General features: G+C 43.4%; 3 protein-coding genes, 1 long non-coding RNA gene and 1 pseudogene across 5 annotated transcripts; 2 read left to right on the top strand and 3 right to left on the bottom strand.

Annotated features, from left to right (window-relative positions):
- Positions 1 to 7,445: 7,445 nt before the first annotated feature.
- Positions 7,446 to 65,753, bottom strand: ZNFX1 (zinc finger NFX1-type containing 1). 2 transcript variants are annotated; one of them, XM_088481891.1, is made up of 15 exons: positions 65,702 to 65,753; positions 33,967 to 34,167; positions 26,200 to 26,281; positions 24,139 to 26,001; positions 23,154 to 23,285; positions 19,855 to 20,003; positions 19,187 to 19,330; positions 17,763 to 17,874; positions 15,816 to 16,066; positions 15,368 to 15,507; positions 14,523 to 14,677; positions 14,288 to 14,433; positions 13,064 to 13,174; positions 12,296 to 12,391; positions 7,446 to 10,731 (listed from the first exon to the last, which is right to left on the bottom strand). In XM_088481891.1, the coding sequence occupies exons 3-15, from the start codon at positions 26,261 to 26,263 to the stop codon at positions 8,284 to 8,286; spliced, it is 5,811 nt and encodes a 1,936-aa protein (XP_088338017.1). In that variant the 5' UTR covers positions 26,264 to 26,281; positions 33,967 to 34,167; positions 65,702 to 65,753; the 3' UTR covers positions 7,446 to 8,283. The 2 variants fall into 2 exon arrangements, with proteins under 2 accessions (XP_088338017.1, XP_088338018.1); XM_088481892.1 differs by lacking the exon at positions 65,702 to 65,753 and having other exon boundaries at positions 15,816 to 16,063; positions 33,967 to 34,270.
- Positions 65,754 to 70,593: 4,840 nt separating this feature from the next.
- LOC148512618 (uncharacterized) lies at positions 70,594 to 77,870 on the bottom strand. The gene is made up of 3 exons (XR_015880180.1): positions 77,695 to 77,870; positions 76,975 to 77,111; positions 70,594 to 73,103 (listed from the first exon to the last, which is right to left on the bottom strand). It is a non-coding gene; the product is annotated as an uncharacterized LOC148512618 (long non-coding RNA).
- Positions 77,871 to 102,715, top strand: DDX27 (DEAD-box helicase 27). Its single transcript, XM_088481893.1, has 21 exons — positions 77,871 to 78,166; positions 82,154 to 82,297; positions 82,419 to 82,478; positions 82,555 to 82,696; positions 82,789 to 82,832; positions 83,293 to 83,376; positions 86,755 to 86,860; positions 87,214 to 87,387; positions 87,561 to 87,711; positions 94,104 to 94,203; positions 94,391 to 94,532; positions 97,560 to 97,713; positions 97,823 to 97,904; positions 98,000 to 98,177; positions 98,267 to 98,373; positions 98,853 to 98,949; positions 99,889 to 99,983; positions 100,065 to 100,182; positions 100,342 to 100,438; positions 101,068 to 101,136; positions 102,515 to 102,715. Exons 1-21 carry the CDS (start codon positions 78,083 to 78,085, stop codon positions 102,528 to 102,530), a joined length of 2,244 nt encoding a protein of 747 aa, XP_088338019.1. The 5' UTR covers positions 77,871 to 78,082; the 3' UTR covers positions 102,531 to 102,715.
- A 1,470-nt stretch (positions 102,716 to 104,185) lies between these two features.
- LOC148512620 (U2 spliceosomal RNA) lies at positions 104,186 to 104,290 on the top strand (annotated as a pseudogene).
- Positions 104,291 to 137,874: 33,584 nt separating this feature from the next.
- SNRPB (small nuclear ribonucleoprotein polypeptides B and B1) lies at positions 137,875 to 143,427 on the bottom strand. The gene is made up of 7 exons (XM_088481894.1): positions 143,304 to 143,427; positions 141,098 to 141,249; positions 140,886 to 140,997; positions 140,659 to 140,811; positions 140,315 to 140,456; positions 140,018 to 140,143; positions 137,875 to 138,049 (listed from the first exon to the last, which is right to left on the bottom strand). Exons 1-7 carry the CDS (start codon positions 143,304 to 143,306, stop codon positions 138,012 to 138,014), a joined length of 726 nt encoding a protein of 241 aa, XP_088338020.1. The 5' UTR covers positions 143,307 to 143,427; the 3' UTR covers positions 137,875 to 138,011.
- Between the last annotated feature and the right edge of the window lie 752 nt (positions 143,428 to 144,179).

Genomic DNA, 144,179 nt, shown 5'->3' on the forward strand with positions numbered 1-144,179 from the left:
GGATGATTTTTCATTTTGAGCCAAATTAGAACAACATATTGTCCACATCGTCTAGTATGTATATGTACGCACTTTTGCCAGCTCCGATGCATCTTTCCTCACATCTTCTCATCTGCTGTACTGCATAGCAGATGAGAAGCTATCTTTAATGATTTTGAGCAAATCGTGAAGTGTGTACATCCAACCAGATTCCCAGATGACATGTTGTTCCTATCTAGTCTCTGAAGATCTCACTTCAGCCACTCCTATAGCCTTAATTTTCTCTTCCTATAGTGAGCTTGTTGCATTCTTTGTATTTAACATTATTTAAATCCGGGATGTGGTGGAGCGCCGATGTTCGGTGAGCAGGCGAGTGTGATCGTGGTCCCCACGGAACATCATGCAGGAGAGAAAGGACTGAATGGTGCTGTAGCAGCCTCTCTCCCTAGCTCAGCACACAGCGCGACAGCAGAGTGTGTGCTGGACTGTGGCGAGAGGCTGCTACAGCACCATTCAGTCCTCTCTCTACCTGCCCGATATATATTGGGAGCGAGGGGTTGTAGGATGCGAGCCCCCACTGGGCCCCTCTAACAGGCCCGGGCCCAGGCAAAGAGTACCCGCTCCCCCCCTCTCTCGGTAACCCTGCCCAAAGTACCAACCTTTCAGCTTTTACCTGTCATTTTTTTAGCACAGCCTGTAAAATGACAGTTAGAAGCTGATTGATTGGTACTAAGGGCATGATTCAGAGACGGACGCTCTGAAAGAGCGCTCGCTTTTTTTTTTTTGTGGCCGCTCGCATAGCTGTGGGGTTTCTAGGTTATTTCTTGGGTACAGAGAGGTAAAGAGGTAAGTAGACTGACTTTGGACAAGTATATTAGGTATTTTATTACAATAAAGAGATCATATCATGTCAATTAGCACTTTTACAATGAAAATTACAGGTTCATTTTCTATTACAATTAACAAGAATAACACAACAAATTATATTTTATTGTTCAGGAACACAGCCTCCTTGCAATCGATAAGGACTCCTCTCCTCCTGCTGATTCCAAAAGATTAATGCATACAATGCAATGTTTTTCCAACAACAGTTTATCCTAAATACTTATAAGCAAACAATAGTGACAATGTATAACAGTCACTATTTAGTCCTTCCATATGCTAAGTTCCTAAGATTTTCTGGCCAGAAAACAAATAGTTCATGAATTAATATAACCCTTAAGTCCTGTTGGTGTACACTGCGTTGCCCGGGTTAGTAGATGCTAGCGCTGACTCTAAACTGTCATTAGTAAAGGCCTCTCCAATTACAATAGCTCAAATTGACTAAGCTGAGCGTGCTCCTGTGACAACAGTCTCTCCTTATTAATCCTAGCCGGTGGAGTGGCTAGTTTGGTTATAATTTACGCAGGGATATGAGCAATCAGCTGCACTTCCAGAAGTTACTAATGTTGCAATTTAACAATTAGTACTTATGTTGCAGGTTGGCACTTGCAGATAGACTTAATTCTTTCTACCTGTCTGCAGTCTCTTTTTATCCTGAATTCCACTGTATTTGTTGGCTTAAGTCGGGAAGACTGTGTGTCACTCTGCCGCTAATCTTTCCTAATGGGACAGGTGCTTAGCCAATGTAAACAGTAGCCTGCAGTAATGCGCTGCGGGTTTTTTCTAGAAGGCTCTTGAGGAGTGGTGATGCCAATGGGGTGGCTTAGTCCAATTGCCTGCCGTTAACTATGGTGGACAACTGGAACGGGGATATGTGCGGTGCAGTCTCTTACCACCCGGCTCTGCGGCTGATCCTCTCCGTCTCCTCTCTACTTCTGCAGAGACAGTTACTGCAACCAGCTGTCCAGGACTAGCCGCACCTCTGCTGCAGCATCAGGCCGCCAGTCTCCGCCCCAGCCGCACCTCCTTTCCCGACTGCCTTCCACTTCCTGCTGACAGGTTCTCTCTGCCTCCACGATGTCTGTGGACCGCAATACCGACTCTCAGCACACCCGGATCGACACTCCTGCCCTCTGGCTCTAACAGGTAAGCCGTGCCTCAGACCTCTCTTCAGCCACCATCCACTCTAGGAACTACTGCCTCTCTCTCAGCGGCACCGCCACCAACATCCCTGAGGTACAGGCCCCTTAGCACAGGAGCTCTGCTCCACTTAACTGCCTCAGGCAACGACTCCAACTGTCAGTCCTACAGTCCCTTATATCTCCTTCCTCCGGGTACCCTGTACGTTCCGGCTTCTCTATATTCCCCAATGTCCAACCGGGGTATCTTTTCCCCTATTTACCATCCTTTGGTAGTGTCCTGCTCTTGTGCCCCTGAGTAACACTGGGTCCCTCTATCCAGACCGTACCATAGTTTCTCCTTTTATTGGGACAGTTTATAGAGCCATTTTATCAGCAAATTACACTTTATAACAACATTTTTCACTAAATAACAGTGCATTTGTCTTCATACATATATAGGGGCACTCCTTACTATTTTTACTGGCACAACTTTATACAGAAATGGGATCCTCTAATTCCGAGGTACCACATGATGGTCGCGATGGTCAAGACCATCGCGACCATCGGGGCTTGCGACGAAACCATTGTGGTAGGGTTTTGTGGCCACAAGTCCCAGAGAGCTTCTGGCTCTAATAGAGCCGAAAGCTCTCCCACTGACATCACTGGTGATGTCAGTGGGGCCGCCCACAAACGGCAGGCGTTCGCATGGGAACGCCTCCGTTTGTGAAGCCACCCCCCCGACCACGCCTACTAAACGGGGCGAGCTGTCGATGAACATAGACAGCTGCCCCTTTTGCAGTGAGCCACGAAGCAAGAGAATTTATCTTTCCCTCCGATTTGATAAATCTCCCCCTCAATATATTAACTGTAATAGAATTTATCTTCGCTACTTCGCTACTGTAGGTCTAGTAGGTGGATTACTTTGATCTTTATATGCTTTTGTTAACATGTATATTACATGGACATTGGGGTTTTGAATAACCACATATTGTTGTTCTTTTTCTGAAATTACTACTTTTCCTTAATATTTTTGAATCAATGAAATAACTTTTTTAGTATTGTTTTTACTTAATTTCAATTAATATGTATTTTCATCATTAACCTGTCTATACACTTACTAGAACAAATCTTAAGGTGCGTATCCACTACGCGACCCAGGGAAGACAGTACGATTACGTCATCGTACCGTCGTTCCCCATCCCCTGCAGTGCCTACACTGAACGATTGGTCGTTCAGTGTAGGCACCCTCCCTCATCCCTGAACATGGTCAATCTGTCGTTATCGGCAGATTGACCGACATGTTCAGCCGATAATTTATGTCGGAAAGGACCAGCGGGAGCTCACATCGCTGGTCGTTTCCTACATTGATGTGCACTATATGTGCATGATTAATGAGCGATTGCACTAATACGATGTCTTAATCGTGCAATTGCTCATTAATATCGCATAGTGGATGAACAGCATTAGTGCTTTTTATGGTACTTAATATTTTTTTTGGTATATTTACTTCTTATCATTTGTTCCGAAAACAGGAATAAAAGTGAAATCAGGGCCTGATTCAGACCCGCTCGCGAGCGCTGAGCGCTCGCAAGCGGGTTGATGGTGCCCTAGTGCGCATGCACACGACGGAGGGAGCTCCGTCGTGCGCATGCACGAGACCCGCATAGCGACGGCCAAGCCGAAACCATTGTGGTAAGGCGGCCAAGCCGTCGCTATGGGTCGCTATGGGTCTCGCACCAAAGGGGGCGTGCTGTCGATGGTGTGTGACAGCACACCCCCTTTGGTGGGCGTGCCGGGGGCGTTGCTGCCCAGACGGAGGCGTTCCCATGGGCTCTCTGATAGAGCCAAAAGCACTCCTGGGCTTGCGGCAGCAGCGAGACCCTACCGCAGAGTCTCGTCGCAAGCTCGATGGTCGCGATGGTCTTGACCATCGCGACCATATTTTTGGCCACTCGCATAAGCTGTGTGTGGTCACCCACAGCTATGTGAGCAGCCAGGAGGCCGCTCCAATTTTAGGTAGGAGGGCCCTGATTCAGAGCGAGCGCTCTTGTCAGAGCGTCTGGCTCTGAATCAGGCCCTCAGTTCAGAAATTAGTAAAACAAGGGGTATACAGTATTTACTAAAGTGCAGGTTTTTAGAGATGGAGATGTTGCCCATAGCAACCAATCAGATTCTAGCTATTATCTTCTATCAGGCGCTACGTAAATGTTAAGTGGAATCTGACTGGTTGCTATGGGCAACACCTTCAAAACCGAAATATAGTAAATACACCCCCAAGTGTCTGAAGACTTGTCTACAGTATGGTAGGTACTATAAATCTTGTATCAACTTACTCGTCTAACTTTAGGTGAAGCACTATACAAACCAATTTCGTTTGGGTATTTTAATTAAAGTTCAGTCACAAAAAAGGCTTTGGGGCTGATTCAGAATTGCATGTCAGTGCAATGCTGAACGCACATTCCCGATTATCGAGAACCTTCGCAGGAGCAGGACCTGTTGTGTGAATGTGCAGAACAGGTTCTGCGTGATCGCATGAAGCCCCTGATTGACAGGCAGCAGCATTTAAGGGGCGGGGGCAGCCGGCATTCCTTGAAATGGGGACACATCAGCCCCATTTTCCGGGAGTGGCAGGGCAAGGGGCTGCGTCCACAGACTCAGTTTCCTGGCCTCGCAAGCCAGCCAACTGGGTAAGCTAAGGCTTCCTCAGCTGGCCTGCGCCGTACACCAGTCGCTATGGTTATCCCAGCCTGTGACCATGGTCACAGTGATGGGACCGCAAAAGCACCTCCTGCTGTATTTACACCTCCTGCTGTATTTACATAATTGCAAGGATGGAATTGCAATTGTTGCAGATATCCTATCATAAGCAGTAAGGAAAGCTTGTTTTAAAAGAGAGGACTTATCCCAGGGCTCTATATGGACTTAGGGCCTGATTCAGACCCACTTGCTAGATGCAGCCGCTCGTTCCCAGCGTATGGAAATTCCGCTAAGTGACGTCAAGGCAGGCGCTCACACGGCAAGGCATAAGCACGCCCACTATGTCTTGGCGAGCATACTTTGTGTTTACAGACGCCCACCAGCCTGTCTTTAGCCGCCCACTAGCGGACGTCATCTCCAGGAAGTATATACAACCATCGGTACATCAGGATCCATCGATCTGACCGCAGCGCTTGCGGTTGACTGTACCCTACCGCAAGCACTGCAAGCACTTCAGTGTGTAATTCAACCAGGTGATGTGTACTATGATGATGCCGGTTAATTATGCATGCCTCTGAAAACGGCGTTGAAACACTCAGGCACGCCTGCGTCTGCAACTCCACTTCCCTGTTACTACTGTCCTGCCCCTGTTACCACCCACAAACAGCCTCTCCTGTCACTCATTCTACTGGGTTGTCTTTGCAGGGCGAGCGAGCGCATACCGATTGCTCGTACTAGTTTGCGCACGAGCACTGCAAAATATATACACATGCTCACATTTGCAAACATCGCCAGCAACGAGCGATCGCTTGCCAGCGAGCAGGTCTGAATCAGGTCATTAATTTCGCCATTTATTTTTTTCTGTATCTGGTAGACTTGTAACATCGGTGACAGGGAAAAAAAATTTTATATGTGCTTTTATATATACTTTTATGTATAAGCACCATGTAAAGTACTCATTTATGCACAGGGGCGTTTCTAGAGAGGAGGGGGCACGTGTGCAGTCTCCAACACGTTCCCCTTCTTCTCTGTCCGGCGGGCGGCAGCGCACTGAGCTGTGCGCAGCCAGCTCCGGAGTTATAGACTCTGGGCACTAGAGTGCGCCCAGAGTCTATAGAGTATGCGCAGGTCACCGGGAAAATGGCCATGGTGGCCATTTTCCCTGTACTGCACATGCGCAAACGACGGGAAAATGCCTGCGGCGGCCATTTTTGAGTCGTCTTTATAGCGCCGGACCCCCATGCCGACGTGGGACTCCTGAGAGGTAAGTAATACTATGGGTGCAGGGTGTACGGTGCGGGGCCCCCCTGGACCCATTATAGATACGCTCCTGTTTATGCAGTTAAGAAAGGTAAAATTACAGCGTTTTCTTCTTCTGCCTCTGAGTGACATAAACAGGAAGGATTGCTTACTAGGAACATATTAAGCAGAATTATCTGCCATATACAAGTTATCTATTGCATCTAAAGAATTATTCCTGTTGAGGAGTTCACATGCGGTTTATCCAAAGTATCCATATGAGTGCTATTGTACACGCGTACACACAGAACTTCACTATTTTTGGTTAGTTGTTTATCTTTGACATATACTGTATTTCTGAAAGGTTTGATTTAATCTAGTAGAGAGTTTCACTTGTCAAGGTATTCTACACTATGAAGATGATTCAGAAATACTCTCAAGACGGGCTTAAATACACATATGTGCAAAGAGAAAAATGCAGATATTTGCCTATATATATTACTGGGTTCATAGATGTCATCATTATTAGCACACACTTGCACCAGACCAGTGGCGTCCCTGCCCGCAATGTCACCTGGGACGGGGAGGGACGCTGTGCATTGCCGAAAAGGGGGCTCAGACAGGGCGTGTGGCCCAACTCCCATGTCTGTTACTTGGGGGGATGCAGGAGGTACCTGTGTGCAGTGCTGGCCGGCTCCCTGAGTGTTAGGAGCCGAGTGCTGCACTTAATGCTACAGTGCAGCACCCGGCTCCTGTCAGTGAGGGGGAGTCTGCACCTTGGACCCTCGCACCCTCATTGTGATGCCACTGCACCAGCCCAGTTCTCGGTGCAAGAGATCCATCTGATTCAAGCAGATGTGTCTATATGCCCAGTAATTCTGTCTATACAGATGTGCCCACATACATTTATCCTCCGTGCGCTACAAGTCATTCCAAACATAACGTGGGAGCTCAGTGTGACTTGGTCGAGCCGAGCGTCTTTTCGTGCGCAAGCACATTAAAATGATATGCAGCGTGCCTATGTTCTGTGAGCAAGTGCCAGTGTATCTGCACGCTAAACACTACGTTACAGTGTTACAGCCGCTGACACTGTAACGTGCATTTCACATGCAGATACACTGGCACTCGCTCACAGAACATAGGCACGCTGCATATCATTTTAATCAGGAGAAGCTGCTAGTGATATCTAGTCACATCGTTGTGCGAATAAGACACATTTGAAGGTAAAAATACGCACTAAAATACACTTGGCGCTACTGAGTCACACCACGGCATGGCGCGACTAGAAGGGCTGTTAACGTGCAAGGAGGCTAGATGTATGAGGACCCATCTGTATGTCATCGGCACGCCCTCCCTAATTTCCAATATGCAAACATCCAGTTATGTGCATTCATCCGCAAGTGGAGATGCGAATGAGTGACGCGTGACTCTGAATCGCCTATAGATACGTGCGCTTGGCTATTTCTTCTACACCTTGATTTTCCGGATGCAAGAAAAACACACAACAAACATTTTAGAGGAATCACAATATATTTTTTTTAAGTAGTTACAATCATTTTTATAAAAAATAATAGTACATGATATATTTAAAAAAAATTACACTTTGGATATTTTCATCAATGCAAGCTGAAGATTTTTCAAGGATTATATCATGTTAGGTTTAAGCAGTCAGCTTTTATAGATGAGACACAAAGATAAAGCCTGGTTTTCAGTGCTATAATGATTTTTCACTGCAACTTTCTTAAAACGTAAAGTGCAATCAAGTATTCCCTTTCCCCACGAAAAGCTACTATTTTACTATTGTGTTGAGTTAGCCCGGTGTTCACATCTGTATGAATGTGACACGATACAGGCCTGCTAAATACCATTCGTGTACTCTGGGCCTAATGGAGAAGCTAGCCACAAGATACATTTCCACAGGAGTTATTGAAATAACGGCTAATCTATTACCATATAATCACTGCAAATACGTAGTATGTTTATTGCATGATTTTTTGTTTATAGACATGAGGCATTATATACTTTGAATTCAAATGTCATATTATTATAACTAATGAGGCATATATTTCTACACATCTATATTTCTTCCAACCAAATTATAGATGCATATTACATTTTCTAAAGTCGAAAATGCCCCAGTTTCACTGACTACTTTCAAAGATACTTTGTGTGACATTTTAATTTGTTATGTTTTGTTAGTGTGGGCAGGGAGCTCACAAGGCCGCATTCCCTATCAAGGTTGTGGTTCTCTCCCCCAATTGCTGCTTGGCAATCAGGACACCTGGGGCTTTCCATTGCTCCCCCACATTCTATGATACAATATATGTGATTAATTTGTTATGTTTTGTTAGCGTGGGCAGGGAGCTCACAAGGCACCGATCCTTAAGTCTTCGAAATCTAGCAAGTTGTTTGCAACATCAGACCAAGCTGCATGTTGTGCTCCGTCCATTTCTGTGGCCAGCCTGTTGGTTCCATCAAGGTTGTGGTTCTCTCCCCCAATTGCTGCTTGGCAATCAGGACACCTGGAGCGTTGCATTGCTCCCCCACATTCTGTGATACAATATATGTGATTGTTGGGACACTTAAACCAGTGACCCTTTTGGAGGCCCATAGCTTGTACAATCATCACTCGTTCGTTCTCTGTTACCCCCAGTGCTGTATGTGGAAGGCTTCTCTCCAACTCTTTTAATTTCCTCTTCACAAATATTTCACTGTCTTCATTGAACTTTTTATTTCCTTCTAAAACATCTCTTATGATCCCTATTTCCCTATGAATCTCAGGAGTAATCCTGCCACTTGCCTCTTTGCATTGTACAAGCAGCTTTTGAAGGTAGGCAAAACGCTGGACTTCACTTTGAAGATCATATAGCTCTTGTTCTGTTAATAATAAACGAGACCTCTCTAACCATTTTTTAATTTCCAACAAGCGATTCTCCAGAGGCATCTTCTCTTTATCATCCACTTTCTTTATGTTGATAAACAGTTTTGCCAACCTTTCATAGAATAACATCATATTTTCTAGGGTACTTAATTTCCTGAGTGAAGCGTCTGGATTCTCCAGGGACTCCAGTAACATCAAATATTCATCAAAAAATGCTCTTTTCATATCAACCATCTGCTCTAGAGTGTTTTTGAGCCGCCTTCTGGTTACAATTCTTTCATCCACTGGACCTAATATCCTTTCCTTTACCTTCTCAATCTCATCCAAAGTTTTGTTGATGGCAGTGCCATATCTCAAGTTTTTCCTTATATAAATCTGGCATTTTGGGCACACTTTGAGTTTGATTGCAGTTTCCTCTTGGGAATCTTTATTTTCCATGTATTTATCCATGCCCACAGTCTCAAAAATGTGTCCACAATCCTCCAACTGCACAAATCGAGCAGATGCGTCCTCTTCAAAACCAAAGAATATTTCAGTGACCTCATCTTTGTTGCACTCAAGGCATTTTTTGGGACAGGGCTCCCCACACAGACCAATGCAAGGGTGACCACATTTCAGTTTCTTTGTACAAGGGACATTGCACGGTGGGCGATCACAGGGCTCAGAGCATAACTTACTGCAGGTGTAGTGCTCACACCTCCAGTCACAGGGCTCAATGCAAGGTACACAGCTCTCTCCACACTGCTTTTTACATTGGCTGTGGACACAGCGGTTCTGGCATTGTCTACTGCATGGTGGACATTCAGTTGTACATGGCTCTTTGCATTTATGTGAACAAACTAAAAGAGATTTACATGGGTGTCTGCAGCTTTCATGGAAACGTCCTTGAAAGCAAGTGTCACAAGTACCAGGGCATGTATGACCACAACTTAATTTAGTACGGCAAGGTACTTTGCACTTTATGGGCATACCCATATCTATGTCGGGTTTCTGCCAACACTTAATATGCTGACTATGTCCACACTTCAGCTCCACTTTTACCTCTTGCTTACAACGTGTTTCGCAGTCCTCTCCACAACTCTTTTTGCATGGGTGACCGCACCGCAAGAGCTTGTCACATGGCATAGAGCAACAGAATGCATCTACAGGGATGCTGCAGGGCACCATCTGTGGGTGGCCACAGTTTGGCATAAGCTTCTCCACTCTCTCCATGCACTGCCCACAGGGCTCAAAACATTTCCGTTTGCACCGGTGGCCATTATCACATAACACTTTCTGGCAGTCCTTATGACAAAGGTATTCTTTGTGCTCTTGATCATATGGATGGCACACACGTGTACACACATGTCCGCAGTTCAGTCTGAAATCACAATTTTGGTCGCAACCCCCTTCTGGGACCTTCTTAAAATCATTAGCTCTGCTTACAAGGGTGCGTTTCTCAGGATGATTCTGACAGCAAAGCATAAGCTGTTTTCCAACTTGTCCCCCCTGTCGTAGAGTACAAAGAATTTGGCTCCAGAGCCGCACACTGCTGAGCATGTCCATGTTGCCAATACAAAACAGACCTTTTTTGGCTCTTGACAATGCCACACAGATTCGATTGGGAATCTTAAGAAAACCAACTTTTCTCTCATTGTTGCTGCGGACCAAGGAGAGAATGATTATGTCATTTTCCTCACCCTGGTACTTGTCCACAACGTGCACCTTTACCCCAGAGAACGTCTTGGCTGGCATGAGCTTGCGGAGACAGAAAAGCTGCCCTGTGTAGGTGGTGAGGATGGTGATCTGAGATGGCTTATACTCTTGATTCAGAAAGTACTTGCAGAGCTCCACTACGAACTCTGCTTCATACATGTTCTGATGACTCTTCCCATCTTGAATCTCTTGCTCTAGGTATTCATGTTCCACAAAGAAGAGGTTTGATGCAACTCCCTGTAGTGAAAGAATTGAAAGCCACCATTATTATAAATCACTACCAATAATAGTCCATGGATTTCACCTTTACATACCCGGTTTAACCTGACCAGTTCTGGCAGCCTTTCCGAATGTGTTAAGTATTTTTGTTTACCTTCACTAAAAAGATCATTTGTGTTTCTTTGTAATTAGAATCTAATGCTGGATACACGCTGGCAGATATATTGGCCGATCAGTTGATTGGCCAATATATCGGGTGCCCGTCTGCCAGTGTGTACCAGCGATATGTCTGTGAACAACGTCGTTCACAGGCATATCGCGTCGGCTCTGCTCCACAGCCGATGGCAGATATATCTGTCCATTGGGCAGTGTGTACTGGCGACCTGCCAGTGTGTATGAACGACCATCATCTGCAGATATATCTGTAGAACACTCGATCAGTTCAGTGTGTACCCAGCTTGAGGGTCTTTCATCTGTGTGTTTACAATCTTTCAGATTTATTGCAAATGATGATATAACATTTGTGAGGTTATCTTATCTTAGTGTTATTTGTAAATCTACTAGTGGAAGCTTTTGTGACATTAGCTACCTTGGTAGAATACAGCTCATTATCACTGAAAAGAATGCACCTTTTGTACACCCAGGGGATACAGAAGCCTTGGTTAAGAACCTCTGCATTAGATCTAGGCCACAGGTTCTCAAACTCGGTCCTCAGGACCCCCAACAGTGCATGTTTTCCAGGTCTCCTCACAGAATCGCAAGTGAAATAATTAGCTCCACCTGTGGATCTTTTAAAATGTGTCAGTGAGTAATGACTACACCTGTGCACCTGCTAGGTGACCTGGAACCTGTGTGGGGTCCTGAGGACCGAGTTTGAGAACCACTGATCTAGGCTATTGTGGTACAGTTTTCTGGAGGAATATAATTAACATTTAAATGTAAAAAAAAAAGGTGGTTCCCAACCTTATTGTGCCACAAATATTAAATAAAGCATATTTTTTGTCACACCAACGTGTCAATGTAAAATCAAAGTGAATAAAGCTCATGCATAGACTCCATTGCATTTCTTAAATATATTTGAAAAACTTTATCTGTCACCTTTAAATCATTGTGGTACATCCAGCCTAGAATTGTAACACACGTCACACGTGTCCTGACACAATAATTGAAATGATAGTTTTGGATAAACAAAGTTTCTTTAAGAATTTCCTGTCATACAAAATATATTTCTCAAAAAGGGGTTTCCTGCACAGGCAGGTCAAGTAGACTATTTTGTGGGGCACTCTTCAATGTAATAGTATACGAAAGTCTTACATAACTTTCATATACTATTACATTGGAGAGTGCCCCACAAAATAGTCTACTTGACCTGCCTGTGCAGGAAACCCCTTTTTGCATTATTGAACCATTTGACTATTGGGAGCACCCACAACATGTCTAATCGAATAGAAAAGTTGTTTCTCTGAGTTACTTCTATGATCGTTGGTCTTTTTACCAATATATTATTACTTCAAATCATACTCTGGTGCAGAATCTCTTTCCCAGTTCCCTTTCTCAATTTTTGACAAAATATATTTCTCACCTTGATTTTCTCATAGTTTAGTACAGATGAGTGATTCTCAAGCTCTTTATAGATGTGAGGAGTCAATAGTCTCGCTATTTCTGGCCGCATGCGATGCTACAAAGCAGAAGATGTCAGTGTTAGAGGATCAATAATAGTACTAACATAACTTCACATACATGGAACATTACAGCCACCCCCAAGCTCACCCACGACTTGTTTTTTAAAACAATGCTGATATATATATATATATCGGAATGGGTATGAAGTCCCGGCAGCTGAATAGTCAGATGCCGGAAGCCTGAAGGGAGTAGATCCCGACAGGGCAGGTAAGTACCCTATCCCTATTCCTCTTCCCCTCTAACCCTAACCCTCCCTTAGTGGTGCCTAATCCTAACCTCCCCCCTACTGCCTAACCCTAACCTCCCCCCGGGGGTGCTTAACCCTAACCAACCCCCCCCCAAAAAAAAAAACCTAATCCCGCTATGCTGCCAGAACCTAACCCTCCCCCCCACGGCTAACTCAGACTTACTTCGTTCGGGCTGGTGTCCTTCGGTGTTCCAGTATCGGGATTAAGATAGGCGTTGGTATTTCGACGCCTATTTTAAGTCCCTTGTCAGGATTCGGATGTCGGTATTGAGACATCCCATATATATCATATAGGCCCCAAACTAATTGATTTCACTGTGAAAATACCAGGACTTTACATTGGATACCTGCTAGTGGCAGAAAACTCTTATCATAGCATCAGCCACAATGTGTGCTTGTCTCTGCTTCCTCTTTTCTCACCTGGTAGTTTAGACGCACATATGGTAGATGTGTAAGGATGAGACGCTCAAACAGTGATACTTCAAGGTTAAAGTTCTTGGCCAAGTCGTATACATTAGCACTAGGCCTCAGCTGGAATAGAATATAAGAATGTCATTGCTTGCCCTAAATAGAGCAGTGTCTTACTGTTCTTGTATCTGATTTTGCTGAATGTGGTGAGAAATACTCATAGGCCGGGATGTACTAAAGGAAAAATGCGGTAAAAACCCTGTTGTCTGTGTTTTTACCGCATTTCCATATGTACTAAGCCCCGGACGCACTTTTATCGGTGCAGAGGGAAACACCAGAAAAACCTGGCATTACCCTATAGAAGCCTATGGGCTTCCTACGGCACCCCGCTCCCGACGCCTCCCCGCCCTGCCGTCGCACAGCGCTGGCCCAGACTCAGTTGCTCTCCATGGTCGCTGGCCCGTGCTCCTCCTGGGTCCTCCGCCTCCTCCTCCTAATCTTCTTCCGGATGCAGGGAGGAGGAGGAGAAGCCCAGGGCTTCCTGCACAGGTGACCAGCAGGAAGCTCCCGGGGCTCGGAGGGGCCGGGGTCCCACGGAGACCCCGTCACTCGGCGTCGGCTGCTTCACAAAGGGCAGCTCTTCATTGCAAGAGCTGTCCTTTGCGATACTAATCGCATATGTTAGTACAACTGCGATTAGTAAGGTTGCGGTGAATGGCGGAATGGTCACCGCAACCTTAGTACATCCCAGCCATAGTCACATAGTCATAGAAACATGGTTGTGAAGGAAAATTACTACAATACTAAATGTTAAAATCTATTTAAACATTTGTCTATTAAGATGTATAGATTGCAGTTTATTGCATGGGCCACAGTGCAATATAACAGGCGGCAACAAGTATTTGTCTGATGCGGCAGTGTGTGCCCACTAAATACTAATCCTATCTGACATAGCAGAATCATTACCAAACATGTTGGGAATTCAGTCAGAAGATGACATTATCCATTTTGGTGTCACCAAAAGGCCCGGTTTCGTCCAATTTAGCCATCCCCTTGTGTGTGGGTTGCAGATTTAAAACTGCACATAAAACTGGCATACATTCAGCTGCACAATGTCTGGTGGTAAGCCAGATGGTTCCTGCCATATACTCATCTATCTTACAAATCAGTAGTCTTTTTACGAACTACAATATATACATATATATATATATATATATAAAATATATATGACATCACCTGCTGATGGTCCCCAATGAGAATAAGGTGCTGGCAAGCCGAACTAAGTGTGGTTATTATATGAGCCTCAAGGACTTCTGCTGCCTCTTCCACTATGACAATACGCGGCGCTACTTCTTGGAGAATACGACGATACTTGGCAGCACCTGGGCAGAGAGTGATCATAGCAGTATGTAAGACACCAGAGAAGGAGCATATCAATCATCACACAATCACACAGTTGTTAGTCACTGACCTGTGGTTGTCATGCCTATGACCTGAGCTTGCTGAAGAATATGCAGGTCCTGCCGTTGTCTCAACTCCACTAAGCGATCTGCTAACTCCTGATAAGTTTTCTCATGGGTCAGTATTTTCTGACGAATATCCAGCTGGTAGAGTTGTATCCAATATCTGTAGATTGGTAAAAATACGCATACAATAGATATTACATTTTAGATGTGATTTTTTTTTTTTTTATAGAAAAGTCAATTGAAAGTAAAATTCCACTAACAAAAATGCCGCTTCCCACCAATCAATATAGCCATGAAGGTTAGATATCAGGCATATCCATCACCTGTCAGACGATAGGATGGCATTTTACAGCCCTACTGATATTTGGCAGCTATACCAATGACACAGGAGGTGTTAGAGTGCTGAAATTCAAGTATCCCTGCTTACTGCTACATGAGCACTGGCCATTGATTAGGAGGTTCAGGATCTCATGAATGGAGCGGATCCTAGACCCCAACAAATCTGCAAGCACATAACCATTCCACAATTCTGTAATTAATACTAGTATTTCAGTCTACCTGCATTATTGATATTTAAAATATAATTTTGGTACCTATGACATAAGTTAAAAGAAGGTGTCCATAGCAACTATTCAGATTCTACTTATCATTTATCTAGAATCTTCTAGGACATAATAGAAAGAACCTGATTGGTTGCTATGGGCAACATCTCCACTTCTATAAACCCACACTTTTGTACATATACCCCTTTGTCTTAAACTGCAACCACCAGCGAATCTCTAATTATTATTCTAATACAGTCAATGGCAATAGATGTGCTAAGACTTTCTTTACTAAGTGCCTCTATCACCTGTACAGTTTCCAGCGCATATTTAGGTCCAGCCTCCACAGATCTTTAACTTGATCAACCTCGGCTTCTGACATTGCGTCAACTTTTCTCAGTTCATTCTTAATCCTTTGTTTCCTCTTCTTCTTCTGCTCCCGTGTCATCTAGAAGGAAAAGCTATATGCTTACATTGGGTAAGATCCTGCTATTTCCATTCTTTTCAGAAGTGTCATATACAATAAGGTCCATCTTGTGTAAGATAGGAGTTTTTGTGATGAACTATTTATACCATTCAAGAAAGATTCTTAACTTTTACTTATTTTAACTTTTTTATGCTTTCGGAAACATGAATATGTACCCTAAAAGACTTGCATATATAAGTTACCAATAAAAAAAATTCTGCTTAATATACATTAGAACATATATTGGTTCTAATAGGGATTGCAGTTTTATCTGTTCTTAACATACTCACCTGCCAACCCTCTTCTTCCTCTTCCTGTGCGCCTTGTTGTTCATTGTTTTCTAATGAGAATGCATGCAGAAGCCGTGCGACGTTGTTGGTCTGAGTTTTATAGTTCTTTTTTCTGAGTCTTGCAGCTTCATCTTCATCATCAAGTACACGTTCATCCTGAATGATGTCAGCCTCCTCTTGTATCTCAATCAGTCCGTTATTCTCTGGTTCTTCTTCTTCTTCTTCCACTTCATCAGGCTCAGGCTGTGCTGCTAGAGGACCACACAAGACAAGTGTTACTTTCTACTCACTTTTCAAGGTTGCAGATACAAGCAGTTGCATGACTAAATCATTTACTTTTATTTACCCGATATTCATGTAGATGGAGGCCGTGATGCTTTAAATGAAAACTAATAAATGTCTCTGCACATGTTTGTTTGTAGCAAAAGGGTCTATGTACAGGTATTCTCATGATAAAATAAGGAAATTAAAATACCATAATAGAGGGTTTCACCTTACCAAGACACAGAATAAAAGGTAAGTGGCTGCCATATACCTCCCAAAGAGCATATATTAGGTTTCAGATTATTAAAGCAAGCAATTCCATTAATAAATGAGGTGTTTTTATTAAAATAGATTTCAAATTATGTGGCCCCCTAGTAACTATTGTGTGGTGATCGCCAGACAATATTACCCTGTGCTATGGAAATCATTTTCCATAATTGTTCAGGAGGGCATTACATGCCCAATCACACCTGTAAAGGTAAGGATACCCCATGATGTGGCCCCTTAGCAGTAGAGATGTACGAAGCTCTGGAAAGTGATAAGCTGCCAGCCAATCAGCTCCTAACGGTCATCTTACAGGCTGAAAAATGACAGAAGCTGATTGGTTGGTAGTTTATCACTCTCCAATTTATCACATTCCAGAGCTTAGTACATCTGCCCTAGTCTGGTGATCTCCAAACAAAGGGCCTGAGTCTGAGTCGGACACAGCAGAAATGTCATACACAGTGTAGCAATGTTTTTTGTATGTGGATGCATCTTAGCCGCAGTGCGCATGCGTCCCAATTATGTACTTAGAGACTCAGTACAGATTTGGACGCACACTATCAGAAATGTAAGGGGCATTCCTGGACAGTGACTGGGAGGTAACAAGGGGGTGGCTAAAAAGATGCACGGAGATGCTACGCCTTATGAAACTGGAAGTGATAGCGTACAAGAGCCTCATTTATCAACGAGTTTTATCACTCAAAACGAGTGATAAAACTCGCAGTGTGTGATAATAGTGCACCAGCCAATCAGCTCCCAACTGTCAATTGTTTGAAAAATGAAAGTTGGGAGCTGATTGGCTGGAGCACCATTTATCATACACAGCGAGTTTTATCACTCATTTTGAGTGATAAAACTAATTTATAAATGAGACCCAAAGAATCAGCTGAGATATAATGTGAGCTAAAGGGTGACATATTGTTGCCCAAACCTTGGTAACCTAACATAAACCCAGTGTCACAACTATAATTTTAATTAAAATACTTTAATTACAATCCCCCATAACGATGCAGGTTATATGAAACAAAGTGTATGATGTGGGATGTATAATATAATAAATTGCACATTGCAGGTTTTCATATTTAGATATATTACTTTGATAATTCTGTGTAGTATATGTAGTTTTTTTTATTTCGATATGTTAGTATATTCTCCGGCACTTATTTTTGTGTACTTTGAATTATTTACACTTTATATTTGCTCTAATTTGTGAAAATTGAAAAACCAGAAACAGTAATTTTGTACTTTGTTTATTTCAAGAAACAGAACAGTTTCTTATTCAAGTGTTTTATTATATTCAATTCTTGAATTGTACAAAGTATAATAATTTTTCGCTGTTCAATAAACAGATTTAATCATCCACTAATTTCCCATTACATGCTAGTGTTAATCTAGCTACACATGGTAGCTACATATTACCTGCTCCATTAGGATCTGCTGTCTGCATAAATTGAGAGACACCGAGACCAAGCCATTCAACGATTACTGATGCTTTTCCTCGTCCAGGCATGATAAAGAATGAATCATCATTCTGAATATATATGGAAAATTATTAAGTGTCATGGTATTTCTGCAGGGTTGTAGCATGCTTATAATCAGGGACACATTTGAAAACATAAGACAGCTGCATAGTTGAATGTATACCTGTTGGTGTAACTTGTGTGTCATCACACTGCGATTGCTACCGTTCTGAGTGTGGTCGATACAGAGTCACACAGTGGCGTTTGCAAAGCAGGGGCTGTAGCGCAGTCCAAAACTAAAAGATGGGAGCAGAACAACACAACACCAACCGCAGCCCCAAATGCTAGGCAATATCGCCAGGAGTCAGCAGAAACAACAAGCCCACTGGGAACCAGCCAGGTGCACCACAGCAGCGGCGGAAGAACCTGCCCCCCAGACTCCGGTGTCAACCAGCTTCTATTGGCTAGATGACTTTCTAGATGTCCCCCAGACTCCTGCGTCAGACACAGGGCGTGCAGATAGTCAGCTAGCCAATGGGAGCTAATTGGCACCGGAGTCTGGGGGCCGGCTATTCCGCCACTGCTGTGGTGCAGACAGCTGGTCCCCGGTGGGCTTGCCGTTCCTGCTGACTCCCGGCGATGTTGGGCAGCACTAGGGGGTGCGGTTGGTGGTGTTGTGTTGTCCTGCTCCCCTCTTTTAGTTTTGGATTGTACTGCAGCCTAGGTTGTGCAACCGCCACTGGCCATACACAGTTCAATCTCATCTACACTTATGACTGAAGAAGCGTAACAGGGTTGTAGAGCAGTGTTCCTACATAAACAGAATACAGCCATAATGTTGCCATGAGAATGTCAACATGGTTATAATTTCGATGTTGACCATGCTGACATTCATCGTGTAGACAGTGATGAAATGTCAACATGTTAGAATATCGACATTTTGCCCTGGTGGCCCAGCTGTGACTTACCTTCACCTGGTGGCTCCAGCGGTGTCCTCCGGGTCCTGGTGTTCATATGGCTGTCACTTATTTCTCTGCTATCCTTAACCGTAATCCCTAACCCTCCCTCTATTGCCTAACCCTAACTTTCTTCCCTCCGCAACCCAACCCTAACCTCCGCCCGCAGCATATGCCTAATGTTAACATGCTATCTATGTCGATATTTAATCAGTCGACATTCTGAGAATGTCGACCAGTTGCATGTTGACATTTTAACAATGTAGATATCATACCTGTCCACATTGTGCATGTTGCCCTTTTTCGGTTGTGTGATAGTATGACATATGATACTTCTGCCATTCAATATTCCTGTATCACCTAGACAGCAAAATGATTGCTGACCCTGTCAGAAATGTGTAATCAATAGTACATTGCTTTTTCTTACCATGACTTCATGTAAACCATCCCAGTGCTCATCCTTTATATATCTCTGAAGGAACTTTTCATGAATGACCCCAGAGGTGGAGCACTGCAAAACCTGGGCCCCCTCGTTAAGCTTCTGTTCTGTCCCTTTCATAATATTTATTACCTAATATGAGGCAGAGAGAGATATAGACAGATGAATAAGGGACAAAATAAAACACAAAATGAAGAGATGACATAAAAGGCAATTCATGAAACCTTAATCAGGGTATTTACTAAAATGATCACCTGAGTAAAAAATATTATTCTTCTATAGCATCATATACATTCCCAAACTCTTATGAATGTACAGTGGGGATAGCATTGGTGATCTGTGATTGACATGTCTCTCAGAAATGGAACCGAAGCAACAGGATAAAATCATTTCTTTAATAGCCGCATAATCATGTTACAGTATGTGATTGCTCTGACACATCCCCACTAAATTGTACATCGATGTTCTTTTCATTTTCAACCAAATGTACAAAATTAGAGGCAAGATGAATAAACAATGAAACTAAAAAATGACCCGCAATATATTAAACTTTGAATATCATCACATACTGTAATTAAGCTTTTATTGGAAAAGAAGTTGATGGAGTAGTGGAGGAATGAAAAATGGAAGGTGATGGCTATATGATCACAACTCACATCTGAGCATGCTCTGTGTATGTGGTTGGGAAAAGCCCTGCGGATTTCTGGACGTCCTCTCAGCTCTCTGAGATTAAACTCCTTCAGAACCTCACTGTTGCTGCGCCCCCCGACACGGACAATTCCCTTTCTCAAGAACTGGTGGATTCCTGAAATGGTAGTAGGATAAGAAGAAACACATCAACAGAAGTACAAAATTAGTCATTGGTCCACATCAGAATGCAGCAACAGACTGTCAGTATGCGAAATAATGAGAGTACATCAATGTACCCAATCCAAAATAGACAAAAACAGTGTACTCAGCGCACAATCCCTATAAAAGGAATAAATGAATGTCAGATGTAGTATGGGATCTATAGTGGGTTAGGTTTATTAGCAATGTTGCATACATGGATAAATAAGAAAGATGGTTCTGCTGTTCCTCCCTCTGGGATATATTTGGAGGATATGTGGAGCCTGGTGGGTAAAGGGTTACTTGCTGCCCGATGGGTAAGTGAGGGGTGTGTTGTGGAATCAAGTCTGTCTCTGTAGACAACGTGGCGTCCTGCTGTTGCCTGTGGTAATGGAGTCACTGTATAGCTGGATGTTGTGGTGCCCGGGTGGTCTTCGGATCAGGTAGGAGACCACTGGGGCTGTGGGGCTCGGTGTCTGGACTGAGTAGTCTGGCTGTGCCTGCACACGAGTGTCCTCTAGCGAAAGAGGGAGCTCCGGGGTCCTAGCGTGCAGCCTGACTCTGCTGTGTCTGGGGAGGGGAGAGCCGGTCTGCGACCTCTGTTGGTCTCAACCTGGCTGACCCCTCCACTACAGATGCTTCACCTTGCACACGCCACTCATGCCTTTCTGTATTTCACTACATAAACAAATTGTACAATAATAATAATAATGTCCCTGAAAGAAGTTTTTGAGGGCTATTTAGAAGATATATATGGGGATATAAATGAAACCATTTAAAGAGTGGAAAAATTAACAAGTGGAGAAGTTACCCAATAGCATCCAATAAGCTTCTAGATACCATTTATCAAGTATATTCTATAAAATGATAGGTAGAAGCTAATTGGTTGCAATGGGCAACTTCTACAATATTTATAAGTTTTGATACATTTCCCTCACACAGTAACTACAGTTCTTTACCATAAACATGTTGTTACTTAATGAAGTACACAGTCCAGCTGTAGCATACAACGGAGCTGCTAAGAGGGTAATTTAAAAACTATTCCAAATTAGTGTTTTATTTTCTGAGTCACAGCTTTTTTTTGTTGTGATAATCACAGCGCAGTTCACTCCCTTCAACTCTATGAGGGGAATTCAATATGAAACGTAAACTTCGCTGTCGAAGTTTACGTTTCATATCGGAGCTTTACCTGGGATAAAGTATTGGGCGCGCACCCGCTTATCCCCGTATTCAATATGAAACTAACGAAAATGGGAGCCTGCGAAGTGAGATTTGCGTAAAGTTACAAAATTTTCCTTAAAAAAATTGTAGGACCCCCCTAAAGTTGTAAAAACATGGGGGATCACTATGGGACCCCCCGTTTTAGCCTGCAAATGAAAGTCGGAGATTTAAACAGCTGCGGCAGGTGCTTTTTTCCCGACATTGAAGAAGTGATGCAGAAGAGCACTTAGGTTATTTTTTTCGTTTTTTTATAAGGTGGTCCCATCAAATTTGGGGTACATGAAAATGGGTACTAGCATATTTTGATGTCCCTAAAGTAAGTTTTTAAAAATTCTGCATTTGTGCACCTGCCGCTATAAATCTATTCTAGAAAACATCTGCTGCATACTTGCAGAATAGCCCTGAACCTATTTCCCTAGTTTCAAACATTTTTTTCCCATTTTTTTTTTTTCACCCCAATTTTTAAATAAATTTTTTGGGGTGTCCCTATTTTTTTTTTTACTTTTTTTGACACAGTTATTTTTTAAATGTCATTCCCAGGGGTGCAGGCTATTTTTTTTAAGCCTGCACCCCTAAACCCCAATTCTGCACTTTTTTTCGATACCTATTCAATGGTGAAATGTTATCCCCGTTTTTTATAAAAGACTTTTTGAACCTGCGAAAAGTCTTTGAAATTGAATACAGTGTAAAACTAAAACCTGCGATAATGATGTCATAGGTGCGATATTAACGCAAAAACAGAGTTTTCGCTCCCATATTGAATACCCCTACATAACAGCTAAACTTTTTTAGCATTAATGAAGAGTGAAATCAGACCTGTCATCTACACATTAACATACCTCCCAACATATGGGAGCTGGAAAGAGGGACAGTCCGTGCTCCGAAAGGGGGCATGCCCTTTCCCTAAGGGGTCACACCATGCCCTCGTTTCCATCTTTCTGGGGGAGTGCCCAGTGCTCCTGGGGATGCTGGGATGCCCCCAAGCTCTCCCACATTGTGTAGATGTTGTGCACATGCCCACAGCATCCATTTACCCACTGCTCTACTATGCTGAACAGCAGTGAGAGAGTGCTCCCCCGAACTGTGTCTGAACCACGCAGGAAACTGCGGATCAAGGGTGGTACAGTGGGGACAGCGCCTAAAGAGCACAAATGTCCCGGCCAAAGCGGGATGGTTGGGAGGGGGGGGGGCATGCATTAAACACATAGGATGTGTACAAACAATATGTAAATAGATATGTTTTATTTGTTTTGGCTGTTTTTCTTTTTGCTTTTACACTCACTTTTATCATGGTTGTATAATGTTGTTCATATAATAGGAATGACTGTGTGATCATTTTCAAAGTCTAACAGACACCAAACTATAGGGAGTGTGTACGCTTAGAACCATAATCTCATAAAACTGCCTCTGCCCACATGACAACCCAAACTAAAATCTAAATTGCAATATATCAGAGGTAAAATAGAAGCAATTCTATAGCTAGAGAGGGAGAAGCACAGTATTGCACATTTTTTTCTATAGAATGACAGGCTTATATTGTTATAGCCAGATTTTTAAACAGAATATGGCAGGTACATTAAAATGTCCTGCAGCCAATGGGGGAGCACAGACCACATGGTCAGAAGGTTACAAAATCAGACATTATTCTCGAGCAAAAATAGCAAATAATGGAGTCTAGAGTAACTATTATGGACAAATATTTTGTACCCAACCAAGTATTTTTAAGACTAACAATAGGCAGACAAATATTACTTTTATGTTTTATGCTAGATGTATAATTAGAATCTATACTTTCTCTATATGCTACTGCATATACGTTAATGTAGTTACGTTGTAGTTATGCATTGGGTATTAAGTATACAAAGTACTGCATTATATAACATTTGTTCATAGTAGTAGTACATACCTTCCAGAAACTGATCTAATGCATGGTTGGTGTAGCAGACCACTAGGACTGGATATGATTGCCCATTTAGTTGCCACGCATTAGTATTAGTGAGTAGAGCCTGCGCAATCTTCAGTCCCACATATGTCTTGCCTAACACAGAGGAGGAAACAGAATAGCAGAAATCATCTGACTGTGTCATTAGTCTAGAGACTATTATTTTGTAAATGGATATTCAGTAAAAATATTGTTATTATATGTGCAATAATAATTTATAAACAATTAAATGCATATTTACAAATTTTAAACATGTTATTTATCAATTGGAAACCATTTGAAAAAAGGAGAACTCAGCATATATGACTTTCTGACCTCACTACGGTGTCAAACAGCATGTGCCGCTAGCTTTCCACTATGGTTGTTTCAAACCTCAGTAGCACTAGGTCATGATAAGATGGGTACACACTATACGATGTGTACCTAGACGACTGAATGGCGCAATGAAAATATATATTGTGCTGGCTGTACACACTGCACAATCCGGTGTACGACGACCATGTGATATATCATTCCATGCTGCATGTAGCACCATGGCCTCATTGACCACATTGTCCCATCTGTGCAGCACAGAAGATCAGACGATGTGATGAAGCCTCACGCATGCGCGATTGGGTGTACACATTATACGATCCATGTGATAGATTGTTCCGATATGCGTCAGAACAATATATTGTACAATATATCTTATAGTGTGTACCCAGCTTAACACAGCTCTGACAAGTTCTGTATAACATGTCAACACAAATGGTTTCCAGAGCATTTATACTGTAGCTGTTTTCTAATAGAGTGTATTTACTCAACTACAAGAGCATGGAATATTATTGCTTTAGATTAAATAAGAATTCATACATTATTTACTGATCTTTGATAGAAGCATAAAGATAAAATATTTTTTTATTTATAAATGGCCTAGATTTTCCCATTGCTGCTTAGTTAAGACATTCACCTGTTCCAGGCGGTCCCTGAATGATGGCGAGTTCCCTTGTGAGTGCCAGTTGCACAGCCTCTATTTGAGACTCATCAAAGCCAAGTATCTCTTTGGAAGGCCACTCCCCGTTTTCCAGGATATTGATTTTTTTCTCCACAGTTGGAACAGTCTTGTTTTCCTTGCTTATTAAACAGCTAAGGTCATACTGGACACCTGCATTGAGGTAACGTGGTGCTGCCACATTCTTCTCACATAATACAATATATTTCTGGAAAGGCACATCCTGCTCATTCATCTCCTGCAACCCCTCCAGGACATGCCGATATGCCTCAAAATAGGCAGTGGTCTCTACCATGATGAAGGAATCTGTTGGGCGTGTTCTTGCCAGGAGTTCTCTGCTCTGCTCACTGAATTGTAATTGCAATTCACCGTGCTCCAGCTCTTTCTCATCACGATTAGAAACTGTGGCAAAGAGGAAGGATTCAAAATTATCCTTGGACAGACAGACCAGAGATCCATACAACAGACGCTTGGAGTTCTGCCATCTGATCATCTTTAATGGTTTAATGTCAAACTGCACCTTGTAAATGATGCCTGAATTTGTGCACATTGGAGTCAACACACGTGTGTCAAAGTAAATTCGAATATCATCAAACTTCATTTTGCGAAACCCTCGAATGTCATGTTGCTGCAGGATCTCCTGGATTCCATTTCTTAATGGTCGCACAAAATCTTCCCTCAAGAGTCGGAAGTGAGTGTCCAGGTAGAGGCCTGTACTTTCATACTTGTTCATTAGAGTATTTGGTCTAAGAAATGGATTTTCATTCAGTTGAATTTCATCATAAGTAGGGTACACACTCATGGTTCTGAAGTCATCAGTAGGGACCTCTGGTCCAAGGACCATGTGCGTGTCCACTCGTAGTGTTCCATCTCTCCTCTTATCCTGCAGGTGCTTTATGAAATTTGATAACCTCTCTAGACTCTGCTCTATATGCTCTCCCACATCTACTCCAGATGCACGTAAAGCATTGACAGAGCTAGGAATGAGAGATACCAACAAAGAGGTCTCCTGTAGGCTACTGGCAGGGAACATGCTAATAAGTTCTTGGAGAAGGCAAAGTATGTTAGAAAAATGATCTGGATAACGATATCTCCTCTCAGGCACAGCTTCTGTCATCACTCCAACTATGTAGCGTGGGAGGCATGTGCGGAGGTACACAGATGACTTGACCTGACCAAGAAGATACTGAATACTCTGCCTGTCTAGCTTAGAGGCACAGGCTCTGCAAAGCACTTTGCAAAGCAACTCCACAAACTCTGGCTTCATTTCTGTGGTTGACAGCAATGTGCTGAGACCAGAGTGTGCACCTAGTGTGATAACTACTTCTGACGGATCCTTTTCTAGCAGTCCTTCAAGGGCTTTGTATCCCAAATATCTAACTTGCTGGTCTCTTCCAATCTCTCCATTTTGTCTGCCTCTCTGGTTGTGGTTTCCTCTTCTCCCATTATTAACCGGCTGGACACCAGCTCTTTGTTCATTTTGTGCTCTTGGTCCATGCTCGTGATGTCCACCACCTCGTTGTTCATTTTGTCCACCAGCTCCATGTGCATGTTGTCCACCAGCTTGTTGTTCTTGATATCGTCCAGCTCCATGCTCCTGTCGTCCACCACCTCGCTGTGCATGTTGCCTACCACCTCTCTGCCCACGCCATCCACCAGCTTGTTGGGCAATTCGATTTCCAGCTCTTTGCTCATGCGGTCTTCCCCCTTGATGTTGCATCCAATCTTCGTTCGGTCTTTCTTGCCGCTGATGCTGTATCAGCATTAGCGGCAATGGCGGGCCATTGCTGGGATCTCTTCTTTGTCTTGATCCTGTCCTGTCTGAGAAAAATGACAAAAATCTTAAACTGACAATTTTATTTTTATGTAATTGTGTGATAGATAAAAGTAAAGTAAGGATTTCACCTTTAAATAATGACAGTATAAATTATTTTTCAACTACAATTGATACTGTATGTATTTATTGTATATTTAATAGTTCCTGATAATTGAATTTGCAGATTATAACCTATGTCTTACTTCTTCGATATGGACGATTAGGATTATTTTGTCGGTCATCCGGAGGTCTTCCCTGGCGATCCATGAGTGGTGGTGTGATTCTCTGTAAAATAAAAATACTATAATTCAGTGATGCAAATGCATGCCGATAACAGCATAAGTGCAGAGAAGTAATGTATGGTAAGAAATATCCCACTGGTCAATGACTGCAGTAGCACACCATGACAAGAAGATACTATGAGCAAATGGGTTGTATATAAAGTCAAAAATGGAGCAGATCACGATCGAGGCAGAAATGTGATTTGTTGTCATTTTAAGAGGGTCAGGTGAAAGAGACCAGGACAGAACTGCAGAGTGTGTGATTTGAACCTTGTAAAGTGGAGATACAGTATATAATAGCAATATAAGTAAAATACACTGTGTTGAGTATAATCAGAAATGTGAGTAGTCTGCAGAAAAACAAGGGGCCTGATTTAGAGACGGACGCAATGACGATATTTATGCAGAACGAGCGATTGTTTGCTAATGTGCATGTGTGCTGCACTGCACACGCACAGCAATTGTTTTGCGACTACGTTCGTACAGAGAACCGCTTGCAAAGTGAGTGAGAGGCAGTCAGTGTTTGAGGGTGGTAATGGGGGCGTGGTTAGAAGAACGCAGGCATGTCTGAACGTTTAAACTAGAGATGTGTGGGTTCGGTTTTACTCGGATTTACTCGGTTCTTTTCACCAAAATTATCACAAGTTCAGATTTATTTTATTGGCTATCCACAACACGTGATAGCCGATACCCAATAAAATGCCGTTTTTGAGATCCGAACATATCCGAGTAAATCCAAGTAAAACCGAACCCGCACATCTCTAGTTTAAACTAGGGGTGAGCGGGTTCGGTTTTACTCGGTTTTACTCGGATCTTTTTATTGGCTATCACCGATCATGTGTTTTGGATAGCGAATAAAATCGAGCCGAATTTGCGGTAAAGTGGCGATAAGAACCGAGTAAAACCGAGTAAAACCGAACCCGCTCACCCCTAGTTTAAACACTGTTTCATGTGAGTGCATAAATTAGACATTGTGATCTCCTGTGCAGAACTAGAGCTCTCTGCATGTCAGGAGAGCTGCAGTGTTTGTGGCTGGTCAGACCTACCGCATATGCAGCATGGCTGCCTGATGTGCATCGATGGTACCGATGTTTACGCTGTTGCAGCAGTGGGCGTCCCTATGCTCGGCTATGCTTTGGAAGGCATTTGAATATTTAGCATCTACGATCCGTGAAGAATACAGTTGCGATTGCATTACTGTCAGTCTCTAAATCAGGCCCAAAGTCTTTAGTTTGCAGTTTGGCACAGATCTGACAGATTTAGAGATGGGAGAGGGGGGATGTCCTAGCTCAACACTAATTTGCAGTGTTAAAATAAAGCTGTCAAGTATCTATGTGCTACTGTACATGAAAAAGTAGCTAGTGTGGGTATCCGGTCAGGTAGTCGACATTCAGAAGGTTGATATTCATTGTGTCGACACCAGGATGTCGACAGGGTCTGAAGGTCAACAGTCAGAATGTCCAGGTCGACAACGAATATGTCAACATACTACAAGAGATTGTCAGCATATGTTTTTAGTTGATGTCAACATACTACAAGAGATTGTCAGCATATGTTTTTAGTTGATGTTTAGGCTAAAATAAGCAAAAAAATTATGGTTACACGGCGTCGTGTCATCATAGGTCACACAGATGCACACCGCATCGCAGTACCACCTGCACAGTGCTCTGTTACTCTCTCTGCAGTAACTGAGGCTGCAGCCACTGCTGGTTGCCGGTGCCGTCCACGGCTGAGGGACGGGAGTTCCACTGTCTCCTCTGCTACTAACAGGTGAGGTTAGTCTTCTGTAGGGGGCTGGGGCAATTTTAAATGTGTTTTATTTTTATTTATTTGGAGGCCATTGTGTTTGTTTTTCTTCCTGTGGGGCCAATGTGTTTTATCCATTTCCTATGGGGGCCAATGTATTTTTTTTTTTTACTGTGTGGGCCAATGTGCTCGGGTTTCTTTCTGTGGGGGCCAATTCCTGTTTTTTTTTCTCTGATGGCCAATGTGTTTTATATATTTCCTGTGGGGGCCTATGTGTTTTATATATTTCCTGTGGGGGCCAATGTGTTTTATATATTTCCTGTGGGGGACAATGTGTGTGTTTTATTTTTATTCCCTGTGGGAAACAATGTGTGTGTTTTTTTTCCCATGTTGGACAATGTGTGTGTTTTTTCCTGTGGGGGCCAATTTGTGTGTTTTTTTTCCTGTGGGAGGGGGTGTGAGGGAGTAATGTGTTTTATAATTTTTCTGTATGAGTCAATGTGTTTTATATTTTTCCTGTGGGGACAATGTGTTTTATAATTTTCCTGTGGGGAACAATGTGTGAGATGGGGTTAGCTACCAGGGCCAAGCTCCGGAATGCAATGCATTCCGGAGGTTGGTAAAATAGGCAAAAAAGCAACCCCTTAGAAACCTATGGGTTCTGCTTTTGCGAGCGAAAACAGGGACCCCCTCCCCCAGATGCATGCAGGGATACTGCAAATTTGCAGATATCCCCCAAAGACTTGTTTTCAGGGGATATCTTGCAAATTTGCTATAGTAAATAGGCTCAAAAGAAACCTTCACATATTCTATGTTAGCGTGTTTGCGCAAGTGCGTGTGTTTTTCTTGGGTGCACGCATTCATGCAATATATGTATGTTTCATGAAACAAACAAGCATTCTTAAGGTGCATATCCACTAGGCGATTAAACAGGCCGATTGAACGATAACAACACCGTTATCGTTCAATCGCTTGTTAATCGCCTGCAAATCACGCATTTTAAAATAAAAAACGACCAGCCATGCGCGTGCCCGCTGGTCGATTTTGACATCTTTCATCGCCCCTTACATGCTGGTCAACATGATGATCACGTCAGGTTCAGCCTGTACGGGGATGATGGATGTGCCTACACTGAATGACTAAACGTTCAGTGTAGGCACATCACAGACTGTGAAACGACAGCACGATTACAATGTTGTAATCCTGCTCTCGTTTCTATGTCTATTAGTGAATACGCACTTTCAAACTCGCACCTAATAATATTGTGCCTCATGTGCTATCGCTCGTAGCTGGCCGATATTTGCAATCTGCGCATGTCTATGTATTGCAATGCGCGTGCGCGAACCTCTGCGAAAAATCGGGAAGTGCTCGCTCGCCAAGCATAGACAGCCCAGTTGAATGAGTGACAGGAGAGGCCGTTTGTGGGTGGTAACAAGGGCAGGCCACTAGAAACGGGGGAGTGGAGGTACGAACGCAGGCGTGCCTGAGTGTTTCAAAGGCATGCATAAATAACAGGCAGCATCATAGTACACGTCACCTCGTTGTATTTCACACTGAAGTGATCGCAGTGCTTGCAGCAAGCACTGCGATGTTGCTCAATGTACCTATGTTTTCATGCACTTCCAGGAGATGACGTGCGCAAGTGGGCGTCTTATGAATGGCTAGTGGGCGTCTGCATACACAAAGTGATCGCACGCCAAGACATAGTGGGCGTGCTAATGCCTTTCCGTACGATCGCCTGCCTTGCATATGCTGGGAGTGAGCGGGTCTGAATGAGCTCCTTAGTGCTGATAGCCAGGAATGGCTCTCAGCACCTCCCCTTTAGATTGTAAGCAGTCACAAGCATCTAGTGTCTACATCTTAAAGGTATGTTTTGCCAAAATACCTTTTGCACTCATCTAATGCTGTTCATTTGTACTTGATGATATACAGTCTCCCCCTCCTTCTTGTGTAACCTAACTATAAAATGCACCTGTACCGTATATATAAAAAAAATCTCTACACGCAAGCAAAGCCGGTCATTATACAAACAACAACTGCGAATGAGTCAGGAGTTTGTGTGAAAAGGCTGGTGAGTCTGGAGTCAGCTGATATCTACTACAGAACAGTCAACAGGGAATTTCCAGAGTTTTGTCATTGCTGCATAGCCTGTAGTCATGACAGTGATATATATGAACTATCCTATTCGAACCAGAAGTGCTAGTGAATTGACTCTGTGCAGGTCAGGTATAGCGTGGTAATGGAGTGCCGCTTGCTCGGCGTAGGCTGTGCTTTATATGTGATCAATCTATTAGGATATTATTGCCCTACTAGTTCTTACTATTCCCACTTTTGTGTTTTAAATAAAAAGAATGTCCAGTAGAAAAGGTGCTTTATTACAGAAAGTAATCTTTTTATCAGGGTGTTTAGTTTGTTGTAAGAAAGGAAAGAAAAATAACTGTGTGAAGTGGCATTGTGGTCCTACCTAATGTACTCCTAGGAGGGTGGGTCATGTTAAGGATAGTTTTCTAGTAGAATATGCTAATTATTTAATGTGGGAATGTATATTTTTGAGTGGAAATGGAAGTACTTAGCATTCTTACTAATAACCAGTTGGAAATGTGTTAGCAAATCAAAGTTCACCTTGATTCAGAATGTTGACACATTTGTACTTTGGCCCTGATTCAGAGCCGGACGCTCTGACAGAGCGCTCGCTCTGAATCAGGGCGTCTTTTTTTTTTTTTTATGGAGCAGCCTCCTGGCTGCTCGCATTGCTGTGGGTTGCCACTCACCAAATGGCAACCCACATGTCACTCAACATCAACAGCACGCCCCCTTTGGTCTCACGCATGCGCACGACGGAGCCTCTGGGCCACCATCGACCCGGTTGCGAGCGCTGAGCGCTTGTGACCGGGTCTAAATCAGGCCCACTGTACATACATAAGTCACATATATATTACACACACGAACAGCTAGTGTTTTCAAAACAGAGACACAACTGTATAGTATAATTTATTTTATCCTGTACATCAGATCCTAGTAACAATATATACAGTATTCTTATTGTGTTAAGTGAATATACAAAATTGCATTATAATCCTGTTCAGTAAACATGGCATGAAGGGGATTGTATTTTACCAAGTCTCATCTAGACTGTATGACATTTTATCTGCATTGAGTCTTCTACCCAATAACAAAGTGTCCAAAATTGTATTCAAACGAAGGCATCTTTGAATATACCTCATAATATTTAGACAAACAAAGTGAGACAAAATTAGCCCTGCCCCTTATCCACTTACACCCGCCCTGATCTGAACAGAAATTCCCACTTACAGCAAAACTGCCCCTTTTGAAGTCTGCAAATCTGGACTAGCCCACCACAATTGGGAGGTATATATGCATGAGGTAGGGGTTCCAAAACTCGGTCCTCAAGGCACCCTAACAGTTTAAGTTTTAAGGATATCCATGCTTGCGCATAGATAGTATAATCATACTGACTGATATACTAATTAAATGTGCTTAAGTATGGATATCCTGAAAACCTGAACTGTTAGGATGCCTTGAGGACAGAGGGCCTGATTCAGACCCGGACGCTAAGCCGCAAACGTGCGCTATGGCCGATAATCGCACATTTGCGCATGCGTATGCATCAATATGCGCATGCGCGAGTCACTCACTGCGCTCGAGAATTGTGCGCTCGTAGTACACAGACTGGAAGCTAATTTGAGTGACAGATAGTGCCGTTTGTGGGTGGTAACAGGGGAATGTGCTTGTGAATGGGGGAGTGGATGTGCTAACGCAGGCGTGTCTGGGCGTCTAAATGGCGTTTTAGGGGTGTGCATAATTAGCAAAGAAGCGTCATTGAACATGTCACTTGGTTTTATTTTAGACAGCAGTGATCGCAGTGCTTGCTGTGGGGTAGGGTCTACCTCAAGCGCTGCGTGTAGCTCTGATGGCTCTTGATGTTACCAATTAATCACACACTTCCTGGAGATGACGTGTGCTAAGAAAGAAAGTTGGGCGGCTTTATACTGGCGTGTGTTCGCTCTGCCGTCGCTATCTAAGGCATAGAGGGCGTCCTTCCACCAGACAGTGTGATCGCAGCATTTGCATACCTGGCCCCTTTTGGCTGCGTGAGAGCACAGCTAGGAGTCCGGGTCTGAATGAGCTCCAGAGTTTGGGAACCACTGGCATAAGGTATGGATTGTCTCAGAAGATTAAAGCTACCCCAAGTTTTCTTGTGTGTTGGCACAGCCTGAGTCAAGGGGGACTGCCCTGCTATCTTGACAGAAAGGACTTCTATCCGAATGGCAGGACTATTGGGAGGTTTCAGAAACAGTTAATTACAGCAATATATATTTATATGAGACTCAAAGAGATTGTGTATATGCACTTTGTATGCAGATGTGGACCCCTTGTGGCACCTTTAAATAAAGGATAATACTAATACTGCAGAGTGGGAAGGAGAGTGGTGAGGACCTTTGGTTTTAAATGAGGTACAGCAGGGAGCATTGTAAATATAAATGTATGCAGATGTACGGAAATTAAAATAAAAGCCATATATATCTTGACAAACAGAAACAAGACATTGTAATTTGCATTGGCATTTGATTAATAGAAGCACATAGCGGGGGAGATTTATCAAACCTTGGAGATAAAGTGGAGAGAGATTAAGGACCTCATTCAGAGTCGGTCGAAGCGGCCGCACGGTCGTACGGGAAAAGGGGCAGGATATGCAAATGATTCCCTCGCAAGTTGCGTCCCTAAGTTCGGATCGGTAGCTGGCCGACCAAGGGGAGGAAGCGGTCGGAAGACAAAAAAATACACCCCCTTCTCGTACGCATTGCACGTCATCTCCGGGCATATAAGAATTAATCGAGACCATCGAGAACCATCGGAACTGGCCGTAGAGCTTAAGGTTGACCATACCCTCTCTTAAGCTCTACGATCATGTCAGTGTAAAAACCTCCCATATCACATGTGCCATGACGCTACTTTGTTAATTATGCACTCCCATAAACCGCATGCACTCCCATAAAACGCCGTTCGCATAATTAGGCATGCCTGCGTTCGGATCTCCACTCCCCCGTTTTCAAGCACCTTCTCCTGTTACCACCCACAAACGCCTCATTCTGTCACTCAAACTACCAACCTGGCTGTGTTCAAGGAGAGAAATTTCTGATCATAGCGGCTAGTTTGCGCACGCGCATTGCGAACTTTACGCATGCGCAGTATAGCGAACATCGGTGGCGTACGACCGTGCGGCCGCTTCGACCGACTCTGCATGAGGTCCTAAGTACCAACCAATCCGCTTCTGTTATTTTGTAAGCTGTGCTAGAAAGATGACAGAAGCTGGTTGGTTAGTACTTTATCTCTCTCCAAGATTTGATAGATCTCCCCCGGAATTTTTTTATCACTTAAATATACTCCACCTAGTAACATTCGTCAGTACAGTATATATGTACAAGTTCCCAGATAATGCTATATGTGTTCAGTAGAACAGGAAGCTTTATTTGCAAAGATAAATTTGTGTATGTATGTTACTCGTGTCATTCTCACATAAATGTAATGCACTGATCCTATAAACACCTGTCTAATGTTCTCATGCTCTTTATGATAATGTTACCAGGCTGTAGAGGAATTACAATTCACAATATCTTGAGATATTCTAGTCTGGCTCTAGTTCTCATTTCTCCAGCAATGGCTGCCAGCAAATGTCAGATCTGTTCCATTATTTATTCTCATACGCTCCCTGCCCTGGTCATCTTATTGCTCAGAAATGTGTGACTGAAATACAAGCATATCTTTTATGTAAAATCACCAGTACTGGATTATCTCAGAGTGTCCACTTGTCTGTGTACTATCCAGCTTGCACTTATGTATTAATGCCATGTATTAGTTTTAGTAAATCATATTAAAAATCAGTCTGTATTCATAATATATACATCAACCACGGTCACCTACCACACAGAATCAGCCAGTCAGTTGCCTTCCTTCTCTGTTTCAGTGTACACGCCTTTAGCTGGTTTCTGCTCTCTCTCATCAGTCTGCTCTCTGCAGGAGACTGCAGTTTCTATTCTGTCTTCTGCCTCTATGTATAAATATATATTAGAGCTGTGTACCCTCCCATCCATTACTTTCAGTTTCCATTCTTGCTTCTGGAGTCTAGGAAACGTAATGAAACCAGAGAGGAGGGGGAAAGTTTCTGTGATGAATCATAATTTACATAACAGAAATACATAGAACATAAAAAAGGCCCTGAGGCTGTTGCAGTTGGAGCACTGTAATCTGAAATGAGGGCTGAATATGATGTATTCACTTACAGCCATGGCCAAAAGTTTTGAGAATGACACAAGTATTGGTTTTCACAAAGTTTGCTGCTTAAGTGTTTTAGGGCTCTATTTACTGCAATCCGCATTTGTAATGCAGATTGTAGTGTGATATTACCGACTGAATTCGCATTGCGAATTCAGGCAATATCACAGGGATTTACTACAAATCCCTTGCAGGGACAGAGCTTGTGATAAAGCTCTGTCCCTGCGAATCCCCTCCGGAGCATTATCACGGTATTTTCGCAAAAAAAATACCGTGATTAAGTGCCCGCACATGCGCCGACCGCTGCTGCTACCCCCCCACCGGCGCTAAGCCCCGCCCCCGGCGATCGCAGACCCCCCGCGACCCCCCCTCTCCCTTACTTGCACTTACCTGCATGCTCCAGGCCTCCGGTGATGGTCTCCATTCCTCCGGTCAGGTGATCTCCCATATTGCACTGGGACCCGATCACCTGATGACCGGGCAGCAGGGCACTGTGGGAGACCAGCTGACCGGAGGTGAGTCATCACCGGTTCCTGGAGTCAGGTAAGTAATTTTTTCTTTTACAATTTTTTTTTTTTTTTACAGTGATCAGCTTGCGGTCTGTTTAGACCACACAGCTGATTACTGGGACCGACTCCTGGCTCTGCTCATCCCGTTAGAGCAGGCCAGGAGGCCGGTAACCGGGGGAGACCCTGGATAATGCCACCACCAGGTGGCGTTATTATCACAGGGTTTTCCACGATATTTTTTTCACATTTATTTTTAGTAACTCTGGTCGGATCACATTTCCCATTACAGTTATGGGAAATGCGATCTGCTGTACTAAAAATAAGTGATACTTAGGGGTTGGAGTAGAATTTTACGAATTCTACTCCAATTGCCCTGTAATAACTATAGGTGATACTAAAATAATGTGAAAAGGGTGTGAAAACACCCTTTTTCACTTTATTTTAGTAAAAATAATGTTAATAAATAGAGCCCTTAGACCTTTTTGTCAGATGTTACTATGGTATACTGAAGTAAACAGTGATCGCGGTGAGTGACAAAATATGTGGGTCCCAGGGACCCTCCACTTTATGCTTTAGAGCTCCCCATATGCCTCTCAGACCTCCCCTAACCCCTTATAAATGATGCCACACAGCCATGCCCGGTCTTTACACATTATGCCACACATTAATGCCCTTTACACATTATGCCACACATTAATGCCCTTTACACATTATGCCACACAGCAGTGCCCGGTCTTTACACATTATGCCACACAGCAGTGCCCAGTTTTTAAACATTATGCCGCACAACAATGCCCGGTCTCTGCACATTATGCCATGCAGTAATAGCCCTTACAAATTATGCCACACAGCCATGCCCGGCCTTTACACGTTATGCCGCACATTAATGCCCTTTAGTCCCTCTATGCATTGCCCCCAGTAGTAGTCCCCCTATGCGTTGCCCCCAGTAGTAGTCCTCCTATACATTGCCCACAGTAGTCCCCCCTATGCACTGCCCCCAGTAGTCCCCCTATGCATTGCCCCCGTAGTAATCCCCTCCCCCTATGCATTGCCCCCAGTAGTTTACCCCCTATGCATTGCCCCCAGTATTGGCCCACCTATTTGCCCTTTAGTGACCTGGACCTAATGCCCAGGTCACTCACACCTTCAATTGGGCCTAATGCCCCCTATGTAGCCCGGGCCTTGTGCCCATCTATATACCCACAGGCCTATTGCCTGAATTTATCCCACAGGCTTAGTGCCCGACAACCCTGGTGGTCTAGGGAGGGGTTAAATAACGGTGGCCCAAGGCTGCCTACCCGTACGGTGGAAAAGGCTGCGGGGGGGAGCTTCGTTAGCTCTTTTTCTTTCCACTCTTCGGTTCTGCTTCATTCTTCTTCCGCTGGCCCGCCCTGGCCAGCGGCGCCACCTTTTCCTTTCTTTTTCCTTGATCATCTTCCGGCCTCTTGCGCGGCCACCTGAACTGTTGCCACGTCGCTCTTCTCTTGTCTTCGGGAGGTCTTCACTCCTCCCCTCCACCGCCGGGCTGAACTTTCCCACTCAGCAACGTCTAATTCAAGACGGCGCGAGGGGGCGGGGCTATGATGCAGCAAGCCGCGATTGGCTTGTCGCATCTGCCTCCTATTTGCTGCTGGACCGCAAGCCGTGTTTGGCTCACGGCCAGTGCCAAACAACCACCGCCGCTTCTTGGCTTCCAGGCAGCGAGCTCCGCTTAGCTTGCACCCGGAGCCAAGCTTCTCCAGCTGCCACTTTACCGCCGACACTGGTGGAAGGGACCAGGCGGTCCCTTCACCAGGTACCCGCTGTGGTGGCTTACCCGACGCTGGGAACACACTGTCCCAGCGCCGGGCACGGCAGCTGTGCCGATGCTGGAATCAGACACTTGATCCCAGCACGGCTTTCCACAGCAGCAGCCAATGAGAGTCTATCTGACTGTCATTGGCTGCTATAACAGACAGTGTTGTGTCTTTCTCAGGGGGATGCGCTGTGCTGCAGCCAGCTGTCAGGGATTGGCCACAGCACAGCGCATCCCCGGGGACCCGGCTACTTTATAAAACTGAGTCCCCAGTGCCCAATATAAAATACGCACTATAGCACATATTTGCGAACACTGAGTAAAATTACAAGCATTTCATAAGTGTCAAAGGTTTTTATTGACAATTACATTAAGTTTATGCAGAGTCAATATTTGCAGTGTTGACCCTTCTTTTACAAGACCTCTGCAATTCGCCCTGGCATGCTGTCAATCATCTTCTGGGCCACATACTGACTGATGGCCGCCCATTCTTGCCTAATCAATGCTTGGAGTTTGTCAGATTTTTTGTTTTTCCATCCGCCTCTTGAGGATTGACCACAAATTCTCAATGGGATTAAGGTCTATGGAGTTTCCTGGCCATGGACCCAAAATTTTGATGTTTTGTTCCCCCGAGCCACTTAGTTATCACTTTTGCCTTATGGCAAGGTGCTCCATCATGCTGGAAAAGGCATTGTTCGTCACCAAACTGTTCTTGGATGGTTGGGAGAAGTTGCTCTTAGAGGATGTTTTGGTACCATTCTTTATTCATGGCTAGTCCTTAGGCAAAATTGTGAGTGAGACCACTCCCTTGGCTGAGAAGCAACCCCACACATGAATGGTCTCAGGATGCTTTACTGTTGGCATGACAGGACTGTTGGTATCGCTCACCTTTCCTTCTCCGGACAAGAGTTTTTCCAGATGCCCCAAACAATCTGAAAGGGGATTCATCAGAGAAAATAACTTTACCCCAGTCCTCAACAGTCCAATTCCTGTACCTTTTGCAGAATATCAGTCTGTCCCTGATGTTTTTCCTGGAGAGAAGTGGCTTCTTTCCTGCCCTTCTTGACACCAGGCCATCCTCCAAAAGTCTTTGCCTCACTGTGCGTGAAGATGCACTCACACCTGCCTGCTGCCATTCCTGAGCAAGCTCTGTACTGGTGGTGCCCCGATCCCACAGCTGAATCAACTTTAGGAGACGGTCCTGGCACTTGCTGGACGTTCTTGGGCACCCTGAAGCCTTCTTCACAACTATTGAACCTCCCTCCTTGAAGTTCTTGATGATCCAATAAATGGTTTGAATTTGGTTCAATCTTACTAGCAGCAATATCCTTGTCTGTGAAGCCCTTTTTGTGCAAAGCAATGATGACTGCACATGTTTCCTTGCAGATAACCATTGTTTGTAGGTATGTAGAGACAGAAAAGAAGACTCTGTGTTGGGGGCACTCAATTATTGTATCAGTAGTAAAACTAGTGATACTAAAACTTAACTTTTAATATAATTAAATATAAAATAGTAAATAATCAACAATACATGACATACAACATACAACACAAAAGAATATATAGTGTATTTCGTCCACAATATCACTCAGATAGGTGGAACAAATTGTGCATATAGCACTGATAAATGATGTGAAAATGAGCTAAGCTGAAATAAGCTTAACTGCAGGCGAATAATAATAAGGTATTAGAAGGTCAATCGACTGAATTGTCAAAATTAAGTATGTAACTAGGAAGAGATTTCCTAATGTTACATACAGCCAAACTTTTGCTCACCTAAGTGAGCATAACAAATCACCAAACAATTGTTCACATAGACAGGCATGAGAAGAATCACTGTACCCAAGGTAATGGTGTAAATTACTACATATAATTCTGACACAGGCATCAACAGAAGTTTGTTATATATAATCTGTTGAAAAAAAGATCATGTTATTAAACAGCACCTACGTAATGTTAATAGGCGAAGTCTATGGATCATCGGAAGCATGCAAAATAAACTTTAAAACATGATACTCAAAGTACGTGTCTTATAATCACTGTGTCACCTAAATTGGGAAATAAGTTGCATGCAGTAATTATAAGTTGACGTTTTATACAGAAGTATATGCGCTCCTGAAAGTTGTTCTAAAAAGGGGCCCAGACATTTGTCTCCCCCGTTTCTGCTGTCACTGTGTCATGTAACCAGAGGACACGGGATGAGAGAACGGGGTTTGGCAGCTGGTAGTAAGGAAGCAAAAGGGCACTTCTGCTGTCAGTGTGCACAAATTGTCATTCCCCTGATATCAAAATGACATTGCAGGGTAGGTACAAGAGGCAGACTGATGAGAGAGTGCGGAAGACAATTTCCATATGTATAATGGTCCCTTGATGATCACATATGTTAGAGTAGATTTCCACGAGAAGTCTCAAAATTGGAGGTTCTTTAGCAATACATATGAAAATATCAATACTCCATATTTGAGACTGTAAATTCACAGAGACCAACTGTGTTGGTCAGTAATTAGATTATGCATGTAATTGAACACACACTGAACCTGTTGTTTTATACATTAATGAGTAACAGTACATGATATATCGATATTTATTAATATTGCTGCCCTTCCCCTTTGAAAGTAATGCTTGAAATATTGACATATAAATGCATATATATTAAGGAAAAGAATTCTCCCAAAAGCATAGTAAGCAAAATGGAAGTAAATAAACCTCCTGAGCGGGTGTACAGTATAGAGAAATTAGCTCCCGTATTATGATAAAAAATATAACAGAGCTAGAAAACTAAAATTAGATATCACATAGAAGGAGGAGGAAAAAAGGCAGATTGTATAGTCCTTCTTGTTTGAAGGTTCAAACAGTACCAGTTACATGCAATAACACTGGGGAAGTGAATAAAATATTGCCAGGTAAGAGTGGTTGTTCAGGTAAGTATTTAGGCTGTACTAGCTTACTGTGTATCGTGGGCAATCAGCGGGATAACGCCCGGCCAGTAAAGTCTTTAGGCAGTGGGTGATCTTTTCAAGATCGAGCGGCTGTGACTGCACGCTCCGTACTCACGGTAGTCAGCGGGAAAGTGCCCGGCTGGCCTGATCACTGTGTAGTAGGTGATTTCTTAGGATCAAGCGGCTGTAACTGCGTGTTCCATACTTACGGCAGTCAGCGGGATGGTGCCCGGCCGGTCAGATCTCTGGGGCAATGGGTGATGACGTACGTTTCGCCTTGTAAGTGAGGCTTGTTCACATCAGTGAAGTATGTGAAGGGAGTGGTTCATTATATATCCCCCCGCGTAGAGACTGATTATCTGATTGCTACATTAACTCAAAACTGGTGAAAGAGATTGTTACATCAAGGATAGTGAGATGCTCTGAATGTATATACCTTTTAGTATCTTTTAGGTAGATACATACTAGTAATTTAAGTAAATATTTGAACAGCTATAGGAATAACAAATAGGTTAACATATATGTATATAAGGTAAAGCGGCCTGGTGTCTAATTGGTCGAGGCCAATTGATTGCAGTATGAATGACAACCTGCACATTTATTTAGAGTTGAGTAAAGTATCCAGGAGATGGTAAGTAAGACAGTTAATTCTCCCTATGGTGGATAATGGCATCGGTAGTGCAATGATCTGGTAGACAAAAAATAAGTATAGTATAATCCTAGATTGATGTCTAGTTATATAATAACACTAGGCAGCGGTCAGTGTTAAGCATAATTAGTAGGTAGGATCCTAATATCCAAAATTATACTAGAACATGTCTGTATACATACCATACCTCATTAATCATATATAGTAACTCATACATGTAACCACTTAGTGAATATATATTAAAGGTATCCAGCGTAAGTATTTAAAGTTATCCAGAGCATCCGTATGAGATATTTCAGAGACAAAAGTAATGTGAAGATATAATATTGTAATATTGGAGTACTATAAGTTCTCCTTAAACTTATGGTGAACTAAATAATAATTATGTATGAATAGAGTAAAGGAGTAAGATATAGTTGAAGATTGATATCTGGTGGTAACTGATGAATACTATTAACTAGTCTGAAAATAATAATTATTAAATAGAGGACTCCTGAGTAATAGGTGTCTGTATATCCAACTATGTATATTAAGGCCTCTGAGGATGAAAATCCTTATAGTATATTATTATTATGCATGAAGAAGCTGTTAGGGAAAATATCATAGCAAAATATATTATATAAATGAGAGGTAAAAAGAAGAAAGAGAGAGAGAGGGAGGAAAGAGGAAATATCATTGCATGTGTGTATATACACACATCTATATACACATATCCTCATTCCGCAATGTTGGTATGCATGGTTTTTAGAGGAAAGAACTGAAGCTAATATATTCATTGAGGCCTCCTGGTGTTAGGGTTCCCAAATTGAAAGTCCATTGACTCTCTTTCTTGAGTAATTCTTTAGTGAGGTCACCCCCTCTAATTCCCAATTTTACTTCCTCCAGGCCAAAGGCTTTAAATCCCTTCAAATCTCCCTTATGTTTGTAGTGGAAGTGTCTGGCAACCGATGTTAGTTGCCTCATCTTGATTATATCACAAGCGGCATTTCTCACTGTGCCTAAGTGTTCCAGGATCCTTTCCTTTAGCATCCTGGTAGTCATGCCGACATATCTCATACCACATTGACATGTGAGGCAGTATACAACACCTTTCATTCTGCAGTTTATATAGCTCTTGATTGGAACCAATGCTCCATATCTATTAGCAACCTCCCTCTTTTTAATCATATAGGTACATGCCTTGCATGACCCACAAGGGTAAGAGCCTTGGATAGATAAGGATCTAGGCGGAGCTTGGCGATAGTGGCTCTGAGTAAGATTATCCCTTAAATTGGGGGATCGTCTCCAACTCATAGATACATTTTGGCCTAGAGCAGATGATAAATCTTTGTCCAGGAGTAAGACATGCCAATGTTTTTGAATAATGTTTTTTATGACTTTCCATTCCTGGCAAAAATCTCCCACAAATCTGATGGTTTCCACGGGATTGGTCTCTATAGGTTTGTTCCTCCCAAAGATAAGATCATCTCTGTCAGCAGAGTCGGTAATTTTAAAGGCCTTTTTGATGGATCTGTTGCTATAACCCCTCTCTTTCAATCTGGAGGAGAGGGTTATACTCTGTTGTTTAAAAACTGCATAATCCGAACAATTCCTACGTAGGCGTAGAAATTCGCCTTTGGGAATGTTCTCCACTGTTGGGGGAAAATGTGAGCTAGTCTGGTGGAGTAAACTGTTAGTAGCTGTTTCTTTCCTAAAGAGTTCGGTTTCAATAGTTCCTTTCGAACTCTTGTAAATTTTGAGGTCCAGAAAGGTTATTGTGGTTTGACTGATCTCGTGTGTTAGCCTCAGATTGAAAGTGTTTTGATTTAATGACTGAATGAATTCAAGTAGGAGTTTTTCCTCCCCATCCCATATGACAAAAATATCGTCTATATAGCGATGCCATGCTATAATATGGTTAGTGTAAAAGTCATTGTTTTCACTGAAAACATGTTCCTGCTCCCACCATCCCAAATAGAGGTTGGCATAGGTCGGTGCGCATGCTGCGCCCATTGCAGTGCCTCTAACCTGTAAGAAAAATTTGTCATCAAATGTAAAAAAATTGTAGTGTAGTACAAAATCCAGTAGTTCTAATATAAAGTCTTGAAATTCATTATGATCTTCCATGTTTTGGAAATATCGCCCCGCTCTGATACCTACATCATGATTGATGCTGGTATAGAGGGCCTCCACATCTAGACTCGCTAGAATTTGGCCTTCCTCCAATCTAGTATCATTGAGTTTTTTAAGGATATCTGAAGTATCCTTCATGTAAGAGGGGAGTTGTAGAACAAAATGGCGAAGATGTAAGTCTATAAAGGTGCTGGCTTTTTCAGCTAGGCTGCCTATGCCTGATACTATTGGCCTCCCCGGTGGGGTGAGACTGTTCTTATGTATCTTGGGGAGAAGATAAAAAGTCGCCAGTTTAGGGTGTTCCACATTAAGGTAAGTATGTTCGGATTTGGTAATAGTCCCATTACCAAATGCACGATTTATCATGTTGTAATATATATTTTTGAACGTATCTATGGGGTTCAAGAGTATTCTTTGATAACATTCCTCATCCAGGAGTTGTCGGTATGCTTCTTTTAAGTATTCAGTTTTGGGCCAGATCACTATGTTACCCCCTTTGTCTGAAGGTTTGATTACAACATCGGACCATCCTTTGATGTCGTGGAGGGCTTCCCTCTCTTCCTTATTGAGATTAGATGTTCTACTATGAAGATGTTTATTGTTATATAATTTATCCAGATCTTGTGAAATCAAATTCATAAAGATATTTACCTCTGGACAAATAGTTTCAGAGGGAAAAAAATGGGATTTATTTCTACACTGTGGTCGTTGTCGATGTATGAGTGATGTTGAATCAGATTCTTCTTGTAGACTCTCAAGTGCTAATAGTGCTGATGCTTCCAATTCAGTAAGAGATTCTTGAGTAGTAGCCACTATGTCCTCCTGTTTTTTTGAAAAGAACTTTTTCAACAGTAGTTTTCTGCCAAACAGTTTAAGATCTTTTTCCCATCTAAAGCGATTGAACTTAGATGTGGGTGAGAATGATAAACCCCTACTGAGAACTCTCATTTCCGTGATTGTAAGTATATGTGTTGATAAATTAATAATTTTTAAGTTGTCTATTGTTTCTTGTGTTGATTTTGTGTACTGTATCTGCTGGGCGACAGGTTGTCCCACTTTGATCCTCCTCTTCTTCCTTGACCTCCTGATCTTCCTCTGTTTCCTCTGTATAGCTCCCGATTTCCTCTCGGATTCCCTAAAAAAACAGGTGCTAATGAGTTAGAGGCACTGGAGATCTTAAGTGTGGTGCCTTCGTCACCTGATGATTCAAGTTCTGAGGAGGAATAGTTACTGTTTTGTTCTCTATGGAGATCTCTTCTATTGGATGATCTCCAACGGAAGATATGTCCAGTCGAGAAATCCTTTTTGTCTCTAGAAAATTTGTTCTTTTTCCTCTCTATAATGATTTTCTCATAGTTTTCCAAATCTTTTTTGCTCTGCTCAAAGTTTTTTTGGAAGGTGTTGTCAGTTTCCCATTGTTCGAGCTTCTTACCTAGGGTTTCAATTTCTCTCTCACACTCCTCCAAAATAAGATTATCATGTTTGAGAAGTATGTTAATTAGTTCTTGAGAGCATTTTAGTAGGGTAGATTCCCATTCTTTTTGTAATGTTTCCGAAAAGAGTGGGAATGCAGGGAAGAGATTGGGTCTTAAACCTCTTGGACAGATTTTGTGTTTTTGATAATTTTCCAAGGTGGTCAGGTCCCACCCTACTCTTAATTGTTTCTGGAGTAATGTTTTAAGTTTTTGAAAATCATTATCCCAATTCTTATCAGATTCTTCTGATGTCACTTCATTTGGGAAGATCTCATTGAGATCTCCCAAAAATCTTTTTTTGGTGGAAAGCTCAGTTTTGAGATTAAAGTTACTCATATCTTAAATATTTACACGTGAGGGGTTATGAACCAACGTGATGTATTGTTGTATTATCTACTAACAAGGTGTTCAACTAATTTGATATACTGTTAAACCGTGCTAGGGCTCCTGAGACTGAATTGTATTCAGTAGAAGGACACACATAGAACAAAAAAATATATATTTTTGGAGCCCGCACAGGAAAAAAAAGAAAAAAGGGTAGTATAATAGACCTCCTGGGTGTATACAGACTACACCCGTAGGATGGAGTGGTATATATCTCTATTGGACCAACTTATATAGTATTAATGGTATTCAATGATGAGGAAGATGTGGATTTTTGAGTTGGCGGTGCTCCCCTGAGTCAGAAGGATACAAAGTATGTAGGTATGTAGAGACAGAAAAGAAGACTCTGTGTTGGGGGCACTCAATTATTGTATCAGTAGTAAAACTAGTGATACTAAAACTTAACTTTTAATATAATTAAATATAAATAGTAAATAATCAACAATACATGACATACAACATACAACACAAAAGAATATATAGTGTATTTCGTCCACAATATCACTCAGATAGGTGGAACAAATTGTGCATATAGCACTGATAAATGATGTGAAAATGAGCTAAGCTGAAATAAGCTTAACTGCAGGCGAATAATAATAAGGTATTAGAAGGTCAATCGACTGAATTGTCAAAATTAAGTATGTAACTAGGAAGAGATTTCCTAATGTTACATACAGCCAAACTTTTGCTCACCTAAGTGAGCATAACAAATCACCAAACAATTGTTCACATAGACAGGCATGAGAAGAATCACTGTACCCAAGGTAATGGTGTAAATTACTACATATAATTCTGACACAGGCATCAACAGAAGTTTGTTATATATAATCTGTTGAAAAAAAGGACATGTTATTAAACAGCACCTACGTAATGTTAATAGGCGAAGTCTATGGATCATCGGAAGCATGCAAAATAAACTTTAAAACATGATACTCAAAGTACGTGTCTTATAATCACTGTGTCACCTAAATTGGGAAATAAGTTGCATGCAGTAATTATAAGTTGATGTTTTATACAGAAGTATATGCGCTCCTGAAAGTTGTTCTAAAAAGGGGCCCAGACATTTGTCTCCCCCGTTTCTGCTGTCACTGTGTCATGTAACCAGAGGACACGGGATGAGAGAACGGGGTTTGGCAGCTGGTAGTAAGGAAGCAAAAGGGCACTTCTGCTGTCAGTGTGCACAAATTGTCATTCCCCTGATATCAAAATGACATTGCAGGGTAGGTACAAGAGGCAGACTGATGAGAGAGTGCGGAAGACAATTTCCATATGTATAATGGTCCCTTGATGATCACATATGTTAGAGTAGATTTCCACGAGAAGTCTCAAAATTGGAGGTTCTTTAGCAATACATATGAAAATATCAATACTCCATATTTGAGACTGTAAATTCACAGAGACCAACTGTGTTGGTCAGTAATTAGATTATGCACGTAATTGAACACACACTGAACCTGTTGTTTTATACATTAATGAGTAACAGTACATGATATATCGATATTTATTAATATTGCTGCCCTTCCCCTTTGAAAGTAATGCTTGAAATATTGACATATAAATGCATATATATTAAGGAAAAGAATTCTCCCAAAAGCATAGTAAGCAAAATGGAAGTAAATAAACCTCCTGAGCGGGTGTACAGTATAGAGAAATTAGCTCCCGTATTATGATAAAAAATATAACAGAGCTAGAAAACTAAAATTAGATATCACATAGAAGGAGGAGGAAAAAAGGCAGATTGTATAGTCCTTCTTGTTTGAAGGTTCAAACAGTACCAGTTACATGCAATAACACTGGGGAAGTGAATAAAATATTGCCAGGTAAGAGTGGTTGTTCAGGTAAGTATTTAGGCTGTACTAGCTTACTGTGTATCGTGGGCAATCAGCGGGATAACGCCCGGCCAGTAAAGTCTTTAGGCAGTGGGTGATCTTTTCAAGATCGAGCGGCTGTGACTGCACGCTCCGTACTCACGGTAGTCAGCGGGAAAGTGCCCGGCTGGCCTGATCACTGTGTAGTAGGTGATTTCTTAGGATCGAGCGGCTGTAACTGCGTGTTCCATACTTACGGCAGTCAGCGGGATGGTGCCCGGCCGGTCAGATCTCTGGGGCAATGGGTGATGACGTACGTTTCGCCTTGTAAGTGAGGCTTGTTCACATCAGTGAAGTATGTGAAGGGAGTGGTTCATTATATATCCCCCCGCGTAGAGACTGATTATCTGATTGCTACATTAACTCAAAACTGGTGAAAGAGATTGTTACATCAAGGATAGTGAGATGCTCTGAATGTATATACCTTTTAGTATCTTTTAGGTAGATACATACTAGTAATTTAAGTAAATATTTGAACAGCTATAGGAATAACAAATAGGTTAACATATATGTATATAAGGTAAAGCGGCCTGGTGTCTAATTGGTCGAGGCCAATTGATTGCAGTATGAATGACAACCTGCACATTTATTTAGAGTTGAGTAAAGTATCCAGGAGATGGTAAGTAAGACAGTTAATTCTCCCTATGGTAGATAATGGCATCGGTAGTGCAATGATCTGGTAGACAAAAAATAAGTATAGTATAATCCTAGATTGATGTCTAGTTAGATAATAACACTAGGCAGCGGTCAGTGTTAAGCATAATTAGTAGGTAGGATCCTAATATCCAAAATTATACTATACTCAATCATGATGTAGGTATCAGAGCGGTGCGATATTTCCAAAACATGGAAGATCATAATGAATTTCAAGACTTTATATTAGAACTACTGGATTTTGTACTACACTACAATTTTTTTACATTTGATGACAAATTTTTCTTACAGGTTAGAGGCACTGCAATGGGCGCAGCATGCGCACCGACCTATGCCAACCTCTATTTGGGATGGTGGGAGCAGGAACATGTTTTCAGTGAAAACAATGACTTTTACACTAACCATATTATAGCATGGCATCGCTATATAGACGATATTTTTGTCATATGGGATGGGGAGGAAAAACTCCTACTTGAATTCATTCAGTCATTAAATCAAAACACTTTCAATCTGAGGCTAACACACGAGATCAGTCAAACCACAATAACCTTTCTGGACCTCAAAATTTACAAGAGTTCGAAAGGAACTATTGAAACCGAACTCTTTAGGAAAAAAACAGCTACTAACAGTTTACTCCACCAGACTAGCTCACATTTTCCCCCAACAGTGGAGAACATTCCCAAAGGCGAATTTCTACGCCTATGTAGGAATTGTTCGGATTATGCAGTTTTTAAACAACAGAGTATAACCCTCTCCTCCAGATTGAAAGAGAGGGGTTATAGCAACAGATCCATCAAAAAGGCCTTTAAAATTACCGACTCTGCTGACAGAGATGATCTTATCTTTGGGAGGAACAAACCTATAGAGACCAATCCCGTGGAAACCATCAGATTTGTGGGAGATTTTTGCCAGGAATGGAAAGTCATAAAAAACATTATTCAAAAACATTGGCATGTCTTACTCCTGGACAAAGATTTATCATCTGCTCTAGGCCAAAATGTATCTATGAGTTGGAGACGATCCCCCAATTTAAGGGATAATCTTACTCAGAGCCACTATCGCCAAGCTCCGCCTAGATCCTTATCTATCCAAGGCTCTTACCCTTGTGGGTCATGCAAGGCATGTACCTATATGATTAAAAAGAGGGAGGTTGCTAATAGATATGGAGCATTGGTTCCAATCAAGAGCTATATAAACTGCAGAACGAAAGGTGTTGTATACTGCCTCACATGTCAATGTGGTCTGAGATATGTCGGCATGACTACCAGGATGCTAAAGGAAAGGATCCTGGAACACTTAGGCACAGTGAGAAATGCCGCTTGTGATATAATCAAGATGAGGCAACTAACATCGGTTGCCAGACACTTCCACTACAAACATAAGGGAGATTTGAAGGGATTTAAAGCCTTTGGCCTGGAGGAAGTAAAATTGGGAATTAGAGGGGGTGACCTCACTAAAGAATTACTCAAGAAAGAGAGTCAATGGACTTTCAATTTGGGAACCCTAACACCAGGAGGCCTCAATGAATATATTAGCTTCAGTTCTTTCCTCTAAAAACCATGCATACCAACATTGCGGAATGAGGATATGTGTATATAGATGTGTGTATATACACACATGCAATGATATTTCCTCTTTCCTCCCTCTCTCTCTCTTTCTTCTTTTTACCTCTCATTTATATAATATATTTTGCTATGATATTTTCCCTAACAGCTTCTTCATGCATAATAATAATATACTATAAGGATTTTCATCCTCAGAGGCCTTAATATACATAGTAGGATATACAGACACCTATTACTCAGGAGTCCTCTATTTAATAATTATTATTTTCAGACTAGTTAATAGTATTCATCAGTTACCACCAGATATCAATCTTCAACTATATCTTACTCCTTTACTCTATTCATACATAATTATTATTTAGTTCACCATAAGTTTAAGGAGAACTTATAGTACTCCAATATTACAATATTATATCTTCACATTACTTTTGTCTCTGAAATATCTCATACGGATGCTCTGGATAACTTTAAATACTTATGCTGGATACCTTTAATATATATTCACTAAGTGGTTACATGTATGAGTTACTATATATGATTAATGAGGTATGGTATGTATACAGACATGTTCTAGTATAATTTTGGATATTAGGATCCTACCTACTAATTATGCTTAACACTGACCGCTGCCTAGTGTTATTATCTAACTAGACATCAATCTAGGATTATACTATACTTATTTTTTGTCTACCAGATCATTGCACTACCGATGCCATTATCCACCATAGGGAGAATTAACTGTCTTACTTACCATCTCCTGGATACTTTACTCAACTCTAAATAAATGTGCAGGTTGTCATTCATACTGCAATCAATTGGCCTCGACCAATTAGACACCAGGCCGCTTTACCTTATATACATATATGTTAACCTATTTGTTATTCCTATAGCTGTTCAAATATTTACTTAAATTACTAGTATGTATCTACCTAAAAGATACTAAAAGGTATATACATTCAGAGCATCTCACTATCCTTGATGTAACAATCTCTTTCACCAGTTTTGAGTTAATGTAGCAATCAGATAATCAGTCTCTACGCGGGGGGATATATAATGAACCACTCCCTTCACATACTTCACTGATGTGAACAAGCCTCACTTACAAGGCGAAACGTACGTCATCACCCATTGCCCCAGAGATCTGACCGGCCGGGCACCATCCCGCTGACTGCCGTAAGTATGGAACACGCAGTTACAGCCGCTCGATCCTAAGAAATCACCTACTACACAGTGATCAGGCCAGCCGGGCACTTTCCCGCTGACTACCGTGAGTACGGAGCGTGCAGTCACAGCCGCTCGATCTTGAAAAGATCACCCACTGCCTAAAGACTTTACTGGCCGGGCGTTATCCCGCTGATTGCCCACGATACACAGTAAGCTAGTACAGCCTAAATACTTACCTGAACAACCACTCTTACCTGGCAATATTTTATTCACTTCCCCAGTGTTATTGCATGTAACTGGTACTGTTTGAACCTTCAAACAAGAAGGACTATACAATCTGCCTTTTTTCCTCCTCCTTCTATGTGATATCTAATTTTAGTTTTCTAGCTCTGTTATATTTTTTATCATAATACGGGAGCTAATTTCTCTATACTGTACACCCGCTCAGGAGGTTTATTTACTTCCATTTTGCTTACTATGCTTTTGGGAGAATTATTTTCCTTAATATATATGCATTTATATGTCAATATTTCAAGCATTACTTTCAAAGGGGAAGGGCAGCAATATTAATAAATATCGATATATCATGTACTGTTACTCATTAATGTATAAAACAACAGGTTCAGTGTGTGTTCAATTACATGCATAATCTAATTACTGACCAACACAGTTGGTCTCTGTGAATTTACAGTCTCAAATATGGAGTATTGATATTTTCATATGTATTGCTAAAGAACCTCCAATTTTGAGACTTCTCGTGGAAATCTACTCTAACATATGTGATCATCAAGGGACCATTATACATATGGAAATTGTCTTCCGCACTCTCTCATCAGTCTGCCTCTTGTACCTACCCTGCAATGTCATTTTGATATCAGGGGAATGACAATTTGTGCACACTGACAGCAGAAGTGCCCTTTTGCTTCCTTACTACCAGCTGCCAAACCCCGTTCTCTCATCCCGTGTCCTCTGGTTACATGACACAGTGACAGCAGAAACGGGGGAGACAAATGTCTGGGCCCCTTTTTAGAACAACTTTCAGGAGCGCATATACTTCTGTATAAAACGTCAACTTATAATTACTGCATGCAACTTATTTCCCAATTTAGGTGACACAGTGATTATAAGACACGTACTTTGAGTATCATGTTTTAAAGTTTATTTTGCATGCTTCCGATGATCCATAGACTTTGCCTATTAACATTACGTAGGTGCTGTTTAATAACATGATCTTTTTTTCAACAGATTATATATAACAAACTTCTGTTGATGCCTGTGTCAGAATTATATGTAGTAATTTACACCATTACCTTGGGTACAGTGATTCTTCTCATGCCTGTCTATGTGAACAATTGTTTGGTGATTTGTTATGCTCACTTAGGTGAGCAAAAGTTTGGCTGTATGTAACATTAGGAAATCTCTTCCTAGTTACATACTTAATTTTGACAATTCAGTCGATTGACCTTCTAATACCTTATTATTATTCGCCTGCAGTTAAGCTTATTTCAGCTTAGCTCATTTTCACATCATTTATCAGTGCTATATGCACAATTTGTTCCACCTATCTGAGTGATATTGTGGACGAAATACACTATATATTCTTTTGTGTTGTATGTTGTATGTCATGTATTGTTGATTATTTACTATTTTATATTTAATTATATTAAAAGTTAAGTTTTAGTATCACTAGTTTTACTACTGATACAATAATTGAGTGCCCCCAACACAGAGTCTTCTTTTCTGTCTCTACATACCTACATACTTTGTATCCTTCTGACTCAGGGGAGCACCGCCAACTCAAAAATCCACATCTTCCTCATCATTGAATACCATTAATACTATATAAGTTGGTCCAATAGAGATATATACCACTCCATCCTACGGGTGTAGTCTGTATACACCCAGGAGGTCTATTATACTACCCTTTTTTCTGTTTTTTCCTGTGCGGGCTCCAAAAATATATATTTTTTTGTTCTATAGATAACCATTGTTAACAGAGGAAGAACAATGATTTCAAGCTCCACCCTCCTTTTAAAGCTTCCAGTGTGTTATTCTAACTCAATCAGCATGAAAGAGTGATCTCCAGCCTTGTCCTCGTCAACACTCTCACCTGTGTTAACGAGAGCATCACTGACATGATGTCAGCTGGTCCTTTTGTGGCAGGGCTGAAATGCAGTGGAAATGTTGTTTTTGGGATGAAGTTCATTGTAATGGCAAAGAGGGACTTTGCAATTAATTGCAATTCATCTGATCACTCTTCATGACATTCTGGAATATAAGCAAATTGCCATCATAAAAACTGAAGCAGCAGATTTTGTGAAAACCAATACTTGCGTCATTCTCAAACCATTTGTGTTTTCACTCTTCTGCTGGGAAGATCGTAGTATATTGCCTCTGAGGTCATGAGTTTAATTCCCACAGAGTGAAACAACAGGCACAGCAGAAGTGGTGTGGTACTTTCCATAATCTGGTTCTATAGCAATCACTTTTTTAGTTTATACCCTTAAAGAGATCTGGTTGTTTATTACTTATCCTATGTGTAATTGGTTGTTATTCTGTGCCACAATTATAACCGTGCATAATATTGCTGAGGGATATCACGTCTCACTGTGGCACTTTCTCAGAAAAAGGAAAACATGTTTAATTTATTTATAAGCCAGTGATTAAAGCCACTAGAGCAAGGGTCAGGGAACTTTTTTACCTTTTACCCCAAAATATATTTAGATATGCCGACGTTACCCCCTTGATTTGAAAGGAAGGAAATCCTATATTAGTGCCCCAATATAATGCCCCTGTAGTAGTGCCCCCATAGTTATGCCCCTGTAGCAGTGCCCCCATTGTTATGCCCTCATAGTTATGCCCCCATAGTTATGCCCCTGTAGCAGTGCCCCCATAGTTATGCCCCTGTAGCAGTGCCCCCATAGTTATGCCCCTGTAGCAGTGCCCTCATAGTTATGCCCCTGTAGCAGTGCCCCCATAGTTATGCCCTTATAGCAGTGCCCCCATAGTTATGCCCCTGTAGCAGTGCCCTCATAGTAATGCCCCTGTAGTAGTGCCCTCATAGTTATGCCCCTGTAACAGTGACCTCATAGTTATGCCCCTGTAGCAGTGCCCCCATACTTATGCCCCTGTAGTAGTGCCCTCATAGTTATGCCCCTGTAGCAGTGCCCCCATAGTTATGCCCCTGTAGTAGGGCCCTCATAGTTATGCCCCTGTAGCATTGCCCCCATAGTTATGCCCCTGTAGCAGTGTCCTCATAGTTATGCCTCTGTAGTAGTGCCCTCATAGTTATGCCCCTGTAGTAGTGCCATAGTTATGCCCCTGTAGCAGCGCCCCCATAGTTATGCCCCTGTAGCAGTGCCCCATAGTTATGCCCCCGTAGTAGTGCCCTCATAGTTATGCCCCTGTAGTAGTGCCCCCATAGTTATGCCCCTGTAGTAGTGCCCCCATAGTTATGCCCCTGTAGCAGTGCCCCCATAGTTATGCCCCTGTAGCAGTGCCCCATAGTTATGCCCCTGTAGTAGGGCCCTCATAGTTATGCCCCTGTTGCAGTGCCCCCATAGTTATGCCTCTGTAGCAGTGCCCCTACAGTTATGCCCCTGTAGCAGTGCCCCCATAGTTATACCCCTGTAGCAGTGCCCCCATAGTTATGCCCCTGTAGCAGTGCCCCATAGTTATGCCCCTGTAGCAGTGCCCTCATAGTTATGCCCCTGTAGCAGTGCCCTCATAGTTATGCCCCTGTATCAGAGCCCCCATAGTTATGCCCCTGTATCAGTGCCCCTGAAGCAGTACCCCCATAGTTATGCCCCTGTAGTGCCGCTTGTACAAAAAAATACACTTGCCTTAGTCCCCACTCCTGCATCAGCTGCCGTCCTGTTCGCCCGGCTGCTCCTCGGAACTATGGGAGAGACGTCATGACGTCTCTCCCATAGCGCGCATGGATAGAGCCGGAAGCTGGAGTTCAAAAGAGAACTCCAGCCTCCGGCTAACGCAGCGCTGTGGGCAAGGAGCCGGGCACCCGCTGGTAATAACATCTCAGCGGGCGTCTGGCTTAGAGCCTCCCTGCGGCACCGGGCTGGAGGTCACTGACGCTGGGTGCAGCGGGTGCGCCGCTGCACCTGGCGCCAGTGACCACCATTCCTAGGGATAATGGAGGGACAGCTGGGCATGCAATGATTCATATGCATGCCCGGCTGACCGTCCATTACCCCCAGGAATTTCAGTTTTACCCCAAATGGGGTAATTTACCCCTGTTCCCCAACCACTGCACTAGAGCTATCCTCACCAGGAGCTGCTGAACTGTGCGTCTTCCGGATTCTAACTCTCTGTACACACGGAACAATATAAATGAATGATTTGAAAGATAACGATATCGTTCATATCGTTATCATTCAAATCGTTCCTTTTTTGGCCCCTACCAACCCACCAACGACCAGCAGTAAGAGGTGAGCTGGGCGCAGGGAGGAGGACCCAGACCCAAGGCAGTGCAGGGTTTCTAGGCGCCTTAGGCAAAACTTCACCCTAAAGACCCTGCTGCCCCTCCGTCCCCCAAATACACTCTTCCTAGCTATATAAATTACATAAAACCTTACCCACATGCTGTTGACCAGGTTTTGAGAAAAATATTTGAGTGTGTACTTTGGACAATATTGCCCAACGGAGATTTCCTTGTGCCCTGGTTGGTCAGTCCAACACTGATCAGTTGACTTTGTTTCACTGGCCCTAATTTGAGAGCAGCTACTTAACACTACTTTGCAGAAGGAGACTCAGCAGACAGGGGGGGAGTTACCTGCGAGGGTTTTGCAGTGCCCTCAATTCATAATATGTCACGAAGGGGTGCCCCCGCTTCATAAATATGCCAAGCAGCATTCCCCCCTATTCCTAACATGCCACGCACCAGTGCACCCAATTAATAATGCCACTCAGCAGTGCCCCAATACATAATTTGTAACACATCAGTGCCCTCTATACATGATATGCCACACTACAGTGCCCCAATACCTAATTAAGCCTCACATTACTGCCACCAATACATGATATACCACACATCAGTGTCCCTAATACATAAATATGCTACGCAAGAGTGTCTCCAGTTCATTAATTATACAATTACACATTAATACATGTACTTGTATTTACCTCAGACCAGGTTGACGAAGAGGCAGTCAGAGGCTCTGGATTCAGCAGGATCTCAGCAGGCAGTTTGGCATCCAAGCCCAATTCCTCAGTCAGTACCGAAGGCATAGTGGCACAAACCTCCTCCAATCCAAAAGGGATCTCATCGGGAGCTCAGCATGGCGTTCCGAAAGGAAGCATGCCACATTTTTCCGTCTGCTAAAGTAGCCTAGTGTGATATTGTCTGTAAACCTATTAAATATTGTTGTATAAAACATCCAATGGCGGCAATTCAATTGTTTGTAGCTCCCATCTAAACTACACGGGAACTATTCAATTGTTTTGAGTGACCAGCCCGGTGCTGTTCATGATGTCCGCATTCTCACACGAGAATGCACAATATTAGCCACATTAAGCAGCTTCTCCCATGCTAAGTGCTGGGCACTCTAAACCAGCCTCCAAGCCATACTTAATGCAGATTTCTGCTCGAGGGTGTAAGCAAAAATCTGTGAGAAGTGCAGCCTTGGGGCTGGTCATGCCAAACAATTGTATAGCTTTAGAGGAGAGCTAAACTCCAACAAACAATTGAATCAAGCACAATATGTCCGTTCAACTCCAACCCATTTTACCCCCATCGAAACATTCATCCATCCTGCCAGCACCCATTAACCCATTTCACCTGCATAGTGGGCCTGATTTATCATGGATCACAATTGCAACAGCGTACACAGATTGACCAATGGTGCGTACAGTAATGCACTTGCGTATGCACCGCAGTGCGCATGCACAGGTTAGGATAGCGATCGCACTGCGATCACGCATGCACATTCAAAGCCATTGCAGATTGAGTGACAGGAAGTCAGTGTTTGGGGGTGATGACAAGGGAGTGGTTGGAGAAACACAGGCGTGCCTGTCCTATTGAACACCATTTCCTGGGCGTGCATAAATTAGCCACTGCAATGGCATATGCAGCTTGAGTACTCACTGCGTGCGACGAGAGTTGCAATTTTCTGAGACAGGTCAGACCTGCTGCAAATCTGCGTGAGGGTCCGATGTTACCAATGTATACGCAGGATTGCGAGGTCTTACGGATGTGAGAAAGCAATAGTGGGCATCTCTATGCCGGGTAAACAGTTGCAAACATTAGCATATTTTTGCAGCAGAACTGCGTGCGTAATCGCAGCTGCGATCACCAGGGCTGTAACTAGGGTGATGTGGCTGGTGTCACAGAGTGCACATGCCCTGTGGAACTGGCCGCGATAACGGACACTAGTTTTCTAGCGCCCACTGCATGTATAATAGTAGCGGTGTGCCCGGCTCCTTCTCTGCACTGGTAATAATACACATTTCAGTAGGTGGTCCATCCCCTCCCCCATCTCCTGTAGTCTTCAGGGACTGGGAGAGACGTCTCTCCCATCCATTCCCACAGTGCCCTGCGCCGAGGAGCCATTTCCTCCAGAGACTGTGCCCAGCACCCCCCCCCCTTCTCCCACAGTGACGAACTGTGGAGCCTTGTTATACAGGTAAGTGCTGCATTTAGGAAAGACCCCCAGGGGGAGGGGGGAATTTATACACTGGGGCATAATGTGTAAGTGCGAGGGAATTATTGCTGTGGGTATAAGTACTGTGGGCATAATGTGTAAAGGGCATTACAACTTTGGTCATAATGTGTATGGGGCATTACTTCTTTGTGGTCATAATGTGTAAGGGACACTACTGTGTGGTCATAATGTGTAAGGGGCATTACTATTGTGTGGCATAAGGGGCACTACTGCTGTGTAGCGTAACGTGTATAAGGGACACTACTACGTTGTGTAATGTGAATAAGGGGCACTACTGTGTTTCGTAATGTGAATTGGGGGTATTATAGTGTGGCCACCTTTCCCTACAAGACCACTGTGGCGCACACTATCCCTGTTTAGACTAAGGGCCTCATCCAGACCCACTCGCAAGCGGCTGTCCGCTCGCAAGTGGGTCGATGGTGTGCACTGCGCATGCGCATGACGGAGGGAGCTCCGTCGTGCGCATGCGCCAGACGCGACGAGCGAAGGACTTTCCTTCGCTCGTTGTGTTTGATCAAAGGGGGCGTGCTGTTGATGTTGATTGACAGCACGCCCCCTTTGGTGGGCGTGCCGGAGGCGTGCCTGCCAGACGGAGGCGTTCCCAAGGGAAAGCCTACCGTCAGAAGCCGGCCCCACTGACATCACTAGTGATGTCAGTGGGAGTGATTTTGGCTCTGATAGAGCCAAAATCTCTCCAGGGCTTGTGGTCGAAAACCCCGACCACAGGCTTCTGGTCGCATTGGCGATGGTCGCGATGGTCAAGACCATCGCGACCATCATCCTGCACGCTCGTATGTGCTGTGGGTGGTGACCCACAGCTATACGAGCGTCCAGCAGGACGCTCCATTTTTATGGAGGACGGCCCTCATTCAGAGCGAGCGCTCTGCTCAGAGCGTCCGGCTCTGAATGAGGGCCTAAATGCCTTTTTCTGGCACAGGTACCAAAATGTCTAGTTATGGCTCCGGCTATCGCAATAGCGATCCGTAATGAATCAGGCCCAGTATGCACTAACCTATTTCTGTCCAAGAACCCATTAATCAATCCCCCCACAAGTACCCATTAACCCATCTCTCCCCGATTCATTGTCAATCCACCCTCCCAGCACGATATAGCACATTAATTCATCCTATAAGCTCCCATATATCTCCCCTCATACAGCACCCATTAATACACTCACTAAGCAGGTGGGGCGGAGTTAATAGGTGCTAAGTTAGCACCTATTAACTCCGCCCCACCCACCACTCAATAACCCATTCATTGATCAATTTTCACAGCCCAGTGCCCATTAACACATTCACCCCCGCCCCCCCCGTACACACACATACATACACCAGATGCATATCTCCCTGGGGAAGGTAAAGTAACTATGGGTATGAGAATGTATTTAGTGTACACCACACACATATACATACACGCACGCACACACATTTACATACACACATATACTCTACATACATGCGGAGCTTGTAACTGACAGGCTCAGTAAGACCCAAGTGAAGAAAAGGACTGGAGTAGAGGGAAGAGGTGGCCACCACACTGCCTGCACGATGCACGGCTCTAAAGCCGCATATCCACTAGAGCAGTGATTTTCAACCTTTTTTCAACTCGAGGCACACTACGCAAGATTTTAAAATTGCCAAGGCACACCATCGGGCCTCCACAGGAATAAAACACACTACATTGGCCTCCACAGGAATAAAACACACTACATTGGCCTCCACAGGAATAAAACACACTATATTGGCCTCCACAGGAAAAAAAACGCCCATGCATTGGCCCCAAATAAATAATACACACATACATTGGCCACACAGGAAAAAATATAAACCACATAAAACCATTGGCTGGCCCCCAAAGAAAAAAAACACATTGCTCCCCCCAAAAAACAAATCACACTGGCTACCACGTCCCTCAGCCAAGCTGTTAGCAGTGGCTGGCTGGCCGCAGGCGGCTGGGAGGGAAGGGCTGGCTGGCTGTGGGCTGTTCATAGAGTAGGACTGGCTGGGGTATTGGCCATGAGCGGAAGAGTAGGGCTGGCTAAGTTTCTGTTGGGGTGGGCAGGCAGGCCAGGCAGGCAACGTGGCATGCGTGACCTGTGATGTCTGCCGCTGCTTGGTCCACAATATCGTCCAGTGGATATGTCGTCAACAACCAGCGATGCACGCTTCCGCTGGTCATTGACAACATCTATCATCACTCATACTTGCAGAGCAACCTGATACTTTATAACACTTCACTGTCACTCTTTTTTTCGTGTGATGCCCTGGGGAGGTCTTTGGCTGTGCTGTCTTTTGGGGTGCCCTGTGCCCTAGATGTTACCCCGAGTGCTAGGGACCTGCTCAACGAGGTGACCTGGACGCTGGTGGGCGTGATAGATTATATCAAATCAAATTTATTGTCACATCCACATAAAATGCATCAGTGAAAGTAAAATGCAAGATACTCACAATCAACAATTACAAAACACAATTTAAAATATTTAAATTAACTATAGCAGCAGGAAAAAAAATATTCCGCATCCTACTAATACGACATCTGAAACAACTAAAAAGCTTTCCAGAAGGCAAACGTGAGAACAAAGACTGACAAGGATGGCTATGGTCGGCAACCATCTTTTTTGCTTTAGAAGCACACCTTTTAATATAAATGTCTTCTAGCCTGGGTAAAGACTGACCGATCATTCTTTCAGCTGCCCTAATCACAATGATCTACGTTCCAAACATGTGGAGTTACCATACCAGACAGTGATCGAATAGGTTAAAAGGCTCTCAATTATACCACGGAAGAAATTTACCAGCAACGGCCTAGATAATCCTCCTCCTTTTAATTTCCTTAGGAAATACAGGTGTTGCTGAGCCCTTCCTACCACAGAAGAGACATGTGACGATCACGACAAGTCCTCCGAAAATTTGATACCAAGAAACTTAAAACCACCCACCCTCTCAACTTCAACACCATTCAAAAATAAGGGACGGGGAGCACTTTTCTTTGACCTCCTAAAATCAATCACTACCTCTTTAGTTTTTTTACTGTTTAACAACAACTTATTCTCCTCACGCCATCTAGTAAGTTGATCTACCTCCGCCCTATAACTATCCTCGTCTTCATTAGTAATCAAACCTACAATTGTAGTATCATCAGCGAATTTCACGATAAAATTAGATCCAGAACTGGAAACACAGTCTGAAGTATACAAGAAATAAAGGAAGGGACTAAGAACGCAACCTTGGGGTACTCCTGTGTTCACAACAATTGGAGATGAAAACAGATCCCCCAACCTAACCGACTGCGAACGGTCAGACAGAAAATCCAGCAACCAATTGCAGATAGACGCATCAAAACCGATTGCTAACAATTTTGCAATAAATAAAGATGGTACTACGGTGTTAAAAGCAGAACTGTAGTCTACGAACAACAGTCTAACATATGAATCCCTGTTCTCTAGATTATTATTATTATTATCCTTTATTTATATGGCGCCACAAGTGTTCCGCAGCGCCTTACAAAGTACATCAACAAATAATTTGGCAACTGACTTACAGTAAAAAATAGGACAAGGACATGGATAATATAAATTGATACATAAGTGACCTTAACACCTAGATAAGCAACCAAGTGTTAGGTGCCCTGGTGGGGGGTAAGAAGTAGATGAATGTAAAGTAAGTAGAAGCACAAGAGGGTATAGGCCCTGCTCGTAAGAGCTTACATTCTAAAGGGGAGGGGCAGACAAACAGGTGTGACACAGATGGGGTAAACGGAGGAGGGAGCATGTTGCAGCAAGTTAGGATGGGAGCTGGAAGGCTTTGATGAAGTAGTGGGTCTTGAGAGCCCGTTTGAAGGATTGCAAAGAGGAGGAGAGTCTGATAGGGAGAGGGAGAGAGTTCCAAAGGTCGGGAGCAGCACGGGCAAAATCTTGGAGGCGGGAGTGGGAGGAAGTAATCAGTTGGCATGAGAGGCGGCGTGCATTGGTTGAGCGAAGGGGGCGGCCAGGAGAGTGGAGGGAGATGAGGTCAGAGATGTAAATGGGAGAGGAATGGGTGAGGGCTTTGTAAGCAAGTGTGAGAACCTTGAATTGGGTTCTAAAAGGGAAGGGGAGACAGTGGAGGGCTTGTAGGAGAGGGGAGGCAGATGTAGAGCGTTTGGAGAGGAAGATGAGTCAAGCAGCAGCATTGAGGACAGACTGGAGAAGAGAGAGATGGGAGTTGGGGAGGCCAGATAGGAGAAGGTTACAGTAGTCCAATCTGGATATGACCAGTGAGTGTATGAGGGTTTTGGTGGCATCCTGGGTGAGAAAGGGTCTAATCTTGGAAATATTTTTGAGATGGAAGCGACAGGACTGTGAGAGGCTCTGGATATGTGGTTTGTAGGAGAGGGAGGAGTCCAGGATAACTCCAAGACAGCGCACTTTGTGGCTAGAAGATATAGTTGTGCCATCAATTGTTAAAGAAATAGTGTGAAGTGAGGTTATGTTGGAGGGTGGAAAAATGATCAGCTCAGTCATAGACATATTAAGTTTAAGAAATCGCTGGGACATCTAGGAAGATATAGCAGAGAGACAGTTGGAGATACGAGTGAGGAGAGAGGGGGAGAGGTCAGGGGAGGAAAGGTAGATCTGAGTATCATCAGCATAGAGAGGATAATGGAGGTCAAAAGAGCTGATGAGTTCACCTAGAGAGGACGTATAGAGGGAGAATAGTAGAGGTCCAAGAACGGAACCTTGGGGAACACTTACTGTAAGAGGCTGTGGTGGGGAAGAGGAGTCATGAGAAGATACCGAGAAAGACCGGTCTGAGAGGTATGAAGACAGCCAGGAGAGAGCAGTGTCACGTAAACCAAGGGAGTGAAGGATTTGCAGCAGGAGAGGGTGGTCAACAGTGTCGAAGGCAGCAGAGAGGTCAAGGAGAATAAGCAGGGAGTAATGGCCCTTGGATTTGGCAGCAAGGAGATCATTGCTGACTTTTGTGAGGGCAGTCTCAGTGGAGTGGAGAGAATGGAAGCCAGACTGAAAAGGATCAAGCAGAGAGTGGGAGGAAAGAAAGGTGGTGAGGCATTTGTAAACAACATGCTCATGGAGCTTGGAGGCAAAAGGGAGGAGAGAGATGGGACGGTAGTTGGAGAGAGTGTTGGGATCAAGGGTAGGTTTTTTAAGAATGGGGGAGACTATCGCATGTTTGAATGCAGAAGGGACAGTGCCAGATGAAAGGGAGAGATTGAGGAGATGGGCAAGATGGGAACAGGCACATGGAGAGAGGTAGCGGAGGAGACGTGAAGGGATAGGGTAAACGGCGCAGGTAAAAAGGGAGGAGGACTGCATGAGAGCCATGACTTCCTCTCCAGATACAGGGGAGCAGGCTGTCAGAGTCTGTGAAATAGATGGAGATGGGTGATCAGGGAAAGAAGGAGGTGTAGAGCAGGGGGACTGGTGGGATGTGATGTCCTGACATATGGAATCGATTTTGGATGTAAAGTAGGTAGCAAAGTCAATGGCAGTGAGTGAGGAGGGGAGGCGGGGAGGGGGTGGACAGAGGAGGGAGTTGAAGGTGGTGAAGAGACGCTGGGGATTTGAGGACTGGGAGGAAATGAGGTTCTTGAAATAGGACTGTTTAGATAGGGAAAGGGCAACACTGTAGGATGAGAGCATATTTGAAGTAGGGATGTGCAGGCTCGGTTCTACTCGGTTCCGTTCGGTTCTTTTTACCGGATCTTATTGGGTTTCAGCTGTCACGAGTTTTGGATAGCCAATAAGATTCGGTAAAAAGAACCGAATGGAACCGAGTAGAACCGAGCCTGCACATCCCTAATTTGAAGTGGAGAAAATCTGCCTTAGAGTGTGATTTTCTCCACTGTCGCTCAGCGGTTCTTGAACACTTTTGCAGATATCTGGTGCATTTGGAATGCCAGGGTTGTAGTGTGGATCTGCGAGGGTGAGTAGTGATTGCCGGTGCAACAGAGTCCAGAATAGAAGTAAGGGAGGCATTGTATAGGGAAGCAGCATGTTCAGAGCAGGAGAGAAGAGAGGATAGGGGAGAGAAGCGAGTCAAGCAGGGAAGATAAAGAAACAGCATTGATAGCCTCAATGTTACGCTTAGTGATGGTGGCCTTCAGAGGTAGAGGAGGGGAGGGAGAGAGAGATAGGTTAAAAGAGAGAAGGTGATGATCAGAGAGGGGGAATGGGGAGTTGGAATAATTAGAAATAATACAGCGGTGAGTGAAGACTAAATCAAGTGAGTGCCCACTCACATGTGAGGGTGAGGAGGTCCATTGTGAGAGACCAAATGAAGATGTGAGGGTAAGGAGTTTGAAGGCAGAGGATTCTGTGGGGATATCAATTGAAGTCACCAAGGATAATGGAGGGGAGGTCAGAGGAGAGAAAGTGAGGGAGCCAGGAAGCAAAGTTGTCAAGGAACTTAGAGGGAGGGCCAGGGGGACGGTAAATGACAGCTACTCGCAGGTGTACTGGTTGGAAGAGGCATATAGCATGAACCTCAAATGTAGAGAATGTAAGGGATGGTTCAGAGGGTAGGAGTTGGTAGGAATAACCTGGGGATAGAAGGACCCCCACACCACCACCATGGCGACCCCCAGGGCGAGGTGTGTGAGAGAAGGTGAGGCCCCCAGAAGAGAGAGCTGCAAGGGAAGTGGTGTCAGAGGGTGAAATCCAGGTTTCAGAAATGGCGAGGAGATGCAAGTTTTGGAAATGAAAAGGTCATGGGTGGGAACCAGTTTATTACAGACTGATCTGGTATTCCAGAGGGCACAAGATAGAGGGACAGTGTTTATGGGAGAGATGTGAATGAGATTATCAGGGTTGCTGTGACGAGAAGGTGAGATTAATTTGGGTGATCAAGATGAATGTAGTGGAGAGATTGTGCGGCACCAGTGTTGGGAAGGGGACCTGGAGGTGGTGGGAAGGGAGGGAATTTAATGAGATGTGGGTGGAGGTGGGGTGGCATGGCAGAGAGAGGAGGCTTGGAGGAAGGATTAGCGGTGGGGTAGTAGGACCCAGGTGGGGTAGAAGAGAACAAATGTGGAGTAATGGGAGAGGAGAGGGAGGAAGGCAGACAGAGGAGGGGAGATAAAGGAAGGAGGAGGTGGAGGAGATAAGGGGGAAATTATAAAGGTGGAAGAAGGGGGCAAAGCAGTGGATCAGGTATACACTGAGTGGAGGAGGAATTGGATACAGATAGCAGAGTACATGGCACAGTAGCTTATGAAGAACCATAAGGGCAGCATCTTCAGTAGATCTATTAGATCTGTATGCAAATTGATAATTATCAAAAGCATCTGGGATGCTACCCTTAAGGCGTACCAAAACCAAATGCTCAAAACACTTCATGATTAATGAAGGGCAATAGGGCGAAAATCATTTAAACCAGAAATGGACGTGGATTTAGGAACTGGAATAATAGTGGTGGTCTTAAAACAACCCGGGACAATACCTTGAGCAAGGGACAAATTAAAAATAATCGTGAGAATGCCAGATAATTGATCAGCGCACTCACGCAAAACTTTGCCGGGAATACAATCAGGACCAGCAGCCTTCCTAGAACTGGTTCCCCGCAAGCAAGACCTGACATCGGCCTCTTCCAAGATCCAAGAACCCCCTGGATCCCTTTTTAGTTTTTTAATCGGGATAGCACAGATATTATCTACCATATCAAACCTAGCATAAAACTTATTAAATGCGTCAGCCGAAGAGCCACCCACCTTAGGACCACCTGAATTCAAAGCTTTATAATCGGTTAGGTGTTTAATGCCCTGCCACAGGGACGTAGAATCACCAGATTCACTAAAATGACACTCTATCCTATCAGAGTAGGCCTTTTTAGCCAGTCCAATACCCTTCAAATCAGACTGGGCAGTGGAATATGCTAAACAATCCCCTGATTTAAAGGCGAGATCTCTATCTCGTAACAAGTAACATACATTGCCATTCATCCAAGGTTCAGATACAATAAAATCATAGCAGCTAACTGGTCCACATTTATATCAGAACCCATTCTATCTTCCTCTAAAAACAAATCCCACTCGGTACAATCCAAGCAGCCTTGTAGTTTCAGTAAGGCCCCCTCCGGCCAAACAGTAACATTCTTAATAACCGCACCAGATCGCCTAATCAGAGAAAGATACTTTGGCACTAAAAAAAAGGATACATGATCGGACAGCCCTATATGAGGGCACAAAGAAGTTTTATACGCATTCTTAACATTAGTGTGAATGTGGTCTAATATATTAGAACCACACTTTGGCAGCTCCACATTCTGAATTAATTTTGGAAAAACCACCTTCAAATTAGCCTGATTAAAATCACCGGCAATAATAAAAGCACAATCTGGATATAGAGACAAATGTTTTGAGAAATAATTAACCAAAATATCCAAAGCTAATGAGACATTAGCCTGAGGCGGGATGTATACTACTGCTAACAAGACTACAAAAAATTCCAGGGGGGAAATTAAAAGGACTACATTTAAGTATCATAAACTCTACATCAACTGTACACTGCGACTCAATCATAATAACAATTATGCACTATTTATCATGGACACCACCCCTCTTTTTTCCGGACTCCAAGGTCCTATCCGCCCGGAACAGAGTTCTTTCTGGTAGCTGGAAAGGATAATCCAAATCACTGTCGCTCAGCCAGGACTCAGTCAATATCATTAAGAGACTGATTACAATTCAGTCCAAGTCTAATCTCATCCATTTTATTGTGGAGAGATCTGACATTAGCCAAGAATAAACTAGGGAGAGAGGGATTGAAAGGATGAGACCTAAGTCTCACCTGAATGCCAGCTCTCTTACGCCTCTTACCCCATCTACGTCCAGATGGACAGTATGATGCTGCCGCTCTGAAGAGTAAAAATAAATAAAATCTTCTTCTTTAAAAAAATAAAAATAAAGTTATGGGGCTGCTTATGCAGCCCCACTGCCCACAGTGACCCGACTCGGGCCGGGCACCAACTAAAACTGAGGTGCCTGGGAGCGGGGTATAGAGGAGGATGGACCCAAGTGCATCCTGGGAGCAGCAAAGCTTTAACTGCGTGGTGCCTGTGGATCCAGATCCAGCTATACCCCAAGGTCAACCTTGTGGACCCCTAAGGACCCTGAAGTAGAAAAAGATGATATTATTTCCCAGACTCCTTTACCCACTCCAATCTCTTCCCATGTTATTGACCAAAAGGGACACATTAGAAATTGAAAAATTGATGAGAACATTTATATGGAAGGGGGGTATGGCCAGAATTGGCATGGTGCGACTTCAACAACATAAATCAAATGGGGGTATCAATTTGCCAAACATTACTTTGTATAGCCATGCTGCACATATTCGTTATCTAAGGGATTGGATTCACAACAAAAAACAATACGACACTAGCAGCCTTTCTAGATAAAATTAATATTATATCTTTTATACACCTACACGATGAGGAAATACCGGAATCGATTCAGATTAATCCCCTTCTGATGACTACCAGAAAACTATGGCATATTCTACAGCACAAACATGCATTAAATCCATATTTTTCCTTACACCTTTCATTTATATGCAACCCAAATATCCAAAATGGTGAGGCTGGATATCCCTTTACCTTATGGCACAGAAGTGGAACCACCTCCATCCGACGTTTCACCGATAGCACTTTAAGAAAACCGAAACATGAACACAAATAAGAGATAAATATCCAATGGTCAGTTCATCTCCTCTATCATCCTTTTAAATAAAACACTATATAGCTCAACTCTTCAGAAAATTAGCTCCGAATGATTATATTAATGACTTAGATAATCTACTCAATACGGAAAATCCCCAAAATAAAGCTATATCAAGACACTACTTGTTCCTACATAACTCTCTAGATTATAATACCCAACACACAGGTTTGGCACAATGGAAAGAATACTTTCCGTCCTTACCAATAGAGTACCTATTACATTCATTTGAACAATCGGTCAAGTTAATATCAGCAGCCTCTTACGCAGAACTCTTTCTGAATATATTACACAGGACCTATCTTACCCCTCATTGTAAACATGTAATGGGATTGTTAGAGAATTCCAAGTGTCTCCGTTGCAGAGCACAGGATGCAGAATTGATGCATTGTTTATGGAACTGTCCAATCATACGGGGTTTTTGGGTTATGGTGGGGAACTATGTAAATAAATATTTGGTGAATTGCCTGCCATTAACACCCGAATGGGCAATATTCGGCATTACACCTAAGGAAACCAAAGTACCAAGAGGGGTTAAAAAGCTACTGATTATTATTTCAGCGGTGGCTAAGAAATGTATATTTCAGGTGTGGTTGCAAACTACAGCACCTACATTTATGATGTTTCAAGGAAAGCTTTTCTATATTTTTCGTATGGAATGGCTGTAGGCCATGTTGCAGAAAGAGAGGTTCACTGAACTTTTTTTCTCCACTTGCGAAAGCTACATTGAAACCTTATCCCAACCATTAAAAGAACAATTAGACAAGTGTTTTAGAAACACGTATTTGTTTAAATGATCCTCCAATATTATTTTAAGGTATAAAATTATTTCATTGAGCGTTATGGGGAGAAAAAAAAAAGTGTCAAGAACCCGGGCTTATATTTATATCTATATCCAATACGATTTTGTTAGTATTGTCTATATATTTATTCATGTTTTATTAATTGTATTGCAGTGATGTATTGGCACGTATACTTTCTGATTCATTACTGGATCTGTTTTCAGATGTTGATTTTTCTGTATAAATACCAGAAATATGCCACTGTTTATATTAATATTATTTTGATACTTGTAACATTTGTATTTTTGTATACAATTATTCTGCTTCAATAAAGAAATATTAAAACAAAATGTGCAGACAACTAAAACAACAGCAATAGAAACTCAAAATGCTGTTACCTGGTAAGCCAGAAACAAACTGTCATAATGTTGAACCTGGAGAATATGTTATGATCCGTAATTTCTTACGCTCAGGTTGTTTAACAGACCATTGGGAAGGGCCTTACCAGGTGTTGATGACCAGTACCACATCTCTGAAAGTAGCAGAAAGAGATACTTGGGTCCATTCCACTCACTGCAGAAAAGTCAACCACCCGAGGAAGGTACAAGACGAAGTCGAGACTGACAACGTAGACCTGTCAATCGCGAACCTGTACCGGGAGGACTAGAGACTGCAGCGAGAACACCTGAGCCAGAGACGTGTACAGACTACTATCCCAGCAATGGAGTGGCGATTTGTTTTTCTTTATTGTCCCAGGGTTTTCCTCATTTTTTTTGTTTCAGGACTCCCTATTTCTGTGATGGAGGACAGATGACGGAGAGGGAGGCAGATAGTGATGTCGATAAAGTGAAGTCGGAGGAGGGATCGATAGTACAATCAGGGGAGCATATTGTCAAACTCAGTTCAGGGATTGTGAAGAGATCTGCTAGCTATGGAACTCGGAGGCAGTGTGAGGGGCTATTGTCTGAGGAATATTGTATCTGTGAGTACTGTGGGTCCTTAGTGGACAAGAAATGCATCCAACGATGCCAGTCCAAGAATAATCTGTATTTGGATGGGCATCCTTTAGAGGATTACCATTCCTTAGTGGGTAAGGTCTTAAACCAGACTGAGTGTTGGGTGTGCTCTCACGTGCCTCAGGGACAACATAATGTAGGATTAGTACCATTCCCATTAAATCTTTCTGAGGTCCTTGAATTACAGGGAGGGAGTACATAGACGGAAAGTATAATATATCTAGTTTAAAACTCTGCCAATACTTCATAGATCGATCTTTGTTGTGTCTAAACATCTCACACAGAGAGACTGGAGAATTGGGAAGCAGACTTATTGGATCAGACAATGGCTCACCACACCAGTAGTGACAGGAGACTCTAAAAGTCACCGATAACCAGGGATAGTGATGAACATCAGAGACGAGGACATATGAACAAACCAAGTGTGGTATCTATTGGAAAAGTTCCTATGGGTTATTGTCGAAACATTATTCAGGCTGAAATGTGTCTTGAGCAGATGGAGACAATAGGCATAGGGGGTAATATCATCCAGGATCATAGTGTACCTTATGTCCTCCCAGATAATATGTATTATGTTTGTGGAAGAAAGGCTTATTCCTGGTTATCCCCGAGTTTCAAGGGTTTGTGTTTTATAGGCAAATTGGTCCCAGAGGTGATGACCCTTACACATGACAAAATGATTGGTATCCATAGAACTACATCACCTCCATACATACACACGCAGTATGAACATCGTGACAAAAGAAATATGATCCCTGGTGATGAACATATAGCCACACAGTTAGTTAGTGAAACCACTGGCTTCCAGATTATGGTAGTATATCCAAGACCTGGCTAAATTAATAGACATCACCGAGATGTATAATGATACTTTCAGGTATGCGGGTAAGGAGCTACAGGCTTATAAAAAGGAGTTAGTACCACAGAGACTAGTGTTAAATTATCTCACATCTATTACTGGTGGATATTGTGTGACTTTGGCCACCCAATTTGGTGTCAAGTGTTGCACATACATCACCAATAATAGTGATGACCCCAAAGAGGTGATTGACAGGAGAATGGATGAAATCCTACAACTGAAATGGGAATTTCAGAAGAATCATAATTCTTCACTGTATGATACGAAGGAAGAGGTAGAGAAATGGTTCTCATGGTTGAACCCTGTAAAATGGTGGTCCGGTCTAGGAGAGTGGGTACAGGAAATGATTGCTAGTATAGGTAAGCTCCTTATTCTTATACTTGGTGTCATTTTAATAATTGGTTTGTGTCAGATGTGTTCCTACTGTGTTGAAGTGTGGAAAACGTCCCACCGAGGTAAACATTGATAATGAGACCATAATGGTGGTGAGAAGTACCGGTATCAAGATCAATAAAGAACTGCATTATAATCCTGAAATTGAAAGTACCATCAGGTAATAAAATGTGAATAGGTTTAGTGTTATATATAATTATACGTATTGTAAATGTTACATCAAACATCATAGATAATGTAGTCTCAATTTCCCCAAACTTCCTTTATAGGTTAGATGATACTATCCTCCCTTGTCTAAAAGCATGTGACTGGCTACTGCATGCTGATGCGAATTCAAACACAATTACATGCGAACGCACACACATATATGCACCCACACACACGCACTTATAAAATGGTTCCCACACATTATAGTTAATAACCAGAGTTACTAAAGGTATTGTTAGCTAAAAATTACGATGTAAGATGTATTTAAAAGAGATCTAAGGTTCGGGATACAGTGGACATGTCATGTTTGGTATCATACTAAATCCCTGTTTATTTGTAGACATCCGTTTCTATCGGCAAAGAGATCGCATCATGTGTACGCTAGTTATGGATGATAGGGAGTTATTGATTAGAATGCTATTTTCTGTATGTAGTGTTAGAACTAGTTCTTCGACGGGAAGATACACAATGAAACTGTTGGAGAACTGACCCCTACCTCTGATGACACCGTATGAACTGACCAAAGACCTGTACCATACCAGACTGAATTGAAGCCGGAACCAATGAAAACCTGCTAAACTTGTCTTCTTTGTTATCTATGTAACCTGAACTGTATATATGCCTGAGTTCTGGCTCCAGCATTCAGTCATCTCCTTTGTGTGACCGCAGACTTCAAGACTGAATGACTGTATGCTGGATTCAGGGCGCTTGCGTATGTATTGGCTGTACTTATTGTATATTTTATGCTTTTTACTCTAATAGTTAAACTTCAATCGTTTTTTTTTTTTACATAAAATCACTTTTTGTGCTTTAGAACCACACGATTCGATTGGAAAGCAATTATTTTTCATAGCGACTAGACGGCATTCATATACTTTAAAATAAATCTCAATAGTATGTTGGTAGAGCTACTTTATGACTTCTCAAAAATAGATGGCTATTGGGTATCGCTAATTTCTGTACCAAGGTCTCTCCCATTTTTTAGTAAAGTTTGTCAATGTAGAAAAGCGATTTTTAATCAATAGTGTATATATAGCGGATACTACATGGGTGGGAGAGGTTGAAAATAATACGAATTGCTCAGAGAGCAAAAGACAACAAGTCCCTTAAAAGAGGAGAAGCTGCCCTTGAAGTAAGCTCCGGTCGGATTTACTTAAGTATAGGAACAAAATTTAGTGAGTGTACCTTAGAGAAGTCTCTGGGGAGGAGCACTCCATTTTAAATGCGAGGGATGCCACTTAAAGGCAAAGGCCTGTTGCGTACCAGAAAGAACCAAAGTATTCACAGTAAGATTAATCGATACTGATTTAGAATTGATTTTTAAAAAAAGGAGAGTTCACCAAAAGTTTGAAATTCTTTCACGTTTGGGTGGGAGACCGTAGGGTTTTGACAATTGCTAACAGATAATCAGCGAAGAGGGCTAATTTATATTCAGTATCCCACCGGAGATATTTGGATTTGCCCTTATGGCCCACGCTAGAGCCTCCATGCATAGCACGAACACGGAGACAGCAGGCAACCCTGCCTCATCCCATTAGATATCTGGACCAGATTAGAGAAGACTCCATTTACTTTAATTCTGGCAAAGGACCCTCTGTACAGCCGTAAAAATTCTGTGCAGTGACGGGTTTAAACCCATATATTCTAACAAACCCCACATAAATGCCCAACTAATATGGTCGAAAGCCTTCTCTGCATCAGTTGAGGAGCATCAAAGCCTCTGGCGAATGTGCCGCCAAGTGGATTAAGTTAAGCATTATGGTTGTGTCTCGTGCCTCACGACCCCAAATAAACCCCACTTGATCTGTATGGATATTGAACTTTTTTTTATATTTATTTTCTTAATTAATTTGTTTTCCACGAAGCCAGTTCATATCTGGCCAATAGGAGGACCCCAAACCAGCTGGTAAAGGAAGTTCTCTTACAGCTGCCAGCCATTACCAGCAGGAACATCTCAGCTGCCTGTTGAAGTTTTAGTAATAAATTATGGCAATAGATTTTCTATTGCAAAGATAAACCAAGATAAAATAGCTTTACTATCACCTTTTATGGTTACATAAACCCATTTATTTATGGATTACTTTACTTTGTAATAGTTTATTTTTTAATTCTGTAGTGGGAAGGGAAGCTTTTTAAGTTTGCCTTGATATCCAGTTTGTGTTCAAAAGGTATATTTTGCAAGTATGGATGAGGGTGGAATTGGGGTCCCAAACCAGTATCTTGCCTAAGGCCTTGAGGTCTAAATCTGGCACTGAGAGCTAATCGTACAAAGGTGGTGGTGGTGGTACTCCTCCATCATTGCTTGTACCATCCACTCATCTCTTTGCTGTAGGGCAGCAGTCACAACACCTTGTTGAACAGAGGTTGTGATGGTGGTACTCTTCCTCAAGCATTGCTAGTACTATCCATTCACCTCTTAGCTGTAGTGCAGCAGTAGCAGGAGACTGTAGACCCTGCTGTACTGAGGTGGTGGTACTACTCCTCTATTATTGCTTGTGGAAGCCATTCACCTGGGAAGCAGGAGGGTGTAGACCATGTCATACTGAGGTGATGGTAGTATTCCTCCTCCATCATTGCTGGTAGCAGCCATTCACCTCTTTGCTGTAGCAGGAAAGTGTAGGCCCTGACATACTGAGGTGGTGGTACTACTCCTCTATTATTGCTTGTGGCAGCCATTCACCTCTTTGCTGTAGTGCAGCAGTAGCAGGAGAGTGTAGATCATGTCATACTAAGGTGGTGGTAGCACTCCTCTATCATTGCTGGTAATAGCCATTCACCTCTTTGCTGTAGTGCAGCAGTAGCAGGAGAGTGTAGATCATGTCATACTAAGGTGGTGGTAGCACTCCTCTATCATTGCTGGTAATAGTCATTCACCTCTTTGCTGTAGTGCAGCAGTAGCAGGAGAGTGTAGATCATGTCATACTAAGGTGGTGGTAGCACTCCTCTATCATTGCTGGTAATAGCCATTCACCTCTTTGCTGTAGGGCAGCAGTAGCAGGAGGGTGTAGAGCAGTGTTCTCCAACCTGTAGCTTGCGGTCTTAATTTTGGCAGCTCACCTAGCTGCAGTACTGCCGAGTAAACTAGGAGGAAGTAACCTCTGGCGCGTGCTCACCCGTAGTGTGGACGCCATGAGTGGAGCCACAGGGAAGCACGTCAGGTGATTTCGGCAGTCTCTACAGCAATCACCTGACGTGCTTCCCTGTGGTTCCACCCACGGAGTCTACACTACGGCAGAGCGAGTGACTCCCACCCAGCCCTGCCGAAAAATCACACAGCAGCCCTGCTTATACAGTGTCTTTGCTCCTCTACTGCACGTACCTCCTTGGAGCCGGTAATTAACAGTGAAATGTGCCTGTGCTTATATTTTATTTACAAACTACAATATCACTGTAATAATTAAATGCATTGTTTTCTATACATTTTTTTTTTTTCTTTTTCTCCATTAAATGACCTTCAATTGTTCATTTATTAGCCAGATGTTTTTTTCTACAATTTTAGTAGCTCTTCAGGAGGTTTTGATTTACTAAAGTAGCTCGCACCCCAATTAAGGTTGGCGACCACTGGTGTAGAGCATGTCATACAGAGGTGGTGGTACTAGTCCTCTATTATTGCTTGTGGAAGCCATTCGGCTCTTTGCTGTAGGGTAGCAGGAGGGTGTAGAGCATGTAGTACTGAGGTGGTGGTATTGTTCCTCCTCCATCATTGCTGGTAGCAGCCAATCACCGCTTAACTGTAGTGCAGCAGTAGCAGGAGGGTGTAGACTCTGATGGAATGAGGTGGTTGTACTACTACTCTATTATTGCTTGTGGCAGCCATTCATCTCTTTGTTGTAGGGTAGCAGGAAGGTGTAGAGAATGTCGTACTGAGGTGGTGGTAGTATTCCTCCTCCATCATTGCTGGTAGCAGTCATTCACCTCTTTGCTGTTGGACAGCAGTAGCAGGAGGGTGTAGAGCCTGTAGTACATAAGTGGTGATTGTACTTCTCCATTATTGCTGGCTCAGAATCATTCTTCATTCCACAACCTGAATTAAGAGATTTATATGAGATATCTGAAAATTGTTGAACTGCAACTGAATATAGTTAATCACATTAAGCATCAGACAACAGTACCTAGAAGCCCAGAATCTGCATAGGAGTGCAGATCTGTCAGAGCACAAGGAATATGTTGGTGCTTTATAAACAGACAATGCTTCAAAACTACAGGATATACAATGCACATGCATGAAGCCTTGAGCATCGAACATTTTGCTAATAGGACAAACTAAATGGGTGTAGAGGTGAATGTTATACAGAGCCATGAAGAACAGGAGGGAAGTTGTTATATATTTATTATCACTTCAGCCCTATGTAGGGAACCTCATTTTATCATGTACCACTTCAGCAATATTGTGCTATTTACATGTATTTGGTCTTAGAACATAAATGATTACATTTGAATGCATCTACAGATATCAGCAGCTGTGGGGGTCTTACTCGGCTATCCCCAGAACCAGTATACTGGGCAGCAGTGAGAAGACCCCGGTTATTATATGCACCCTCGTCACCACCTTGCAAACAGATCAAAACAAGGAGGTAATTAAGATGCAATTATTATACATACAACAGCATCAGAAATACAGGATCTGTGATTAGCATTAGCAGTTAGAATAGGAAGAGGCAGAATATAGACAATTTAAGACATATACCAGATGCTGCTGATAGAATTAGCAGGTTCTATCATGTTTACAGAATGGAAGTGGGTCTATATTTAGTGTAGCAGGTAGAGGGTGTTGTCTGTCAGTGTTAGAGAGTACACACTAGAATAAGCTGCAGGCTGGATATACTGATTACAGAGTGTTTTCACTAAGGGGCCTATTTAATCAAATCATATTTGTGAGATATCCCCCAAATACACCCATTTTCAGGAGGAACCCACAAAAATTATGTATCCCCTGAATGTATATAGGGGGGGGGATATGAGCATATAGGCGATCACTATAATTCTTACTGATTGCCAGGATGGGCTCCTTTCACGACAACTCAGACTTGATACATTCCAGCGATCAAAGAGTCCTTATTGCTACAAATTGCAGCGTTTAGGAATCTTTCATATCAGGGGCAGACCGAAATTTATAATCATTATGCATATAAGATGTGCCCATTGGCATCAATCACCAAATACACATCTCTGCAAGAGCTCACTATAGTTGTATTTGGGGCGGCGTCAGCGGTCTGGACACGTAGAAGTCTGCTGTTTGCGATTTTGGATAGGTTGATTAAGGTTGAAACAATGTATACATAAATCTTTGCTTTTGGTTCTCTTTATTGAAATTGAAATTAGTACAAAGTCTTCTTAAAAAAAAAAAAAAAGTATAATTTCATTGGGTACTGTATAAAAAATAAATCCATAATGCTGATGAATGTAACAACCACTAACATTGAAAGATGTCCTATGCAGCGAAGGGGTTAAGTAATAAGCAAAGTAAACTGTAAAATGCTCATCTACCTCCTAAAATATGTAAAGAAAGTTAGATGTAGTACACATTGTTGAAAACAGTGTAGATTATTTATTGTTTGAGCTCAATGTGCAAGGATGTTGGGTGGACTTTTAAAGTATATATATTATATATATAGCTGTGTGTAGTGGGTAACTTAGTATTCCCAATAGACCGCAAACAGGGCGCTGAGGGGAGGGGACACACCCTCAATTCATAACCCTTGGGTGCGTGCCCAGCACTCACGGAGATGCTGGGCTTCCCCCAAGCTCTCCGGTCACAAAGAAAAGATGCCATGCGCTTGGCATCTATCCACCCGGGGGAGATCGGTCACCACAACTTGGCCCACGGGTGGGGAAGGCACAGGGCAGGCTGTTTTAGCGGGCGACGTTAAAAGGGCAGGGCGCATTTTGCCTCTTTAACAGGGTACGGCGCCCTGCTATAACAGCCTAGCGTGAACACTAGTAACTTCTGAATGACTAATGTCAGCACAGCTATGTTTTCTCATATGGTGCTTATTGCCTGTCAGTTAATATCCAGTCATGTTTTATTACTGTGGGCCCGATTCATACGGAATTAAAACATCAGGTGCAAGCGCTCAATGTTTTAATTCTGCGCCTGCACCCAAAATGCACTGCGCTTGCGTCCCAATGTTTAACATAATATAAAGATTGCTCCGTCTCCATAAAGTAGCCACTTTGTTTCTCTAGGCAGCAGGTGAGAGCAGAGTATAATCTCCGCATCGATATAGAGTTTCAGTGCTCCATCTCCATGGGACACAATAATTTTATTATGTCCAAAGATTATGTAGCTTGCAGACTTGCTAACATAGTGACGATGTGTGACAAAGGTTTGTCCTTGACACTTTTCTCCGGGTATAAAAACTCTGTTTGCAGAATGCGAGATCCAGTGGACATTATATTACCTGGGAAGCCATAAGTAAGTCTTATTATCCATAAGAGCTTATCTGCTCACATTCATCTGCTGTGGAACTTTTTTTGTGGTATGTCCCTCATCTTTGGGATACTATTATTGGAGAGGGACTGCTTATGGTCAGTTTACTCCATCCCTATATTTAAAGAATGCTCCCAGTTCCTTTATAATAGAGAAGCCACATTTTCACTATACAGACTTATGTACTTCACAGGTGTGAAATGTTGCTGATTATTCATGTTTTTTTATATATACAAATTTTTATCACTATAGTACTGCTTGATATTTATTAAAACTGTAATTTACTAATACCACTACTAGCTCGGCTCCAACCCAGGACACTGAGCATAGACTGAGCATGGATCGTAGCCAGGTTTTACCCCTTTCACACCAGTGGCTGGACCCAGGTTATTTCCTGGATCCAGCCATTCACACCAGAGCCAGATCTTCCAGGCATTACAGTGGACACTTGGAGATGAGGTCATCTCCAATTGCTACTGAAGCCAGCCAATCCGCTGGTTTGAGACATGACCTGGATCGTGACCCGGGTCACACTGCCTACACTGCACAGTTACCCAGGTCTTTCCCAGGTTCAACCTGGGTAGTGACCAGGGTCGGGTTTATTTTTCCAAGGACCCTTTTACACCAAGCTGTGACTCAGGTAGACCTGGCAATAATCTGGGTTATTGCGACAGTGTAAAAGGGGCATAAGTGTCTCATCACTATTCAATCAAGTGCACTACAATTTGCTTTTATTCTCTATTTTGCTATAGTAGGTTGCAGTATCTACTATGGGAAGTACAATTTTTGAATAGTTATTTATGTGGTTGATAGTTTAGCGCACCATACCTTTTAACCATAATGTAAAAGTGCCTCATAAATAAACGTTGCTGATGCTATATGACAACATAAAGCCTTTGCAGGGAAAAATATAAGTGCCCTGATTAAGATAGTCTTTCAGCAATCTATGGTAACAATCACTTGGAGATAGGTAGCCATTTATTGTGTAAAAAGTTCCATAACAATCAAGGAAATAAAAGCTAAAATAATCTATGCTTTTAATAAGGGTTCCACACCAACTGTCTGTACATATTGCTGTTTTCAGAAAACTGCTTGTTCCATTTATGTGTGCTTGCTGTCTTGTGATGCATTTGATAACACTAGTAGAGAAAAAAAAATCTTAAAAGCCAGTGGGTATGTAGCCATACACAGATATGAACCCCTCTAACTCCCACCTAAACACAAGCACACACTTTATTTGGTCATGCATTCCAATGGTCTTTTCCAGTAGTTCTCCAACTCGGTCCCCTGGACCCCGAACAATTCATGTTGTCCAGGTCACCTGTGAATATTTAAAATATAACAGTTGAATATGCCTATGCCTGTGCTAGGTGGTCTGGAAAACATGAACTGTTTGGGTTCCTGAGGACAGGGGCTGAGAACCACTGGTCTATCCATATGAAAGAGATTTATTTTGGGAACATACCTTGAGGATAGGCATTTCATTAACTGGAACCCGAGCCAGTAAAGCCAATATCGACATGGACAGCTGCTCACATTCATGCAGGCTGTGCTCAGCACTGACCAGGATGGAGAACACTTGCCAATGTCTGTATCAACAATCTAAACAGAAGAGATACATACAAACTTGTCACACTTGGGTGAAGCACCGTTATCTTTGCAAATGGAAGTGCAACTTGTTTTATGCAAGACAAAAGAACATTAATTCACCCGTGTACCTCTTGTCCAAGTTATATTATGACCTCTGCCAGCCGACCACTGTATAAAACACACGGACCTCTGCCTAGTACCATACACCCCTCATGCGGCCCCCTGACTAGCACCATACACCCCTCATGCGGCCCCCTGACTAGCACCATACACCCCTCATGCGGCCCCCTGACTAGCACCATACACCCCTCATGCGGCCCCCTGACTAGCACCATACACCCCTCATGCGGCCCCCTGACTAGCACCATATACCCCTCATGCGGCCCCCTGACTAGCACCATATACCCCTCATGTGGCCCCCTGACTAGCACCATATACTCATCATGCAGCATGATATACATCTCATGCAACCCCCTGCTGGTACTATACACCCTCAACATGCAGCCCACTGCCTAACATGATATACCCCTCTTGCAACCAACTGCTGGTACTATACACCCCCACCATGCAGCCGGCATCACACCCCATACTATACCAGAGGTATCCGCTCCCTCATCACGTTTGTCAGCAAACAACCACCTCACTGTTTCCCCTGCACAGCACATGCCCTGAGGGGTAGTCGCCGCCTGCGCTGCCATCTCACTGCACTGCAGTCTTGTCACCATGATGACCTGCATGTCCTCTATTAACCATATGAGTAAGGTAGTAATGACACGCTTCCAGGAGAGGCGGGGTCGGTGCACAATCACTTCCGGTTCTGTGGGACCCACGTGTGGCCTGGAGTGGATGTTGGAGTCTGGAGACAGCAGCGGCCGGGTAGATAGATACTGAGACAGCAGCCGGGTGTGCAGCGGGGAGAGTCAGAGACAGGGTTGGTGGTGGTGCATAGACCAACTCACTGATCCCTGCACGCCGACTGGAACATGCTGTCGGATCTGGATCTGATCGGGACGATAGAGGATGATGATGAGATACCGGAGGAGCCTGAGTCCGAGGAGGAGGAAGAGGTAACACGGAACGTGTGGCTGCTAGTGTAGCACGGGCTTCAGCAATCCGTTCACTGTTCCGGCTGGCAGGACATTGTGGAACTTGTGGTCACAGCTCTGCATCTTGAGTTACTTATATAGTATAGTGTTTCTGACTGATTGTTATTAGTAGGAGGCTGTCCTGTATGACACCGTTAATAGCTGCTGTGTAGGATGGTGAATGTTGCGCCATAGGTTAGTAGTGTCTAAAAATCGGGGGTGGTATTTTTTGTCGACATCCTTATAATGTCGACATTCATCATGTAGACACTGGTGGAATGTGTTCCGAGGGCTGGCTCTCAGGTGATGATGACTAGCAGCGGATCCAGCAGCACTTGAGGCGTAGAGAGTACATAACCATGTCCTCCCCTCCCGCAGCCTATCCCTGGCCTCAGCTGCTGATCGTTCAGAATGTCGCCATTGTAAACATGTCAACATTCTGCACACATTTTATTCAGTTGTTGCTCCTGTTGGGTGCGATGAGCTGCCGACGCACCATTTCAGCTCACAGCCCCAGGTTGGTGCGAGATGAAATGGGCGAAAAGTGACCTGTTTGGGCGCCCAAACTGCACTTTTCACGATCGTGTCCAGCACTTTGGTCGGGGGTAGCTGTTTTACGCGGCTAAACCCGACCACTATGGGCGCGATCAGTGTGAAAGTGGGCATCAATTGAATAGTGCCCCACAATCTCCTGTCACTTTTAGACGGGAGATCGGGCATGCTTAAACAATTTAATACCGTCATTGACTACATCCCATCCATTCAGATTTTAGTGAATGTCTCCCTGTGCTGGCTGCTCTATTTGCCTATTTAAAAAGTACTATTTCCTCCCTTCATCTTCTCTACTAGTACTCTCCACTGCATCTCCCATTACTCTATTATCATTCACTTCTCTTCCGCCATGGACCCTCCCTTATCTCCAAGTGACCTCGCCTCCACCCACACTAAGGCCCCTGTTTATCAAAGGACTTGTAGTGAAGTAGTAAATACCGTTTTCACGTTTTAAACACTGCACGTGGCTGCGGCAGGCGTGTTTTTAACTGTTTTTAAAAGTGCGCTTTTACGACACAAAAATATACCTCACCCATTTTACCGTACCCCCAATTTCATGGAAAAAAATTGCTTTCTATAATTTTTTAAACATTTTTCATATACGCAAATTACCACCAACCAACGCAATTTAATTACCCTAAATACTTTATTTACGGCCAATAATACACTTCTAAATTAATTTCCGATGTACGTCAGACATTTTTTTGGGTACAGACGCAATTTCCTGCATGTCCTGACTTTTTTGTTTTTTTTATCGCACATTACCCGTTTTCGACTGTTTTTGTTATTCGAAAACGGGAGCGCGCCCGTGAAATCTGCTGATTTTATCGCCGGCGATATAAAATCGGCCGATTTTGCACCTAATTGAATCCGGCCCTAAGGGGGGAATTCAATTAGGTGGGAGTTTGCAAAAGGCGTTACCCAAGATACGCACAAATCAATTAGAAATACCAATTTGCCCTACTCCCAGTGAGAGCGCAAATTTTGTCCAAAAAGCGAACAGGCAACGTAGCATGAAAAAGTGGGGAGACCTTCCTGGACCCCAAAAAAGTTACTTCATTAGCTGAATCATATAGAAGACTGTTAGTGGCCATAAGTAAAAGTACTGTATGCGTTTAAAAGGTGTCAAATGGCTGACTTGTGCATTTTTTTAAAAGAGTGAAATAATATAAAAAGCTGTAAAAGTTCATGTAATTACAAAGGAATTAAACGTTAAATGCAAAAAAAAAAAAGTAGAAAAAAGATGCTTTTGGGGTGATTCAGGTGACTTTAAAAAAATGTAAATAGAAATGATAAAAGCAATTACTTTTTGTTGAAATAAATACTTTCATTATATTTGGGGTGCATTAGTGAGCTAAAAAGCTTATTTGGGGTATTTTGAGGCCATTTATTGATTGATTTTCACCCCAAAAATTACATGTAATTACTGGCTCAATTAAGCTAATTGTAAAATGCCTAATTAGTCATTTAGAGGGGTGTCCAAGGGGTTCTGAAGCAAGTCCTGACTTTTTTTTTACCTTAAAATAAAGATTTTCCAAACCTTGCCACCTGCTCAGGGGGGGTGTGAACAAAATGGGCAAATTTACTCTGAAAAAGAAATAGGAGTTTGGTCCCGCGTGGCAAATTCGCATTGTGAATTACTTTTGCAATTCAATTCCAAACTACTTGCACCTAATTGAATTCTCCCCTAAACCTCCACCTTTCCCACCACCTGCTGTCACCATTCAGAAGCCCGCCACATACCCACACTTTCCTCATCCCCTGCTCTAAATCAATCTCCCCTCCACGCTACAGCAGCCCTAATGATCTCATTCTCATCTCTCCTCTTAACTCTGTCCCTCTCTTTTGTGCCCTCAGGAAAGCCAGATCTGTCTATAATAAACTGGTTCCCATCCATGACAGCTTAATCTCCAACTCCCTGAATCTCCTAGCCATCATCAAATCCTGGATTTACCCATCTGACACCACTTCTCCTGCAGCCATCTCCTTTGGGGGCCTCACATTCTCTCACACACCCTGGCCTGGGGGGTTGCCATGGTGGTGGTGTTGCTGTCCTTCTATCCTCTGGTCACTTCTGCCAACTCTTACCTTCTGAACCCGCTCTTTCCATTCGAGGCTCTTGCTCTTCGCATCTTCCAACCTGTTCACCTTTGAATGGCTGTATTTGTTTCGTCCCCCTGGCCTTAGCTCCAAATTCCTTGATAACTTTGCTTCCTGGCTCCTAATCTTCAAATGGGCTCTCAAAACACATTTCTTCTTCAAAGCTTTCCAGCACTCATCCTAATACACTGCTCTATGCCCCTTCCTCACTATCTACCCCAGTGTTCTCCCCAGAATTTTTTTCCAGCTGGGTGGCATTCAGAAGTAGCCGGGTGGGGACTTTCGCAATAATAAAATGTTTTAAACCTTGACCTTTATAATGATTTGAAATACCATTTTATATATTAATTCTCCTCTTCTTATTAGAGGCCCAGTCGTCTAATTATGAAAAAACTGCAGTGTCTGTAGGATTTGGTCCTTTTTATACAGCTCCCAGATACTGTGCCCACTTGCAGGCTCCCAAACTGCTGGGTGGTAGGCTGTTTCTTGCCGGGTGGTGCTCCCGCCAAAAACAGCCTGAGGAGAACACTGTACCACATCTGTATCACACCTGTTTGTCTGTCCCTCCCCTTTAGAATGTAAGTTCTCACGAGTAGGGCCCTCTTCCCTCATGTGTTTCTCCTTGCCTTACTTATACCATCTTTTACTGCTAACTGCACCTAACACTTGGTTCCTGACGCCCTGCTGCTTTTTTAAGTGTTATGCAGCAATGTTAATAAACCATGTTCTTGTCCTGCTTTGTTTGTACTGTTAATAACTGATTTTCTTGTGTGCTCATTTTGTTTATGTACTTTGTAAGGTGCTGTGGAACCCTTGTGGCGCCATATAAATAAAGGAAAATAATAATACTGACAGTGGGGTAGCATGATGGCCAAGTGGTTAGGATTGTAGTGTAGGATTGCGTTATCATTTATTAACCATTTTTTCTAAAGTAGCCTTTTTTCACCCCATTAATATAGCTGTGCAATCAACATCTCTGGACTCAAGTGGCCAGCTACATTAACAATTACCCAGTGCCTGCATATTACTTTCAAACATATCTCAGCTGTCACCAATGGAAGACTTTTCTTTTATTTGAAGCCACATTACTACCTGGGAAATATTTTTCTGGAATTGGCCCCTCCTTATAGCTAGGCAGTCATTTTATCATGGGCCACGTAGTACCTTAACAGCAGAGCTTGCCCTAAAGTTTAATATCTGCAGTAAATATTAGACCTGTTATGTTATGGTGTCTTTAAATATCAACTGTTAAACACAGGAAAAGAAAAGGAGTGAATAACTTAACATTTGCCTTTGATGGATCCCCTTGTATAACAGGAGCAGCCCATCGTCCTTGCCAAGAAGAAGCAGGACAAAGCTAAACGGAATGGAGACTTCAGTGCAGATTTTGTGTTTGGTGAGCGGGATGGACAGGCTGATGACAGCTGGGTGATGGATGATGTTATGAAACAACTGAAAAAGGTGAGGAGTATTATTTACCAGAGCAGTATGTGATGCTGAGCCACTGTAGTATTAAGGTAATGAGATGTAAACTTTTCCCTTGGTATTTCACTGTTCTACCCTTATTTCAATTCTTCATTAGAGAGTGGCCACCAGTTTGGATGAGAAAATTGAAACTGTTAGAAGGAAGAGGAAGAACCAGGTGAGTAACCTACTTAATGTTTGATTCTGGGCTCCGAACTCCCAACAACACTTAACTCCTCCTGCATCTGACACAGGAGAAAGCAGTGAAGGATGTTGGACAGTCAGAGAAAGAGGAGGAAGTAAAAAGTGAGGAGGAGGAAGACGAGAAGGAGCCTCAGGAAAATGAGGAGAGTGATGAGTTTTCATCAGCGGAAGAGAGTGTTCTAACAAAAGCCGGTGAGATGTCTCACTGTTGCGCCTCTTCTATCCTTTTTTAAAAGTCTGTTCCTCAGTATTTAACATACCACCTCCTGCTGCTTTATTTGTAGACACTTTGAGGATAAAGGAGAGAAAGAAGAAAAAAGGCTCTGGGGTAAGTAACATGTATTTATACAATCCAGGTTCTTATGTGAGCTCTCTTGCAGGTCAAAAGGCTTAGAGTAGGTGGAACTGGTAATCATCAAAGCATTAATATATGCTAATATGCCTTGTCACTGTTGTCTTGTCTGTGTAGTCACTCGAGCATGTGGTAGTGCAGTAGATAGATGAAACGCTTTATATATAGTCATATACTGGTGTTTGAGTACATGTGTTAGTATAATATAGGACATTTCCAGATAATGTGTCTGGACAAGCAGTTTTATGTAGGGATGAGCAGGTTCGGATTTACTCGGTTCTTATCGTCACATTACCACTAGTTCGGATTAGTTTGGATTTATTTTATTGGCTATCCAAAACACGTGATAGCCGTTAGCCAATAAAATGCCGTTTTGAGAACCGAGTAAATCCGAACCCGCTCATCTCTAGTTTTATGATGTTTTATTTAATTTTAGAGCTCTGGATTTTTTGAAGATGCTTCTCAGTTTGATGAGAGTCTGACTTTCCAGGATATGAACCTGTCCCGGCCCCTGCTGAAGGTACTGGGATATTCTTTCTTTTGGAATGTAAATTCTTCTAATCTATTTTTACAAGTATCTAAGAAATCTCTTTTTGTGCCTGGAGAACCTGTGGCTCTCCAGGTGTCCTGAAACAACAAGCCCTGGTATTCTTTGTCAGGTAGTTGATAGCTGGCAGCAAGGCCAGCTTGAGAGCAGCTCAAGCAGAGCAGGCGTACAGGGGCACCACCCCATAGGGGGCCCAGTGCGGCCACCGGGACCAATGACTGACACCCAATTCGGACTGTCATCAATCCAGGCCATGGTTGCAAACATTCTCACAAGCATGGCCCTCTGCTTTGTGCTCCCCGATTCTATACCGGGTGACTGCAGTCTGCAGTTCTCGGCCGGCAGTGGCTTCAGTAAAAGAGACAGTGGTGACTGCCACGTTTTACAGTAGTTCCAGACTGAACTGGACCTTCTAAGGTGACAAAAAGGTAAGCAGCTTGTGGACATCAGGCAGCAGGGGTGACACTCATGCTGTGGATGTATTGGGGTAAGGGAGGTACTGCTGTCACAGCACACTTATTGCTCCCAGGTACCTGACAGAGAAGCTATTAGACTGCGCTCCTCTGATGAAATGATAGAGGACAGGTAATCGGACGCCTCCTTCCTGATGCACATTCATGATTTGGAACAAAACTTCTTCCTAGAAACTGTTTATGGTTCTGAGCTTATAATTTACATGTGATATCGCTAAACAATACATAACAAAAATGCATTTATTTTTTGCTTAATAAAGGTTTGGAGAGGGATATGGTTTTTTAGTAAAAATATGTACACCATTTTATCTGCAAATCTGTTTGAGAATACAATCCTGTGGTTTGCAACTTCATTATCTTTTCATTTAACTATTCCCATGATACTCCTCCTAAACTTAAATGATCTGGTATTGAACGACCTACTCCATAACTGCCATTGTGCATTAGGTTCCCAGCAATTATCTGCAATATGTTCCATACTCGAGACTATAAGGCATCACTCTATCACAGGGGTTCCCAACCACGATCCTCAAGGCACACTAACAGGCTTTAAGGATAACCATAGTTGAGCACAGGTGACTTAATTAGTGCCTTAGTTATTTTGATTTAACCATCTGTGCTTAAGCATGGATATCACTATAACCAGGACTGTTGGTGTGCCTTGAGGACCGAGGTTGGGAATCACTGCTCTATCAGATGACCTCCTCTAGACAAATATATCAAAACTACAGACCTTGGGCCTTATACATGTTGCTTATATTCTTGACTCCTCTGTATTTCTTTGTTTCTCTTCTGTGGTATAATTTGTTTTATTTTGCTTAATAAAAGTATTGCTTATGGACATAGTTGGATTGGGTAAGGGGGGTGCTCCAAAAATTCTCACACAGGGTGCTAGTAGACCTAGGACCGGCCCTGGCTGGCAGGGTTTGCTGGGACTTATAGTTTCAGAACACCTGGAGAGCCACAGTGTTGTTCAGGCCATGTCAGAACTATTAGATATTTGATGCTTTATCTGTGCTACTAAGTAGCTGATCAGAAGTTCTTCTCTTTTTCTATTTCTGGGTGGAGGCTCCATTCTGCTGGTAATCTAGTTCAATAATATATGTTAATATATTACAACCAATAAAGATTTATTCATACATGGGCTGGCTACATTACATACTATTGTGGCAGATTCTCCTCCAGCAATAGTCTCAATATAGTGTAATAACCAGCTTAATATACATAAGGTGAACACAGAAGAACAATCTGATATGATAAATTCGTATACTGTTTATAAAAGTATTTGTAATCTATAGTACCAAATACCTTCTGTTAAGTCAGCAATTAATTACTGCCACAGAATAATGTTATGTTTCATAGCATTGCAATCAATGAGCTCTTATAGGCAGGTTAGCAATCACACTTGTTTGTTGAACTTATTCAGAGATGTTGTGTATATATCTCTCTGGGCTCGATTCAATTGCCCGCGATGTAAATAGTGCCGGGAGATGGCTCCCGCAGCTATTCTATTCTGCGCGGTGTTTAGTCGGAGAATGTCCGTTCTCGCGAATAAACACCCTGTTTAAGGCGCGAGAACGGGCATTCCTCGGCCTAACTTCCCGGCGCGATGCTGTTTTCCAGGCGCGAAGGGCAGAAAACAGCCTCTCGCCTGGACTTTTGTCGGATTTCTGCTCGCACCCCCGGAGGGGTGCGAGAAGAAATCCTTAGTCGGGCTTAGCAGCGCGGTGTATTGAATAGCTCTGGGAGCTGATTCCCGGCGCTATTCACTTCACGCAGAATAGAATCGAGCCCTATGTAGTTTGTGTACTGCACCAGCTAGTTACAAAGCATTACCAGTGTGTTTGCATTCACTGGTGTTTGTGAGCAGTCTGTGATCAGTTCTCATGGCATATACACATTAACAAATGCAGTCTCTTTGTACCTGTCACAGTATAATGGCCATCTTTATTAGTATGATACAATCTAGATGAATTGACATATTGGGCCAAATGTAAAAGAGTGAGACATTAGAAAATGTGAGCATTTAGCAGTACCCTCACATTGGTCGAGTTTTATCTTCAAAATGGGAAAACATCTGGGTGAGATTTTATTCGTGAGAGTTTTTTGAGTTAGCTTCCTCATAGCAATTTGGCAAACATGGCCACATACCTGGCAGTCAGTGACAACCCAATTTACTGTAAATAGAGGTTAAAGTGAAGCCTAGACTTCAGCAAATGAGCACATTGAATTGAGTATCCCCCATTCTTGAGCTGCCAATGGTGCTATAGGACTTCACTGGTGTTTTCTGAGGAATTTAGAACCTCCCCCTGACTTGCATCCCCCATCCTTCCCTCTTCTTCTCCAACATCCATAACTTCCCTCTAATGTTACCAACACCTTTATCGCGATCCTTTATTCTCAATAGCTCACTCTTCCATCTACCTAACTTGAGATGAAAATAATTTTACCCTATTCTCTATACTGGACAAATATGCAGAATTCATAACATCACACAGACTATGAAACCATGGGGTAGATTTACTAAAGTTTCTCAATATTAAATCTGGAGGTGTTGCTCATAGCACAAAATCAGATTGTAGGGAACATTTTTCTATATCATCCTAGAAAATGATGCACAGAATTGAGTTGCTATGGGCAACACCTCTACAGTAAATTGGGTTGTTATTTTAGTAAATCTCTACCCTTATACAGAGGCTGTCATGTATTCAATATCAGAATTATATGTTCTGGCCAGGAAGATATGAGGTATTCTCAGCCATGGATTGGTTATGGTAATTACAGTACCAAAGCTAAATCTATCAGCTGGGATGATCTGCATTTTCTGGGCTCCTCTTTCTGTCCCACCGGCATTTCAAATTGCATCCCTCTGTTACAGGCCATCTCTGCCCTGAGCTTCACACAGCCAACCCCTATCCAGAAGGCCTGTATTCCTATGGGGCTATTGGGAAGAGACATCTGTGCCTGTGCTGCCACCGGGACAGGTGAGTAGGGGGATATCATTAAATGCAATCTGGAACGTGATTTTTTTATGTAATTGCTTCTCAGTTCAGCTACATGTATATGTCTGCTTGTCAGATGGGGTCATAGTTGCTTCTAAAATCCATCATTAGTCACAGGCTTGACAGCAATGTGAGCCACAGCAGGCCTGTCATTCATACTATTAAAAATATGGAGTTGTAGCAAAGCATTTATTTAGTGTGTAATATATTTTGTTCCCTGTGCCCTATAGTACGAGCAGTGTGTGAGAGATTACAATGCTAGTTGTTCATTGTTTGTTTGTTTTTAAAGTGTTCTATGTACTTATCCTTAATTCCCCTGCTATCCATTCTGATAGGAAAAACCGCTGCATTCATGCTTCCAGTTCTGGAGCGTCTCATCTACAAGCCAAGGGAGGCTCCAATAACCCGAGTGCTGGTTTTAGTCCCAACACGTGAGCTCGGCATCCAAGTCCATGCAGTCAGCAGACAACTTGCCCAGTTCACAGAAGTCACATGCTGTTTGACTGTGGGTATGTGTGCTGTACATGTCGGTGCATCAATTTATTACTCTGGTTGTTGTGGCCTCAGTTGTTTGTAAAGTTCAAACACCTGTTTCCTTTTTCCTATGCATTCAGTAGTTTGGTTTTTATATGCATTTGTGGTGTTCCATCTTAATACTAGGATCTCCTGTGTTTTCTTACAGGGGGTCTGGATGTGAAATCCCAGGAAGCTGCCTTACGAGCTGGTCCTGATATTCTCATTGCCACCCCAGGGAGGCTCATTGACCATCTGCATAATTGTCCCTCATTCAGCCTTAATGCTATTGAAGTGCTGATCCTGGACGAGGCAGATCGGTGAGTACTGACCATATGTGATCACTAGGGGGCATGTGTGCTTAAAGGACCATGCTATTTCTCTTAGAGGTACAGTTCATTCATTTGAATTCCATAAGCTCTCAGTACAGTGCTTAGGTGATTCACATAGATGGCTAGAAATTATTATTTTAGCTGCATACTTGAGTGTGTAATGCCAGGTACACACTAGATGATATCTCATCCAATCCGGGCACATCAGCTAGTGTGTACCTGCTATGTCGTTGACTATGTGCGCTGCATGCAGGTCCGACGGGCGACATCTTTAGCGAGGGCCATGCTGACTAATGCAGCATGACTCCCGCTGTTGCTTCATCGCTGCCATCGGTAAGTGTGTACACACTTGCTGATGCCGGCACCCCACCTGGTGTCGTCGCTAACGTGGTCAGTACACACAAGACATAGTCATCTTAGTGTGTACCGGCCTTTAGAGCCCACTGTACTGCCAGCAATCTAGTCCCACTACTGTGCAATGTAGGGTCCTTTTTGCATATTCATCTTTTAATAACCTGTCACCTACACAAAATGGGTGCAGCCTTGTTGGGCCTCTCTTTGCACTTCTTGTCTCAATGATGTTAAAAGGGAGTTGATCAGCTGCATGCTTACAGCTATTGTTCAGCTCACAAAATCACTGCTCCCATTGTATAAAGGCGATTGCCTATTAACCAGTCTTTCATTTGCTTCCTTATTTCTTCTGTAGATGTAAGACTTGCTCTTACTTTCCCTGATACATTTTCCTCTCCTCTATTTTACTTTTTTCTTTCTGTCCCTTAGCCATAATTTATTATAGAGCAAAATCTAATTGTAATTATTTGGTCCTGTAACTGTTCGCATGAGACATACAAGTCCCTCCATGACTATTGATATATTGGTGGGTGGAGTCTGTGCCAGGCTAAAAGTCCCACCTGCTTATATGTTGGGATACCGGTCGATTGGTCAACAATCAAAGGTTGAGACATTCGGAATGTCGACAGTAGAAAGGTTGGGCCTTATTCTGTAGACATGTATTTAGGTTGACAGGGTTAAATGGACGACAGACAAAATGTCTACAATTCACATGTTGACACTAAAATTTCTTCTTCGGGGTCCATAGGGATCCACAGGGATACCATGGGGATAATGTTGTTGGAGTGATCCAGGTACCAAACAGTTAAGCTTTCAGCTCCCAGGATGTTTCTCCATATATACCCCGCCTCCGGCCACAGGCATTTAGTTGTTTGTTTGGTGCGGCAGGATTCAGACGCACCTTTGTAACGGGACTGCTCAGGCAGTCCCAAGCTTTTATTTTATGTTTTATTTTTATTTTCTATGTTTTTGAGTTAGCAGTGCTGAGCGTCTGTATTAAGACGCATGCACTGTGATTCCGTCTACCTCCGTCAGGCCGCAATACCAGTAACGTCTCTGGTGATTTCGACGGGTCACGGCAGAGCTTGCTAGCAGCGATGCTTGGGCCTGGACTGCAACCGGACGCACGGAGATGTCTGGTAAGGCAATTCCTCGCTTACGGGGAATCGTGCGAGGCAGTCCTTCCATCGCTGGAGATGCACCAGAAGCCGCTGTAGTGGGGGCCCAGTGCGTCTGCTCCCTCACGAGACTACCGAGGCCCAGTGCGTCCGCTCCCTCACGAGACTACCGAGGCCTTATCGCCTGGGATCAGCAGCAGATGCTTCTGCTGCCATGAAATCAGCGTACCCGGCCGGTTGATGCAGCTTAGGGGACGTAGGCTCTCCCCCGGCAGCTCCTCCCCCGACGCAGATCCATCAAAGGTTTTCATGCATCTGGGTCGCTCCTTCTACCCTCCTCGTGTAAATGAGATGCTCACTGAACTGATGGAAGAGGCATGGAGTATCCCGGATAAATGAAAAGATTAGCATCTTTGTATCCTTTCCCAGCTACTGAATGTACTAAGTGGGAAGTCCCTCCTGCCGTGGATTCTCAGGTGGCACATTTAGTCAAGAACGCTACGTCGCTAATTCCGTCAGCATCTCCTCTTAAAAATCCTACAGATAAAAAAATGGAAACATGTCTTAAGCAGTATTTTTCATCATATAGAGCTGTTACTTGACCAGATATGGCTGGGGCTTGGGTGTCCAGGGCTATTGAGGAATGGACGGGGGCATTGGAGGATACTCTACCAAATGCTACCAGAGAACAGCTGACATATATCTCCCACATATGGGAATCTGTCCCAATTGGGAGAAACTGCAATATATGCTGGGCTTCTAGCTTCTAAAGCATCGGTAGCCTCTGTTGTGGCTCATAGAGCCTTTTTGGTTAAGTACCTGGAAAGCATATACGGAGTCAAAGAAGGCTCTGGAATCCTTACTTTGGAAATATACTCTGGCAGTTTAAAATTCTGCAGGTCTACCATCAACAGCTACATTAAAGTCTAGGAAGTTCTCGCAGGACCACCAAGCAAGCTAAGAGGTCCTGGTTGGCCAGACGTCCTGATTCTAAGCTGGACGACAAACCCTCTGCATGACGGAGCGGGCCTCCTCCTGGGGGAGCCCAGGATGGGAGGCCGAGTTTTTCAATTTGTGGACTACTGGCATCAAATAAAAGACACCTGGGTCCGAGAAGTGGTTTTTCAGGGGTATGCTTTCACTTTTCGGAGACCTCCCCAGAAGCTTTTTGCACTAACTCCTCCTTCAGAGTCTATCAGGAACTTGGCCCTACAGTAGGCCATTTACTCCTTGCTGCAGGCAGGGGTGATAATCCCGGTTCGTGTGGATCAACAGGGAAAGAATTAGTATTCCAATTTATTTTTGGTTCAGAAACGGAATGGGTCTCATCCACCTATTCTAAAACTGAAAAACCTCAACAGGGTTATACGTGTACCCAAGTTCCATATGGAAACTCTTCGATCAATGGAACCTGGGGTTTTGTTTTGTTTTTTTGTTAGCTTCTCTGGACATTCAGGGTGTGTACTTCCATGTTCCGATTAAGCCATCTCACCAACAATTTCTACGGTTTGCTGTCCTGTCCTGAAACAACATAACAAATTTTAGGCACTACACTTTGAGTCCTTGACGGCCCGGCTGGTCTTCACCAAAATAATGGCAGTGATGATGGCCTATCTCAGGCTTCAGGGAATCAGAATACGGCCATACCTGGGCGGGTCTTCTGAAAATGACAGTCTCCAGCGATTCTACAACACCATCTCCAACTGACATTGCCTGCCTACAAAGCACGGCTGGATAATCGATTGGAAGAAATCTTCTCTGTCTCCAATACAGCGGATGGTACATCTGGGGGCGCTTCTGGATTCTCGGGCACAAAGGGTGTTTCTGCCAGAGGACAAGATTGTGGCCCTGTCATTGCGAGACGCAAATTGCTCTGCAATCAAAGGGTTTCCATATCGGCGATGCAGGTCTTGGGGTAATTGGTATCCACCTTTCGACATGGTGGAATATGCTCAGATGGGAATGAACAGTATCATCTAATACGATACCAGAGGATCCTTCACACTCCGGAGAGCTCTCTCTCTCTCTCTCTCTCTCTGTCTCTGTCTCTGTCTCTCTCTCTCTCATCATCATCTGGATAAAGGTCGTCCATTCTGGATCCAAGATTGGGTGCTTTTCACCACGGACGCCAGTCTTCGTGGATGGGGAGAGGTGACAGGTCATCACACCTTTCAGGGAAAATGGACACATCAGGAAAGTTATCTGCCCATAAACATTCTGGAGCTTCAAGCAATATACAAAGCACTAGTCATGGCACAGGACCTGCTCCAGATCCAGTCCAACAACGCGACCACAGTAGCCTATATCAATCATCAGGGAGGCACGCGAAGTCCTGCAACCTTGAGGGAAGTGACAAACATTCTGGTTTGGGCAGAACGTCATCTTCTGGCTATCTCTGCAATATTCATAACGGGAGTTCTCAATTTGGAAGCGGACTTCCTGAGTCATCAGGACATACACGTCGGAGAGTGGGTTCTCCTCCTGGGGGTTTATCAGCTCCTCGTGGACAGATGGGACCTACCAGACATAGACCTCATGGCATCACATCACAACCACAAGGTCTCCAGGTACGGGTCCAGGACTAGAGACCCCTCAGCCACCTTCAGGGTCGCACTGGCAGTAAAATGGGACTTTAAGCTGGCGTATATCTTTCCTCAGATTTCCCTCCTCTCAAGGATCCTCAGGAAATTTAAGCAGGAAGGAGGAACAGTAATACTAGTGGCTCCTGCTTGGCCTAGATGTCATTGGTTCACGACATACAAAATCTATCCATAGATAGTCCATTTCCTCTTCCTCTATGGCTGGATCTGTTATTGCATGGTCCCTGCCTGCATCAGGACTTGCCTCGTCTGTCCTTGATGGGGTGGCTCTTAAGGCTTCCATCTTAAGAGCCAAAGGTTTCTCCAGCTCTGTGATTTAAACAATGCTTAGGGCATGAACGTTTTCCTCTGCCGCCATCTGTTACAGAGTTTGGCATTCTGTTGGGTGTTCCCACAAGTAAGTATGACCCTAAGGTTTTACGGTTTCCCAGGTACTTATTTTTTTTTGTTTTCTAGGCTGGGTTAGACTTTGGTCTCTGCCTAGCCACCCTGGGAGTGCAGGCTTCTGCGCTGTTAGTCTGGTTCCAGAAGAGAATTGCTTCTTTGCCGGATGTTAGGATTCTTTTTTTTCCAGGGGTTTCTCCGAGTTCAGCCACCTTTTTGTAACACCGTGGGATTTGTCTTTGGTTCTCAAGAGGCTACAAGCTCCCCCATTGGAACCTCTGGACTCTGTAGATTGGAAGAGGTTGACAGCGAAGACATTTTTTCTCCTCGCTATCTCTTCTGCACGCAGAGTCTCTGATTTGGCAGCACTTTATTGTTGCTCCACATTTTTTATTGTTTTCTCCAGGTTAGAGCTGTCCTTCGTACAGGTGAGGGTTACCTTTCTAAGGTAGTGTTCCGTCTTCATGTGAATGAAGAAATTGTGGTTCTAGCTTTTTCAGTCTTGAGATATTTCTGTAGGTGAAATCTTCCTGGATGTGGTTCATGCTCTCCGTATCTATGTGGAGCATACAAACTCTGTTAGAAAATCAGATGCTCTTTGTGTTATATGGTTTTCACAAACTAGGTTGGCCTGCCAACAAACAAACTCTGTCTCGATGGTTACGTATGACTATCTTCCAAGTTTACACTAAGGCTGATCTCCCTGTCCCAAAGACGGCTACATCATATTCTACTCTGTCTGTGGAACGATCTTGGTCGTTTCATCGTGGTGCCTATATTGAACATTTGTACAAGGCAACCACGTGGTCTTCTGTCCAATTTTTTTTTTTTTTAGGTTCTATGCCTGTGATATTTTTGCCTCAGGATGCTTCCTTTTGGGCAATGAGTTTTCCATTCTGCTCAGGAGACTTACCAGTGATAACTCTTTCTTCAAAGTCCTTGGGGTCCACAGGGCACCCACCCTGACACACTTTGCTTTATTGGGTAATTTTTATTTCGGGCACGGATTCCCTCATTTTCTTAGAGAGTTTCTGGTGTACGATTGTTCTTCCTTCTCCTGCCGTGGGCTTGTTTACAGAACTGAATACCTGTGACCCGGGGCGGGGTATATATGGAGAACCAGAGGCATCCTGGGAGCTTAACTGTTTGGTGCCTGGATCACTCCAGCCACATTATCCCCATGGCATCCCTGTGAACCCTATGGACTTCGAAGAAAAAGATTTATCAATGGTAAGTCTTCCATAACTCTCTCATGATTTTTTTTTTTAGGGTTGGGTTATGCTAAAATTACAAAAAAAAGTGTTGACATGTTAAATGTCGTCCTTTTGACTGTGTCAACCATTTAACCCTGTCGACCTAAATTATTATTACAACAGTTGCCTTTATAGTGCAACATATTCCTTTGTGCTTTACAAATGGAAAGGATGACACCTAGGCAGCGAGCTTGTGGGGTGGGGTTGATAGTCAAGTTGTCAATAGTGATAGAGATATCAGGTTGGTAACTACTATTGGCCGGTGGAAATATGATTAATTCTGTCTTAGATATATTAAGTTTGAGGTGGCGAGATGAAATGGCAGAGACATTCAGTGACACGTACCAGCACAGAGTGTGACAAATCTGGGGAGATCTGAGCATCGTCCGCTTAGAGATGATAACCAAAAGAGCTGATTAGTTTGCCAAGAGAGGTGGTATAGATTGAGAAAAGCAGAGGGCCTAAGACCGAACCTTGCGATAGAGGTAGCGAAGAGGAGTTAAATACATGTCTACAGAACGATGGTCAACCTAATGACCATGTCGACCTTTGTACTGTTGACATTTAGAACCAGTTGACAATGTGATGTTGACCTTCATACTTTGGACCTTTATACCACACCCATTTGTTGTTATTACAAGACCCTTGACCCTTTGCCATTATTTTATATGTAGAATGCTGGATGAGTATTTTGAAGAACAAATGAAGGAGATCATCCGACTTTGCTCCCATCAACGACAGACGCTGCTCTTCTCTGCAACTATGTCTGAGGAGGTAACACTTTTGTGTTCATGGGAAACTTGTTCTATACAATTACATGTCAAATACAGTGACTGAATTGTTTCTGCATATTAATATTTGGTGAAAGAAAATTAGTATTTATCTTTGATAATTAAAGGAAAGCTATACCCTTATAAAACAAAATCGAATAAAGTGTTTTTGCGGTTCCATTCTTTGGCAGGTTCAAGATTTGGCATCTGTGTCCCTCAAAAATCCTGTGCGTATCTTTGTAAATAGCAACACGGATGTTGCACCATTTCTGCGACAAGAATTTGTTAGGATCCGACTGAATAGAGAGGGTGACCGGGAAGCCATTGCTTGTGGTAAATAAACTTTCACGTTGGTAATTATGTACGTCTTGTGGTGTTGCTGCAGGTAGTATCAGGAAGAGGAGGAGCACTGGCCTGCATGGGCTGACTAGGATCTATGTGATCATTAATCAAAGCTAGTAATCACTGCTTTGCCCTAGTTAGCGGCTATTTCAAAAATTCACCCACAATATTGCATCCTGGGAATGAAGGCTATTTCTATGTAAGGTAACCGCTTGAGATTGGACAGTCTACATTTCCAAGAACATCGTTCACTATTTGCTGTGTAGCAGATCTGCTATAGTACTGTTAAAAATAGAGGACATTGTTTTTCAAATGCAAGCGTGGTATAAATTTGTAATGCTGGGCATACACGGCAAGATAAAATGTCTGTCAGACCGACAGACATTTTATCTGGCCGGCTGCCAGCCGCAGATGTCCGCGGCATACACTGTGAGAGAAATCTCACAGTGTATAGCCCGACATCTGCGCTCCGCCCCCGGGGGAGGAGACATTTCCCTGTTCCTTCCGTAGGAAGGAACACAGGAAATGTCTGTCGGCCGCGCTGGGCATACACTGCCCGATGCGGCCGACAGTTACCGGGTAAATATCGCATCGGACGGGCATGCTGAACAATCCAGCATGCCCGACCAAGCAATATTTAACCCTCGGTCGCCCCCCCCCCCACGCTACAATTATCGCGGCGATCCGCCGATATCGGGCGGATCGTCCCGATAATTGCAGCGTGTATGGCCAGCATTAGGTGTAATGCACATAACCATTAGTTAATGTGGTATTTCCAAATGTCCTCATATCCTCGTGGGGAAATGCCATATGTGAGGAGAATAGATGCATTAACCAGCTGCTGGAATTAAGATATGAGAATAGTTTGTCATCTTGGTAATTTCTCCTTCATCCACTAGGGGGACACTGGAGTATGTACAATGGGGTGTGCACAGGCCAGATCAGAGATGGGCAGTCTATAGGCAGTGCCTGCCAATCTAGACTAACGAATAGGGCCAGATTAATGTGGGGGAATGACAGGGGCAGTCTGAACCCACCAGTTGCAGAGAGTACACCTGTTCCCAGACAGTCAAGGGGCTGTGGTGCTGCTGCTTTTGAATGCATAGTGCATACAGAGCAGCCCCCGAGTCCCTTAAGCATTACGTCACGTCCTCGATGCTTAAGGTTCTTGGAAGCTGCACTGTCGGTACTATGCATCCAGAAGCAGTGATGCCGGGAAATCATCAGGAGCTTGCCACAAAAGGTAAGTACTCAGGTGCTCTGTGCAGCATAATAGTAATACTAGGGGGTATAATAATACCGGAGGGAGCACTATAGGGCATAATATTAATACTGGGGGAGCATACTTTTAATATTGGTGGTGCATAATATTCATACTGGTGGGGACACTGTAGGGCATTGAGTGGCATATTGGGGGGCTTTATGGAGCATAAAACTGGGGGCATTGTGTGGCATATTGGGAGGCTTTATGAAGCATAATACTGGGGGGCATTATGTGGCATATTGGGGAAGCACTGTGGGGCATAATATTTGGGTCATTGTGTGATGAAGCACTGTGGGCATAATACTGGCGGAATTGTGTGGCATAGTGAGGGGCACTGTGGGACATAATACTGGGGTCATTATGTGGCATACTGTGGTATACAGGGGAGCACTGTGGCATAATGGGTGCATTGTGTGGCATAATGTCATTTTATTGGTAGGGGCTCCCACAAACCTTAATCCTTTTCTGCTGAGGAATTAATCTAAAAGTCAAGTATTGGATGAGTAATGGTGCATACACACGTTCAGATCTGTCAGATGAACGATTGAATGTTTTTAGCAATGATTTGAACCATTTCAGACAGTATTAAAATTAATGGAATCGTCCAAATCTGACTGCAAACACATCAGATGTCAGATATCGTTATCTGACAAGTGGGAACGCGCATCGTTCATCGTTGCAGGCCCACATGTCATATTTTCTTTGATATGAACTATTTTTAAAATCGTTATCGTTCAGATCTGACAGAAAATCTGACCGTGTGTATACATTGTAAGAGACACTGATAGGTATTTTGGATGGCAGTCTGTATATGTCTTTGTTAATTTATACAAATGTTACTCAGCTTGGTGGTAGTTGCTCTTTGTATATACTGTATGTCATTAAAATTGCATTATAAACTCAAAGTGCACACCACGTGCTACATTAAAGGTGCCTAATCTCGCCATTTGACTAGAGGTTATGAGCATTTAAGTAGGTAGCTTATGTAATCAGTGGTCAAATGCGAACAGCCAAAATTTGTCATATCACTTCACACACAAATACAAAACAATTTCTGCAAAGAAGGACTTTGTAATACCAGGTTGGATCTGTTAGTTTGATTGTTTAATGACCAAACACACACACGTGTCCCATTGTCGCCCGATACTTCAGACTGCTGCCAGATGTATTCTGCTGTCTTGTGCTCGTAATTACCTTATTTTATCCTCTTGTATCTTTTCCTTTACCCTCCCCCACCACCACCAAGCACTATAACTATTTTGTTTTTCAAGTGCGATCCATGTTTTATTAGTCCTTCTTCTATAGGAGCACATCCACTAGGCGACTAGTGAAGGACATAACGATATCGTTATATCGTTCAGTGCGGACACCCTCCCTCATCCTTGAACATGGTCAATATGTCGTTATCGGCAGATTGACCAGCATGTTCAGATGATTGATGTTGGAAACGACCAGCGGGAGCGCGCAACGATTGAGCGATAATGATGTCGTTCAATCTCTCATTAACAGCGCCTAATGGATGTGCCCCTTAATAGTTATAGCAGATTGTATGATATCCCTACAATGTTGTAATATGCGTCTGTCTTTTACCATGTCTGCTATTATGTTCAATCCTTATGCTAATGTTCACATGTATTTTTTGTTATACGTCTTTAATGACACTTTATGAAAATTACTAAAATTGTTTAAAAAAAAAAAAGTATCCCATTGTAACACAAGTTCATTGAAAGACTTGTACCTGTTTTATCCTGCAGCGCTTCTCACCCGCACCTTCCAAGATCACGTCATGCTCTTCACTCAGACAAAGAAACAGGCACATCGCATGCACATTCTTTTGGGCCTGATGGGGCTGCGCGTGGGAGAACTTCATGGGAATCTCTCCCAGACACAGCGTTTAGAGGCTCTCCGGTAATTAACAGATCTAGTATTTTACATGTGACCTGTTAAAGGGGTCCAACATATGGGTTGGGAACTTACCGAATTCTAAGAATTCCGCCCACTATTTCCTGATTTGCAGACGATTTAAAGATGAACAGATTGATATTCTGGTTGCTACAGATGTTGCAGCTCGAGGCTTGGACATTCACGGTGTAAAAACGGTAAGCACTAACCAGTGCAAATGATTATATCCGTAACAAATATCACTTTCAATTAGATTAAAAGAACTCCTTTCATAAGTAGTCTGTTTATTCAGGTAATTAACCTTACTATGCCTGGCACAGTAAAGCATTATGTGCACAGAGTGGGCCGTACAGCACGTGCCGGTAAGGCAGGGAGATCGGTGTCTCTAGTTGGGGAAGAGGAACGGAAGATGCTAAAAGAAATTGTTAAAAAAGCACAGGCGCCAGTGAAAGCGAGAATCCTTCCACAAGGTAAGAGGCCGGCAGGCAGAGTAAGTTGGACATCATTGTTAGGTTATGGGGAGCAGGAATATTTAAGTCATTTCGTGTTTTCTCCTCAGATGTGATTTCCAAGTTTCGGGACAAGATTACAAAGTTAGAAAAGGAGATCTATGCAGTGCTGCAATTAGAGAAGGAAGAGAAAGAGATGCAGAAGTCTGAGACTCAGGTGGGACGAACACTTCATACTGACCAAGACCATTTTTACAAATATGCAAATCATTTGCTTCCTTTTAAATGTGTTTTAGCTACCTGCAGAAGCCACCTTGCTTGCTGATCTCTGGTAACATACCCGCTATATATAGGCTCTGTGTCCACCTGCTTTACACATTGACCCCCTTATGCAATTCCTACTAAATGATTGAAGATAAAATGCAACTAGATAAAACAAGTCTTCTATGTAGCCAATGTGTACTTTGCTCATGTTACACAATGTGGTGACTGGATTCAATGATTTGATCATCAACTAAATATAAAGTTTTGCAAAATGAGCTAAATATTTAAATATGCCATTCTGTTTCCGCTTTGTTTCTAAAACATTGAATTTTACTATGCTCCACGAGAGAGACTGGTTGTCCCTTTTTAATGCTGTGCTGCACCGTATAGATTTTTGTACATATTAAATATGTTTCATTCTGCTCACTTCAGATTAGTGTTGCACAAAAGAGGCTGCAGTCAGGTGCTGAACCGGAGCATATGGAAAGAAGCTGGTTCCAAACCAGGGAAGAGCGAAAGAAGGAAAAATGTAAGTTCAAAAGCTTTTAAGTGATGGATGCACTTAACAATATATAAAAATTAAAAAAAAAAAAAAGTATTTTCAGTCTCAAATAAAATAATCCCAAAACGGTTCGAGTATTAAGCATAGCTTTGCTAATAAATTCTGTGTAATGGAGTATTTCCAACTGCTTCTGTCGTAATTTGCAAAAGAAAACTCCCACAGGTGGCGAATAATGGAGCATACACACGGTCAGATTTGTCAGATGAACGATTTTTGACTGCATTAAAATGAATAGAATCGTCCAAGTCTGACTGCAAACACGTCAGATATCGTTATCTGACAAACGGGAACGCGCATCGTTCATCGTCCATCGTTCAGGCCTGTCAGATTTTCCTTCAGATATGAACGACTGAACAATTTTTAAATCGTTATCATTCATATCTGAAGGAAAAATCTGACCGTGTGTATGCACCATTAATGTCTGAAACAAAACAAAAAACACAGGATAACTTGTACTTTTCAAACTTGCAATAACCTCACACTTGGGCCCAGATTTATCAGGAAGTGATATTCTGATCACTCATTACGAATCTTAAATGGTGCTCCAACCAATCAGCTCCTGTCTGTCATGTGTTTAAAAATTATAGGAGCTGATTGGAGCAGCATTTTAGATTTGTAACGAGTGGTAAGAATATTTGGGCCTTGGTTTTCTACTATTAAGTTGTATGGAACATTTTTATTACCTGTAAGACTGTAAGATCACTTACATTTAGGGCTTCTGAACACTATCCTTACTGTATGGACAAGATGGCATACTGTACAAAATGTTAACAGAATGTCTACCAAAATCCACTTTCTTAAAATTACAATTTATGCCAGATAATTTTGCGTGGTATGGTCATATTTTTAACTTGAGGATTAATATTTCACCTTCTCTGGTTTGTTTTAATTCCTACACAACGCCAGTGTCTCATGCTCTTCAGGAGTTTGATCTGGCTCTGAGAGGAAAGAAAAAGAGGAAGAAATTCCTGGAAAAAACGAAAAATAAAGGAGAATTGACGGTAATAGAGAACCAAGAGACTCATCTCTTTCTTATCTACCTCACCACTTTCCTGTGACCTGTGTCTGTCCTCTCTTCACAGCCCGAGGAACGCTCTCAGTTTGAGGTGCTAAAGGCTCAGATGTATGCAGAGCGCGCTGCCAAGAGAGACCGCAAACCAAAGAGAGCGCGGGCAATGCCTCCTGAGGAGGAAGCTGCAGGTACCAGTAGTAGAAATGTCTGTATGGAATACCACAGATAAGTGTGGGCAAACTCCAGTGTTTGACAAATGCAATGTCAAAACTAATCTATTTAATAAGTGCTAAGATATAATGTGTATGGGTAAAATGTAGCAGATTGCATTATTGTATTTCTTTCAGCCAAGCTTTCAAAGCAAAAGAAACAGAAGAAAAACACTGTGTTTGATGAGGAATTGACAAACACAAGTCGGAAAGCCCTGAAACAGTACAGAGCAGGGTAAGTAACCACAAGCGTCTTCTCTGAAAGGACCTCACTGAGAAGTATCAGATCATGTTATCACCATAGCGTCTCTGACAAATACTTATCACCCAGCACAGTAGGTTAATCTATGGCTGACTAGTTAAGCTTGTGGAAGGATATACATGGATTTAGCGGGGATTACCTTTCGCACGAGTTACTTCATTCAGACTGAACCTCGCAGCAAGTCAGCGTAAAAACACAAAATCGGGTTTGTTTGTGGGGGAAAAAAAAAACATCGATTCTGCAGTTTACACGGAATTGGCGGGTATCCGTGCCTGAATCCCGATTTCTCGGCACGGATAAAAGGCTATTTAATAAAATAGCCTTTCCCCACATCGTGAGACTTTTGCTGGCAATTGTATACCTCCCTTGGATGAATGTCCTGCACTTTTTCTGTCTCACCGAAGAGGGTAACTTTAATACTTTATTGCTTGAAGTATAATCATTCACACAACTGTCAGCTGCAGAGTTAAATATATGACCTCGGGCAGAAATAGATTACTAAGCAAACTGCATAAGTTTTGTGTGTGTGTGTGTGTGTTGCTTAACTTCAATATTGAAATATTGCAGCTGCTTTGTTTTAACCGGTCTGTCTCTCCTTGCAGCCCATCATTTGAGGACAGGAAGAGACTGGGGATTCAACGCAGGAAAGGCAACTTTAAATCCAAATCTCGGTATGTGACAAGATACTTATAATCGGCACCCTGCACCGGCAGGTGTGCTACAGAAACTGGAGGGTCCCAGCAGCCAATAGGTTATGTTAGGGGGAGGAGCATTTGTTCCTGTTAACCCCATCTGGGTGAATAAGACGAAAATCCTTAAATTGTGCATAATACCCTATGATAAACAACCATTGTCTATGAAAGGCTTACCACCCCATGTTGTATGCTTGCTCAAAGTACATTGTGGCATCAATAGGAGTGCTGACTATTAAGACACCAGTGAATACTTTGCATAAGCAATCTGAATTGACCGTGCTTTATCCTGTACATTTACAATCTAGTATGTAAAGGAGAAGCTTTGTTTACAATAAAAAAATAATCATGTACGCTGCTATGTCCTGCAGCATTTCAGCTTTTCTTTGTCTCTCGTGGCTAGAATGTGGTTTTTATTTTTTTTATTTTGTGTTTTTTAAATCCGACTCCTTTGCATCTCATCCTGGCATTCTATTTGCTACAGGATTGTAGTCATTTTTGGTGGAAAGCATTATTTCTGATTTGTTTTTTTGAAGTCTGTCTAAATAAAATATGTTGACAGTGTCAAAAAAAATGAGAGTATGGGTTAGTTTGGGTTGTGCATTCACCTTTGCCTAATGGTTGTAGTATTCATTCTATACAAGCCACTGACATTTAGCAATAAAGTCGTTTAGCATCAATGTATACAGTACATTTGTTTAAAAAAATAAAATACATCGTTTTTTTTAAGCACAGGCTATCTATTGCATGGATCAATGGAGCTCACTAGCGGTGTTTTAAGAGGTCTGTATACAGCCCCTCACCCAGTGCCAGTCTTTGCTAGCTCCTTCATGGCTCTATCTTTCTAAAGGTACTGTTGGAAAGACGGTGCTATTGTATTGCCATGTATGCAGAGGGTGAAGCGCACAGCCACTGTAGTGAATTGGTCAGTCCCAGGTGTGGGAGCCACCTGTACCCATATGCACCGCATACTTGGCACGCATGATAGATACTCCACTGCAGCTCACTGCATGTAAATCAGTATGTATTAATGGGCTTTTCCTAATCGGCACTTTCAGTAGATTGTTCTGGTCAACTAAAACAGGGACTCCTTTTCTCTGCAAGTCTCAAACAACTGTGTGTCAGGGCTGGCTTATTAAAATGTAGTCAGGGGGGAAATGAGTTTGATAAATAAGAACTCGCACAACTGAAACCAGAAGGGAATGGCAGGGAAGCAAATATGAACAGAAAAGACAAAGCGAGCGTTCTAGCATTGCAAGAATTAATGTTAGTATATAGTAAGTCCTGTGCATTATGTGACATTTTCTTTATTATTTGCAGTAATGATTGTTGCATTCATTTGTATGTTTGTATCTAGGTATCGAAGGAAGTGATTGTGTACACATTGTGCATACGTCTAATGAGCAGCATTGTTGAGACTGAATAATTTCCAGCTATAGCTCCCTATCACAAGCGCTATGTACAGTTGGAACTCAGCATGATCTATTTACCAGGAGTATCTCCTAACAGTGGATAAAAGGAATTTGACACATCAAATAAAACGTTTTGTTTTTTTTTATATACTTGTACAGCCTCATTATTCCAGTTTAGATAAATAACCAGTTTAAAATCTGCTCTTGTACTATTGTATTTTAATGTAGTGCAATAGCTCCCAACTTTATTTTTTTGTGAGTTGACACTTGTCCTGATAACATGAAATTGTCATGGAAATTGTTTTAATTCAATAAAATAATCATTTAATAACATTCAATATATTCTCGTGTCACACAAATGTATCCTGACACAGTGGCATTTACACCCCAATTTCTAGCAGTGTCCCCGGATAGGATGATGGGGACATTATCGTTTTAGGTACTGGTGCTCTGCTTATAAGCATAATGCAGTTTACACATATCTTTCTATAGTGTGTATTAAATTCAGGGGTCTATGTACTATGCCTTGGAGAGAGATAGTCAATGAAGATGATTGTGTTTATGTTCTAAGGCGTGGAGAGAGAAAGTGGATGAAGAGAAAGTACCAACCAATCGACTTCTGTAATTTTTTTAAACTGTAAAGTGACAGGAGCTGATTGGTTGGTACTTTCTCCTTCATCAAGGATGGGGGACACAGGACCATGGGATTGTAGGTTTGGGCTGGAGCTGGCACTTAATAAAACTGTAGCTTTAAATCCTATGCTCCTCCACCCTACAGTCCCACAATTCCAGTCTTCATTAAGTGCCTGAGGAGTTAGACACCTAAGCAGCCCTTCTGTGTTATAGTTGTTTTTACTATTCTTTTGTAATATTTTTTATTTCTAGTCTGGAGCTGTGCGCTGCTACAAGCTCGCCAATATGCAGCGGAGGGAAGGGGGGGGCGCGCCGGTGTGACCCCCCACAGAGCACTCCAGTCTCTCTGAAACACCGCCTGGACCCGGGGACAGTGCGTGCTCGCACCCTTTTAGAGGGTGCAGGGCGGCAGTGCTGTCCCAGTTGGCGGCGCCATCATGCCGGGTCTGATGAGGGCAGCTCCATTGGGAGTGCACACCTCACAGGCAGCTCGGTCGGAGCTTTCCAAGTGCTGTCCCCAGGTAGGGGAGTAGCACTTGTGAGAGCAGCCACAGTTTTAAGGGGCCACATGACATGTTGCCGGGCTTGTTTTGGCAGCGGCTCCTCTCATATAGATGCAAGAGGAGCGCGCATGCCATAGACTGCCCAGATCAACCGGGCTTAACCAGTGTGTTTTCCCCCCTCACACGGGGAAGTTATCGGGAGAGTGGAGATTGGAGGGGACGGAGCTTCCAGCGCTGCTCTCCCCTTCCTGCAGCGTTAGTCAGCAGGGAATGCATGGATGACATCCCTCAGCTGGGACTGCTACATTCACCTGCTCTACACATCCTCTCCCAGGCAGCTGCGGTATTGGTCTCCTTTTAAGGCTAAGTACCCTTGTTGCTGTATTAGTGCCTTTGTAACATTGTTTTCATGTACCTGTTTTGACTAGGTGCACACCTGCTCTCAGGTGTTACTGAATTGGGGGGACTCTGACAACACGCATAGCTTCTCAGCCTTTTGGCTAAGATCAAGTGTAGTATTTGTTTTTAACAGTTTAATATCTGATATGTCCCCTATCTGAATCGCCACAGGTTTATATACCCCCTCTGTCCATGTAGCTAGTGACCACTGACTTTTGACAGAAACTGATATCGGAGTACTTCTACTGAAGAATCTGTCCGCTACCCTGACAATGACTGCATAATGTCCCTCATCTCAGTCACTGGTTTTGTTCCTTCTATAGGGTTAGATTCCTAGCCTAGGGTATGTCCCGCTCTGGCTCCAGGCTTTGCAGTGTGCGGCATCACAACTTATGTCAGGTTCCTCTATTTTGCTGTGTTTTTTTGCAGGACTCCACTGCTGTGCGAGGCACAGGTGGAGGCATGTTCTTCCTCCCAGGACCCCATTAGCATTTTCACAAAGGGAAGACCTTGCGCTGTCCCGAAGCAATAGGACCTGCCGTCTTTCCACCTCATTGCTGCTGCGCACTACTCCGTATGCAGTTTAGTTCTGGATTCTCATGGCTCTGGGTCTGTCCAAGCGTTGGTGACAGAAAGTCATTACTTTCCCTTCGGCGCATCTCTCCGATCTCATCAGGGAGGCTTAGGAGACACCGGATTCGGAGGGCTCTATTCCTTACGCAGCTGCTTCCAGCAGCTTGAGTATCAACAGGGAAGAACCTCCCACGGTAGTCACTGCGGTAGCCGTTTAGACTACCACACGCCCCCTTCCTGGGCACACCTCAGCATCCAGTAGGGATCCGCTAGCTAGACCTTGGAGGATTGTCTCCAGTCTGGTTTGATAGGTTCTGGAGTCATTATCCAAATTGGCGTGCCCTGACATGGGTGGCGTGAGCTGGGGTCACTATTCCTACCATCTTCGCCATAGGGCTTCACAGTGATTCGCCCTGGGATTCCCTCCGCATTGATAGGTCATGCACGGCAAGCTCAGTGAGGGAGGCCAGGCAAGACGGGGCACAGGTAGCTTCTGGGTTGTCAGCTACGGCTGGTTTGGCTTGAAGGGCCCTTTGGCTCTACTCTTCGCATACGAATTAATTACTGTATTGTTCCTTACACTACACTATCTTCGGTTTGGTAAGGACTGTCTCTGTCGGTGGCTGTCCCCTAGTGGCGGGGTCTGCATTGCAAAGTTTTCGTTCCTCCTTCTAGGTGGTGTATCCCTGGAAGGTCAGTCTGACACAAGCCCCTTCTTCCCCAGAAGGAGTTCATTTTCCGGGGGTAGAATGTCTAGTAACAATCTCCGTTCTGGGAACCCGGCTCCAAAGAAGGCTAAGGCCTAACTGAGTCTCTCTCTCTCTACCCAGTTTGCTTGCACGTGGTAGGGCGGTTGCTTAGGGTCAGCGACCGTTTGGGTGACGACTTCTGTCAGCTGGGTGCGTGGCATCTTTCGCTATGGTTCCATCTGGGACCTCGGAGGCCCGCCTCCACAGCATACTTATGTTTTTTCTTTTTCACAATTGGAGCGGGCTCTTATCCCACTCCTCTAAGCCAGCATGTTTGCTCCAGTTCTGCCGCAGATACGGAAACTGGGGTTTTACCTCCTTCCTTGTTCGCAGGCCGACCAGCTCATTCCTGGTGCTCTGGTCTCTTCGTGCCTTGCGCATCGGGGGTGAGTTGTTGAGTTCGCATGAACGCTCTCCGATCCGGGATCCACAGCATGGGGGCCAAAACATCCTCGCTACAAGTCTGGAACTTGCGTCTTTGGATTCCGTTTGAGGCAGGTCGTCCTACTTCTTTAGTGGGTAATTGACTTGGTTCCTTGTCTATTCCGGGCCCTACCATTCAGTGGAGCCCTGGCTCTGTGTGTTTGCACCACAATACGGTAGGTGCTGCCACGCCTAATGCGCATAGCAGGTATCACAATTTGCTTTCTTCTGAGTTTCTGCTTGTGTAGGATACCTCTGCTTCAGAGTTATGGACCTTGTTAGGTCACTTGTTTCAAGTACTTTCAGATCAGGGCTGTGCCCCGACTTTTGCAAGGTCTTCCTTGCTTCCGTGTCTGCGACTTCAGTTCTGGGGGTGGCCTTCGACACCTCTCTCCAGGGGTTTTGTCTTGCGCAGGACAGTGCAGGGACCCTACCGACCTTGGTCTTAATGGTTGGGTCGGTGCCTCGTCCATGGACCGGGTTGAACATTCAGTAAACCAGGTTCTACTTACGGGAGTCCCAGTGTGTAATTCTCCAAACTTGACGATTACTCGGCATCCCTCCCATCTCTGTTCCCATTCTGTACAGTAGCACCCATCACTCGACATTGGTGGAGGGTTTCCTTTCTCCTCCAGGTCCACTCCTTGGTCCTTCCGGTTGGGCTCATTGTGGGCATGGCTGTGAGTCTCCTGGCCTGAAGTGCCATGAAGTTGCTTTTCGGCTCTGGGGCCTTGGGTCACCATCTGCAATGGCTCGGCTGTTCGATGGGCTCGAGCTCCAAGCCATCGTTCTGAAAGGCCCTGTCCGTCTCTGGCCGCAGTCAGTTTGACAACAACCAGGTGATGGCATAGGTACGTCTTCCGGTAGGCAAATGTACATGGCAGCGATACCGTAGTCTTTCCGGGCCGGAAACCTTTGTTCCGTCTCCCTCAGTGGTGGTCGTGCTGGTAGTGGGACATTGGACAGTGGACTTCACCAGCAGAAACACGTTTCTCCAGGGCAGTGCCTCTCTCTCTCTCTCTCTCTCTCTCTCTCTCTCTCTCTCTCTTTTTCTCTCTCTCTCTCTCTCTTTTTCTCTCTCTCTCTCTTTCTCTCTCTCTCTCTCTCTCTCTCTCTCTCTCTCTCTTTCTCTCTCTCTCTCTCTCTCTTACTCTCTCTTTCTCTCTTTTCTCTTTCTCTCTCTCTCTCTCTCTCTCTTCTTTCTCTTTCTTTCTCTCTTCTCTTACTCTCTCTCCTCTTTCTCTCTCTCTTTCTCTCTTTCTCTCTCTTTCTCTCTTTTTCTCTTTCTTTCTCTCTCTCTCTTTTCTCTCTCTCTTTCTCTCTCTCTCCCTCCTCTCTCTCTCTCTTTCTCTCTCCCTCCTCTCCTCTCTTTCTCTCTCTCTCTCTTTCTCTCTCTCTTTCTCTCTCTCTCCCTCCTTCTCTCTCTCTCCCTCCTCTCTCTCTCCCTCCTCTCTCTCTCCCTCCTTATCTCTCTCTCTCCCTCCTCTCTCTCTCTCCCTCCTTCTCTCTCTCTCCCTCCTTCTCTCTCTCTCTCCCTCCTTATCTCTCTCCCTCCTTCTCTCTCTCTCTCCCTCCTCTCTCTCTCTCTCTCCCCTCCTCTCTCTCTCTCTCTCTCCCTCCTCTCTCTCTCTCTCTCTCCCTCCTCTCTCTCTCTCTCTCTCCCTCCTCTCTCTCTCTCTCTCCCCTCCTCTCTCTCTCTCTCTCCCTCCTCTCTCTCCCTCCTCTCTCTCTCTCTCTCCCTCCTCTCCTCTCTCTCCTTCTCTCTCTCTCCCTCCTTCTCTCTCCTTCTCTCGCTTTCTCTCTCCTTCTCTCGCTCTCTCTTTCTCGCTCTCTTTCTCGCTTTTTCTCTTCTTTTTCTCTTTTTCTGTTTGTCTTTTTCTCTTTTTTTTTCTTCTTTTTCTCTTTTTCTGTTTGTCTTTTTCTCTTTTTTTTCTTCTTTTTCTCTTTTTCTGTTTGTCTTTTTCTCTTCTTTTTCCTCTTTTTTTTTTTTCCTCTTTTTCTCCTGTTCAGGAGTGAGGTCTTCCCCGTGGGCATTTCAGGGCCTCTTTGCACGTGCAAAGCTTCACAGTTTTGGATGGGATCCTGGTATACGCTGGCTTCCACAAGTGGCTGTCTTGACTGTTCTGTGGAATTTTTATCCAGAGCATCTGTTTCCGCTGTCCACACTGTTCCTTCAGGTCTCCAGGGGCATTAAAGCTTCCCGAGTGAGGGTAATCCTGGTGTCTCCAGGCTGGCGCCACTAGTCATGGTACACTGATATTCTCTCGAGGCCGGTTGGTGTGTCTCACTTTGTCCAGACCCGCTACAACTAGGCTCTTTTCTACTGGGGGACTTCCTCTGTTGGTTTTCGCTCCTGGACTTCGGGGCCTGGGCCTGTTTTTGCACAGTGTACTGCTTATTTGCCACCATTTCATCTGCAGGTGGAGCCGTGGATTCTTAATCTAGTCTCCTGGGTGCGCTCACGGGCTACATTGGAGTCGTTGCATTCAATGACTCTTCAGACCGTTGCTTGGAGGCTGTTCATTCTTATGGCTATTGCCTTCCCTCGGCATAGTTAGGTATTTGCTTATCTTCCATGTGCGGTTTTCCGTACACATTTTTACGATTCTAGCCAACACTGGTTTCTGATGTTGTCCTTCCGGTTCTTCCTCCTTTAGTGATTTCCCGGGACTGGGATGATCTGGATCTGGCTAGTTGGGCTGAGCTTTGCAGATTTCTTTGGATGCATCTTCTTTGGTACGCCGCATTGTTCTCTGCGGGTTCTTTATGATGTTGGAACATGGCTGGCCGGCTATTCGGCAGACCCTTGCACGTTGGATCAGCTCGGTCATTACTTAGCCTATTCTGGGACGGGTTGACCGCCACCAGACTGGTTGTCAGCACCTTCTGCTAGGATGACGGCGATCTCTTGGGCAGCGCAACGCGGGACTTCAGAAGCACAGGTCCCCTGTCCGCACGTTTGGTCATATATACGTTTCATGTTTTTGCCTCCACCGGCACCCACTTTGGGCATACAGTTCTCCGGTCAGGCAGCCTGAGCGTTCCCTGCCATAGGGGCGGCTTTTGAACATCCCATGGTCCAGTGTCCCCCAGCCTTGATGAAGGCGAAATGGGGATTTTTGTTTACTTATGTTGAATCCTTTTCTCTGAATCAGGCTGGGGGACACTGCATTCCCTCCTTCACGCACAGTTGTGCCTGGTATTTGGTTCTTGACCGGTCTTTTCCTACTGGTTTGTTTGGTGGTTCTAAACAGTTTCATAGGGTTCCTGCTACTCCTCTCCGGACTCTTTTTTAAAGAAGTACTAGAATTGTGGGATTGCAGTGGGGAGGAGCATAGGATTTAAAGCTACAGTTTTATTAACTGCCAGCCCAAGCCCCAACCTACAATCCAATGTCCAGTGTCCCTCAGCCTGATTCAGAGAAAAGGCTTCAATGGCAAGTAACCAAAAATCCCCTTTTCTCTCACCAAATCTTAATACATAGACCCCCAAAGTCTTCTATAGTTCCAATCTCCTCTCCCTTTACCAGATTCCAAGTCATGGTTTAAATCACTTGGGCACACAATTACTTATCACTCATTACTAATCTTAAACGGTGCTCCTAACTGTCATGTGTTGGAAAAATGACAGGAGCTGATTGGCTGGAGCATCATTTAAGATTACAAACAAAATGGCAGCTGCTCAAATCAATCTGGCAGTACTCTTCAGGTGCATGAAAGGGAGGGGTCATACCACGTAGAAAAAAAAGGGGGCGAGGGGGGAGAGGTGGGGGTTCAACCCCCTATTGTTCCTCAGCACACCGAATTGTACCTGCAACAATACATGAAGACTATATGGTGATAGAAATTCAGAGATATTAGTTGCATGCATTTGCAAATCCATGGGAAGCTGCTAGGCCACGTCATGGCTTCTCTGTTACTAGCAGTCCCTAACACTAAAGGGTTCACGTCCAGGGTGCAGAGCACCCCAAAAAGTGTCCAGCCCAGGAAACCCCCCTCCCAGCGCATCACACGACAAAAGGTGACAATGAAGTGTAAAGTATAGATGTGTAAGACTATTTAATAAGTTGAAAAAAAGGGTTAAAATATGTGAAAATATTACATAAATAATAAAACATAAAAGGTGATATGAAAAGTGATTATGTGTATTAAGTGGTGATGCCCTGCCAGAGTAGCCCCGGGGTCCCTACGTCCAAACGCTCACCCCAATTGTAATATATTTACCAATTATAAGGCCTCATGATAAAGGCACATATATATTTTGTCAAATGTAAGGCCTCATGATAAAGGCACATACATAAGTGCATCCAAATTGAGAGCTATCTGACCTGGGAGTCACCCCTGGGAACTCCAACTAGCACTACTAGAGCCAGCATGCCCTCCTAATGCTGGCTTATTCATGCATCTCATAACAACAAACAGAAAATGTCAGCTGCTCAAATCATTGTGGCAGTACTTGCATGTGATTAACTGGCTTCAAATTACTCCAACAATAGTACCTCTGTTCCCCTTAATCTGAACAGATTACCAAATGAAGATCTTGAGGTGCATATACACACGATTTTTTTGAATGATATCGTTTATCGTTCAATCGTTGCAAAAATCGTTCACTTTCTGAGTTAAAACGATGAACGATTATCGTTCATGCGCGTTCACGTTTGTAGTTCAGTCAGACTGACCAACTGAACGATTTTCATTAAGGGAATATGCAAAAATCGTTTGTAGTTCAAAAAAAATCGTTCATTACACTTTAAAAAATCTGACAGAAAATCGTTGGTAACAAAATCGTTGTGTGTGTATGCAGCTTTGGTAGTATATTAAAATCCTCCCATTCAAGATGAAATTCCAGCACAGGCTCATAACGCATCAGGAGTAGAGGATTTTACTATACTGCAGATATCTTCACTTGGCAATCTGTTAGTATTGAAAGCATTAATATACTAAAGTGCACTCTCCACTTACTGCTGATTGACATTTATAGCACTGGTTTAATTGTATGTGTATGGAAAGTTATTCTCACATATTTAAAGTCCTTTTCTTCCATTGGGAACACCAGCTGTTCTCAAACACACGCCTTATATTTATTGACATTTTTAGACTATCTATACACTTTCACTTGTGTTTTACAAGCACCTAGTTAACATTTATTTTGCTCTTTCAGACAAGTCATGCTAGAGTGTAGCTCTACAAGTCATGAGTTGTCAAGTAAACATTTTTCTACAGACAAATATTTAATTATGGAATATCTTACAATCCAGGATAGCTTTAAAAAGTGTTACCTTTCTAGGAGAGTTATGGTAAAACTTACCCTTGTTAATTCTCTTTCTTCGAAGTCCACAGGGGAGACAATGGGGTGTAGGTGGGACCTGGAGGACCGGACCCCAACAGCAAGGCTTTTCAATCCCAGGATGCTCTGGTCCTTCCCCCTATACCCCGCCCACAGCCTGAAGGCTAACAAATCCCAAGGCAGGAGCAGGATAGGAAAGAAGGAGGACTGGTACACTGAAGAATCACACTCTCACACAGAGAAGGAAACAAGTGACCAAGAGAAGAAACCCCTAGAAGCCAGGTGTGTCAGGGCAGGAGCCTGTGGACCCTATGGACTTCGAAGAAAGAGTTAACAAGGGTAAGTTTTACCATAACTCTCCTTTTCATCAGGGTCCATAGGGTTCCACAGGGAAGACAATGGGGATGTCCCAAAGCAGTTGTTCACTGGCAGGAACGCTCCTGAGCTGATAGGATGCTTCCTTTGGGCGTAGGATTCTCCTGAGAGGCAAATGTTTCAAAGGCAAAAAACCTAAGAAAGTTGTGGACAGAATACCATGTGGCCGCCTTGCATAGCTGTTCAGCAGAGGCGCCATGCCGGGCTGCCCATGAGGGATCCACAGAGCGAGTAGAATGAGCAGAGACTGTAGTCGACACAGGAAGGCTAGACTGCGTGTAAGCCTGTGAGATAGTCATGCAGATCCATCTAGCCAGAGTCTTTGTTAGCTGGCCATCCCTTCTTGTGGAATCCATATAGGACAAAGAGGGAGTCCGATTTTCTGATGGGAGTAGTACGGTCCCTGTAGATATTTAAAGCACTAACCACATCCAAAGAGGCCTCATCTGCCGAGAAGTCTGGTGATTGAAAGGCCAGAACCACAATTTCCTCATTTAGGTGGAAACGAGAAACCACCTTGGGAAGGAAGCCTGGTTGTGTTCAAAGAACAGCCCTGTCCTGATAAAATATCAAATAGAGGAGCGACATTAAAGCCTAAATCCGATACCTTACGGGCAGATGCTATAGCCAGAAGAAATGGAGTCTTTGCAATGAGGCATTTAACATGCACCAATTCCAGGGGTTCGAATGGAGGTTCTCTAAGTGCTTGTAGCACAACTGACAAATCCCATGGAGCCACAGGAGGGACAAAGGGAGGCTGTATACATAGAACACCTTGCAGGAAGGTGTGAACATCCACTACTGGAGTAATTCTGCGCTGGAACCAGATAGACAGATAGACACTTTAAGAGATGCTAGGCAGAGGCCTAGATCCAATCCAGCCTGAAGGAAAGGCAAGAATTCTAGAAACATTAAGGACTCAAGGGTCATAGGCCCTCATTCAGAGCCGCTCGTAAGCGGTCATACGCTCGTAGTCATCCGATGTTGTTAAACCACGCATGCGTCGGTGTAACAGTGCGCATGTGCGTACGGCTGATTGCGATCATTTTTTCAGTCGTTCGTCGAATAGCGAACAGGAAGTGACATGTCAAATGTGATTGACAGAACTGTCCGTTTTGGGGCGGTGACGGGGGAGGAGATGGGAAAATGCAGGCGTGTCGAGGCGTTTTTTGGGCGTACATAAATTATCTGATGCGAACGGCCAATGTGAACGGAACAAGTGTTACGTCACTGTCTGATCCACTTTCCATTAAAACTGCTCGCTCAGCTTGTGGTCTGGTATTCTCTACCGCAATGACGATGGTCTCTTCGTTCTTCCCGAGGCTAATCGATGGTTTTCCGATTTATCAATTGAGGCCTCAAAAACAGTTTTGAATTGCAAAAATGCTTGTAAGGTGTTTAGCCAATAGCCTTTTTTTAGTAGCAAAAAACCGTACGCAGGTGAACTACTCAGCTGCTAATTTCTGGGTTAGACAATCAATTAGCTTACAAATTTATTTTACATTTGCGTGTTTTTGCCAAATTTGTTTTCTTTTTTTTTTAGGGCAACAATATTGTACGCATGTTTGTTGTTTTTCTTCATTTTTTAGGGGCCAAGAAAACAATCGTCCTTTTGTTTTTTGCTAAGTGTTAATTAAAACTCATAAATTGTTTTTAACCCTTGGGGTTTTTTTTCAAAAATAATGTTTAGTTTTCCGTTGTATTGTTTGTAATGTTGTTTGCGGGATTACCTTTTAACCAGTTTTGGAATAAATTAACAATAGAATTGTGCAGATTTTCAACTTTATTTTATTTTTTGTTGTTTTTTTTTATAAAAAATTTTGGGGAAATAAAAAAAAACTTGATAACGTAAAAACAAATAACAAATGATTTTAGAAACACACAAAATAAGTGGCATTTGAAATCCACAAACAAACACAATTAATAAAAAATTCACAAGAAAGGAGAGGGAGGTTTTGGCCATTAAGGAATATGGGGCAAAAACTGAGAAGGATTGTGGGAAAATTAGCCAGTGCTGTCATCGCCTTTTGGCCCGTTTAGCCGGGGTAGGGAGGGAGCCTGAATGGGTCCGGGATGTCCTTCTGCTGGCCTGGCAGGAGGCAGATGTTGTGGCCTCTGGACTAGGCATAAGGCTAGGCACATTTGGAGGGATGGCTGTTGTTGTGCCAGAGGTGGAGGGTCCTGATGTTCCGACAGGAAGGGAGGCCAGCTCCAACATGTGCTGGCGAACGAGCCGCTCCAGGGCATTTGCTATTCGCACGTTGGCCCCAGTATTTTCTGCCAGAGCCTTAGCAATGGTCAAGTTGGCCGCAGCACTTTGCTCCAGGGCGTCCGCCACCCGTAGCAGATTGGCATCCATCCTCAGCAGAATCTCGGTCTGCTGATCCGTTTTAATATTGAGATCAGTGAGGAGGCCCACTGCCTGCGAGGGGGAATACCCTGGACTGTCTGCCACAGGGTCCCCAGCCGGATCTACTGCTTCCTCCCCTGCAGAGCCATCAGAAATTCTGCGGCCAAAGCTCCCCTCTGGAGCAGACTCATCCGCCTGTGTCTCTGTGAGAAAAAAGAGAAAAGAGTAACATTATAATCTAGATATTGTCCCAAACACATTTCTGAGTTGTTAACATTACAACATTTACCTGGGGCAACATGAGGAGCCGCAAAGTCTGGCATGTCGGTATCCATGTTCGACACGCCAAACACCTCATCCTGCACACACCCCTGGGCCATCTCCTCCAAATCTGTGAGCTCCAGTGACACAGGGGTGGGACCCCCACCTGTCCCCCCTGCATGCCTAGCCCTATCAGCCAGTTTTTGCTTAAGACGATATTTGAAGTCGCTCCATCTGTGTGGTAAAAAGTTGGCATTATTCCAGCAGTATTTGGACCTGTAAACACTTTTTACTAAAATGTAGTTTTTACGTACCGGCGTTTGACCTCCCGGGTTGAACGTTCAAAATCATCCACCCTATTGACACCACTGGCTATGTTATACCACATTTTCCATTTCTGGCTTGCACCCATATTCCTTGCTGCCTGTGGCAGGTTGTCATTGCACATCTGCACCAAAACCTCCATCTCCTTTCTTGTGAATTGTGGCTGCCTTTTTTTTTTTTTGTTTAGTTGGCCTACTAGGCCCAGCAGCCTCTTCCATGGCATCCTCAACACCTTTTTTGAAAATGGGATTAAAATTTATAATGTAAAATGTTCCCAAAATTATTGTTAAACAGAATCCTTTTTCCCAAAAAAGAGAAATACTTACCTGGCGCCTCTTGGCCACTGCTTTGCTGCTCTGTAGTCATTTTGGACTTTCAGGTCTCACTACAGCAGACCGATTTGGCTTTTCAGTGACGTTTTTATACATGCGTCAGCATTATTCGGCCGCATCATTGACTGTGCGCTCCTATTGTCCGTCCTTAATTTGAGCGGGAAAATAAAGACTATGGCTTGGTGTGACTGGAGTCGATGTGGCATGTTGTTTGTTGGAGGTTTGGCGTTGGAGTGGTTTTGAGGCTTAGTGAGTAGAAGGAGGACATTTTCGGAGCGATATTTTGTTTTTTTTCTAGCTTCTTTCTTTTCCGTTGGTTATTTTTTTTATTGTTTGGCTATTTTTTTGTGATTTTTGGAGTAAGTATTGTAAAAAACCACCGTAAAAAATAATAGTAAATAGTTTACAAATGTTTTTAATATTTTTTTTTTTGGTTCACAGTTAGTTTGGCATTGTTCCAGTGAAGTTTTTGAACTTTGGGATATTTGTCTGTTTTTGGTAAGTGTTTTTGTTTTCATGATTTTACAAATTAGATGTGTTGTTCTTAGCATATGTTTCGCAAAGTAATGTTGTTGTTTTTTTCTGGGAACAATCATGTCTTACCACTAAATGTAGCGTACTATTTAGCGAAATAATGTTTGAGTGGTTTTAATTGTAAAAGTAGCGTACTATTTTGCGAACTAATGGTTCTTGATTTAACTGTCAAAGTAGCGTACTATTTTGCGAACTAATGTGTCTTGATTTAACTGTAAAAGTAGCGTACTATTTTGCAAACTAATGTGTCTTGATTTAACTGTAAAAGTAGTGTACTATTTTGCGAACTAATGTGTCTTGATTTAACTGTAAAAGTAGCGTACTATTTTGCAAACTAATGTGTCTTGATTTAACTGTAAAAGTAGCATACTATTTTGCGAACTAATGTGTCTTGATTTAACTGTAAAAGTAGCATACTATTTTGCGAACTAATGTTTTTTTAAAGTTTCAGTGTAAAATCATGTCTTAACACTAAATGTAGCATACTATTTTCTGAACTAATGTGTGCTCCCTTCTTTATTTTTTCACGAAAACAATTTGTTTACAATCATATTTTATTTAATGAATCTTAAACATATTTTCTACTTTTGAAATGTAGGGTGTTCTGCACATGACACGTCCCAGGCCTGTAAGCATCTTTGGATTTCTGAGAAAAGATAAGTATATTTTTCGTTACACATTTGTCTAAAACAATAACTACCTGGCTTACCATTTCAGGTTGATGTTGGTCGTATTATATTGGCCATAGTTCCAGAACCCGACCAATCTCAACTTCGTCCCAGGCGTAGGCCTCATAGGCGTGCAAGGCCCCAGATATATAGAACACGTGTCACCCTTTTTGGAATGCCAGATGATGAGGTGTTACGGCTATACCATCTGCCGCCCCAAATCATCATAGACACTCTCTCATTGATAGAGAGTGATCTTGAACGGCAAATTGACAGTCCTACGGCAATACCACCACTTACTCAATTAATGTCTGTGTTACATTTTTGTGCCTCAGGATCCTTTCAAACCACTGTGGGAATAGTTGCTGGAATATCCCAATCCTTCTTTTCAAGGATCCAGAGGGCAGTGATGGAGGCCCTTTTTAAACACCTCCATCATTTTATTAAAATGCCATTGGATATGGGTACCCTTAATGTGGCGAAGGCGAATTTTTACCAAATAGCTGGCTTCCCACACATCATAGGGGTAGTGGATGGCACTCACATACCACTTCAGCCTCCAGCAAGGCTGGAGGCTATTTTTAGGAACCGAAAGCACTTTCATTCACTGAATGTAATGGTGGTATGTGATGCCTCCCTCCAGATCCTGTCCCTGAATGCCAAATTCCCCGGCAGTGCACATGATTCCTTCATCATCCGGCAATCAGGGATTTGGCACAAATTAAACAACCTACAAGCTGGTGATGCGTGGCTTCTGGGTAAGTTGAAACCTTCTGTTGAAACCAATGCAAAGCTTGTTACACAATGGTTCTGATGTTTGTTTTTATATTTTCACAGGAGACAGTGGTTACCCTTGCACGCCCTGGCTGCTCACTCCTTATTTTTTTTCCCACACCAGGGCCACAAAGTGAGTATAATTCCGCACTTACAGCCACCAGGCAGGTGGTGGAGCACTGTATCGGCCTTTTAAAAGGCCGATTCAGATGCCTCCACCGCTCTGGTGGCAAGCTCATGTATTTGCCGGATATGGTTTCGAAAATTGTGGTCCTGTGTGGGATATTTCACAACATCACCATAAACAGTAGTGTCCCAATGCAGCCAGAGGATGCCTTGCCTGAGGATGGCCCCCCCGAGGTTGGTCGGAGGTCAGTATGTGGGGGGGCCATATGCGATGATGTGGTGGCCAGATTTTTTAGGTAATTATTTTAAAAAATTAAGTTAATTGACACAATGTAGATATGTAAGATTTTAATGGCCAATTTTAATTTGTGTTTTATATTTTTTTGTCTTTTATTCCATAAAATTAACCTAAAAAACGATGCCTACTACCTGATCCAAAAAATTGACTTCATGTGGCCACTTTGGATATAACTTTTGGAACAATGATTTCTTCGCCTCATTTGTGGATTCATGTTGGCATGCTACTTCTTCAAACAGTTCTTGATTGTTGTTGTTATTTTCTTTTTGGTGTTGGTTGTATTTTTGAGTGTGTTTTCACTGTGTGAATTGATTGTGACAATTCACTTTGTGTTTATTATTTGTGTGCATTAAATTTTTGTTTAACGTTAAACAAACATTTCCTTGGTAAATTACAAGCAAGTGTAACCTGGTCCAAAAAAGGCAAACTTGCTTAATGGCTAATCCTGTAATGTGTTAAATTGTAAAGTATTTTACCCTGCTTTGTGGCTAAAAACAAACACCAAAGGTATTATGGTGAATCAGTATGTTTTCTAATCTAGGCCTAAGCAGGTTTGATTTAATTTTTACATTACCCACAAAAAAAATTTAACAAAAATTGCTGTTAATTCTACAAACCTATTGGTATTGTTAGGTGTTTAATGTGCCAGCTTACATACTTACTTGAGCTTTCTACAATCTAATTTACATTACTTAAAAAATCATGCTCCAATAGTCGACTTATGTAAGGTTCAACAATCTAATATTTACAGACAAGGAATGAGACTTTAATAAATCAAAATATATTTAATTTTTTTAACATTTTTTTTGCGAAAAAAATAAAAATTAGTGGCGCTGGAGCGCCAACAAATGATCCAGGACCACTAGCATGCCTACTACATGGCCCCTCAAGCTCTGCAAGCCGGAAAACAGTTCTTGGTTCCGCCTCTGGTCCTCCGTGGGTTAAAAAAATGTGTGGATTACTAAAACGACACCTTAATTTATATGTTACCAAACAACTTAAAAATCAGACTATACTTAAAAAGAGAAAAAAAAAACAACACCAAAGTAATGCCAAACGTAAAGATTGTATAAAAAAATAAAATAATAAAAACATAAAAAAACCACAAAAAAAAGGGAGAACTATGCAAAAATACTACATTTGTTGGTACCGGAAACAAGAAAGACACAAGTATGAGTATTTGGACATGTGTCATATGTGTAAGGGGAAAACATCCTAGACATTGTTTCACAAAGATATATATCCAAAACATTAGAAATACTTAAATTTGAAATGCACAGGCAAAAGGACAACATCAACCAAAAACAAAATAATACAATATAGTTCAAGAAAGAGTCAGAGTTACAATACCAGTATAACTTTCCTTCGCCTGCGCAAGCCCTGGAATCCAGAGTATTAGCTAGCTGTTTTTCTACTAGTCATCTGGTGACGACTGAGCTCTGGATTCCAAGGATTGCGCAGGCGAACGTAAGTTCTACTCGTATTGTAACTCTGACTCTTTCTTGAACTATATTGTACCACTGAATTGCTTGTAATATCAATGTTATATATTCTTTCAAATACAATAATTACTTTTTGTGTGTTGGACCACAGAAACTGGTGTGTGTGTGTGTGTGTATTTCTCACTTGCTTTCACATAAAGGTTATTATACTGTGATATATATATATATATATATATGTTGCACTGTAATTTACATTATAATTTGATATAAGGGTAGTAATTGTTATACATACTGTTAGTGTTACAGTAAGGAAAGGTATTGAGTATGCATCCTACGTTGTGTACACTGCATTCACATTTGCGTATCGCCATGCGCAAGGTGCGTCTACATGGTGTACACTGTGACTGCGTCAACAGACATAGTGTGAGGTTAAATAGGATTCCATAGTTGGGAGCTCGTAGAGTGAAATCACGCTGCCACTTGCACGGTAACAGACGGCATAAGCATAAGCAGGAAAGAACGCTTTGCCTTCGAAAAACCTGCTACCACTTGTTTGCTGAGAGAACGCTACAGTCACCGTGTGAGAACAAGAAGCGCTGATTAGAACCAGGGACGAAGAAGGAAAAGTGTGTTTTCCTTCGGTGTTAAAACAGTGTGTTAGGGGGTAAGTTGCACATTAGCATCTGCATGTTTTCTGTATTGCTGCCGCATGTCCAAAAAGGACATTGTGTTTTGTAGTGTGATTACCTGTTCAAACCTCTGAATTGTACTGCTATATTTTGGGAAGAGGTTTTATTTTTCTGCGCAGAAGTAGGGTATGTGATTGAAGTGTGAATGTGTGTGGGGGCTACTGTCTGTTAAGCCCGAAAAAGCTAAGGCTACTGTCTGTTAAGCCTAGCGGAGGTTACTGCCTGGTCAAACCTCGAAGTGTAAACTCGGTAGGTGCCTGACGAGGCCGTACAAACTACTGGGCCAGTGTACAAAGCAGGTACATTGTGGTTATCGGGAAACGAGGAGTTCTTCCCAGTCCAAACACCCATTAATCGCAAAGTCCATTGATCGGTTAGGTTCCTTGGGCAGAGCGATCGGACCGCATGGTTTTGTGTAAATTGTGATTGTGAAGTGGGAGTGAAACTGTTGGCAAGGTTCCTCGTTGTGCAAAGCCGGCTGTGAACTTTAGAAGGGTTGGCTGTGCATAACGGGAGGGAGTGCGTGAACGTAGCTCTTTGAAAATCGTTCACAGGTCGACGTTTTCCGGAAATTGCGTAACACTGTTTAAATATGGGTGCTAAGCAATCTCTAGTAACGATCAATGAAGTGCTGCTGATGGAAGGGCCGCAGGGGTCGGCAAGGTATGTAATGTTTAAAAAGTATGGTGCTTATGCTACGGCGTATTGTAACATATGGGTCAAAATGACCAAGAAATGTAGAAAACCTTTTCCCAAGATAGGTAGTTTTGATTTGGAGGTTCTGAACAATGTTAGAGACAGTATTTGTGTAGTGAATTCTATAAACAAAAGGGTAAAATTTAATGACTGTTTGAAGTTATGGCAGCATGAGGGGAACATGTGGCCTAGCGGTGTGCAAGGGAACGTGTGCGCAGCGCAAACCAGCATCGTGTATGTGCTGCAAGGTAGCACGCCAAAGGTACAGCCGATAAATTTTTTTATTTTTTTTTATAAAAATCGTAACAAGTAACTATAAAGAAAAATGAAGGAGTAGAAAATTGGTATTTTAGAAAGAGTGAAAGCAAGTGCACCACCGCCACCATGTGGTAGGGGAAAGAGTTACAAACCAGTATAACTAAAAAAAAAAATTAAAAAAAATGTAACTGTAACCCTGTACTAACCAATTTGGAAAGTTTTATTCAGCGATAATGACCCTACCCTGGTCCCAGCCATTTCTCATGCACTCAGCATCCAAGAGGGGCTGCAGCAGATACAGGAGAGGTGATTGGGACCAGCGAAATTGGTAAGTATGATGCTATCCATAGTACCGAGACGGTAAGGCCCGAAATTAAGTTGGAAATGTGGTAATACATATATGTTTTACATATATGAGAGTATTTTTGAATAAGAAATTGTTATTGAAATATACTTTTCTTTACTTTATTTTCATACCTGTGTGTACTGATTTATGAATTCATTATGAGCTGTTATTAAATGATAATAATATAGAAATATAGCCAGACATTAGAATCATACCCCTAGACACATCATTTGTTTCTAGAACTTTCGTTTAAGTTTGATAAACCCTGAAATGAGTTTCAACTACAAAAATGTTTAAAGAACTGAGCTATGAAATTAATTCAGAAGTGCAAACATCAAGGCAATCACACTGATAAACAGAATCCATGGCCTCAGAGACTAACTCATAGTTTTATTTTTTATTTTATTTTTTTCCTCTTAAGTCAGTAACATGAGGAGTAGAGAGGAAAGTTGCAAACCAGTAGCAAGGAGCCTGAGAGGAAGTTGGTGCATGCACCAAGTGCTCCTCAACCTCCATATAATAATGTCATTTATATTATTGATAGGATGTTATGATGAATATATCGAAGCATTCCGAATAGTATTGCTAATTTGTAGGTTAAAACATAGAAAGCCATTAAATAGGATTATTCTGGTGTAGGTTTATTTTAGTTTTATATTAGAAACTAGATATTATATAGGAACATGTAAACTAACTGTATGGAAGTTTATTCAGTGAGGAAAATTAAATAGAAATTTTGGTAGACATTCTCTACCCCAGTCATTTCAAATACCATAGGCCGAAGAAAATTGAGATTGATTATTTAAGAAAGGAGAAGAGATTTTGTTTCATATATATATACCTGCTCTCTATTCAACACCAAAACCTTAAAAGACTATTGTATGGACACTTGTCATAACTGCATTGGATAATCGTAAAGAACGCACAATGCACATCTGCGAAAGACTGTATTACCGAGGTGACACTGAAGGTACTGAGTGTTACAGCATTGTGGTGAAGAAGAAATAATGAATAAAGACCACAGCACTCAAAGTACACAGCCCTCTGCGCGTATCTACCCATTGGCCAGGATGGCACTCGCCAGGGGCGCCGACCAAAGGGGGGGCACCGCCCGGCAGTGCCACCAGTAGCCAAGTGGTGGACCAGTCCCTTGGCCACACAAGTGTAGGGCAGACCGCAGTCTGCCCTACTCAGTTTACAGACAGCTGCCAGCGGCGGCTGTGTGTTTGTAATAGCAGCCAATGAGAGTCATACAGACTCTCACTAGCTGCTGCGTTGTCCGCAGCAGCTAATGAGCTCCGTGTTCCGGCTCTCCCCGCAGCATGTGATGGGAGAGACGTCATACGTCATGAAGTCTCTCCCATGCGGGAGAAGAGCGGGCCGGGACTCGGGCTGCGGCGATCGTGTCAGGAGCAAGTTGAATTTTTTCTTGGTTCTTTGTGTGTGTGTGTAAGCCTGGCACTACAGGGGGGGCACTGAAATAGGGGCTGTCCGCTACTGGAGCACTTTATGGGGGGGGTGCCCACTACTGTATTGGGGTGGCCACTACTAGGAGCACTGTATGGGGGGGTCTATAACTGGGGGCACTGTATAGGGGGCTACTACTGGGGGCAATGCAGCATAGGGGGGATTGCTACTGGGGGCACTGTATAGGGGGGCTACTGGGGGCAGTGCAGCATAGTCGGGATTACTGCTGGGGGCACTGCATAAGGGGGGTAGGGGGGTGCCAGTACATTACATTGCCAGGGGCGCTTGGATCCCTAGATACACCCCTGCAAAGATGCCAAGATTAACGGGAGCAAATTGTTGTTGACACAGGACAGAAGATGTATCTTAAAGACTTCAGCACAGATGGAATATCTACAATCAAGCTATGCTATGGTATTTTAAATGACTGATCAAATATTTTCCTCATGAATACTGAATAAAAACCTCAGTAATGGTCATAATAAAATTACAAAAGGGTAAATAGAGTAGTTCAGGTATTTTTTAAAGACTGTAAGAAGAAATATACAACCATCACAATGGTTACTACTGTTATCTTTATGGTTTAAATTAAGTAATAGAAATATGAATAAGTTTAGTCAAAGTTCAATTATATGTATAGTAAATATTGCATCAGACATAATAAAATATAGTCCCAAATTCCCAAGCATTCTTTATAGGTTAGATGAGTTCCCACATCCTACCAATGATCTCGTAAGGACCCGCTGATTGTGTATAAAGTTTGTCTTACCCTTACCCCTGTAGTCCCCAACCCAAAATTTTAATAGCCAATGTCTGACTTGTAATAAAGATATGTATACATATCCCTAAGGTATCAATTAGTGTTTGAAAATATTTAATATGTTCTTCTGTGTGATAGCTTATAGAGGCTATCAAAAGGAGGCCTGTCAAAGTTAGATTTATATATAAAAATAATGTCTTAAATCCAAAAATCTTATGCAATAACTAGCCTAGTATTACAGATTTAAAATGCAATAGATGATTAAATCAGTGTTACTGGCCCAGGTTGGAACAAATAATGGTGTCATAAAATGTGCAATTTCTATTCACTAACATTCCCTGTGTTTAAATATACAAATAAGCTGACCCTCACTGGACAATGGATGAACTAGGTTATCTTAAGTATACGTATCATATACACACACCTGAGCACACGAATGCCCAAATCCATTTCCCACTTCCAGTTTCTGGAGCCAGGACAAGGGGATCCCGACGCAGCTTTCATATATGCATGATCGGTGAAATGGAACTTCCATTTGGCATGTCTCTTCCCTCCAATATCCCTGCTTCCTCGAGTGCTCTGAAACTTCAGACAGTAGGGGGGCACAGTCCTGTTAATAGATCCCAGCTTGGCCCAGACGCCATTGGTACTCCGATCTTCACAGTCTCTCCATAGACCTTCCTCTTCAACTTCCTCTATGAGTGGACCTGTTGTCTCAAAGTCCATGTCTACATCTGGACCTAGCCGTCTGTCTTTAACGGCTTGGCTCGAGACATCCCTCCTAATGGCTAAGGGATCCTCCAGCTCTGTGGTCCAGACAATGCTCAGAGCACATAAACCGGCCTCGGCTAGAATTTACCACAGAATATGGCATTATCAAAGTCAGATTTATATACAAAAATAATGTCTTATTTCCAAAAATCTTATGCAATAACTAGCCTAGTATCACAGATTTAAAATGCAATAGATGATTAAATCATAGGGTTAATGTGGGTTAAAGGGAATTGGAGACAAAAAGACTTACCAAAACAACTGGCTAAGGCTGAGATGAAAAAGATCTATGAGCTAGGCACTTTAAAATCAGGAGGATTAAACCTCGATTTTGAAATAAAATGTTTTTTGTAATTTTCTTGATATTCTTTTTGTTCACCTTTCCTATATTCTCCTATATTTATCTTGAACATCATTATTGCACTGTGCACTTTGTCAATATTTTGGGATTAGTCTATTTTTATATGTGTTATTTTTAAATGTGATATTTATTGTTGTTTTTATTGATTATAGAATAATGATCGTCAAGCACACAGCACTTTTGTTCATTATCTCCTATCCGCTGGCTTCGTATGCATTACAGTATGGAGTAACTATAATAAGGATCTCGTTCCCTATTACTATGTAAACAACTCCGGTTGCTACAGTTACACACCGGAAGTGATGTTGTGTGAGAACGGGCTATTCTAATGCATAAATTAAGCAGTATTGGAGAAGTCACGTGCCCGCTTTCTTTAATAGGAAATTGGCCGGTTATAGTAAGGAACTATGGGATCTGTAGTTTTCTGCTTCGCGAATGCGTCAGGTTGCCATGGATACTTACCGGAAGTGACGTTGTATACATGGAATCACATGTCTGTTATCCACAAATAGGAATTTGACCGGACGCAGCAAGTGGTCATGGGATTTGTAGTCTTTTTTTTGTCTAGGGACCAGCTGCGTCCGATGTATTCAGATTGGACTAGGTATTTAATGGACCGAAACATACACTAGGATCATTCTGATTTTAACCTTGAAAAAACCCCAGATACGGGTCGAAACGCGTTGGTTTGCTTGCTTTTTGGGACCCAACCTGACGACACGTTACGGATCTATAAGGGACGCTGAATCTTTTCCTGACATTTAATACAGGACTTCGGCATATGAGATGCACAAAAAAAGACCTGATTTCTGCCAGTTTTCTTCCATGATCCAGTAATTGTTGTCCTCCAGCTGTTTGGGGATCCTCAATATGTTCACTTGTATATTATTTCTATACTCATCATCAGTTTAATATTGTGTTCTTTTATGTGAATTATTTTTTTTTCTTATGTGATTAAATGGTATTGCACTATGGGCCTGATTCAGAGCCGGAAGCTCTGACCAGAGCGCTCGCTCTGAATCAGGGCCCTCCTATCTAAACTTGGAGCGGCCTCTTGGACGCTCGCATAGCTGTGGGTTACCACCCACAGCTTATGCGAGCGTTCATGATGATGGTCAAGACCATCGGGCTTGCGAGGATATCCTGCGGTAGGGTCTCGGTGACCGCAAGCCCTGGAGTGATTTTGGCTCTATCAGAGCCAAAATCACTCCCACTGACATCACCAGTGATGTCAGTGGGGCCGGACCCAGACGGTAGGCGTTCCCATGGGAATGCCTCCGTCTGGCAGCCACACCCCCGGCACGCCCACCAAAGGGGGCGTGCTGTCAATCAACATCGACAGCACGCCCCCTTTGGTGCGAGACCTGGAGCGACGGCTTCCCCGTCACTCCCCGGGTCTCGCTCATGCACAGGACGGAGCTCCCTCCATCGTGCGCATGCGCACTAGGGCACCATCGACCCGCTTGAGAGCGCTCAGCGCTTGCGAGCGGGTCTGAATCAGGCCCTATATACCTTTTTCTTTTTTACATGGAATTCTTGCCTGTTGAGAAAAGGACAAACCTTTAAACTGTTGGATACTGCAGGACACAGCTCCTATTAATTACCATAAGTATCTCATAGATTATAGCGCTGGAACTGGGGTGTTTACCTTTTTCTTTACATTATCTATATCTGGAGGGCGGAAGGCACCTCTTTGACACCTTTTGCACCAGCTGCTTGTTTGCGCACTCACCTCTTTTCCTTTAAACTTCTATTGTACCACGCAGTTAAAAGCTTTAGCTCCCAGGAACTGGGTCCATCCTCCTATATACTCCGCCCCCAAGCCACAGGCACCTCAGTTGCTTAGTAGCCATGGCCGGAGGAGGAAAAAGAGAGAGAAAGAAGACTTGAACACACAAGAACCATACTCACAGAAAGGGAGACGGAAAACCGGTGACCAGTACTAGAGCCCACATGAAGCCAGCTGTGGACCTTATGGACTTCGAAGAAAGAGAGATAACAAAGGTAAGTTCTTACCATCTCTCTCATTTTCTTCAGGGTCCATAGGCTCTACAGAGAGACCTTGGGGATGTCCCAAAGCAGTCCTTTTAAGGGTGGGGACGCTCCTGCGCTGAGAGGAGAATCCAGCACCCAAAGGAAGCATCCTGAGAGGCGAAGGTGTCAAAAGCATAGAACCTCAGAAAGGCTGGATGGAAGACCACGCGGCTGCCTTACACAGCTGAACAGCCGAGGCGCCACGGCGAGCTGCCCACAGACCGAGTAGAATGAGCTTTAACAGAAGCCGGAACAGGCAGGCCTGCCTGTGTGTAAGCCTCTGAGATAGTCTAGCCAAAGTTTGTTTGTTGGCTGGCCATCCCCTCTTGTGAAATCCAAAAGAGTACAAATAAGGAATCAGATTTCCGAACGGAACTAGTCCGGTCCACATAAATCCTGAGAGCACAGACCACATCCGTTAAGGCCTCACCAGCCGAGAGATCTAGTGACTGAAAGGCCGGTACAATAATTTCCTGATTAATGTGGAAATTAGAAACCACTTACGGAAGGAACACAGGGCGAGTGCGAAGCACCTCCCTGTCCTGGTGAAATATCAGAAAGGGAGGACGACAGGAGAGTAGCCCCAATTCTGATAGCGACTTAGCCGTCAACCACTTGAGCTCCATCAAATTAAGCAGTTCAAATGGAGGACCCTGAAGAACAACCGCCAAATCCCAAGGTGCCACTGAGGGGACAAAGGGAGAATATCCGGAAGCGAAGCTATCCTTCACTAGAACCACACGGACAGTGCAGAGACATGCACTTTCAAAAAGGCCAGGCGTAGGCAACTGTGCACCCGCAGTTGCAGAGAGATCTTTTCTGGGATTAGAAAGATCCTCTGCTGAACAGAATCCAGAAGGGCTCCCAAATGAACCATCCTCTGTGAGGGAATTAGGGAGGACTTTTTCCAATTTATCAGCCACCCGTGCGCTTGTAAACAAGCAATTGTCAGGTGTAGATGCTGTTGATGTACCTACGGAGAGCTTGCCAGCAAGAGGAGGTCGTCGAAATACGGTAGAAGTTGTATACCCTGACTCCACAGGTAGGCTGCCACGACAGCCATAATTTTGGTAAATACTCTTGGAGCCGTGGAGAGGCCAAAGGGCAGCGCCCAAAACTGGAAGTGTTGTTGCAGTATAGCAAACCACAGATACCGCTGGTGGGAAGGCGCTATGGGGACATGTAGGTATGCGTCCTGAATGTCCAGTGTTACCATGTAATCCCCAGGTCCATAGCCAGAATGATGGATCGTAAAGTTTCCATCCTGAATCTGGGCACTCTGAGGAACTTGTTCAGAGATTTTAGGTTGAGGATAGGCCGATGAGACCCATTGGGTTTTTGAACCAGTCCCGCGCTGAGGCAGCGAAACTGTAATAATTACCCCTGCTTTCAGCAAGGACTCTATGGCTTCCTAAATCTGCAAGGCCTTGGTCTCATCCAGAGGAGGGCTCATGCAGAAGAACTGGTGGGGAGGTCTGTGATGAAAGGATAGGGCATATCCCTGAGAGACTACTTCTTTTACCCAAGCATCCTTGGTGGTGTAACACCAGTACTGGACGAACTGAAGAAGTCGGCCTCCCACCCTGGGATCCCCCAGAGGAAAGCTTGTCTCATATGGCTGAGGGTTTATCCCAGTGATTTTCAACCTTTTTTAACTTGGGGCACACAACGCAAGATCTTAAAATTGCCAAGGCACACCATTCGGCGATGCGGCGCAACCTATGGAAAACATACATATTGGATCCCACAGGCATAAAACACACATACATGGCCCCAGAGAAATAAAACCCACATACATTGGCCCCCACAGGAATAATACCCACATACAGAAACAAAGCATTGGCTGGCACCCACAGAAAAAAATCCCCACATTGCTCCCCCCCAAAAAAAACAAAGTACACAAATTAAAATTTTTCTGCCCGGAGCTGTCCCTCATCGGCAGAGCTGTCAGCAGAGCGCAGCATGCAGGCAGGCTGGCGGCCGCGGGGCTGGCTGGGGGTGCTGATGGCCATGGGGCGGGCTGCCTGGCGAGCTGGTGGTGTTGGTGGCCACGGGGCTGGCTGGCGGTGCAGGTGGCACGGGGCTGGTTGGTGAGGCAGGGTGGCTGACTGGTGGTCTTCATGCATGGCATCTCTAGGGGCTGCGGGGCAGCCAGGCTTACTAGAAACGCGGCATGCGTGACCTGTGATGTTACGCTGCCACATCTGCATAGGTGATGGTTCGGGCACGCCTGAGACCCCCACAAGAGTTCAACGCTGTCCAGTCCACAGTATGGCAGATCTGACCGGAGGATCACTAGTGTGCTGCGGCACAGCGGTTGAAAAACGCTGAGTTTATCCTCTGGCATGGAAGTAGGGCGTCTGGCGCTCCAAGCCTGTTTCTTAGGCTTAGAAGCAGACTTGGCCGCTGATTGTCTAGGGAAAGACTGTCCTTTGGTCTTTCCTTGAGAACGAAAGGAAGAGGTTCTAGCCTTTGCAGGCGCAGATGCGGAAGGCAGAAAAACGGACTAATGCTGGGCATACACGGTACAATTATCTGTTGGAATGAAAATCTGGTAATGTACGGGAGCAAATGAATATCCAGTGTTCCAGTGTTTGTTCACAAACACTGGAAAAGGGACAAAAATGGACATTCAGCCAAATTGGGTAAAACGAATTTGAACAATTGTTTTTGTCTGTTTTCCAGTGCTTAAAACCATATAATCGATTGTCATTTGCTACCATACATTACCAGATTTTCATTCCACCCAGACAGATAATTGTAGTGTATGTGCAGTATTAGATTTCACCAGTGTCCACAATTTTGTCCTGGTCAGGGCCAAACAAAATCTCCCCATTGAAGGGCAAGGCCTCCAGACCCTTTTTGGAATCAGCATCTGCCCTCCAGGAGCGTAACCACAAAGAGCGGCGAGCAGACACGGCTGCTGCCAAAAAAAAAAACTGCAGAGGCCACCTTTGCCTGTTTAAATACAGGATATTTTGATTTAGGGGCAGGAACGTCATCTTCTATATCAATGCTGGAACATTAATAGCTGATTTAGGCTCCACCTCCCAGACAGGGGAATCTGAATCAGACTCCTCAGGCATTTCCCCATCATCCGATGACAGGTCCGTGTCGGATAATTGTGTAGACTGGGATGACATTGAAGGGAGTTTAGATACCTTCCAAGGTTTTTCAATCCGCAACATGGTTTGAAAAGCCATAGACAAAGCTGCCAAACTCTGAACTGAACTATAAAGAACATCCACCCAGGGTGGTTGTACAGCTTGCGGAAGTCCCTGAAAGGGAATGAGACTGTTGTGATACCGCATGGGGATTGCATATAGAGTGGTAGACTGTTAACCCCTATAAGGGGGGGCTGAGGCCTAGGAGTAGACTGCAATAATTGCAGGATACCCTGAAAGGGAAGGATGGCTGTTTGGGGTAACCCCACATGGGGCAAACCGGCTGGGACCGCCAGGCTATCCGCAATGGAGGCCAGTACCTGAGAGAAAAAAAAAATGCCCACGCGGGATACTGTCCCATGGTCGGGGGACCAGGTAACTGATAGCACCTCATACATAGCCCATCCAGAGATAAATCCTCCTTTCCTACTCCTGCAGTGCATACAGGAGAGCAGAGTGGGTGCAGCAGAGCGCTCAACCTCCTCGTCAGACATGTTTGTTATATAATATATATATATATATATATATATATATTAGGGGTGTGCACCGGCCACTTTTCGTGTTTTGGTTTTGGATCTGGATCTTTCTTCGTGTTTTGGATCTGGATTGGTTTTGCCAAAACCACCCTTCCATGTTTTGGGTTCTGGGTTTTGTGTTTTGGATCTGTATTTTTTTTGAAAAAAAGCATAAAAAGAGCTAAAATCACAGAATTTGTAGGTTTTTCTGCTCCTATGCTATTATTAACCTCAATAACCTTAATTTCCACTCATTTCCAGTCTATTCTGAACACCTCACAATAGTGTTTTTATGTCCAAAAGGTTGCACCGAGGTAGCTGGATGACTATGCTAAGCGACACGAGTGGGCGGCACAAACACGTGACCCATCTAGGCGTGAAACTGCAGTGGCAGACAGGATGGCAGTTTGAAAAACTAGGCCCCAAACTGTACATAATGCAAAGAAAAAAAAAAGAGGTGCAAGATGGAATTGTCCTTGGGCCCTCCCACCCACCCTTATGTTGTATAAACAGGACACACTTTAACAAACCAATCATTTCAGCGCCAGGGTCTGCCACACAACTGTGGCTGAAATGATTGGTTCGTTTGGGCCCCCACAAAACAAGCTGGCAATTAATCTGTCCCTGCACAAACTGGCTCTACGGAGGCAAGATGTCATCCTCATCCACCGATTCCTCACCCTCTTCAGTGTGTACATCCTCGTCCTCACAGAGTATTAATTCGTCCCCGCTGGAATCCACAACCACAGGTCCCTCTGTACGTTCTGGAGGCTGGTCTCCCTGGAAGAGTTGATAATTCATTTTATGAACATCATCTTCTCCACATTTTGTGGAAGCAACCTCCTACGCCTTTCGCTGACAAGGTTCCCGGCTGCACTAAACACTCTTTCGGAGTACACACTGGAGGGGGGGCAACTCAGGTAAAATAGAGCCAGTTTGTACAGGGACCTCCAAATTGCTTCTTTTTCCTGCCAGTACAGGTACGGACTGTCTGACATGCCTACTTGGATGCTGTCACCGATGTAATCCTTTAACAGACAGACGCACGCTTGTCGCTGCTGCTTTGAGGACAGTATCATATGCAGTGACAGTAGACTTGTCAGAAATTGTTGGCACGTCCTTCAGTCCGGACCAGATGTCCAAACCAGCCCTTGACTTATGACACAGGCGCACGCTTGGCGCTGCTACTATGTTGATGCACGTGTGGCTACATCGCACACAAGTCACAAACACATTAAAAAAATAGTTTTTTATTTTTTGGAGCACTTTGAGAGTTACACCACCCTTTAACAGACAGACGCAGGCTTGTCGCTGCTGCTTTGAGGATGCAAGTGCGGCTACAGCCCACACAATTCACAAAGACAGAAAAAAGAAGAATATTTTTATTGTTTGTGTAGCACACTTTGAGGGTGTCACCACCCTTTAACAGACAGACGCACGCTTGTCGCTGCTGCTTTAAGGATGCAGGTGCGGCTACAGCCCACACAATTCACAAAGACAGAAAAAAGAAGAATATTTTTATTGTTTGTGTAGCACACTTTGAGGGTGTCACCACCCTTTAACAGACAGACGCACGCTTGTCGCTGCTGCTTTGAGGATGCAGGTGGAATCTAGACGGGATTTGGAACCGGGGACACACTACCTCCATCAATTGTCTAAATCCCACTGCACTAATGGCGGATACCGGACGCACGTCTAACACCAACATAGCAGTCAAGGCCTCAGTTACACGTTTTGCTTCAGGATGACTGCTGTCGTACTTCATCCTCATCGCTAGGGACTGTTGGAGGGTCAATTGTTTAGTAAAAGTAGTGATGTTCCTACTTCCTCTCTGGGATGATGAACAACTCCCAGCAGCAGCAACAGCACTAGGAGGAAGTGGTTCTTGATCTTTCCCTATTTTATTTTTATCTGAGAAAGTTTGGTCCTCCATTTATGTTATATTGATATATACGTGCGGCTAAAGCGCACACAAACACAGAAAATATTTTTTTATTTTTGCTGGAGAGTAGTGCACTTTGTGGGTTACACCACCCTTTAAGAAATGAGCCAGCCGGCTCTTTACTTATGGGACACAGGCGCACGCTTGGCGCTGCTCCTTTGTTGATGCACGTGCAGCCACAGTGCACACAAGTCACAAACACAGAAATTTTTTTTTTTTTTTTAGTTTGGACTGGAGTGTACTTTGGGGGTTACAGCACCCTTTAACGGTCAAGCCAGCCGGCCCTTTACTTATGACACAGGCGCACGCTTGGCACTACTTTGTTGATGCACGTGCGGCTACCGCACACACAATTCACAAACACACAAAAAATATATTTTTTTAGCACTTGGGGGGAAGCACCCCTGATGGACAGAGCACCCCCTGGACAACACTACAGCACCCCTTTAGGACTGGGACACTACACAGGACTTTGGAGTGGACACAGCCCCTATGGAGAACTGACTGCACAACACAGTCCAGCCAGCCCCTATGGACTTTGAAGTAGTGGACACAGCCCCTATTAACAACAGCAGCACAACACAGCCAGCCCCTATGGACTTTGAAGTAGTGGACAACCGCAGCACAGCACAACTCTGCACGACACAGCCCAGCCAGCCCTAACTCCCACCCTCCCTCTTCACTGTCCACAGCCGAGTGAGAAAATGGCGCCGACGCGGGTACCTTATATAGGATGCGAGACCCGGAAGGCGGGATGATGATGTTTTGCCTCGATTTCAGATCAGAGTCAGGCGGGAAAAGTCAAGCCTGACTCGGATCGGGGGGGGGGGGGCACGGATTTCAGAAATCCGAACCCGCTCACCCCTAATATATATATATATATATATATATATATATATATATATATATATATATATATATATATACATATACATATACATATACACACACATACATATACACACAGTCAGGTCCATAAATATTGGGACATTGACAGAATTTTCAGATTTTGGCCTCTATTCACCACCACAATGGTTTTGAAATGAAACAAACAAGATGTGCTTTAACTGCAGACTTTCAGATTTAATTTGAGGGTAATTACATCCAAATCGGGTGAACGGTGTAGGAATTACAACAGTTTCAATATGTGCCACCCACTTTTTAAGGGGCCAAAAGTAATGGGACTATCAACTCAAAAGCTCTTTCATGGACAGGTGTGGGCTATTCCCTCATTATTTCATTATCAATTAAGCAGGTAAAAGGTCTGGAGATGATTCTAGGTGTGACATTTGCATTTGGAATCAGTTGCTGTCATCTCTCAATATGAGATCCAAAGAACTGTCACTATCAGTGAAGCAAGCCATCATTAGGCTGAAAAATGAAAACAAACCCATCAGAGAGATAGCAAAAACATTAGGTGTGGCCATATCAACTGTTTGGAACATTCTTAAAAAGAAAGAACGCACCGGAGAGCTCAGCAACACCAAAAGACCCGGAAGACCACGGAAAACAACTGTGGTGGATGACAAAATAATTATTTCCCTGGTGAAGAAAACCCCTTCACAACAGTTGGCCAAATCAAGAACACTCTCCAGGAGGTAGATGTATATGTGTCAAAGTCAACAATCAAGAGAAGACTTCACAAGAGTGAATATAGAGGGTTCGCCACAAGATGCAAACCATTGGTGAGCCACAAAAACAGGAAGACCAGATTAGAGTTTGCCAAACAACATCTAAAAAAGCCATTACAGTTCTGGAACAACATCCTATTGACAGATGAGACAAAGATCAACTTGTACCAGAGTGATGGGAAGAGAAGGAAAGGAACTGCTCATGATCTAAAACATACCACCTCATAAGTGAAGCATGGTGGTGGTAGTGTCATGCATGACTGCCAATGGAACTGGTTCCCTTGTATTTATTGATGATGTGACTGCTGACAAAAGCAGCAGAATGAATTCTGAAGTGTTTCAGGCAATATTATATGCTCATATTCAGTCAAATGCTTCAGAACTCATTGGATGGCGCTTCACAGTGCAGATGGGTAATAACCAGAAGCATACTGCAAAAGCAACCAAAGAGTTTTTTAAGGCTAAAAGGTGGAATGTTATGCTATGGCCAAGTCAATCCCCTGACCTGAATCCAATTGAGCATGCATTTCACTTGATGAAGACAAAACTGAAGGGAAAATGCCCCAAGAACAAGCAGGAACTGAAGACATTTGCAGTAGAGGCGTGGCAGAGCATTACCAGGGATGAAACCCAGCGTCTGGTGATGTCTATGCGTTCCAGACTTCAGGCTGTAATTGCGTGCAAAGGATTTGCAACAAAGTATTAAAAAGTGAAAGTTAGATTTAGGATTGTTCAGTTTGACCTATTACTTTAGGCCCCTTAAAAAGTGGGAGGCACATATAGAAACCGTTGTAATTCCTACACCGTTCACCTGATTTGGATATAATTAGCCTCAAATTAAATCTGAAAGTCTGCAGTTAAATCACATCTTTTGTTTCATTTCAAAGCCATTGTGGTGGTGAATAGAGGACAAAATCTGAAATATTTATGGACCTGACATTTTATTTATTTATATATATATATACACACATACATACACACACACATATATATATATATATATATATATATATATATATATATATATATATATATATATATATATATATATATATATATATATATATATATATATACATATAGCACTACTCCACGGCACTCACCATTCCTAGTTTTGGGGTGCAACATGGTATGTAACCACATTGTTTAAATAGAAATCACAGGGGCTCTGCACTCACCATAATAACTAATAATAATAAACAGTGGGGTTTTGGTTCATGAATTGATGAATGCATTTAAGCTTGCAGCCCATAGTCACGGGACCCCACTTTACTGCAAGTCCCTACTCTATTGCTCAGAATTATCTCATGCAACAGCTGACACTAGTTATCTAACTTGTGTCAGCTGTTTTCCTAGGTGCTTTGCAACAGGTGTGCTTGGTAACTGTCTCACATTTAAAAGCAAAGTTGCTGTGAGCTTTAAACCTTGATAGCATACCCTGAGTTTAACACTAATGTGATGGCTATGTCCAGGTTATAATTCTGAGCAATAGAGTAGGGGACTTGCAGTAAAGTGGGGTCCCGTGACGATGGGCTGCAAGTTTAAATGCATTGATCAATTCATGAACCAAAACCCCACTATTTATTATTAGTTATTATGGTGAGTGCAGAGCCCCTGTGATATAGATATATATCTATCTATTATTCTGTCCAGTCGGCACTCCCATTCACATAATGAAAATACTGGAGGTGCCAGTCATGAGCACTTAACAGGTTAATAAAAACATTTTAACCCGTCATCAGGGCACATGCAGTACGAAACATTGACCTGATGGAACTTGTCTGAAGTCTTTGTATTAACCCGTTGAGTGCCGCTTTCTCAATCTGACTAGGGATTTCCACATATACTTTTATAATGATAGAGATATATATATATATCTCTATTAGGAAGTGCAAAACTGGGTACCCACAAGTATGCAAAACACTGGTCCAACAATATGGCACCGTGCAGCACACAACCGTATGTGACAGACCTCACAATTACTTGAGTTTATAAATGAGAGATAAAGTAAGCCTCCCTACACACCTGCCAGGGTTGTAGAAAAAGGAAAGATAGGTACAGACTAACAGAATTGAGAAAAGCTGAAGCTTTTAATTACATGGTGCCTGTGGATCCAGATCTACCCCAAGGCAGGGGTAGCCAACCCTGGTTCTGGAGAGTACCACCAGTGCAGGTTTTCAAGGTTTCTGCACATAATCACAAGTGAAATTGGCTCCACCTGTGGATCTTTTCAAATGTGTCTGAGTAATGAATACACCTGTGCACCAGCTTGGTGGTCTGGAAAATGTGAACTGTTAGTAGCTCTCAAGGACAGAGGTTGGCTACCCCTGCCCCTAGGTCTCCCTGTGGAGCAGCCTATGGACCCCGAAGAACACACTAAATATCTGCAATGGGCACCAAAACTACACAGACCACAGGGGATGTCGTTTGGAAGAAGACTGTCTAAATCCCGACCTAAGGGAGGGTGAGGGGGGCGGGGGGGGTGTTAAGGAGATAGAATTAGGTTAGCAATACTTATCTTAGGGACGACCGGGATTTTCACCTATGCCGGGCTTTGAACTGCCGGACACATACCTACTACATCCGACCACAGTGGCTGGTAGGCTATAGCGCTGTATAACCTGGCCCTTGGGAGGTATACAGGGAGACTGTACCAAGCAGCATTCCTGGAGATGGCTGCCACGCATCTTAGGGAGTCAGAGGGTGAGGGAGGAGCAGCTCGGGGCACAGCAAGACCACAGTGGAATGGTGCCCTGGGCTGGGAAGAGGGAGGGGAGGGTGTTTAAGCAGCTGCAGGGGGAGCTTTTTCCCCACGGCTGACGTTAACCACTGGGTCCCGTGGCGTGTAGAATATGCCTCTGCACCAGTATAATATATGCCCCGGTGGTGTAGTGGAGTCATGGGCACACTAGAGTCCACATCAGCGCCTCCGGGCTGTGTCCTTAGACCGGAGGCAAAACTGCATAATGACACGAGGATCCGCCTTTCCAGTTCCCTGGATTCCAGGCTGCAGTCTGGGAAGTGTTAGGCAGTCCCACTCAGAGCCCCTCTGGGTGTACCTAGCCGAGGGCTGGTGTCACGGCGCCGCAGAGGAGTAGCAGACGTCCAAGGGACTATCTTGTGCTGCTGCTCAATAGTAAAAATACTAGAAATATATACAAGTCCTAAAAGTAAGCTTGGTCTGTGTAAAGCAGCCCCGTTAAAAATGGTGATCCAGCTCCTGCCGGACACCAACGAAACGGAGCTTCCCTTTGGCTGTGGGCGGGATATAGGGGTGGAGGAACAAAGCATCTTGGGATAGAGAGATATAAAAATATAATTTAAAAAAAAAACAAAAAAAACACACCCCCCTTTGCTGTTCGGTCCTCCAGGTCCCACCTACACCCCTCTGCCTCCCCTGTGGATCCTGAAAAAAAAAAAAAAAAAAATGTTCCAGAGGCTCTGGTTAAGGAGTACATAACTTCTGTAATTTTGAGCTGCAGACTTTAGCCCCATACTTAAATGAATTGTCAGCTATGCAAAGGGAAAGCCTTTAGATAAGTCTGATTCACAATTCAAGAATGTTGAGGATGCTGTTGCACAGCCAGCAATATTAGAATGACATTTGCATTGTTATTCACATTTATGCCTTCAAGTTTATAGGCTCCTGGAAGTGTGGGGTCCATATGTGGATTCTGTTCCCACTCTAAACAGTCATAATCCAAAAACATACTGGTATGTTAACTAGCTTCCATTCTCAGTCTGCAGTGTCCCCCAGACTGGATGCAAGAGATATTCTAAACTTCATGACTTCAATGACTAAATATTCTAAAAGCACTGCCTAATAAATGCACACAATATACATATGTTAGATACATCTGTATAACATAACTGCATTGCGGAAAATCAGTTACATTGAATGTACCATCAAACAGCTTGGGAGGCTTGTTACAGAAGCTAATCGCTCATTTTACCTCGTATCTACAAGGGTGATGGTGTAGCTGCACAAGTCTGAGTTTTACAGAAGCCCATTCTAAGGGCATCTTATTTAGTTACATGCACCCACCAGTGTTCTGTCCTTATTACTCTGTAGAACAGTGATTCCCAACCTCGGTCCTCAAGGCACACCAACAGTCCTGGTGTTAGTGATATCCAGGCTTAAGCACAGATTGTTAAATCAAAATAACTGAGGTACTAATTAAGTCACCTGTGCTCAAGTACAGCTATCCTTAAAAGCTGGACTGTTACGGCCCCCATACATCAGAGATTGTGTATAAAAATCTTTCCCTTTTTCAATCGATTGTGTCAATCCTGCAATCGATTGAAAAAGGGAAAGATTTTTATACACAATCGATTGCAAATTGCACGATTGCTGCAATCAATCTCTGATGTATGGGGGCCTTTAGTGTGCCTTGAGGACAGTGGTTGGGAACCCCTGCTGTAGAAGGACTGGATCTTGATACATTTTGCCTGCAGCCAGGCATTCCCTTGCTTGTGTTGAAGAGTAAATGAAAAGTGTAATCCAGCTATTAAAGACACTTATTTAGTGGAGACTCATGTATTAGATCTATTATAGGAGATTAGAAGCAATCCTGGAAACGTTCGTACACTGCTGGAGGTAGGCATGAACCACAACTACATAATCAGTTTACTCGTTTATTAAAAACACAAAATTTACAAAAAAAAATACAAGTTACAAAACATTAACCAGAACAGTCCTGTGATGGAAAACAGGGAGGTTGAGGAATATTGCAGATGGATGCAAGGGAGCAACTCGACTCAGGGTCTTGTCGGTCTCATGCCTGGAGGTGGGGGTCCTGCAAAGAGCAATTCTGAATTAATGTCCAGCAATCATGAAAGCTAACATCAGTATTGTTTTTCCCCAAACATGGTGTCTAGGAGCCAATTTCCTGTAATTTTACTTCTTGTGGAAATTAAAACAAGGGTGATGAGCAAAAGTGGTGTACCAACCCCTCTGTAGAGGGAGTCTTCCTCTACTAGTAGCAACACACACACAATGTGCGCATCTGTCCTTTACGCACATCTAGAGTTTTGTACCTAGCTCCACCACATTTGGCATGGTGATTTAGTTGACCAGGATTAGGTTTTTTCCCAGGTTTGAATTTAGCCAGGGCCACACAATCCCATAAAACCAGAACACTTAAATTACACAGGTTCTGTGGCTGTCTTCATACACACTCATCTCTTCCAAAGTGCTGTGTTATCACTAACAGCTGCATACATGAAATACAGAGGTTGTCAGCCCTCTGTTTGCATGATAAACCTTCACATTAAACAGTGTGCATTATCACTTCACTCATTGCCTCATCTTGCAGCAGCCACCACAGGGGGTCTTAGAAGAGGGCCTGGCAGTTTCAAAAGGGCAGACTAAATGAGCCAAGTGGTTCTTATCTGCCATCAAATTCTATGTTTCTATGTGCAGCTCAGCACTCAATACTGTGGCAGACAGCATAATCAATCCACAATGCTGGCAGAATTTAGCAAACGGAGAATATAAACAGAAAGTGGTGGATCGCTGCTACACAGTGCAACTATGGACAGGCCCCCCTTCTGTCCATGAGCAGGACTGCAGTCCACAGGTATCATGCAGATTCACAATTATAGGAGAGGCCAGAATCACAGATTTCCTGACCTCTTACTAATCTGCAGCAGCTAGCTTGCATGACACCATGGTTTCTCAGAAGCGACTCCTGCTGTATTACCATATATTACAGCAATCATATACAGCTGATAACTCGGTTCTGCAGTGATTTCAGAAACTCAAGTTATTTTGGAAGCTATACAGATTTGTTCCGTAAGTCAGTCTGCTCCTGATATACCCCATTCCAAACTATGAGAATATGCCTGCACTGTCATTTACTTCTAGGACGGTATTCAATTGTCATAGTGCGCATAATCTTAAGTCTAAAGAGACGGGTGATTGCGAGGTGCTACTTGATTGCAGATTTTTGAGCTGATCGTGCCCATAGTGGTTGGTTTAGCCACATAAAATGGCTACCCTTGACCAAAGTACTGGGTGCGATTGTGAAAAGTGCAGTTTGGATACCCAAACAGGTCACTTTTCGCCTATTTCGGCTCGCACCCCAAGAGGGGGCAAGAGCTAAAATGATGCGCCTACAGCTGATTGCGCCCGACAGGAGCAGCAATTGAATAGTCAGGTGCGTTGGAGGGCAATACAATTGAATTCTGCCCATAATTTGCATAGTTACCCAGGTTATAGGCGAGGACAATTGAAAAATAAAAGGCTGCAGGTGTACTTCAGGGTCCAGTCTTTAACCTGGGCAACGCTGGGTATTCCAGCTAGTAATTAATACCCTTTTGACACTAGCAGCAATAACCCAGGTTATTGCATATGAGCGTGCAGCAACCCAGGTTACTGCGCAGTGTGAAAGGGCAAGGTTGAAATAAGCCAGGTTGAGTGACCCAGCATTTCAACCCTGATCAAGAGAAGGATTGAACAAGTGTTCAACCCTGCTTGGGATGCAGAGTGTACGGGTAACCCGAATCGATGCGCCACGGGCCCAGTTCTTTACATAGGAAGAGCCAGCGCTTGGAGATTAGATTATCTCCAAGTGCCGTCTCATTACAGGATCCAGATATCAACCCGGCATGGGCGCGTGAACATAATCCCAGGTGCGACCACAACAGTCAGATGGAAAAGCAGTAGAAGATGACTATTGGGTCTACAATGAGAAAAATCTACACTAATTAAAATGGCACTTTACCAGTCAAAAATTTATAACTACAACAGCCACAAAATATACCTCTCATTCCAGGAGGTGGTGGCCTCATGCCAGGTGGAGGCATTCCCATTGGTCCTCCTCGGCCCGGTGGCATACCCATTGGTGGGCCCATAGGCGGTCTCATACCTGGAGGTGGTCCCATCATACCTACAACATAAAGGAGGAACAGTAAGTGAAAGGTGTACAATAGTAAAGAGGATAGACAATAATGCAGATCTCAGGGTAATCCTGCTATGTAGATACATCATTAGCATCAGATTGAGGATTTTCATCACAGATCTACTCCTATAAAAGAACAAAGTTCTAGGAGATCTGTACCTGGTGGTGGTGCTCCTCTGCCCATTGGTGGTGGTGGGCCCCCACGACCTCCCGCAGAGTACTGTGTTGGAGCTCCAGCAATACTAGCTGTGGCAGCTGCTGCAGCAGCAGCCACATTACCTCGGCTCTGTGGAGTCATTACCTGTAGTAGACAAGTAAACAAGAGTAAATATAGAAGAGAACATTAAAGGCCTCCCACACCACATACAAGACTTTACAGTGATTCTTCAAAATTAACTCAGAATTAAATATGTGCGCGGTTGCAAGATCATATTGTTTTGACTACATTTCTACCACAGAGTGGTCTTCATTTAGACACTTCATTACCCTCAGCCCAATCTCACCTGCTGAGAGGGTCCTCCAACACCTCTAACTGGCCCGGCTAAACCAGCAGGTGCTTGTGGCATAGGAGCACCAGCTGGAACACCTCTACCAGCTGCTCTACCAACTCCTGGTCCTCCAGCAGCTCCAGCCAAAGGTACTCTGGCAATACCAGTCTGAGGGGAAAAAGTCAAGTTAGACAAGCAATTTGGAGAGGAAAAAAAAAAAAGTTTAATCAGTGCAGACTCACATCTTTTGGGGGTGGGCCCTCTACGGTCATAGACACCAGGTTTTCCCCTCGTAGTAAAACTAGGCCAAGAACCCTCTTCTCTTCACGCTCTGGTTGTTTAGAATTCTTGGGCCTTGGAAAGAGAAAAAATAAGAACAGTTGCTGCTACAGGTGGGCACGGTTTAGTGTCCCAATAATGAAGCTTCATCACCCACACCTTTCCCAACTCTTACTTGATCTTCCTGAACTCATCACAGTCACAGAGTATAAGATTCATATGTTTGTCAAATGCTTTGAAGGTTCCAATGAAGATGCGGCCATCTTGCAGAATGCAGCGCATTCTGAAGTCAATGTGCTGCAGCATCTTGCTGCTTTTCCCCACCGTCTAAGGAAAAATAAATAAGATTAAGCTGTACACTGGATTCATACACAAATTACAATTTGCTCATGTTAAAAATTTTCTCAAAATTACTAGGAAAAAGCAACCTTTACAGGTGCAGGTTCTTATACTAGACATTTAGTAAGGTGGTCATAGTTGGGGCAAGTCAACATACAAACCTTTGGGGGGTTTAATAAGTTGTCAGGTGAGATCTGCACAGGTTATGCATTATTGTTAAGGCACCACAAAGTTTCTGCAGCATCTCACAGGGTATATACACAGCAACAGTAAGACATGAGACCTTTACTGGTACAACAGTATAACCTCTTCATATGGTCTACTCCAGTGGTAGCCAACCCTGGTCCTGGAGAGCTACCAACAGTGCATGTTTTCCAGGTCTCACATAATCACAAGTGTAATAATTAGCTCCACCTGTGGATCTTTTCAAATGTGTTAGTAATGACTACACCTGTGCACCAGCTAGGTGGTCTGGAAAACGTGAACCGTTGGTAGCTCTTGAGGACAGGTGGGTGGAGATAGATGTATACTCTCTCTTACTATTTAATCACTGTTAAGGTAGTTATCTACTGAGATATTTTGTTACGATAATATAACCTACACTATGTATGACCAGAAACCTGCACCACGTTTAGGTGCTTGAGGAAGCTTTATAAATTGTGCAATACAGTTTGAACAATGTTCATTAGCTGCATTTGGCAATTAATGGAATAAATATGATCATTTGTATTTGGTGTCTTGAAATATAGGCCTAGTTAACAGGAAAGGCAAATACTGGCAGAATATTTTTTAGTATCACTGATCCTAGAGAAAAATACACTGGTATTTTAAGTCCTCGTCGAGATCCTCCGCTGGCCTGCTGGCCGCCTAACACTGCCAGCAACAGAGCTCGGTGTAATGTGCGACTGTCCTCCTGCGCATGACACAGGGACCCGGTAGTGCCGGAAAGGCTTCACTACAGCCGGAAAGGCTTCGCTGGATCCCCATGGGGATCGCATCACTCTCGCCATCTAAAAGATGGCAAGAGCGATGATGCTTGACAAACAGCAGTAATCTTAGATTACCACTGTTTGTTAAATCCAGAAAGGGTAGCATAACCCCCTTTAGCACTCACTAAAGGGGCTATGCTTCATTCTTAAATAGGGACCATAGTCTTGAAAGCAATGATTGAAAAGTGGGATTACCCAGTGAGTGGATTTTTTCCTGACATTGCACAATTTCTAGTTTATTCTATAATGCAGTCACCAACCCACTCCCCATCATTCCTTTTGTTTCAGAAACTTAAGTGCAACAAGCAGTGCATGGGTATCATGAATAGCAGCTGGATGGCACAACCTGTCCAACCAGCATAAAACACAAGACAAAGCTGTTATACAACATTAAATTACAAAAAAAAAAAAGAAAAAAAAAAAACCACCAGCAACCTTGCCCTCTAAGGCCAATATGGAGGTCCGGGTGGTACCATGACCATAGAAATATAGTAACACTGATCATTTTAGTTTAATAAACTGAGCTGTTCCAATATTTCAGTTTCTCTTCTACACGTTTTATATAGGGAGGGAGTGTCGTGTCCACACAGCTATGAAGCCGGGAGTACAGACAAAGAGCCAGGGAAAGCACACACCCGCTGCCTGCACCAGGGAGGCCGCCTACAAGCTGCAACAGGAGCCCAGCAGCAGTACAAGGACTCCAGGCAGCCCTTTACCAAAGACACGGGGGACAGCCAGGAAGCTCCTTGTACAGGAGACACGGGGGACAGACAGGCAGCTCCAACTTGTGTAGGAGCCTCCTATGTATGGGGTGAGAGCACATTCCTCGCTTACATAATGGGCACACAGCAGCACATTGACGCCAGGCACAGCGTATACACACTCGCAGCATTAGCTGCAACACTGGCAGAGGAGCAGGGCGAGGGCAGGCGGTCTCTTCTACACACATACAATGGGCCTCTCATGTTACCACTCCTGTACACCCAGCAGCCAATAAATACAGCCTGCCCGGTGCCTGACTGCCCCCGTTGGGTCACCTTCCCCGGTACTCACCATGGCTGCAGAGAGGATGCCGCAGATTCACGACGGATTCTGGGAAGAAAAAAATTGCGCTAAGGAGCTCGGCTCCAGCAGCGCTCTTATACCGGAAGCTGTGCCAGGATCGGATGTGGCGCGCGGGAGACAGGTTCCACGTCTGGATGAGCAGCGGCATTTCCGGGAGAGCGCCCTCTGCTGGCAGGATGTCCACAGGACGTCGTGACTGGGGCTGTAATAATGATATATATGGTATTGCATATGCATACCAGCTTCATTCCAGTGTGTTTCTATTCTGCTTTCTCTACGTATTATAAAGTTCATCACACTGTGCAATGGCTCCTGTTGGAAGGTACTGGGTGTCATATTGGGGCCGATTCTGGTTGCACACTGCCACATCTTTTACTATAGTAACATTTGCAACTATATGCTAATGCTAGTAATGCCTTTCCCTTGGTGCACAAGTGTACAAGGACATCAATGTGAGCAATTAAGTGTCTGTGTACGCAACCACTTCACAGGTCTGCGACGCTCCCATAGTTGCCAACTTTCTAGCTACCACCTCCACGGCACAGCAGGGGCATGGCGCATACCTCCCAACTGTCCCGCATTTAGCCGGACAATCCAGTTTTTCTGGGACTGTCCCGCCCGCGGGCCGCAGTGTCCCGCAGTGAGGGGGGGGGGAGTTGGGGGAAGCATACAAGCTGCTCTGCTATGCAGAGCAGCATGTATGCAGAGGTAGAATAGACGCTGTGCACATGCGCACAGCATCTATTCAGTGTACGGGGGGAAGCCCGGGGGCTGCTGGGCACGCCCCATTAGTTATGTAAATGGGGGAGTGTCATCTGACCACACCCCATTTACGATTAGGCAACTCCCCCCTTTTCGGGCGCG

This window comes from Taudactylus pleione, unplaced genomic scaffold (assembly GCF_031769625.1).
Source record: "Taudactylus pleione unplaced genomic scaffold, aTauple2 ptg000279l, whole genome shotgun sequence".
Lineage (NCBI taxonomy): Eukaryota > Metazoa > Chordata > Amphibia > Anura > Myobatrachidae > Taudactylus > Taudactylus pleione.

Excerpts from the sequence above, each read along its gene's own strand:
- ZNFX1 (XM_088481891.1), bottom strand. The coding sequence starts at position 26,263 with ATGGATCGCCAGGGAAGACCTCCGGATGACCGACAAAATAATCCTAAT. Across the intron at positions 16,067-17,762 it reads AGCAGATCCTAATGGAGCAG|CAGCACAGCCTGAGCCTGAT; the intron begins GTAATATGTAGC and ends GTGGTCCTCTAG. Across the intron at positions 15,508-15,815 it reads AGGAAGAAGAGGGTTGGCAG|ATGACACGGGAGCAGAAGAA; the intron begins GTGAGTATGTTA and ends TTTTCCTTCTAG.
- DDX27 (XM_088481893.1), top strand. The coding sequence starts at position 78,083 with ATGCTGTCGGATCTGGATCTGATCGGGACGATAGAGGATGATGATGAG. Across the intron at positions 100,183-100,341 it reads TCCTGAGGAGGAAGCTGCAG|CCAAGCTTTCAAAGCAAAAG; the intron begins GTACCAGTAGTA and ends TATTTCTTTCAG. Across the intron at positions 100,439-101,067 it reads CTGAAACAGTACAGAGCAGG|CCCATCATTTGAGGACAGGA; the intron begins GTAAGTAACCAC and ends CTCTCCTTGCAG.
- SNRPB (XM_088481894.1), bottom strand. Across the intron at positions 140,998-141,097 it reads GATGAGTTCAGGAAGATCAA|GCCCAAGAATTCTAAACAAC; the intron begins GTAAGAGTTGGG and ends TCTCTTTCCAAG. Across the intron at positions 138,050-140,017 it reads ACCACCTCCTGGAATGAGAG|GACCCCCACCTCCAGGCATG; the intron begins GTATATTTTGTG and ends TGCTCTTTGCAG.